A 117720-nucleotide genomic window follows, 5' to 3' on the forward strand; every position below is an offset into this window, starting at 1 on the left:
AAAGATATCAAACTGAAATATGACAGGAATATGATCCCATGTAAAAAACAAGACATATATATAATCCCATGCAGAATCAAGACGGGGATATAATCCCATGCAGAATTAGGAATGCATCAATATACATATTATGAGTGATGCAATATTATTCAAAAATCAGAAATATCATAGATAATATAATCACATTACCAATAAGTTTTCAGACAACAACATATAACATAAAAACATAACAAATCAAAAGTAACGAACATGTCAAAGAGACACACCTATATAGCTAAATAAAATTAGTTAAGCTTTACGCTTCCCACAATTGGTCGCATTAGGTACTGCAGAGTGTGGACCTAGAAATAGTGCCACTCTATGAATATGGATGCCAAAAATCTAAACAGAAATAACCTATAAACTCATTAATCTCAACTTACGCTATCTCAAGATAAGTGAACAAAATCAAACTAAGCAAAACATGAGTGATCAGGATCTATTGGAGAGCGCTCCAGAGATACGAGAGTACATTCAGGAAAAAACCAAAAAATGAATCCAAATCTCACATTTTATTAACATAATTAAGACTTTAAATGATAAAATGCAAAATAGGGCTTTTGGGGTCAGAATTTAGAAAAATAGACTGTGAAAACGGACTCAGGATGTCGAAAAAATTAAGATAGGTCTTTAAAAAGTTAATGGATCAAAGCAACGTTAACGGTCCAGGTCAGGTTTATATTGGATCAGACTGGTTCAATCAAATTGGTTCAGGTCATACCGATTCAGGGTAGGTTCAGTTGAACTGATTCACTGTTTGAACCGCAAGAACGAAGCCCACTCTCGCATGCCAGCGCGTGCGGCACGTGTGGTGTCGACGAACCCGAGTACTTGAACCTTCACCGATTACAAACAACAATGGATAATGACAATCAAATGACATCAAATCAATGGAGTCGACGAGACGAATGCAATGGAGCCAGAGGTGTCGAACATCACCTCACGATTAATGATGAATCGAAGAAAAACTAAAATAAAGATGAAACCATGGAGAAACTTTTTGGGGGTGGGGACAGAGCATAAAAAGAAGGGAAAGAAGAAAAAGAAAAAGGGGGTTTCAAACTATCCAAAAAAATTGGGTAAATTACACTCTTGGGGCATGTACTTTCAATAATTCATGATTAAACACAAAAATTAAAAACTTTCTAATTGAATCCAAGATTTGGAATGCGACAGACTCGATATCAAGCTAACATTGAGGGAAAAAATCGGTCCCTATATCGACTATTTGCAAGTGCAATCCTACTGGAATCACACCATGAGTTAATCTACAAGCAAAAATCCCGCTTTGGGAAGAATCAAAACCTTTGCCATGATTTACCAGAGCTTTGAGATATGTGCTAGTGTATGTGGGATTTATGAAGCCACCAATATACTAATCGAACAGAATAATATATATTGTGTAATTTAAAATACGAAATTTAATTTATTTATCATGATTAATCGATTTTAAAATACATATTTTGAACTACACAATTTAATAAAAATTAATTAATACATTTATCATAAATTTTATTTTTAATAAAAATAAAATCATTAATTAAATTAAAAAATTGAATTTAAAATTATATATAATATTGAATTATAAATATGAAAATGTTTAATTTATTTTTATGGAACTATGTTTTGATATAATAATTTATGGCAAAATGTTTTTAGACTTAATTGAATTTATGCAAAGTTTTCAAAAATAATGTTTGAATCGTGTGTGGTGAGAATCAGTGTTGAAAAATGTCAACTGGTTTGTGAAAGTAATCTCTTAAGTCCATAAGTGTGGTTCATGGATTAGGAATTCTCGGGAGGAGATTGTGGACTGCAGAACCTTCGTGGTAATGTCGTCCACTGTGTTTTGCTTACCTCAGTCTTTTATGCACTTAAAGGAGTTGTGTTTGGTATGGATGACAACTTCAAAAGGCTTACCTTGTAAAAAGGAGAAGAAGTACGTTATATATCATTAAATGAGTAATAAAATACTTACCTTTGGACTATCGTAAATCGTAACTCTTTATGATATAGCATAGTGATTAGGGCTTTCAGGTGGTAACCCATTAGGAGAGTCACCTAGCACCATTCGACAATCTTGGTGATGGAAGATGGTGGGGCCAGTCCCGTGTTGTTTTTACTTTTTTTATCATTTATATGAATTCCATGGGCACAAACTATAAAGCCTGTGGAGTTGTTCAAATCATATTTTGTCATTAAGATGGCATCACGACTAGGCTTTCCTGGATGTAGCCTTTTTAACAAATCTAACTATTTGGTTTCTTTGAGATTGTATGTTTGACGAAGTATGATAGAACCTTGAATTAGATTGGTTTGGTATTGTTTTTCTCTTTCCGGTGGTAATTCGTCAGGTGGATCACCTAACACTTCTCGAAAACCCTGTAAAAGATAGGAAAACACATTAGGCAAATCCTTGTTAATGTTAGAAATTGAAATAATTGATTCCCTAAAGCAAGGATGCAAGGTTATTTGTAAAAAAAGATCTCTCTCAATTCTTTTGTGCTCACAAGTAGATTTGGTCACTATTTTTCTCACAATTAGGTTCACTCACTACCCTTGGGTAATTTGTTTTGGCTTTTATCTGTTGTGACCTCTTTTTCCTTTGTTTCAAGTTCCCATCTCCTTGTAAATTTGTTGTTGATCCATGAGACTCTTGGGGGTAGAGGATTAAGTCAGAACTGTTTACCTTTGATTGGAGTTGTGTAAGTGTTCTTTCGGCCATAATATGTGATGTCATTATCGTATTGCCAATGACGTCCTAGGAGGATGTCAGATGCTTGCATTGGACTCTCACGGTGTGTCGTCTTAGGGGCTGGAAGTGTCATTATTTGTTGGTTGTTGTTTTTCCTTGTCCAGTTTGTCATCTCTCACTTTTTTAGAGAGGAGTAGAGATGAGGAAGGATTTGAAGGATTACCTTGTAAGAAGATGAAGTACCTTGGTAATGGTCTCTGAATCGGAATCTCCTTTGGATTTGTGTTTCGATTATTATTGCCTTCTTTAGTGTATTTCAAGGTTTTCGTACCCATGGAGGTCAAGAAGATCAATGATGTTTGAGTTCAAGCCGATGACGAATCTTTACACGGTGTCCTCTCTTCATCACCTGTGTTAGCCCTATTGAGTAAGGATTGGCATCTCTTGTAGTAGTCTTCAACTGAACTTCTACCTTTCGAAGTCAATGTAGTCGTATTTTTAACTTCTTGTGTATAATGTGTCGGTAGGAATCACTTCATCATGGGTTTTGAGGTCGGTCCAAGAGTGATTGCTTGAATTTGGAAGTTCTCGATTTTTTCTTGTTTGCATCTAACAAGTGTGAGCATATCCTTCGAATTCCATGGTGATGAGGGGAACTTGTTCAGCTTGGGGGCAGTCATGGTACAGAAACGTGAGATCAATTTTTCCTTCCCAATCGATATAGTTGTCTGGATCGTTGTCTCATTTGAAAGACGTGATTGTGAACTTTGGTTTTGCAAAGAGTTCGGGTGCTTGGAAATGTGGTTGTGCTCGCTTGGGTACCAAAAGTTCAACATTGTTTGGTCTTGGATTCTGGTTTGGTAGATCCAGTTGTGGTTCTTTTCATTCTCACACAGAATTGTTAAATTCATCAAATCTTGTTTCAAATTGAGTCATGAGTCCTGCAAGTGCGGCTAAGATATTCGTAAGTGTCTTATTGTTATTGTCACCTATACTGAATAACACTCAAAAGAAAATTTTAAAGTAAAATAAATAAAGAAAAGAAAATTCAACAAAGCAAGAAACCTTACAAGTCACTCCAAGAAAGTAACAAAATGAGAGGCAAGTAAGTTGATCTTGTACTTTAAAACTCACTTTACTGAATAATCTTCCACAGTACGTATCGTTTGATTACTAGCAAAGGCGATAAGAAACCTAAAAGCTTTAAGAGGCCAAACAAGGGTTAGACTCAAGAGAATGAGAATGCAAAGAAGGAAGAAATATGCAAACTCTTTAATCCTACTAACACAAGGAAGTAATGAAAAAGAAGAATAAAAGGAAAAAAAAAGAACCTAAAGAACTAAGAGTCAAAGAAAAAAGAAGAACCAAACCAGAAACCTAGAAAATGTTGGATCAACTTGACCAACGTTTTTGAGGGGGTTATCGGTGTCCAAAAATTTTGAAAAAATTCTTGAATGTCGTTCGATGTGTGTAGAAACCACTTGTAAACTTTCAGAACCAAATACTTCAGTAGTATCTAGTAAACTCCGTTGAACGGTGAGTCCTCAAACAGTCTATTTTTCGTGATCGCTTTGTTCGAAGGTGTTATTGATCTCCAAAATTCTGATTTTTTGTGAATGATATTCAATATATGTAGTTTCAATCTGGAAATTTTCGCCACAAAATTCCTCCTGTATAATTTTCAAGAAATTCGACAAGATTTTAGACTAAATCTGCCAATGAAACTTGAACGATGTATTTGAAGGCTCTAATGAACTTCGATTGAGGTAAATTTTGGACTGGAGATTACTCTTAGGACGAATATGAGATCTGGAGAAAATCAGCCTTAAATTCCTTCGTTTACAATTTTTGAAATTTTGTGAATTGTTTTTGGCTTTTTCTATTTTTCTGCCTTTTTTTAAAAAAATCAAACTAACAAGAAGGATTTGAATCTAAATTAAATTAAGAAAAAAGTACTTGAAACAATGAATCTTTTGCAAAACTAGCTCCGTTAGGGTACCTTGACAGTTTTGTGTGCAAAAACAAGCAATATTGCTTGATTCTTTCCAAGAATCGGACCAAATCTGATACCGATTGATAGGGAAGCGGTGACGGATTAATGCATGTTGCTCTTGTTGAAGAATAAAACCTAGAAAGCTCTAGACTCGATGAAAAACAAAGGGGAATGAATAGGGGAATGTGGCGGCAACAACTAGGATTCTTTATAGTTTCTTTTAAGTGTTGGAAACAAGGTAAGAAACAAGATTAGAACATGATAAACAAAAGATAAAGAAATTGAAAATAAAGTATGTTAACCAAGAAATCAAAAGATCTTCCTTATGAAGGTGAACGATAAAGATGATGATGGTGAAGATGGATTTGTGGAAATAGATGGATAAGTGTCTTTCGAACCCTCCTAGTCGCAATGAAAAGGCAAACTCGATAATATGGCTCTAACCAACCCTCCTAGTCTTGATGAAAAGGCAAATTGGAGTTTGAAGATTAATCTCCCTCACAAGAACTTGAAAGAATTCCAGGAGAATAAGCTTCGAAGGAACAAGACAATCATCACTTGCAAAAATGAACTCTCATTGTATTGTTAATCAAAGAAATCTATTTTACAAAGTTGAATAAAGCCTCCTTTATATGGGATGAGTTATAAATGTCCTAAATAACTAATGAATAAATAATAACAACTAAACATGTCTTAACTCTTCCTAATAAAATAATAATAACTAAATATAATGTTTTAACTTAACCTTAATTCCTAATAAAATAATAAATCTAATCTTAAAAGATAATGCATCATCCTATGTTAAATTATATTACAAATAATCAATAAAAATATTGAAAATTTGTAATATTTACAAAATCTCGTATTAATCCCGTATAAGATTTTATGCATACATTGTCTTCACTAAATGATCATATCTTGAGTTCCCGATATCATATTGATACAATTCAATAACCTTTGGAAAGCTAAGAGACAGCAGGTCGTATCTCCAAAAGACATGTTGACCAAATAAGATCAGAATCTCATTCAAAAAGTCGTCGCAAGTTTCTATTGTTCTGGTCTTCTTTTCCATGGCTTGGACGAGTAGATCATTTGGAAGAGTTATTACTTCTTCCTTTGATGTGAGTCTTGTGATTCATGTATCATCCTCACTTTCTTCAAAAAGATTCGACCTCGAATTTAAAACATTAAAGGGAGCAGCATTAGAATCGTTTAATGATTCATTCACATTATGCTTACCGAATAGATATGCTTTGAATCTTCGAGATTTTGTTTTTCTAATAGTTCGAGTAGAAACATTAGTTCAAAGAAACTAAATTATCATTATGGACTCTGGTGCATGTATCAAGAGGTGTTGGTACTATAAAGAAGTTTTATCCCATATTAATCAATATAGACTTTTAAGTATTTTTTATGGAAACTTTTTCCAAGTATTTATATGTAACTTTTAGATTTGCTTTCGTTTACAAGGTGTATTTCATTTTAAGCATGGCCACTTCATTTTTTTTCATATTTTTAATAATAAATTTTTTTAATTATTTCTTTTGTTATAAAATTAAAAAATTTGTATGAATCAGTGACATCAGTGGTAAAATAATTGTTGTTAAGTCTTGAGATCTCGGGTTTGAACACTATGAATGCTAAGATATGAAAACATTCAGTGTCAATAGTTGAGAGTTATATTTTAACAAATATTAACTTATATTTACCCGAAGTAATTGGAAAAAAATTCAGTCATTGCGAATTTGGCAAACAATGTTTGTTTGTTGTGATTTTTTGAAGCTTCCACCATCTTATTTATCACTTTATCCCTCATATTTTACCTACAAATATAAGGCTTCGAATCATTGTTTTAACCCTAGAAACATATACTATATGTTTTCTCTAATTTATTTAATTTTTTCTTCATGTACAAATCTAAATGGTTATGCGTTAATCTTAGAGGTGATGGTTAAACGATTAAGACAAAATCGCTTCTCTTGATGAGAAAAATACTCTCAATCGAACTCTTACGAATATAAACAAATCAATTGATCTCTTTTTGAAGGAAATTTTCATTGATTGATTTAACCATAATAGAGGGTAACAAAGGGGACAATTTTCATTACGGGTTTTTCTAACGCAAAACATCGTTTTTTCAGATTCTACGTTTAAGTTAATAGTCACGTTTCAAACGTAAAATTTTAACTGAAAATTAATTGTTTAAAATATTTTTGTTTTTCAACGAAATTTTAAATCAAAATATATTAAGTGAAATTTAATCACAAATGATGAGGAAGAATAAACAAATAAATAAAAAGGACTCAATGATATGCAAGGCACCAAGAAATGGTAGCAAGGGCAGTTCTGCGGTGAAATGCTTGGTATACGGTTAAAATAAAACGTTATCGATTTTGTTATTATTTTAAAATAATAAAATCGGTAAAAAAATATCGGAAACATCATTATTTTGACCGGTTTTAATTACCTATATAGGTAAACGCGGTAAAAAATCCGGTAAAAAAATGTTTTTCGATAAAACACTATCTAAAATATTATTTTTTGATCGAATTTTTCTACGCGTTTACCTATGTAGGTAAATAGGTCAAAATAATGATGTTCCGATATTTTTTTTACCGATTTTATTATTTAAAATAATAACAAAATCAATAACATTTTTTTAACTGTATACTAAGACGTCGCACGTGAGGGTTTCCCGGATAGCAATCAGACATGTGCAATTAGAGATAATAACCATGGGTACCCCTCTCCCATACTATATAAGTATATAACAAACAAACAAACCCCCCAATTATGAGTAAGTTCTACATACACTCTTTTAATATATAATTAAAATATTGATTTTGTTATTATTTAAATAAAAATCGGTAAATTACGTAAAATATTATTATTTTTACTTAAAATATTAATATTTTTTAATATTTATGGTAAAGTATCAAATAATAATAAAATCGATAAAATAATAATATTTTCGATAATTTTTATCAATTTATTATTTAAATAATAAATCGATAATATTTTTAGTCATATTATGACTGTTGTACGTGATCATTTATGCCAATTATGGACCCATCTCGTCGACCTATGTATAAAGTGCTTACCATGCCCATTTTTATGTTTATGTTTTATATGTTGTTATTTGAATGTTAAGAGGGCGACCGTTTAATTTTAAAGGTTGAGGGTTATTTTAAATAGATATTATTTATACTTATTAGATTTATATAAAAAATATTTTTATTAAAAAATATTTTTTAAAAATTTAAATTTAAACAATTGTATATATAAATATATATGTTATCAATAATTAAAATAATTTTAAATATAATATCTTATAATCAATTTAATTATTTAAAAAAATATGTATCTCTATATTTAATTGACAGTGTTATTCTAATTACACATGAAATATGGTGACACGCTGTCAACTTTTCTGATTTCTCATTTAATAAATTTTTAAGGGCGTTTGGTTTGGGTATCTCACATTATATGAGGAAATGAATGTGATTACTCCGTTTGGTTCATAAATTCTAACCTTGTAATAAGTTATTTTAATAGTGGTATTTGAGAGTATATTATCAAGAATGTGATTTTCCTCTTCCTTAGGTATTGTTACTTCATATTGTTTTGGATTAAAATGTCCTTTATTTTTTTAAAAATAATTTTCTATCGTTAAATAAAAAAATTTACGAATATTAAATTATAAATTTATCCTTAAATTATTTTATTTTATAAAAAAATTATAATTAGAATTTTATATGAAGTTTATGAGTTAAAATATTTAAAGAAATATATAATTAATTATAGTAAATTAATTCAATTGTAAAAATAAATATATAAGGACAATTTAATAAAATATACATTTAATAATATTTTATTATTTCTATAATCTTACATTCCTACTAAACGAATCAATGTATAATAATAAAATTTATATTAATTTTATTTCTCGATAATTATATTATTGTCCATAATCTTACATTTCGGAACCAAATCACACATTTTAAGAAAGGAATGATGGCCTTATAAAGGGAACACTGCCTCATGGAGTTAGTGGTTGCTGATATTTGTTTTGTCCCATAGACTCTTTCTTCTCTATTTCTCACCTACCTTTTCCGGTGGTCCCGTTTGGTTTGGTACAATAATACAAAGTTAGATCGGCTAATCTTCTCTTCTCTGGTAAATCCGTTTTCTCAGGATATCAACTTTCAGATTCCGTTTTCTTGTATCAATCTTCACGTTCTTCAGCTCCAAGTCCAAGGTATTATTAAGCCTTTTGTTTTATTTTATGGAATCATCTTTCATTTATCATCTGAACCGCACTGTATATTCTTCTGGGTTTAGCCTATGGAATGAACTTTCCTTTACCACGAGATTCTTTGCTTTTGGGTTGGATGTTACTGCTTAGCGTTGTGACTGAGAACTGCTTTCTTCTAACTGTAGGAAAGGGGAGCGACTTGTTGTTCGGAAATTCTGGGCAATTAGATTCTTATCGATCATGACAAGGGATAGGGATACTTTTTTCGGATTATGAATTCGAAGAAATAGGCCTAAAACAAGAGCTTCAGATTCGCTTCTGATGATGGAGAAAAGCAAATAATTCGTCTTTGTCTAGCAGCATACTCTTTGTTGGTAATAGTTGGTAATTCATTGAGTTTCGGCTTTTGATCATGGAAAAACAGCAGAGTTTTCGCGGCGTAACAACAGAAAAACCACCACCTGCTCAAGGAATCCTGGAGAAGCAACAGAGTTTCGTGATGTTTCGAGTGAGAAACAGCCCGGCAGTCGCGGGATGATGGAAAAACAGAAGAGTTTTCGGGGCTTTATGGAGAGGCAGAAGAGCTTTCGTGTGGTAATGGAGAGACAGCTGAGCTTTATTGGTGCGGGTGAACGCAGGAAGAACCGGGAGTCTCCAGGAAAAAGGGGTGATTCACCTCTTCATTTGGCAGCAAGAACAGGGAATTTGTCTAGAGTTAGGGAGATTCTTATCAACCTTAATGGTCCTGAGGCCAAGGAATTTTTGCCAAGCAAAACCTAGAAGGGAAACTCCCCTTTATTTGCAGCAGAGAATGGTCAAGCTGTGTTGTTGCAGAGATGTTGAAACATATGGATCTGCGTCTCACCCACAGAATGGCTATGATCCGTTCCATGTTGCTGCTAAGCAGGGTCATGTTGGTAAGAATTCGTTAATTTCACGATTTATTTTGCGAATTCCTCATTCATTTAGAAGTAACATTTTAAGAATGCAGCCTAATATTGCAATAACTCCCAAAATCTTCACACAAATGCAAGTAACTTGCGTAATTTGCTTGGGAGAGTAGGATACCTGAAATATACTTATTTCATTTACATTTCATTACCTTTCAAACATGAGCAAATAGTATGTATATGCGTGTTTGTGTAGATGTGGTCTCATGTTTCTTTTAGTTCGTCGCTTTATTTCTCTTCTACAATTTACTTGTTGATAATGCCTGAAGCCGCTTTTGTTTGATTTTTTTGCTTTCTTATCAATTTGAATCCGAATAAGATTTGCTTTCCCGCATCTTATAATCCTTAAATTCTATTGATGGGGAAGTTAACTTTATCTTGTTGATGACTTGGCTTTGAACTTAGCAATTTGGTTAGAAGCATGAAAGGAACATGTTTATCTCTTCACTTAGGCCTTGCTTCATCGTGTTCAATGGCATTCTCTTCTATGAAAGTTGTTTGATGTTATTAAATTCTCACCGTCTCTTTCCATAAGCAAACTTAACTATTGCTAATTTGGATAAATATAAAATTATGGCAGTCCTTAGAAGTTGACCCAAAAAAGGAAGACATATTTCCATGAGAAATAGATAAACTAGCCAGCATATCCATGATGAGCAAATTTACTTTGTTACTAAAATGCATGACATCACCCTTAGCTGACCTAGATGCTGAAGACATAGAGGGTTGAGGTTGACAGGTACGGATTGTTTTAACACTAAGAATGAAAACATCAAGATATTTTGGACCACAGAGACACAATAAAAATAGTTAGATTTTAATTTTTTTCTAGAAACGTATAGTATCTGTACCTCCCAACAGCAGAGAAAATCTTCATGAGGTTCTGATGGCAGTGATCCTCAGGCAGGCAAATTTTCGGCACAATTATACGAGACTACAAATCACAAGAATTCAAAGGCAATATGTAAAGACATTAGCATACATAATTTCATGAATATAATATAAGTTAAAAAAATATAAATTCTTGCAATATTAATATATGCCCAACTGGAAAGACAAGCATGAATTTACATGAAAAGTAAATAATAAACTTGCAATATTTTAATTCTCACCGTCTCTTTCCACAAGCAAACTTAACTATTATTATATACGCTTTCTGTTTCTGAAATTGTTTTGATCAAAACATTCTTGCAGAAGTGCTGAAGGAACTTTTGGGTACCTTCCCCAACTCAGTCATGACTACCGATTTATCTTGTACAACTGCCCTACACACAGCAGCGCTCAAGGGCATATTGAGGTGGTCAATCTTCTTCTAGAAACAGACTCGGACCTTGCTAAAATTGCAAAGAACAATGGTAAAACTGTCCTCCATTCAGCAGCAAGAATGGGGCACTTGGAGGTAGTGAAATCTTTGCTCAGCAAGGACCCAAGTACTGGGTTTAGGATTGACAAAAGGGTCAAATTGCACTGCATATGGCAGTGAAAGGTCAAAATGAGGAGATAGTGCTGGAATTGTTGAAACCTGACCCCTCAGTTTTGCTCGTGGAAGACAATAAAGGAAATACTGCATTGCATATTGCAATAACGAAGGCCGTACTCAGGTGCTTTCATTCATTATAATTTTCAAAATGATCAATAAATGTTACGGTTAAATGGAATCAACCGTATGGTTTCTTAGTCCTACAATCAATTTGCCTGATGTACCACGAAAGTTTAGTTCAGGTTTCGATTAACAGGGATAATATCTTGATTGATTTTGTTGGATTTCCATAAATAACCTTGTCTGATTGATTAAAAATCTTTTCCTGTTGCAGATTGTATGTTGTTTGCTATCGGTTGAGGGCATAAACATCAACTCAGCAAACAGGCTGGAGAACCCCACTTGACATTGCAGAAAAAGTTGGAACCCCAGAACTTGTCTCGATCTTAAGGAAGCAGGAGCAGCCAATTCTAAGGACCATGGAAAGCCCCCAAACCCAGCAAAACAACTAAAGCAAACTGTAAGTGACATAAACATGATGTCCAATCCCAGCTCCAACAACACGACAGACTGGTTTCAGAGTGCAAAAGATTGCAAAGAGACTAAAGAAACTCCACATTAGCGGCCTAAACAATGCTATAAACTCTGCCACCGTTGTTGCTGTTCTTATTGCTACCGTTGCTTTTGCTGCCATCTTCACTGTCCCTGGACAGTATGTTGAGAAAAAATAGAAGGGTCTCGCTTGGGCAAGCATATATTGCTGACACACCGTTTATTGTTTCTTTGTCTTTGATAGCCTTGCTTTGTTCATCCCTTGGCTGTGGTGGTTGTTCAGACATCGGTGGTTGTGATTGAACAAAAGGCAAAGAAGCAACTTGTCTTTGTATCAACAAGCTCATGTGGTTGGCATGCCTCTTCATTTCTGTTGGTTCATTTCGCTGACTTACGTGGTGGTGGGAAAAAGTCTAGATGGCTTGCAGGTGTGCAACTGTAATCGCAGCACAATCATGCTTGCTACAATTGGCTCGATGTGCTATTTTGTCATTTTACATAGAATGGAGGAGTCAAAGCTGAGGAGCATAAGGAAAGCTGAGAGTCGCTCCGTTCTCTCTCTATGTCTATGGCTTCGGATTCTGAGATCCTGAATAATGAATAAAGAGGATGTATGCCCTTAGACCATGGAAGAGAGTATGGATCATCTATAATTTGAATTTGAAGGGAGCTGCTGCTGCTTCAGCTCCATTAGTTGATATGTTACATGAATTATGTACTTTGAGCTGGAGTATCTCGGTTTCCACTGAGCATGAAAGACGGCGTCGAAATGAGCGGTGGAAGGAAGATGGTTGTATTCGAAGTTTGAATTGCCATGTTGTTGCTGGTGGTGGCTGAGAATGTTTTTTTGGCATGAAGGCAGCATGGCAGGGGCTTGCTAATTTTCATATTTTTAGCACTAGCGTTAGCTATGAGTTCTAGATCTGGAGTTGCTTTTCAGATTTGGTTTAAGCTCAAGAATTGTAAAATGAGTCGTGGATAATGTATTGATGTGTTTTGTTTCAAGTCAAAGTATATATCTCCATTGTCTCAATAGCATACAACTGCATAGGTGTAGAAATTGCTAGTTTGAAGAATTGGTGTTATTAATATGTTAAGATAAGTTTTGAATAAATATTGTATTATAATCATCTCGAACATCCTAAAAAGAAGGAAATTACTAGCGAGAACAGCTTGTCATGTTCCAGTTCCAGTTCCAGACAAAAGGACAAAACAATGCCTTTGCTCCAAGTCCTTGATTACATCCAAGATGACATCTTTAGCAAAAATAACTGAAACAGAGGAAAATGGTCACCCGAACCACACTCACTAATTAGGTATTATTATATTTTACGCTCCCCACGCCACTGTTAGTATACCTCCCCCTATTGTGTAGCATGGGATAATTTTCATCCAGCATTAACAGCGATCGGCTTCCCCCGACCCATTGCGAAACCTCTCGTGCCGTCCGGCTTGCGAGGACCAGGTGGCTGCTGCTTTGCTATACTAGCTTGCTCATTACAGACCCGTTCACTTGGAGCTGAAGGGGGAGGAGTACCCCCATGGTTTCCTTGATTAATATGATGGTATTGGGCCCGCCCAACTCCTTTGCCCCGCCCCCTGTTTCACCCTTTCTTCTGCCCTCCCTCTTTCTCATTAGGAAGCTCCTCTCCCAGCACAACATAAATATATGGTACAGTAATTCAGTAGATCGAGATTAAAAAGAAAAGGCTTTATCACAAATAATACTTTTTTATCTAAGTAGCTAAAGTATTTTTTTGGTCGAAATAGGTACCTAAAACATTCAATCATTTTCATCGAAGTTCTAAAAAGTTGATTGGTGGCATTAATTAAATAGTACTTTGGGTACTTAAATGAAAAAGTTAGTATACTTTTCGGTACATATTTTGACCAAAATGATAACGTTAGATACTTACTTTGCCCAAAAAAATACTTTAGGTACCTAATTAAAAAAAATCATATACTTTAGGTACCTATTTGTGATATAAGCCAAAAGAAAAAGCAACCACCAAAGCAAACTTATAGTGATATAAGCCAAACTTATTTTCAGCTCCACAAAACTACATGTACAGGTCGAACCAATTCTATATACTTCACATTCTGTTATGGTCTTATGGTATCTCAAAGTAACATGAAGTCAGCATGTGGAACAAACCCGTTATTTAAAAGCACAGCTCAAAAGTCCCAATTCCCATTATCCATTGGTTCAGAAACTTAGCCACTAATGGCTCCATATGTTCATAATTGTCGAGGAGCCATTTCACTATTTCATTGGTAGGGGAAATTTTTAGGCGTATACTTATTATAAGAATTGAGTTGGCACTTACAGGATTCCCATGTGAATGAATATCAGACATCTGATAAGGATCTTCTTGTTGTTTCTCATTTGAATGCATCTCAGAGATATAAACTTCATCTTCCTCACACTGACCTCCTCCATCATGGCCCTTTTTCGCTCTCGATTTAACTGAAGCAAAAAAGCAACCTACTGCATTTCTAAGCATTAGACGGACCCTAAGGCTACTCCTCCAATTTCCCTCATCGTTAAGCTCCACAACCTGCAAACTTAAGAAGCTTATCCATTTGTCATAACACAAAATGTAAAAAAAACCATTCCATAGAATTTGGGGTACTTACAGCTTTCTCGGCCAACTCCACAGATTCATATTCAACGAATGCATGCAACTAGAAAAGAAAATAAAAGAATCCAAATGGCTGACATTTGTTAATTTGGATAAATATAAAAATTACGGCATAGTCCTTAGAAGTTGACCCAAAAAAAGGAAGACATTTCCATGAGAAACAGATAAACTAGCCAGCATATCCATGATGAGCAAATGTACCTTGTTACTAAATGCATGACATCACCCTTAGCTGACCTAGATGCTGAAGACAGAGGGTTGAGGTTGACAGGTACGGATTGTTTTAACACTAAGAATGAAAACATCAAGATATTTTGGACCACAGAGACACAATAAAATTAGTTAGATTTATAATTTTTTTCTGGAAACGTAATAGTATCTGTACCTCCTAACAGCAGAGAAAATCTTCATGAGGTTCTGATGGCAGTGATTCTCAGGCAAATTTTCGGCAACAATTATACGAGACTACAAATCACAAGAATTCAAAGGCAATATGTAAAGACATTACATGAAAAGTAAATAATAAACTTGCATAAGAAATATGAGGGGGAAATAAAATAAACAAAACCTACTTGCAACTCTTCCATGTCTGATTCAGTAAGGGGATGCAGGTGCTTACTTTCTTTCCATCTTCACTCACTAACTGTACATTGTGGAATCAAAATGGTTTAAGCAAGGCCTTTGAGGAGATGTGAATCGACTACAACAAAAAATAAAACATAAGGAACTTAAGTGCATGAACATGAGTAGAAGGAAAACACTCGCAAGCTTTGATGAGTTCCGCAAAACTGTAGCTAGTTCGGAATGAGTTGTTACAAGGGCTTTAATCTTCTTAAGGATGCGACAACAGATATTGGCACTATATTGGAAACAAAGACCAATGTTAGTCCAAATCAACCTTTTAAAAACCAGACAGGCAGTCAAACCGGTGAGACTTCCTGTTAAATGGTGTGGATGTGAATAAAATAGTTCTATCTAAATATTTTTGCTCCATAATGGAAGAATTCATACCATAACCTTCAGGATCCTTGTTGATGAACCTCATAACCTGTGAAATAGATCGTGGTGTTTTACATTAAGAAAAATTACGGAACATGACAGAGGAGAAGGCCACAATGAGAAAATTGGTAATATTCTAGTAGATATGATTAGTTAGTCTTAGAATTGTATTCTAGAATAAAGCACAAGGGAATTCAAGCAGAATAATCAAAGGAATAAACACAAGTGATTGAAGGGCCACAATGAGAAAATTGGTAATATTCTAATAGATATGATTAGTTAAATTTCTACTAATTTATAATTACGTTGAACACTTTAGATTTTTAAATTTTTATAATTTAAATTAATGAGTTCATCGTTAGTGGTGTTCATCGGTACTCGTCGAGCGTGATAGAATTTTCCAAAACTTTATATCAAAATATTTTCACATTAAAGAAATTGCTTGTTCGATGTAAGAATCAGAAGGCGTTTATTCAAGCAAATTCCCTTAATATAAAGGTGTGATCCTTCTTGAAACAAAACAACAAAATTCATGATTTGATCCCTTTTCTATACCCCAAAACATTACCCTAAATCATCTGAATATCTATCTCCTAAAACAATTGAAAATTTTCTTCAAAAAATAAAACCAATTTTGGAAACAACAAAATCCCACTTTTACTACTTTCTCTAGCATTGCCTTTGTATAACATTGGTAAATGAAATTGGTGCAAATGAATAGATGCTTCCGATTAGGGGCGAGCAAAATTCAACTTCACTTTGAAAAATAGTTTTCGGTTCATAACTTCATAAATTCAACTCAATTCGAAAAGTTTAAACTCGGTTTAGTTATAAAATACAATTAAAATAACTAATTTTTTTTAGTAATTAATAGATTGATTTTCAATTTTGAGTCGAGTCCGTCGACTTTACGTGATACATATAAAAAATATGAAGAAATGACCATCCAGCTCAGTTGGTAGAGCACAAGGCTCTTAACCTTGGGGTCATGGGATCGAGCCACGGAGGGTATTTCATAATTTGGAGGTCTCCCCCTTACCCCATTACATATGGGAATGAGGGTAAGCTAATTTTATATGGTTATAGAAAATCATTTCAAATTAGAATCATATATACTATAACATTAAATATTACAATTAAATTTAATAGAAATCCAACAATTCGAACAACTCAAATTTCATAAACTCAACTTGAAAAAAATTTAAACGAAATTTGAGCTATAAAAACTCATCTTGATCCGATTTACATATCGACAAGATACAGAGAGTTAAAAAAAACCTACGAATTGATTTGTCTAGTAATAGAATACGAGACAATAAAATGGTGTAACACACAAGAATCATTGTAACTGAAATGGAATACAAATAATAAGTCCCAAAAGTTGTAAATACCAAAAAAAGTTACATATCTCCAAAATAATTTTCTCTTCCATTACCCTAAAGGACAGACATTATCTCTATCTATAGAGCTAAATACTGGTACCAAGAATTTTTTTTCCATAAGAATTCTTGTCTAAATAAATATTTACTTTATTAAATAAACATAAATACCAAGTAATATTTAACCATTAGAATTACAATAAAATCCAACTTAATTACTAATTACAATTTAGGTCAAAATATGAAAAATCTCCTTTAACCTAAATTTCTTCAAAATTGGTTTTCAAGTCTTCAACAACTTCAATAGTTACGTAAGCCTCATATCCGTTGAAGTACCGCTATCAAGTCTTCGACAACTTTAATTCTTATGCAATCCATTGAAGTATCACTGGATCAATAGAGAATTACTTCCCTAAACTGAAAACTCATTGCAGTAATTCATCTTGTATGTCTTCAAAATCACTAACAAATCCGCAGTAACAAATTCCTTCAAAAACTCCAGAGTCCGAACCATAGCTATAATATCACTTGTTAGGGATTTGAGAGTAAAAAATAATCTAGACAATATCAACAAAAAATATGGCATACACAAGAAATAAGATTTAACGTGGTTCGACCTTGTCTACCTTCACATGCGAGATGAACAACAATCTACTAAACACAGAGAACACGAAGAATATAAATACATGATATCACATATCTCAAAACCTGGTATATATACCAAAACCTAGTATATCCCAAAACACTCTTTCAACATCCTTACAAAACTATCTATGCAATAAGCCCCAAAAGATGCAAAGACCCCCAAAAAGTATTACATCTCTCTAAAATAATTCTCTCTTATATTACCCTAAAGGCAAATACATTATCTTTATAGAGTCAAATACTGGTTACTAAGAATTTTTCATAAGAATTCTTGCCCAAAATAAATATTACTTTATTAAATAAACCTAATTACCAAGTAATCTTCAACCATGAGAATTACAATAAAATCCAACTTAATTACCAATTATAATTTAGGTCAAAATATAACATGTATTTCAATTAAATAACTATTACTAGTTCGATATAAATGATTAATTTATGGTATGAGAATCGATATTATTTTTCAATCGAATAAATGAAACTAATCAATCGAATTTGAATTTATCTTCACATGTTTCGAGTTAAGCTCGGGGAGAGTCTAAGCAAAGGTAGTCTAATTAAGGATAATGAAATGTGATTAAAAATGTTATTAAAAACATAACATTTTCGGTTGGGCGTAACCTAAATATTAACTTTTACTTAACATTTTGCGATTGCATCGTAACACCCTAATCCATCCGACCCGAAATCTGAAGGTTAGAATATTACACGGAACCACCTAAGTGGTTAACTTTTTTTTAGAATCATTTAGATGCTTTCATAATTCAAGACATAAATAAACTAAATATAGATGTTTGCAAAATATGAGAGCTCCCAATATAGTCTCCAAAATACAATAAAATAAAAATAGAGTTTACGACTCGATATTACGTAAGGGTCTATGACAGTACAAGCCACTATAATACTCAAGATGTACTTTGATAAGAGATTAAGTCTGGAAATCCTGAAATATGATGACGAGCTCCTCAACTGACTAAGAACCTGGCACCAAAAGGCTATTGAATTATAAGAGAACTAGGTAGTATCGATACTCTTAACTTGAGTATCGATACTCCTTTATTGAGGTATCGATATTGCCCCGAGTATCGATACCAAATTTTGCTTTGATATTTTGAAAATTATCATAGTATCGATACCCTTCTTGAGAGTATTGATACTCTACCCCAATATTGATACTCCCATAAGTATCGATACCAAAATTGGCTACTGGAATCTAAATTACTACTAGTATCAATACTATGCAATAGTATCAATACTCATTGAACAATATCGATACCACATGAATGGGTATTGATACTCCTACCCCAAAATCCCCTTTGTTTTAGGCAAAGCAAGGAACATTATGAGTATTGTTCATCCAGTACCAATACTTGATCCCAAAAAAACTCTATTTCTACTCGTGTATAACCTCTTAATTTCCTAAGGTATCCCCAGGACCTCCAAGCAATGTTTAAGGCTTATGTAAAGTTAAAGGGTCATGAAAGGTCATTACTTTATGCATGAACAACACCAAATCTCCATTTTCATACTATAAACTCATATGCACCCCAAATGCCTCATGCAAGTATCATACTACACATGCTGACCTACAAGCAGTAAGGAATGTTAGAAGTATGTTATATTAAACCTAAGAGTTGGAGAAACAACCTCAAGCTTACCCAAGGACCTCTTTTCTTTGCCCTTCACCTTAGAGCTTTCACTCACTTTTCCACTAGAACATCATATATGGGATATTACTTCATCTAAAAGACTTAGGAGAGGTAGAAACGTGATTTTAAACATTAAAATAAGCTAGAATCACTCTAAGAGTCCAAAATCCAAAACCCACCCATTAAACCTCTTCATGACTACCACAACCATTTGTGGAGACGAAAAGCTCAAAAGAAATCTCTAGGAATAGATTACAAAACTTACCTTCTTTAAAACAACAACGAAATCCTTCCTAACCAAACTGTCACCTTTGCTCAAGGTGGAAAAACAAAAGAGAATGAATTTTGAAAAGGAAAGATGATAAGAGTAACATATGGCATAATCTCGTTTAATGAGATTCCGCCTTTAAAAGGTTTTAGGGGTTAACTACAACTTTAGTCCTTCTTCATTCATGCCCAATTCAAGGATATCAGTTTTAAATCGTAATGGGCTCAAACCAAGACCAAATCTCTCCATATTTGGATAAGAACTTCTTATAAGCCTATGGGTTTATTTACTCTTTCTCAGGTTAGCCCTAACTACTAACTCGAGAATCAGGACGTTACATGCATATCTTTTTCATAACATTTTCAGTTGTGAACAGAAAATGTTATGTTAAAAAGTTAACATTTTAGGTTGTGCTCAACCGAAAATGTTATAGTTTTTATAACATTTTAGGTTACATCTTTCTTAATCCTTAAATTAGGCTATCGTGGGCAGAACTATCCAATAAGCTCTAGCTATGATTGATTCCTCTTAATCCTTGATTGAGTTTGTGAGTATAATTTCTTTTCTTTTTATGTTTTTTTCTATTTTTTTCAAAAACTAATAAATGATAAAAAATATAATTTCATAAACTTTCCAAATACATAAAAAATAATTAAAAATAAACATTAAATTATTTCTTATTTGATTTAAGTATTTAAAATCATTCTCTCAAAGTTTATAACATTTATTATGTTACTATTAGTTTTGTAGAAGCATATAACATTTAATTTGTTATCATTTAAGACGTTTGACTGATGTATTATCCAATTAATGTTTAACATTTAACATTTTTCTATTTATTTTAATTTTATTTTATTTTTAAATAGAATTATTTTTTAATCTCTAAAATCACATATATCACGTATGCATTCACCGAATCAACCACCGCCATTATCTCACCAAATAATCACTCTAAGCCATAAAACATTGCCTAGACCCAAATAATCACTCTTAGCCATAGAGCATGTCGTCTAGGCGATTAGAATAATCACGACATTTAACCGCGAACCTCGTTGCATGGCTGTCCCTTGTTCCCATATGTAATGGGTAAGAGGGGGTAAGATAGTAGGCTGCCCCTAATACTAGGTTGAGAGCAACTTCCGTAGGAGACCTCCGAATTATGAAATGCCCTCTATGAGACTCGATCCCACGACCTCAAGGTTAAGAACCTTGTGCTCTACCAACTGAGCTGGATGGTCATTTCAAAAAATGGTTGTCCCTTGTTCCCATATGTAATGGGATAAGGGGAGGTAAGATAGTAGGCTGCCCTCAACACTAGATTGAGATCGCTATTTCCAATCCAAACATCACCTATTTGTCACTATTACTGAGATTACAACACAACCCGAACCAAAACTGGACGATTTGAACCTCCGCTCACCACCTAAACTACAACCGTTTATGATGAGTCATGAGCCAAAACAACTATTGGTTAAAGGATTTTTTAACAACACTAACTTCAAAATGACAACAGAATGAAAATTTAAACGCCTTAAATAGTAATAGAAGAAACGTTAGACACGTACTTTAACATAGAAAAACCTTTAGACGCCTAGAGTAAACAATAGGTACAGTCCGAGCAAACTTATTTTTCAATTAAACCTAAAAAATAGCATACTCATATTAATCCCAATTCGAATAATAAGCAACCGTAATTGAATGTCATGTTTAACAAAGAGATTAGTGTCCAATATACATACATAAAGACTATTTCTTTGTTCATTTGATCTAAACATGGTTTTCCCTATGTTGTTCAAACACATATAATTAGACATAGAAAATGGACATCGATGTCTTACAAATCAAGTGTCCGAAGGTCATCGCTGTACCTGTACAGAAGTGTTAGTGGTAGATGACGTTGCCGTCCTGCCATTCTCTGTTCCATTATCGACAGGTACATGCAGTCCCCACTTCCTCTCTGCTTCTGAGGGTTCTATAACTTTAACAGCACCATTCGTCAATCCTACTGCTATCTGATTGGCTTCCTGCGGGTGTGCCGCTACTACGAGTGGGTGCACGGTTTGGCTGTCATAGTAGAAAACCGAAATCAGATGTAGGATCACACGCGCATGTTCCATGCAAAGTTTTCTTAAAGCAAGTCAGTTATGTCGATCAGTTCAGTTATCAATTACATAAACTAACAATAGTACGAATTAACATATTTAAACAGACTCCTTCAACCAAAGCCGAACTGACCAAGCCAAATTAACCAAGTAATGAAGAATTTTGTTAACTCGGCTTAACCAAGTTCTGCACTGCCCTACGCATCACAGTTGATAAAAACGCTCATCTATAGGAAAAATGAATAAACCTGAAGCAAATGACATTGATATAGCTGTAACCTGTTCGATGATGCAGGAGAGATATACGCGGATGGTGCAATACGACATCCGAGTCTTAAACTATCAGCATCAAATACACCAATGTTACCATCAGTAAAAGTAGCAAAAACTAGCTGGCTATTGCAGGAATATACTGCACACGATATAGATGAAGAAAGTACTTCTTGTGGCATCCACTGCAACATAAAATCGGGTGGTAAGAATTTGTCCCCTGCGATGTAAAAGAACGGTAGAAATTCGTTACATAAGGTGTTACAGCATTTTACCTGCCGAATGCATTCCATCTTGCTAGCATCATATATTGCAAGTTGTGTTTCATGGCACACTAACAACCGAACTTGGTCAAGTGAAATTGAACTCGAGTGTCACCCTTAGGTGCCTTTCCAGCAGGCAGTGGAAGTGTAACTGATTTATCTGTTCCCAGTTATCGGTGTTCCAAAAGAAAAGCTGCAAAAAGGAAGGAATAGAATCAGCAGTAGAACAACGATAAAAGACCAATAGCAGTTAAATATGACAACAACATAACGTGAGGAAGAAGTTTTTTTTCAGTCAACTGAAATCAATTCTTTTCGTTTCATGTTATGTTACTCCTAACTTTTCATCTTCAAGTATCCATGTCCAACACCTATGTCCTATACATAATTGGGTATGGAGGTAGCATTCTCCATTTGAATGCATCATAAAAATTGACTATACCCATATCGAACACATAACTGAACACTCACCTCCTGAGCTCAAGTATCAAAACAAAACAAATGCAGAAAGCAGTATCATCTGAATTCTTTTCAACGTTAACCACATTCTGTTATTAATAATGGAATGTACAACCAGACAAAGGTTTTGATGATGAAGCATACCTGAGCAACAACACCAGAAGAAACCAGGATGTTAAGGCTGGTGGAAAATGCTAAACCGCTGATGCGTTTTTGGTGGCCCGTTAATTTTGTTTTGACCTAAAATTAAAAATGCACCTCTTTTTGTGTTAAACATCCAAAGATAATTCTATACAAAGATATACTTAAATAACCTACCTCATCCACCCTGACATTGTAAATATGGATGGCCGAGTCATCCATTCCGATTGCTATGATATTATTATCTTGCGGATGAAATGCCAAGAATGTTGAAGCTGGAGGAGGTGCCATAAAAGTAGTCATTACCTGCAAATCAATGCAACTTCATATCAAGTAAAAGATCATTGAAGACAGAATCAAAGTTGCCAAGAAACTCCATGCTAGCTCCAGTAATTTAAAACCCAAATCAGACCGGTTAATTCAACCTATTGGATTGGCAATCAAAGATTGAACCTGGAAAGTAGAAAACACAACTGTCGGAAAGAAAATCAGAACCAGGAAACCAAGAAAAATGGAAAAATTTTAATTTAAAAAATTGGCCTTATCATTATATTTGGGCTTGGATTTTTGTGAATATACTTTTTTTCTTAATTTGTTTTGATTTCTTAATATTCGTCTTATTTTATATAAAAAAAATTAACTACTATTAATTTCTTCTCTTTTTTATATTTTTTTATTATATAAGATTGAACCGGGAACCGGAGAGCCAACCAGTTCGACCAACGTTCAAGTTCTTAATCCTGAGCTAGAAAAAAATTTGCAGCCAAAACAGAAGATTTTCAAAAAAAATAAAAAGACATGAATTTACCTTGAATGTCATCATATTAAACAGTGAAACCTTTCCACCACATGCAGACATTACGTAGGAGTCATTCTTTGACAGTGCTATGCATGGAACTGCATCTTCAGAATTTTCGGGGACATCATTGGTCATAAGAAGTCCACTGTTAGGTTGCCAAAGTTGTGGAGCAATGCTAGTAGTAGCCTATAAAACCACAAAAGATAAAAGAAAAAGGATTATGCATGGAAACTTTTCTACCAATATCATACATATAAAACAAGTATATGAACTATGTAAATTTGCATGTATATTTCGGTGTATAATATATCAATGCCTCCAGAGAACAAATCACCTTGGCAGTAGGATTTTGTTCACTGCGATTCCATTTCCATAGCTTTTGGACCCATTTGTTCCAAGAGCAGGAACCCCAACACCGGAATTTGTGTAAAGAAGTCTAGCCACCTAGATACAGGAAATTAAATATTGATAGAAAATGAAAAATGAACAAGACATTTCTAAAAGATAATGTTAAAAATATATGAGAAACGAAGAAAAAAATCATTGAGAAAACCTTGCTAGCAGATTCCAAGTTGTCTGGCATGGTGACTGTTCGACAATGTGTCGGGTCAACAATCTCAGTTAGTTCCCAGGGTTTGGTTTTATCAGGCACATGTTCCAAATTCCTTGGCTTTTCGATGCCTCTAGTCATCAGTTCAACTCCATTCTACAATATTTTAAATTGACTTAGATGCCAGTTCGAAAAACTAGTAAATTGCATCAGTGACAACCAAACTGAACTCCATTGAACAATATGTCTATGAACCTATCAACTTTGTTTTAATAATCTTCTATGTTCTTTAATATGGGCAGAGCAAATGACATTCTCTAACCAAAACATAAAATATTAACAGAGGGTAAGGCTTAGTGTATAGCAGCATACAAGACTAGGAGTAGCCTGGCAGGCTGTCTACACGTTCTACTTTGCTAACGACCGGACCAATACTTGTACCCATGGCAGAACTAGAAACCTGATCCATTATCGAACAAGAACAAAAGTTGTCGATAAAAGTTCATAACTTTAAAATAAATAAATTAGCATTGTGATGGATTGTGATGAAGACATATAACCTTCATCTCAAGTGGTGTTCTAGGTGCTTCATAAGATCGAGCCTCCATTACCCTTAATGCTCTAAGACCATTGGAATTTGCAAGAACCTTGAATCCATTGTCTGCTGTAGTAACAACAAGCAAATTTCCTTCCTTGTTGAATCTCAATTGGGGAAGACTCTACCATACCAATATCAAGTAAGATAACAAAATTGAAATCACAGTACAACTTCTTCAATCAATAAAGGTGTAAAAATAGGGAAGGTAAAATGAGAAATGAGGTGCTGACGGTAGCCCTCCTTCAGCTCAGTACTGGTGAGAATATTTGTATTATCCATATGCCAAAACTTAATCTGGCTATCATCACCAACGGCCAAAAAGCGATTCCTTGTGGTGTCAAACTGTACCACACCATTAGCATTCTTTCTAAAACCAGAATATGTCCTCTTTATTTTCCCTTCACTTTCATTCCATTCAACAAGAATGAATCCCCGTCCTTACTTGTGCCACAAGAAAGTCTGTAGACACAGGATTGTTAATTTCTTACAATTCAAATATGGCTTAGGAGATCTGTAGGCATCAGGAAAGATCTAAAACATTTTGGATGCTACTTTTGAATTTTGTCCACATACCTATTACCATCAGCACTGTAGAGCATCGTGGTACACCACTGTCCAGGAGCATCATAGTCAACCCTAGAACCCATATTGTCATAACCAAGCCTTGATTTGCCATCTACGGCAGGTTTAGGTGGAAAATCGGTTCTTACTTGGACTGATCTTCTGGGGTTTGCGGTTCAAGTTCATGGTTTGGCGTTCAACGAAGACGCCAGACAAAAATAAAATTAAAAAGACTGCCAATTTAATTAAATATGAAAATAAGAATAGGGAGAGAAAAAGATAAAGTTGAGTTTCTCACTTTCTTCAATGCGTTTTTTGCAGCTTTACCTAGACCTATCACTTGATATGCGATAGCTTATCATTACAAATTTAGATACCTCGTCATTACAATGTAGATAACTTCATTACCATGTGATATGATACACCAAATTTATTTATAAAAACTTAACGGGACCGGTTCTAGTTAGTCTTTATGGTTAAATTTGAACAAAGCTAGTGTTTATTGTCTGGAAAATATAACTTTACCATTCACAAATATTTGTTTTATTTGACTTCAAAAGCTAGATAATATTTTTATTTTATTTTTTAAATAGCATGTTAATTTATTAATTTTTATAAATATAAAAATTAATCAATCCATTTAATAGAAGTTAATAGTAGAATGGTGCTCTAGTCCAAAACTTCATTTGAAATGCAAAAAACATTCCCGAACAACTTATCTTCAACTAAAATTTCATGTTTGAAACGTGATTGTTAACTCAAACCATAAATTTGAAAAATAATATTTTTACGTTAGAAAAACTAGTTTAGGGAAAGATTCTCAAACGAAGTCGATCCCAATAATAAAAGAATTTGAGGTATTCACGTAAAAGAAAATTGTAATTACTAATTATTTTTCAATTTAATTCAATATAACTTGTAAAATTTTAGTTTATTTTCGGTACAATCGTGACAATCTAAATTATAATATCTTGTTGAATTTCTCACTCCTGCAAATTAAATTAAATTTTTTTTCTTGATACTTGTATGTACTTGTTTGTTTGATGGTAAAAATATGGATAAGGGTCATTAGAGTTTGAGTAATTTTTATTTTTTCTATTGAAGTTTGAAAAATTACAAAATGATCATTAACATTATCGTTTATAACAAATCGGTCACTCGACCATTAATCATTATTGCACCAATCACAGGCGGCTGATGTTGCACGTTTACTTGGCTTACCCGGCTGTTTTACCATGTCGGCCAGGATCGGTGACTATTTGCCCGAAACAATAAAAAATCAATCTTAGAGAGGATTTTAATTTATAAACCCTAATTTCAAAGGTGGTAATTTAAAGAACGGGTGTTTTGCTACAGACGTATTTGCAATCCTCCGGTGAATTAGAGGAACGGAAGCTTAAGCGGAGATATTGAGGGTGGATGAGCCATCTCTAACTACCCAAAGAATTAGAACATTATGTTGGACGTTTTGTTAAGTATAAATGGTTTGCTACTTGAGTTTATTTGAGGCTCGTGGGATACAGTTAGTTTGCATGATGAAACCCCACATCTAGTAAGATTTACAGGACTAAGCTAAGCTCTTCAATGGTCCAAATACCAACGTTTCAACCCTTTGGGATTCCAGATTCCTAAACTTGAAGGTCTGAACCCAAGTCCAGAAGCTCAGCCAATGCGTGCGATTGGATCAATCATTTCCAGACTAAAGAAAAGTCGGGTTCCTCTTGTTTTTGTGATTTTGGCATCTCGATATGAAATACATAAGCAAAAGCTCATTCACTAAATTCATCAAAGGTACTTTCTGTTGGAAAATCGGGTAAAGAAAACAGAAATAACACATGAATTAACGAGGTTCAGCAATATACTTACGTCCTAGGTGCCTTAAGCGGCGCTAGCTTTTCATTCAATATCTCATAAGTTTATGTTACATCTACTTTTATAATAAATAAATTCTGATATATATTTACAAAATTAACCATATACCATACCGCGGGGGCGCGTAACCCCCACTACGAGACTTTCTTTATAAGGACAGATGATGTTCGCTTCGCTCACTCCACTCCATCATCTGTCCACTTTACCGGTATATTTATGAGTCATACCTATCACTTTCAGCTTGATATATATACCTCTAGCATAGAACAATTTTAAAATAAATTAAAGAAAGAACTCACAAATCTGCTAGCATCGTCATTCCTAGGTGTCTTTGCATTCCCAAATGCTTCAAGTATACAATTTGCCAGGAGGAGTCGACCACTGGCGGATCCAGAAAATATTTTTGAAGGTGGACACACATATCCTAACATAAATTTTTTAAATGAGATTGATACAAATAAAATTTTAGGGTATGCACTGTCTGTAAAATAACTAATTAATCGAAGAAAACTCGGATTTCAGAGAAGACACCATCAATAAAATAAATAATTAATCAAAGAAAATTTAGATTTCAAGGTGGGCACCATGACTCCGTGTCAACACTCTATCTCAACATTTCCACCTCCAATGTCAGCTAGGTATTGCATTCCAAATTTCACTCTCAATTTTCTCAGCTCCACATTCCCTGCTGCGTCTGCAGGATAGATTTATATTATATAATACTACAGTTCATAGAACAAAAACTATGCTTAATGGAAAACAGTAATATCTCATTATAATATATAACTAAAAATATTGAACATCCGACTAACCTTATAATCAATGACTGGTTTATTCCATCTGCAAAATTTAATTACAAACATGAAGAGAACATCAGAAACAAGTTGTGTAACATCATGAGCAATTCATCACTTGTTTATGTAACTTAAATAAAATTAAAAAGAGAATGTTTCATTCATTCATCATCTCATTACAAGTAGTGTCTGCTATAGCAGAAGCATGAGGGCCTTGTCGGTGGCTTCTGTTTAAGTTCAGCTGGTAAGCCATGTAAGATGGTTTCTTCATCAACTCCACGAGTTGCAACCCTTTTATACTGAACAAAACGACCAACGCGATGTTAATTCTTTGGGTAGTTAGAGATGGCTCAACTCCACTCCGTTCATCTAACATACATTAAGGATCATGTTCACATATTTGACATGCTTATCATCTGCACACTATCTAAATCATAATATCGTTACGCTATCTAGGGATGATAATCTAATCCGATCTGATTGATATGGTCAATTTTTTTAAAAAAAAATTAGGTTTTGAGTCGGATTAAATTTTAATGGGAGAGGTCAGGTCAGCTTGGATTCAGATGGAGAGTGAAAAAAGTTCAACCCGACCCAACCTGAGATAATAGTGTAATTTTTTCAAATAAATTTATGAATAATTGCTATAATCTCTCTCTATTATTTTCTTAATTAAGTCATTATTTTTTATAACAAATCAGATTGAATCAGATTGAATCAGATTGATACTTTAAAATTTCAGGATAAAGTGAAATATATATATTTTTCGGATTGAATCAGATAGAGTGAAAGATGAATATTTTTCAAATCGGATTGAATCTAGGTGAAAGATATATATTTTTTGGGTCGGATCTAATTGACAAAAATATAACCTCACCTGACCCTAATCCCTACACATATCAACCTAGTAGCACATCAATGGCTTAACGCTTCATCCCACACACCACTTATAACACCGAGTACATGCACCTAGCCCATACACCAATAGAATAATCAATAGAGTATATCATTTTACAATTAAGCGTCTAAATGGAGTTCGTATTATTTCAGTCCCTAACACAAAAGCGGTAATAATCCTATGTTATGCTTAACTATATTCAACTATTGCACTAAGATAATCAAGGCTCATTTGAGAAAATTACATATTTTAATCACCAATTTAAAAAATCAAGTTTAACAATATCAATTATTACATATCAAATTTATGAAACAATCCCATGATTCCATATACCCACATGGAACAATCAAATGTATACAGTGGCGAATCTAGAAATTTAAGAATGTAGTCCAAAATTTTAATATTCATTTCTTAAAATAATGGATATGCAATTTTTTTTTAATTTTCTATTTTCCCTTAACATATTAAACTAAATTTATCTTTTTTCCTAAATAATGGGATGCACTTGACCCCTAGGGGGTTTAGTGCATCCGCCCGTGATGTGTATATAGGATGTACCTCAACACACATGTAATAATCCAAACATTTCTCATACTAATTTAAATTGGCAAAAGGCATGCTCGGTCGCTGAACTTTAAAAAAATAACATGACTCACACCTATTTTTTGAATCAACGTGGCCCTTCAATTCGAAAAAAAACCCGTTGTGGCCTTTTGACCAACGGTTCCGTTAATTTTGTAGCTAGTTAAGCAAACCAACCCCTTTAATGTTGTATAAATTGGGTAAATTACATCATTCAACTATCTTTTCTCTCTAATTTGGTCATTAAACTTTAAAAAACTTTTCAATTAATCACTTAACTTTTGAATTGCTCCTATTTGATCATCAATACTTATTTTATTATTATTTAATCACTCAACTTCTGAAACTGCTTCGTTCATATTCTATGTCACACATGATGTATTGATTATGAATGACTCTGAGGGTGTGTTGGTGGGGGAATATGAGATTCCCATGAGAATGGAATCCACATTCCCCCGTTTGGTTGGTCGGGAATGTTATTCCCGGTAATCTTACATTACCAATAGTGGATTTTTGGGGTATTACCGAGAATGTCATTACCTCCATTTCATTAGTTATTGTTGGATAGGCGTTTTGGACTAAAATGTCCTTAATTTTTTTTTCTCAAAAATCTTTATTCTGTCATTGAATAATAAAAATTCTATGAATGTTAAATTACAAAATTTATCCTTAAATTATTTAGATTTACAAAAAAAAAACCTATAATTAAAATTTTATATAAAGTTCAGGGGTTAAATAAATTTTACCCTTTCATTAAACCTTTTATTTTCAATTTTGTAAAAAAAAAATATATAAATTTTATGAATTTAAATTTTTTAAAGAAAATATATAATATTTTTCAAGCTGTTAAAAAAACAAATATAATAAGGACAATTTGGTCAAATAACATTTCAATAATCTTTTATTCTTTAATCAAACACGGTAATCTTACATTCATGCTAAACCAACCAAACACAAAATACAACATTCTCAATAATCCTATTCCCTGATAATCTTTTATTCCAACTGGTAATCTTACAATGTCAAAGGGAGCACCGGTTAGAACACGCCATTTTAAATTTGAAGCGTCATGTCTATTTGAAGACTCTTGCGAAGATGAAGTGGTTCGGTTGTGGAATCAAGTGGAAGGTCAGGTTCCGGATAAACTCAATGTTGTGAGCCATGGTTGGATTTGTGGTTCAAGAACGTTTGTCGAGTGAAACATATCACGACAGATGAATTTAATCGAAAATTGTCTCAACTATTAGAGCTTAATCTTACAGATGATTTTCTGGGGGGACATAGTTGATACAAAATTGCTTATTAATCTAGGTGGATAGAATCGAATTGTACTAGGAACAGCGGGCCCGTGCAAATTCGCTTAAAAATGGTGATAACAACACAACATTTTTTCATCGTTGTGCATAACAAAGAAAACGCCGAAACAAAATAAATTCTTTGAAATCTGAGTATGGAAACCGAATTGACAGCAAAACGGGTTTGGAACAGTTAACCATGGATTATTGTTCGTCTCTCTTTACTTCACCTGATGCTACGATTGATAATAGTGTACTAGAGGAACTACACCTTTGTGCGACGGGTGACATGAATCTTTCATTGCTACGAGAATTTACCTTTGTGGATGTGGCATGTGCAGTAAATGATGTGTGTCCGATGAAGGCGTCTGGGGGAGGATGGTTTAGGGGCCTTATTTTACTAGTGGTTCTAGCATGTGATTGGTTCTGAAGTGGTTGAGTTTTGTACTGGGCTTTTCCAAAGGCATTTTGACACGCGTTCCGTCAACCACACACATATTGTCCTAATTTCAAAAGTGGACAATATGATCCGTTCAAGTCAATATCGCCTAATTAGTTTATGCAGCGTTCTCTTCAAGATTGCCTCTAAAATGGTGGTGAATCGAATGCAGACACTGCTTAATGTGTGCATTGATGAAGCACATGGTGCTTTTGTTATTGGGAGACTGATTTCGGATAACATTATTACTACGTATGAACGGCTTCATTTGTTCCAGAAAAAGCGAAAGGGTCAGACATTATTTTTCTTTGAAGTTAGATATGAGTAAGACGTACGACGAGGTGGAATGGTTGTATCTCTAGGCGATGATGTGGAGACTGGGGTTTTCTGATGAGTGGAGACTGGGGTTTTCTGATGAGTGGATTGCAATTGTTCAGCGGTGCGTCTGTACAATGTTTTATTCAGTTATCATAATCGGAGTAGCAGGGGAACATTTCGAACCACAGTGTGGTCTACGCCAAGGTGATCCTCTCATCCCTTTACCTCTTCCTTTTGTATAGTGAGGGCCTATCATCCCTGTTTCGCTGCGCTAATTCTTTAGGGGAGTTCAGAGGAGTCTGAATCAGTAATCGGGGCAGGTGATATCCCACTTGCTTTTTGCGGATGATAGTCTCATCTTTGGTGAAGCAACGGTTCGGGTTGCTTCTCAAATAATTCTTGACATGGTATGAAGCCATTCTGGTTAGGTGATTATTTTGATAAATCTGGTCTATTTTTCAATTCGAATGTTATTGATGAGAACATAAGGGACGTCAAGCGCATTTTGGGAATGATGAATGCAACTAGCCCAAAAATATTTGGGCCTTCAAGCAGTTGCTGATAGAAATAAATGTGGAGCGTTTGCACAACTGCTTGATAAATTTCGGAGTCGGATACTGTGCTGGTGTGTTCATGCACTCTCCCAAAGTGGTAAATAAGTTTTATTCCGTACTACAAACTCTACCTCTTTATGCGATGAATGTTTTTCTTCCTAAAGGGCTTTGCAAGGAAACGGATGGGATTATGGCTAGATTTGAGGGCAAACCTGATGATAGGTGTGGGATTCAAGGGTTCTCTTGGGACAATCTTTGTCTTCTAAAGAAGAATGGTGGTCTGGTTTCAGGAATATGGCTAAATTCAACGTTGTTCTTTTGGCCAAACAATGGTGGAGATTGTTTTCAAATTCGTAAGCATGGTTTTCAGAATCGGACCGGTTAGCGAACCGGTCATGCTACCGGTTTATTGGTTCAATCGGTCGAACCGGTTCGACCGGCCAGTCAGAAGAACCGGACGACGTCATAATTATTTAAAAAATTAAATAAAAATACCAAAAATATTTAACAAAAAATAATTTTTTATATCACAAGTCATATTCAAAGCAAGTCATAGCATATATAAGTTAAAAACCATAAAATCAAGTGAAACAAAATGATTCAAATTAACTACAACATAATATTTAAGGTAAAACATATTAAATAATAAATATAATTATATAACTATAATTAAAAAAAATTGGGGTTAAAAAAATCATAACAAAATGATATTGTTTGGTTTAATCTTTTTAAAAACAATCCCACATGGCTAAGAAACATAGAAGAGCATCCCAAAAGTCTAAAGAGAAAATATGAGAACAAAATAATCTCACATTGCTAAGAAACATAGAAGCGCATCACAACTAACTTCTATAAATAATAAAGGTAATTTGACATTCAAAATCATGGAGCCTTTTGGTGAGCATTGAGTGAACTATTCTTTCACTTCAATAAAGCTTGAATTTTAGGCTTCAATCGAGCTTCTAAATTTTTTTTGAATTCAAACCTTTTTGAGTTCAAGTTTTAATATTATATTTCGAGTTTGAGTTGAACTTGATAATTTTTATCTTGTGAGTTTGAGTTGAGCTTACTTTTAAAGTTTTCAAGTTCGAGTCGAGCTCAGCAATACTCGAGTTCGACTTGGCTCATTTAACAAACGACGTTGGTTGGTTTAATTTTTTTAAAAAAAAAAATCCCGGTTTTTTCGTGTTTCAGCCGGTCCGGTTCGAACGATTCAGCGGTTCTGGCCGGTTCATTAATAGCGGTTCAACCAGTTTAGATTGAACCGGACTAAGTAACGGTTTCCGATGAACCGGTTGAACCGGCCGGTCCGGTCCGGTCCGGTTTTCAAAACAGAGCTCGTAAGCTGCCTACTTCGAGCAATGTACTTCCCTTGGGTAATTTTTTGAACTCCACTCTTGGTTCATCTCCCTCTTATGTTTGGCGGAGCATATGGAGCGCCAAAGGACTCTTGTTGAGAGGCTTGCAATGGAGAGTAGGATTAGAGTTTTCCATCTCCATATGGAATGACTACTGGCTCCCGAGTGATTTCCCAAGATGGATAAAATCTAGCCACAATGACTTAGTTGAATGTGTGGAAGATTTAATTCACGCGGATACAAGACAATGGAAGGAAGTTATGATATCTGACTTGTTTAACGAGGAGGAAGCGGAGTTGATATTGAGTATTCCGATTTCAAAGTTCGCCCAAGAGGATTGTTTGGTTTGGAGTTGTGAAAATCGGGTGTATGCAGCGTTCAAAGTGGCTATCGGTTGTTAATGGAGAGGTCAGAGCTAGATAGTTCGATTAAAACCATTTACAATTAGTATGGGCCTGTGCGTGTCACGAAAGATCAAATTGCAAGTTTGGCGTTTCACTCGTAATTTTACTCCTATTAAACAGAAACGCATTTCAGGTAATCCTTGGTGTGTGTCTTGTTCGGGTTTGGTGGAATCGGCAATACATATTATTAGAGACTATACATTAGCTCGTTTAGTGTGGCCTGCACTGGGATATAATTGGACTATTGTCTCATATCAGATTTTTTTTAACTCCGTATAATTCATCTAAGCATGCAGAAATAGTCGTTACAATCTGGGCGTTATGGTTTGCCAGAAATAAGTTTATGCATGAAGGCATAAGACGGAGAGCTAAGGAAATTATTACTTGGTTCGCGCTCAATGTCTGGATTCATTACAGCAAACACAAATCTTCGGAGTGCTCCGGTGCTGACCGCTGTTCGATGGTTCCCATTCATTTCACCGGATTTCAAAGTAAATTTTGATGCAATTTACATGCAGGCGCAACATCAATCATGGTCAGGGGTGGTTATCCGCAACAGTGAGGGATACATAATAAGGGCATGCCGAAGAAGGGCGAAGAGGATTACCTCAATCTTTCTGGCAGAGGCAACTGCAAGAGTATGTGCTTGGAATTCGCACTTGATCTATGACTCCAAGATGTAGTTTTGAAGGAGATACCCGTTCTGTCATCAACAAATTGGCTTCATAGGAACCTGATCGATCAGTCATTAGTACAATAATCTGGGATGCCCGAAACCGAGCTGCTGCTTTCCGTACAAGTTCTTTCCACTTTATTCGCGTGATGGTAACCAGGCTGCCCATCTCTTGGCAGCAGACAAGGGACTGGGATCTGAAGACCGTTTGGGTTGAAGATGCTCCCAACTGCGTTGAGAATGAAGCTGCAATCGATCGAATGTGGATGGACCCGTCTTAGAGGCCGATCTTTGATCTCCATTCTGTTTAGGCTCTATCTCATTTAGTTTCATCCCTTGCATTTGGCGTTTCACAGAGATATGTTGATGTGTGAGGGAGATGAAAGCTAGCACTTTTTTGTTCTGCCTTTTACGTTTCTTAGGGACACGTTTAACTTAGCTCATTTATTGAGTTACAGCTGGACACCTGTTAGTTGTTTTGGGTTGGGTTAATTCATACCTGAACTATATCTTTTCTCAATTTCATATATAAAGTTTAAAATTACGATTAATTACATAATGTTTAAAAATTATCGATTAACTACATAATGTTTTCTGCCGTTAATGGATATACCTATTTCTGTAACGTGGAACCTTTGACCTATATAATTTGACACGTGGCAAATTAAAAAATAATTTTAAAGATTTTATTTCAAAATTTTCATCCATTCGCCTCTTATTTTCCACGTTGATTAAACGATCACCCTAAACCCATATTTACAAAGGGTTCTCTTTAGAAAATCGAGGATTGCATTTATCCCTATATGGAATCAATTCAAGGGTTGTCTTCTAAAATTTGAGGTAAACAAGTATTCTTTTGGATTTTATTGGGTTTTATTTGGATTCTTTTCGATTTCTTTGGGCAATTTGACGAATTTGTTTCTAGGGTTCGTTTGGGTACTTTAACGAATTTGTTTGCAGGATTCTTCGTTTGTGTATTTTCACAATTTGTTTTTAGAGTTCTTTTCGATTTTATATGGATTTTGCTTATTTCATTTTGAATTTGTTTTTCATATATTTTTAAAGGATGTCATCATATTCCTCAAACTCAAAGGGAAATACTATGTTGAGAAATTATCTGCGATTGTGGGAAGAAAGCTGTAATTCAAACTTCCAGAAAAGAATTAAGCAAAGGCCAGTGATTCTTCGGTTACCCGTGGTTCGAGGTTAGTTCATGTATATGTTAATTCTTTTGAGTTTATGAATGTGATGCATATTAGTTAGTTATGAAATTCTTCACTATGATTTATTCTTTGGTGTCCATATTGATTCATTGTTAATTCTTTTGTTTAACTGGACTTTATGAAATGTGATGCATGACAATGGATGTAACTTTTTCCGTTGGGTTGATGAAGATGTTGGAGACAAAGATAGGACATTCTTCTCGAAGTTCTGATAGGAAATAACATGTTGTTAAGAGAGAATCGAGAGCTCAAGGTTGCTCAAGTATTGTTGAAATGCAAAAGAGATTGTTGAGGAAGTGAGGTTCAAAATTGTTGGAAGTGGAGGAGAAGTTGGGAAGGCAAAGTGTGAAGTTTTATGTGCAAGCTTGTGATATTGTTGTTATGTGGTTTGGTGTACTGTTTTCCCTGAGTAATTGATAGATTAGAATTGGTTGTTTTAGTTGTTTTTCATAGTGTACTTTTATGTACTTGTTAATCTTAAGCTTGTTTTAGTTGTATAAGGTTGGTGTACTTGAACAATTGAATGTTTATTAAATATTACTTTTATACATCTATTGCACATTTACAGTACCAAAGATGTAACCTTCATTTAAATTTACGGTTATATAAACTTGACCAAAATTTTTCATTCAATATTAACAAAATATATAAAGTGACATATTTCCATTCAAGATTTGACAAAACACATAAAGTTTTGAACAATCATGCTGACTAATCAGTTTTTTAACCTTAAAAAACATATCACTACTGTCAACAGAGGCATAAATCTCCCATTTACATCATTCGCCTTGATTTGGCACTAACCTTGTCTCTCTCATTTCTCACTAACTTATAATCAAACCTTTTGACACAACATAAGTAATTAAAGCATCTTTGAACTGTCTTGTGCTAGAAAAAATCAACACAAGAGTAAATTAGGGATTGGAAAAGAAGGGTCAGAAAATACCTTGTTACTTTTCTTGTAAACAACTTCTGCAACTTCTCATTTTAATAACTTCCAACATCTGATGAATAATATAACTTGTGTCTTCTCCACTATCAGATCCTAATATTTCTTATCATCCCTGTCACTCTTCACATTTGAGGCTTGACCAGTTCCAACTTCTTCAAAAATGGGCTCCTCATGCACATTATCACTGGACAACTTCTTACTATTTTGCTTCTTATAGAACTTAAGACACTCTTCCCCTATTCCCTAATTTCATAATCAACATATCCATAACCATTCTCTCTGATAAAAAAAACCTAAACCATCATCACCAGCAGAGCTATCACTCTCACTATCAGCCTCACCCTTAGAACCCTCACCCTCATTGTTGACTTTTCAACCTCACCATCAGCACCCTCACCCTCAGTTTAGACTTCTCAACCTCACCCTGAGCACCCTCAGTCTCAATTTTCAACTTCTCAACCTCTGTCTCATGCTCAGTCTGAGATTCTGCCTCAAACTTTGCTTCACTTAAATTATTGTTTTCATTCAACAGTAGGCCCTACCATCATTTGTTGTCTCACCTACACATCTGTTAGGCCCACCAACATTATCACATTTACCACCAACATATGACTCAGACAACATCTTATTTTCTCGACTTAATTGGTCTTCATGAACATATACATGCAGTACCCCTTTCTTACTATGTAAAATCGTAGTCTTAAAAGATGCATCATCACAACAAACTATAGGCCCATCCTTTAAAGTATCTTCTGGTACCAAATAGCTAAACCACTTTACTCCTCTATAACCAACCTTATGTCCAAGTCAATTAACTGAAGATAACATAATAAATCCTGTCAATGTCCCACTCATCTCATCTCCACCAACATATTCCAAATATGGGTTCTTAACAAACTTGCCACCCATGTGCATAACAATTATGTTTTGTCTACACTCATTTTGCAATTGAAGATAATTCAAAGAACATTCAATTACTTAAATCCAATTGGTAGAAATCTAAAATCCTAAATAAATAATAGATAATTCCTAAATAAAATAATAATTCCCAAGCATTTAAATTCAAGTAAAACACACGAGTCCTAAGGACTTTTTGTCTGTTCACCCTTCCTTCTGATTCTGGTGACTGGGTCACATTCTAGAAGTTATCCTTGACTGGACTGCATATTCTACCATGTCTACACTGTCATGCCTAAAGTTATGCCCATGGTCCAGCCTCGATTCTATAAAATAAGAAAATTTGCATGATTTGCCTTTTAATTGTTGTTTTCTAGAAAATAGAGTCATGCAAAAAAAATGTAAACAACCCAAAATATCAAAGCAATAACACGAAGTAATTATCAACAAAAAATTAACAAATGAAACACTCATCAATGAGCTTAGCCTGACTTCACTTATCGAGGATTTGCTACCAATATCAGTATGAAATCTTTGATGTTTTGATATTTCTAGTTGGCATGTATATTATGTGGTTACATTTTATATATATATATATTGACTTATAAGAGATAATCTCATTATTACTAGTTATAATTAATGGTTTATGGGTTAGTATTTTAGTAAACTATTTTAATGCTATTAAGATGAATTTTATTTAAGTAGTTTCATTAATATAAAAAAGTATTGAACTGTCATGTTGCTGCCTGAAATTGAATGCAATTTGAATATTAAAATATTATATTTTGATTTTACGCGATTAAGTAGTTTTTGGTTACTAATGTTAAATTTGATGATTTTTTAAAGAAACAAATTTTTTATTGATTTTCGAATAAGGAATGCTTTGATAGGTTTATGTGACATCTTTAATTTGTATTCGAGAATGGATATAAGAATGGGGTGTTACATTTATTGGCATCAAAGTTGTAGGTTTAGTTGATTATAGGCCTAAACCGAGTTTGTTTGAGTTGAAAAATATGTTCCACTAGGGTATCATTGTTATTGATTTGGTATTTATGATTGATGATCCTTACTAAATGTAAGTTGATGTGTGTATTTAGATATTTGAACAGAGGATCTCAATAAGCGACTGAACAAGAGGTTCTGGAAGGGACTGCTAGTGGAAGTAACGAAGATAATTATGACCTCATGTTGAATTAGAGCAAGGTGTGTCCCAACACATCACGAAGTGCCATTACAAGATTTCATTAGAACCAATCTTAAGTGATATAGCAGCGACTAATCCCCTAGGCCAGAGTGCGAGGGTGAGTCGTATTTGTAGAATGTCTGTTAAAAATTCAAGGAGTTGAGTTTCTAGCGAACCTGATGGAATTACCCTTTGCAAAATTTGAGATAATCTTGGATATGGATTGGTTATCCCCCTACCATGCCATTGCGGATTGTCGCTTAAAGCGATGATTTTGAAAGATATGAAAGGTCCGAGATCATAGTGGTTAGTGAAAAGATAATATGTTGTCTAATGTGATTTCACGAAACTGCCAAGAAACTATTGCTGCAAGGTTTCCCAACCGTTTTAGCTAATGTGGTGGATACTCAAGCTTCAAAAGTTAAGTTGGAAGATATTCAACAATTTAAGAGTATATATATGTGTTTCCAGAGTTATCTGGATTACCTCCAGATCGATAAGTGAAATTTAAAATATAGGTGCTATCAAGTATTGCGCCTATTTATGGCTCTGTATAAAATGGCTCCTATCGAGCTCAGGGAATTAAAACAATTACAAGAATTATAAGATAAGAGTTTGATTAGACCTATGTGTCATAAGGAAGCACCAGTGTTGTTTGTGAAAAAGAAAGACGGTTTATGCGATTGTGCATTGATTATCATCATCTATATTATATGACATGATATCATCTAAATTATGTCATGATATCATCAGTTAAAGATAAGGAAGAATATATTCCTAAAATGGCTTATATGACTCGATATGGACACTATCAGTTAAAGATTGATCCCTTAGCTCGAAAGATCAATAGCTTATCAAATAGGATCGATACCTTGAATTTTTTTATTGAATAATTGAATTTTTAAGTCCCTGGTTTTAAATTTCAACACATGTTTAATTAAAAAGAATTGTTTGCATGTTAGTCACTAACTTTTAAGATAAATTGAGGGTCAATTTTTAAGCAATTTGAGTTAAATTTATCCTGTGAGTTTGTTTAATATTTAATTACATTTATAAATAAAAATAAGGATTTTAATGTTAGTACAAAAATATATTGTCAGAGTTCAATTTAATCCCTATTTGTTTAATTAAAGGCCTAAATGGTGTCTATTTTACTTGAAATTTTGCATGATGCTCTAATATGAACTTAATTACTTATTGGTAAATTTAATTCATATTTTGATCATATTTTAGGGATATATGTGAAAAGATAGTATTTCCGTTATTCTTGTAACCTGACTTTATGAAATTTGAATGTATGTTTTCTATAGACATGATATGCTTAATATTATCTTCCATTATATGATGTGTGAGAATGTTTATCATCTTCATCATTCTTAAGTTAGAAAATATAGTGATTTATTTCCATAAACCCACGGATAGCATGAGAGGAGACAGAATGAAGTTTGAATAATCTTCAACCTTGCTCCCAAAAACTCCATAGCTACACCTTTGAACCCAAAATGAATGCATGGCTGTGGGACAAATGCATTTTCATTACTCACAATTAGAATCAGAGTGGATGGTTGTGAGTTTTGAGAGATAAAAATATAAGGCCGTGATTTAAGGAGGGCAGGGCGGGGGGGTCTGGGTGCAGGAGTAGGTGACTTTGGCGTTAGTGCAGTTGGAGCTGAAGGGAATGTTAGCCTCTTTAGTACCTGCGAACTGTAGGTCTATATCTTTAAGTGAAATGCCTTGGCATGGATCTGATTTGCTGCATATCAGTTGTACTGCAACTTTGCTTGCTGATGTTTGTGAATTGAACGTCGCTGATACTCACTTTCGAACTCTTCACCAAACAAATCTACTTATTAGTATATCAAATATATGAGAGCAAGGAGGAAGAAGAAAGGAAAATAACCTCAGCGTCGGCCTTGTTCCCGTACTCTTGATCTATGATGATGGGGTTCTTAACGTTTTTCATTACCAGATCTTCATAAATAATGCCTGATGCTTTGCTTGGACTATTGTTTTTGTAAGTTTTGATTCTTGCACCGTTTTCGGTATCCGCCAGCGTGCAATTCCTCACGATGATACCGAAAACATCTGCCTCTGAATCGTAGTGTCCGAGGCTTCCAATGCTGTTTAAACGATTCAACATAAGTTTTTACCATAAATGATTAAATAGATGGATAGAATGTACCTGATGCCATGTCCAGGGCCACAGGCGGTTTTCTCGACAGAGATGTTGGTGGATCCATGGATGATGGAGACGCAATCATCACCAGTGCCGATGCGACAGTTTGTTATTTTGAGATTGCTGGTCTTGCTCATGTGGATGCCGTCGGTGTTGGGCTTTCGGCCGGAGCTGATATGTTAACATCATCGATCCTGAAGTTGTTGCAATTACTGATCATAAAATGGAAACCTTTAGCATTGACGGACTGAATGCCGCTAATGACAGCATTTCCACCTTGATGAACTTCAAGGTCTGCAAATTTATCCAAAACGATTAAGTTATTATTCATTATTATGAAACAACTAAAAGAACGTTGGGATGGATGGTGATGGTTCAGCTTACGGAAGGCATTCGGCCGCATTCCAGGTTTTCGCATTCCGGCTTCCACACCGTTTCACCTTTACCATTGAAAACACCCTTCCCACTTATGGTTAAACCATCAAGGTTTTGGAAGTTGATCCAATCGGCATCTTCTGCCGGCTTAGTATTATCTTGTGCAATAATAGTTCCGACGACAGTAACCATCAAAGGAGGTTCAGCTCTGCAGGGACCGGAAAATAAAGCCGATCCTAACACGAATTCTCCCTCGGGGATCAGTAACATTGCCTTCCCTGCATTATTGCAGGCTTCTTTGAACGCCCTGATGAAATTAATGGAGCTGAGGCTCTTTCCATCAGCCTTGGCACCAAAGTCTAGCACATTAAAAACTTTAACATCGGGAGGAGCAGTGCCGGGGGCGATTGATTTAGCTAGTTATTCCCACTGACCCCATTGTTGTCATGTTGAATATCAGGCCTTTATTTTTATTAGTTGAAATGTTGACGAGCCTCGAATGGAGAGGCTATTCTTGTATGAAGCCCGCAAAACTTCTGCTGATTACTTCGTTATTTATACGGTTTAACGATTAAACTCTCACCAGTCACCACTAATGTTATTTGTGGATGGACTAATTCTGATTTTCCATCTTATTTAATTGTGGGTTTAAATTTAGCATTTTTTTTCATCGCCTGAAATAATTTTATCAATACTAAACCGACTTTGTTGTATGTCTTGTTAAAAACCCCAAAAACCTAAATGGGGAAAAGAGTATATATAACGAAGAGAACCAAAATACAACTGACAGAAAAACAGATCTATTGGGAAATAACCGAGTAATTTCTCTATAATCAGATTAGTGAGAATGCGAAATAAAAGCGGAAAAAATAATACCCGAAATTGATAACGGAGTTCAGCCAATTTTGCCTATGTCTCCGGACTGCTCCAGATCTTTTACTAAAGAGAGAAAATTTATAAGTGTTTACAAAACACTCACAAGAAAGCTCTCTAGTATTAGGAGAAATAAATGATTGGGATTATCTTGAAGCTAAATGGGTTAGGGTATTTATAGTTAAAGCTTAAGGACTAATCTTATAAATACCCTAAAGTGCATGGACTAATTGCAATTATCCCATTATAAAAAAATCAACAATATCAACCCCCTTTTGACTTCCCCATTTTTGGTGCCTACCTTTGAATTTTCAATTCATTATGCGGTGCCTACTTGTTTGACAAAAGGTTTGGCTAAGCATGACTTTCAACAATCTCCCACTTGAAGACTGATTTTAATCTGTCTTCACACCTCGATCAATGTAGCAGTTTTTCTAGTCTTGTTACTTTAGCATGCCAACTGAAGTTGAACACAACTTCAGTTTGTCCGTAGTCACCGCATTGTAAACCCACTTGTTATTGGGCAGTTTCTCCGTGGTTGCTTTGTCCCTCAACGTCTTGGCTCCCTTCAACTCTTGTCCACTAGTCTTTGAAGGATTGTTCCTCACTTGAACATCCTCGGTAAGCCCCTTCTTCGACCCTTCTCTTAAGATGGTCTCTGAAGCCATGTTATCTACACGAACATGCTCGGCAAACTCCTTGGACACGGACAACTCTTCTTGCACTTGGCTTCTACTTGCCTTGGCAGAAATGAACCTTTTGAGCCAACTTTCAACGCCTCTTCGATCCTGGGTTCGTCCTCTTCTCTGGACAACTCGATCTTGGGCTCATCCATCACCTTGGATGACTCGGCTCCCCTCGGGTAATTTTGCAACACTTCTAGTATCTTAAGTCTGCGCCCCCTCGTTTGACCAACTCTTACCCCTCGGCTTAGTATCTTTTACAATCGAACTTGTGCCAAGACTGCACACATCTTCCCCAGACTCACCATCTGGTTCATCATTGAGTGGATTTTCTCTACCACTCGAGGAACAATATTCCTCATCCTATGACTTGCCTTTATCACGGAATCTCTTGCCGTTATCCTCAGCTTTCGGCTTTGCTTTGGAAGTCTTGTTATTCTTGACTCCAAATTCTTTGATGGACTCAGCGGTTGTCAAGGCTTTAGACAACTCCTTGACTTGTTTTCGCTCAAACACTCTCATCGCCCATGGCTTCAATCCGAACATGAAGGTGAAGGATCCATCTTCTTTAGTCAAACTTGGGACTTTGTGCATGAGTTTTCTGAATCGACTCACATACTCCTTAAGTGTCCCTTTATGCCTGAGACGCCTCAACTTGGACCACGCCTCCATCATGGCATACTGTGAGCAGACTTGCTCACATTGCACCCTCGGCTTGACGCTTTATCTCTTGCTATCGCACCGGGTCCCTTCTTGCTCGACTGCTTTGACACCTGCAGTCTCGTCACGTTTCGATCCTGGGTTGACTACTTGAGAACTTTTAGTCACACCACTCTTGCTCCTTGATTTGGCTACTTTGGAACATGTAGCCTCACCAAGTCTTTCCCCTGTCTTGATTGCTTGGATACTCACAATCTAAGACTTTCTTTCGGGTTCGGTTGCTTCAACATCAACAGCCTTGCCTCGTCTCGATCCTTGCTTGGCCGCATTGATCCCCTCAATCGGACCAAGTCTTTTCCCTGACTTGGCAGCTTTAACACTTGTACCTGCACCAACTTCTGCTACTTCTCCTTCTCCTATCCTCTTCATGATGGTTGTAAGGCGACGCTTCTCGGGACATCCTCTAATCAAATGAGAACCATCACAGAAGTATCACTTCAATTTTTCCTTGCTCCCCTTCTTCTTTACACCGGACTTAGCCTTGTCATTCTTTCCCAATGGCTTTCCTTGGCTACAAACAGTCGATGACTCACATTGGCCACTCGAAGCTTTCTCTACCCTCCCTGCTGCACCTTTTCCCGGTCTGCCCCACTATTGCCACTATCTCTGGGCATGGGCCTGAACGACACATCGCTACTTGGCTTGTCTCCTGCAAGCTCAGTCAGCTTTCCGGCTACATCTATGGCCTTCAAAAGTCTCTGGACATAGCGCTTTTGTTACAATGATAAACAGAAATGGGGAAGCGGATCCCCTTGATGCAAGACTTTTTCATCTGAAACTCCTTCGTAGGGGACCCATTAATCAAAACTGATCCCTTGCAGAGATATGCATTCCCAAATCCATGACCTTCATAACAGACCAGAACCCATTTTTTTTGTAAAACCATCATAAGAAATTTCCACCTTACACAGTCGTAGGCTTTTGAGAAGTCAAGTTTCAGCACTATACCGCCTCCTCCCTTACTACTAGAAGAAATAGAGTGGATGATTTCATTTGCAACCAGGATACCATCAAAGATTTGTCTCCCTGCAATAAAAACGCACTGTGTATCTCCAACGAATTTCTCCAACACCATTTCAACCTTCTGGACAATACTTTGGAGACAATTTTGTAAACTGATCCAACCAAGCTTATTGGTCTGTAATCGGCCATTACTGTTGGGTTTTAACCTTTGGCACTAGTAATGAATGACGAATTTAATCTCGAGGGAAGCTTTCCAGTTTTATGAAACTTTTCCAACAGCCCCGAAAGTTCGTCTTTAAATAAATCCCAACATTCTTTGAAGAAATGGAGATTAAATCCATCCAGACCCAACGCTTTGGATCCATCACACGACCAAACAGCAGTTTTAATTTCATCCATTGAAAACGGATCCTCCAGACGTGCAGCCTCAGCTTCAGAGATTTTATTGAAATCTAAATGAAAGATAGTCCTCCAGTCCCGTTAAGAGCAACTAAACTGATCCTAGAAGTGTCTAAAAACAACCAATTTCAAACTCTTAGGACCACTTATCCACCTGCCGTTTATGGAAGAAAGCAGTGTTTGAGTCCCCTAATGACATCCACTTCAGACGAGATTTCTGTCTCCATAACTCTTCCTGAAATCAGACTGCCTCCCATAATTCCTTCTTTAGAGATCACAATTTTTCTTGGTCCTCTAAGCTTAAACTAACACCATTCCTGACTTCTTCTAAGTCGTTTACCTCTGCTTCAAGCTTCTTCACCCTTGTATTAAAATTTTCGCAAGATTGTGAATTCCATCTTCTCAAACTCCTTTCAACCTCCTCAGTCTAACATCGATTCCAGCCTTGTGCCCCGAGACGTTCTGAAGCTCTTTCTTAATCAATTTTCTACATTCTTCATTTCTAAGCCACCCTTAATAAATTTGAACGGTTGAGGATCCCAGTCCAAATCATCATCAACTAGTAAGTAATAACTAAGACTTATACCCCAAATTTTTGAATGTTCAACCCTTCCCAAAATGTAATAACAAATGAGCAAACTTTAAATATCCTGGATTGTCTGTAAATTGAAGCTCTCACACATACTCAAGAACACTAGAATGAGAATGACAATGAATATTCTAATGTTCAACTAAAGAAAGATTGAATTGAATACAAATTTAACTCCTTTGCTATTTGATTGTTGGGATAACTTTTTGTCATTTCTTGACCCATTTTATATGCTCTCATTGGTTTCTAACCGATTGAGGTTGTAGGAAGTTTGAAGCCATTTGAAGCATTAAATTTATATATTAAAGGATACCTACACAGGAAGGTTCAAAACTTTGGCAAAAATTTTGAAACTATTCGAAAGAGGAAATACAATTTTTGACCGATGAAACCCAAAGTTTTGAAACTTTAAGGGGAGTTTTGAAACTTTTGATCACTTTGTTTTTGTAAGTTTTGAAAATTATACAAGAGTTTTGAAAGTCTTAATCAAAACTTGATTAAAAGTGAGTTTTGATATTTTAAGAAAAATCTAACTTTAAAAAATGTTATAAAAACTTTTGTTGAAAACATTTGATGTTCGATATAACAAATTAGTATAAATGAATTTTAAGATTTTACAAATAATTTTCTAAGTATATTCGATTTAATTACGAATATCAAATATTACTCTCTTTCAAAGATCAATTTCAATCCTTACTAAAGTGTAAAACTGTGTATTAATCTTAAAATATTTTTGAAACAATTTTCACAAACTATTTCGAATAAAAAACGAGCCTAAAATCAAATTTTCAAAAGAGTGTACCGATGCACCAATCCATGCATCGATGCACCATTGAATAAATTGAACATCGAATGCATTTTATGCATCGATGCACATACCATGCATCGATGCACTCGGGTTTTTATGAAATTATCGAATGCATTTTATGCATCGATGCACAAGCCATGCATCGATGCACTCAGGCTATTTTTAAACATCAAATGCATTTTATGCATCGATGCACCCTTAGTGCACCGATGCACTAAGTGTTCCAACGGTCAAAATATTTGAATTTTACACATAGTATACCGATGCACTAGCCCTATGCATCGATGCACATGCTGCCCAACTGATTTTATTAATTGTTTTCACACAATAACGACTCTAATGATTCCATTAATGATCCCCAACGTTCAGAAGTGATTCAAAGAGTATTTAAACAAGCTTAGAAGTCATTGATCAATAACAAGAAACAACAAGAATCAAGAATTAAGAGAGAATCAAAGAGAAAGAATCAAACCTCAAGTTTGAGCATTTCAAGCCTATTTTTCATTCAATATTCATTTTGCTTTCAAGAACACTACTTGTACTCAATTGTATTCATTCTTGAGTGTTCTTTTCTTTATTCTAGAATTGTGCAAACACATTTACCTTGTGAGATTTTTCATTAAGTTTGCAAATTTGTAATCTTCTCTTTGAGAAAGAGTGTTCTCAAGAATTGGAGTATATTCTTGAGGGAGTTGTAAGATTATCTCTTTGGCCTCAAAAGAAAGAACAAATTAGCGAATTTGTTGGAAAATCCTTAGTGTGGATAGCTAAAGTAGTGGACGTAGACTTTGGTTAAGAAAGTCGAACCACTCTAAATCACTCTGTAAATCTTTTCAATTTTCTGCAAAAGCTTCCATCGAAATTTTAATTGCCAATTCACCCCCCTCTTGGCCGATTCAATCGATTGATTAACTCAACAAGTTTGAATGATATTTTTGACAAAGTAGTATCCTTTTCATACCCAACCGATTTTTAAAAAATTGATATATAATATATATATAAACACAAAAAAAAACTGAGACAATGCTATTTTGTGAGGGTTTATTGGAAATAGGGCCGTAAAAAAGTTGAGTCGAGTTCAAGTATTGCTGAGCTTGACTTGACTCGAAAGCTTTAAAATGGAGCTCGAATCAGTTCAAAAGATCGCGAGCCTAAAATTTTTAAACTCGACTCGAACTCAAAACCCTGAATTGAAGCTCAAAAAAGCTTGAAATAAAAAAAAAAATTCTTAAATTTAACTCGACTGAAGTTCAAACTCGAACTCGAAAACTAAACCTTAAGTACATGAAAACTTTATACTGCATATTTTAAACAAATCAACACATAAATGTTAATATTGTTAATAATTAATTTTTTTTAAAAAGAAAATTTTGATATATTATTTTTTTTAGTTTCTCGTAATCCTTTTGAGTTGAGTATCAAGTAACTCGTTTCGACTCGTTAAGAATTTCAGTCGAGTTCGAACTCGAGTAGCTCACGATCTATCTCGTCTCATTTACAACCCAATTTGAATGTGTTGTAATTTTAATTCATTCTATTATTTTTATTAAACAAATCTAATTGCTATTGCTAAAAAAATGTCACCTGATCCATTCTATTTTCATAGTTTCATCCTAAAAGACAGATTTTGGTTTGAAATAAAAAAAAGTAGGTCAAGAAAAAGTAAATATCGTTAGCTATTTTTTAGTAACGAAATCAAATGAAACTTTAAACGACAAAACAAATTTTCCCGACTATTTAGTTCATCCACAAATAACATTAGTGGTGAGGGTTTAATCTTTAAACCACATAAATAATGAAGTAATAAGCAGATGTTTAGCAGGCAGCTTACAACAATAGCCTCTCCGTTCGAGGCTCAGCAGCATTTCAATCAATAAAAGTAAGGAGAATAATAATAGTCAATAAAGGCCAGAGATTCAACATGACAACAATGGGTTCAGTGGGAAATTGCCATTCTTATTCTCGGCTTACTTCTTCCTCGTTTTCTAGTGTTGTCCCAGTTCGATCCCGATAAAGGCATGGAATTAGCTAAATCAATCGCCACCGGCACTGCTCCTCCCGATGTTAAAGTTTTTAATGTGCTAGACTTTGGTGCCACGGCTGATGGAAAGAGCATCAGCTCCATTAATTTCATCAGGGCATTCAAAGAAGCCTGCAATCATGCAGGGAAGGCAATGTTACTGATCCCCGAGGGAGAATTCGTGTTAGGATCGGCTTTATTTTCCGGTCCGTGCAGCTATGAACCTCCTTTGATGGTTAGTGTAATCGGAACTATTATTGCACAAGATGATACTAAGCCGGCAGAAGATGCAGATTGGATCAACTTCCAAAACCTTGATGGTTTAATCATAAGTGGGAAGGGTGTTTTCAATGGTAAAGGTGAAACGGTGTGGAAGCCGGAATGCGACAACCTGGGATGCGGCCGAATGCCTTCCGTAAGCAGAACCATCACCATCCATCCCAACGTTTTTTTTGTTGTTTCATAATAATGAATAATAACTTAGTCGTTTTGGATAAATTTGCAGACCTTGAAGTTCATCAAGGTGGACAATGCTGTCATTAGCGGCATTCAGTCCGTCAATGCTAAAGGTTTCCATGTTATGATCAGTAATAGCAACAACTTAAGGATCGATGATGTTAACATATCAGCTCCGGCCAAAAGCCCCAACACCGACGGCATCCATATGAGCAAGACCAGCAATCTCAAAATAACAAACTGTCGCATCGGCACTGGTGATGATTGCGTCTCCATCATTCATGGATCCACCAACATCTCTGTCGAGAACACCGCCTGTGGCCCCGGACACGGCATCAGGTACATTCTATCCATCTATTGAATCATTTATGGTAAAAACTTACGTCGAATCGTTTAAACAGCATTGGAAGCCTTGGACACTACGATTCAGAGGCAGATGTTTTCGGTATCACCGTGAGGAATTGCACGCTGACGGATACCGAAAACGGTGCAAGAATCAAAACTTACAAAAACAATAGTCCAAGCAAAGCATCAGGCATTATTTATGAAGATCTGGTAATGAAAAACGTCAAGAACCCCATCATCATAGATCAAGAATACGGGAACAAGGCCGACTCTGAGGTTATTTTCCTTTCTTCTTCCTCCTTGCTCTCATATATTTGATATACTAATAAGTAGTTTTATTTGGTGAAGAGTTCGAAAGTGAGTATCAGCGACGTTCAATTCACAAACATCAAAGGAACATCAGCAAGCAAAGTTGCAGTACAACTGATATGCAGCAAATCAGATCCATGCCAAGGCATTTCACTTAAAGATAGACTTACAGTTCGCAGGTACTAAGAGGCTAACATTCCTCAGCTCCAATTGCACCAACGCCAAAGTCACCTACTCCGGCACCCAGAGCCCCCCGCCCTGCCCTCCTTAAACCACGGCCTTGTATTTTTATTTCTCAAAACTCACAGTCATCCATCCACAAACTGATTCTTATTTCATGTAAACAACATATTTTCCAATTTTATTAATAAAAACCAAAATTATGGAACATGTTTTTTTTTTTTCAAATTTAAATACCAATTAATCATATAAAATTGGTTCAAGATGCGCCAAAAATTCACTGCTGAAAATCAAATGTAAATCAGGTAACATTTATATAATATATGTAACAAGTAGACATCTTACCTCTTTACGTAACAATCATAGTTGCTCATGTAAATAACCTTTCAAGTAGCATCAAGTTTATCAAATCATGTAACAAGTAGGTGCATCAAAAACAGTGGTAATGCAAGAATGCACATGCTGGAATTTAAAACCGACTTTTATATGCATTAACCTGATATTAAAACATCAAAACACACCATTCTTGCATGGAAATTGTTGGGATTTGTAGAAACTTGAATCGACAACCGAAAGAGTTTGCCAAGAGGGGTTGAATTGGTTTTTGTGTTTAGAGAGTAAGGAGATTATAAAGATAGAAAAATTTGCACAGCGATTTATAGTGGTTCGACTTCTCAACTAAGTTTATCTCTACTACCTTAGCTCCTCACCAATGATTTTCTAACAAATTCACTAATTTGTTCTTTCTTTTTACAGGATCAAGAGTAACATTTATAACTCCCTAGCTTTTAACGGGCTCAGCTAGAACCAATTCCTATCTTTTCACTTGGCTAAGATAGCACCAATCCTTTTACAAGGAAAAGAAATATAAACAAAGAAAGCCTCTCAAAGGTAGAGTGTTTACAAGAATTTAAGCCCACAAGAACAAAATATTTACATGATAAAGTAAAATAGAAATAAAAAACTCTTCTCTTGTGTTTGAATGCTTGGATAGATGTTCTCTACTTTCTTCAAGTGTCCTCAACTTGTTTTTATAGGTTGGAATGAGTTTGAAGTCGTTTCTAGCCGTTGGGGATGTTTTGGAGCCGTTGGGGATTTATTTTATGCAAACTAAAACTGCCCAGAACAAGTAGTATCGATACTCCTTCAATGAGTATCGGTACTACTAGGCCTGTAAATGAACTGAACGTTCAGCGAACCGTTCATGAACCGTGCGGCGGGAAGTTCGTTTATGTGTGTTTATTTATTAAATGAACGAACATGAACAAGATTTTGTGTTCGTTTAATTAAATGAATGAACACGAACATAGGTCTCGTTCGTTCATTTACGTTCGTGAACGTTCGGTTATGTTCGTTTATGTTCGTTCGGTTATGTTCGTTTATGTTCGTTCATTTATGTTTAACCTAATCTTCTTAAATCAATTTTGGTGACCAATTTGTAAGTATCTTAAAACTATTAATTAATATGATATTCTGATGACCAACTCCATAATTAACCTAATTTTATTTGGAGATTAAATCCAATATGTTAACCCGTGAGGCACCTCACACCTATATTTATTTTCTCCTTTTTTCCAAACCCTAGTGTTCACTGAAGAGTGGAGACGATCAGTGAAAGCTTCAAAACAAGTTATATTATAGTACAATCTAAAGTTTTACAGGTCTATTTTCATATATTTTTCTGTTTTATTTGCCTTAATAGTTGATATGTAAAGTTATTGTGTGTATCTTCACATCTAAAACTCAAAAAAACATCATACTTCTTTCTAGAAATAGATAGGAAGATAAAGGTAACAATCGGAAGTATATGAGCATCAGTAAAGAGAAAAATATATAGAATTTTCCAGAAAACAAAACAAATATTTCTATGCAATTTCTGAAAAAGAGTGTAATAGCGGAAGTAATGAGTTTTCCAGGAAGAACCCATTAATAAATAGAAAATACACTTTGGCAATGAACTTTTGTTTTCATAGTTCTTGTGTGACTTTTAGTTGTGGAGTAGACTTTAGGTATGTTAAAATTTTGAATGGTGGTTTAGCAATAATATCAGTTAGATATGTAGCATCGGAGGGATTTACATCGGAGGGATTTCGGATCTATGTTATTGCCTTGTAGTCCAATTTGTACCATTCGAAATCTTTATGCTGTTAAATTTTCTACTCTGCCAATGGAAATGACCATTATTAACAAATCTCACTAAAGTCTGACATGGATGTCACAAAACTTTTAGCCGGCGAATTTATTAGAATAACGTAGTGGAAAATGATTGTTCATATGTGATCATGGACCACTAAGATAAATGTTATAGTGTTAAATTAAAGTCAAGTGAATCATTTAATATATTTAAAAGATCGATCGAAATATATGATATCTTCAAACATTTCATCACTTCTAATCAGCTCTTACGCTATTTATCACTGTAGATTTGGTTGATGCTTTTACGCTATTTATCACTGTAGATTTGGTTGATGCTTTTACGCTATTTATCACTGTAGATTTGGTTGATTTGCATTGTCGACTATTTTTCATGAAAGAACAATGGAAGGTGGGGTCTCCAATGTTTATGTTCGTTTATGTTCGTGTTCATTTATGTCCATGTTCGTTTATGTTCGTGTTCGTTTATGTTCGTTTATTTATTAAATGAACGAACATGAACAAGCTATATTCCTTAATGAACGAACATGAACAAAATTGTTTTTGTTCATTTATGTTCGTGTTCGTTTATGTTCGTTTATTTATTAAATGAACGAACATGAACATACCTCTGTTCGTGTGCGTTCGGTTCGTTTACAGGCCTAGGTACTACCTTTGTAATATTTGAATTTTTGACTGTTGGGCTTGATAGTATCGATACTACTATTCATGGTATCGATACTAATATAGCAGTATCGATATTATTTTTGCATTCTGGAATTTTTTAGCATCGATACTGTTCATGGTATCGATACAACTGTTCACACAGTATCATTACTATTCATACAATATCGGTACTATTCATACAATACAATACTATTTATAAAAAAAATTGTGCTCAATTCCAAATGAAATGGACTTTGAATTATTTTTGAAAACTTTGAATAAATTTAATTCAAGTCCAAAAACATTTTGCCTTAATTGTTATATAAAAATGTAGTTCAACATTCTCCCTCTTTTTGATATAACAAAACATTTAAAAATTTGTTTTTGACAAAACTCCTCCTTAATAAAATATTTAATGAAAAAGATAGCAGTTGTTGGAAAATATATGAAAATGTTCAGTTCTCCCTTTTTCATTAAGAAATTGAATTTTTCAAACCATACGTCTCCCCTTTTGTTATATAAAAAATAATTCAACTTTAAAGTTCTAAAATAACAATGGAGAGTAAGTGATCAATTTTGACATTAAAAACATTTGAAAAAAAAATCAAAGCTCCCCCTCAATAAGTGATTTCTAAACAAAAATTAGCTTTAAAATCTTGACACTTAAACAAAATTGAATTTCAACAAAGAATAACAAACATGTTAGTAGCACATGAAATTCAATACATCCAAGTCTAAAATACTTTATGCAATATCAAATGTTGAAATTAAGTACATATTCATAAAGTCTTCAAAAATGTTATGCATTTGAAGAATTTGATATTAATTGTTAGAGGAATATCTTTTTCATTTAAAACACAAGCATTAAAATTTTAAATTTGGGTCAAAAATTAAAAAAATGTAAAATCAAGACATTTGAAAAATTGATATCAATTGTTAGAGAGATATCATTTGCATTTAAAACCAATTTTGACCAAAATTCATTATGATGAACTAAAAATTATGAAAAATCATTAAAACTTTAAAATGTTCATCATAAAGCATTTTTCAACATACATGAGATTAAAACAATGTATAATCATTTAAAATCAAAACTCATGCATGCATAAACTGAATGAGCAACCAAATAACCAAAATAAAAGCATTAAGCTTAGAGGATACTCATTTTTTTAAGTGTGGCTAGAGCTTTTGAATATCTTCACTTTCATCAACATTGCTCCCACACACCTATAAGAGACATTTTATTTCAATTTTGGTATCCAAATTGCTTTGGATCCTTGGACGTTAGTTTCAATGCCCCTTGTTCCCTTAGGAATCCATACTTGTCTAATTTTAAAACGTTTTCCTTTCTTCAAAGGAAAAGTATGTTCCTTGTGACCATGATAATGGCAATGTGAGCATTTTTCCAATATTAAGCTAGATGAATTATTTAAAATGATTTCTTTTTCTTTTGTTAAGTATTCAAGCTTAACTTTTAAATCAAAATTTTCTATTTCAAAACTTTCAATTTTCATTTTTGAAAGCTCTAAATCCTTTTTCAAAATTTCATTTTGGTTTTCAAAATCCATTTTAGCTTTCAAAAGAAAATCATTTTTAATTTTAAATTTTGAAATCATTTTCTTATGTTTGGAGTTCATGGTCTCAAAATCTGAAAATAATTCATCGTATGCATCTTGTAACTCATTAAAAGAATAAGAATTTAATTCATTTGAGTTAGAATATACCTCGGGCTCTTCAGGAGCCATTAGAGACACCACCTTTGTTGGTTCTTCTTTCTTGTCTCCATAGATTTCCTCGAGCTTATTCCAAAGCTCCTTGGCATTCGAACAAGTAGAAACTCCTTCATAGATATCGGGACCAAATGCACAAAACACCATGTGCATGGCCTTGGCATTTTGTTGAGCTTTCTTCCATTCTTGGTCACTCCACTTCTTCTCCTTCTTCGTAGGAGAAGTGTATCTGTTCTCGATCATCTCCCATGCATCAAGATCATTGGATTGGATAAATAACTTCATTACTTTCTACCAATGACGGTAGCTTGCTCCATTGAAATGTGGAGGATTGTCGATCGGTTGGGAGTCTTCCATGTAGAACGAGCCGAATGTGGAAGCCATATTCTCGGTTGTGCTTGGAATCGCTAGAGCTTCTTCAAGGATCGTCTCAAGGTTGTTAAACCTTCTAATGAGTCAAACTCTAATATCAATTGTTGGGATTTGCAAAAGCTCGAATCGACAATCGAAAGAGTTTGCCAAGAGGGGTTGAATTGGTTTTTGTATTTAGGGAGTAAGAAGATTAGAAAGATAGAAAAATTTGCACAGTGATTTATAGTGGTTCGACTTCTCAACCAAGTCTACCTCCACTACCTTAGATATTTACCGAGGATTTTTTAACAAATTTACTAATTTGTTCTTTCTTTTTACAGGATCAAGAGTAACCTTTACAACTCCCTAGCTTTTAACGGGCTCAACTAGAACCAATCGCTATATTTTCACTTGGCTAAGATAGAACCAACCCTTTTACAAGGAAAAGAAATATAAACAAAGAAAACCTCTCAAAGGTAGAGTGTTTACAAGAATTTAAGCTCACAAGAAAATGTTTACAAGAGAAAGTAAAATAGGAACGAAAAACTCTTCTCTTGTGTTTGAATGCTTGGATAGGTGTTCTCTACTTTCTTTAAGTGTCCTCAACTTTTTTTATAGGTTGGAATGAGTTTGAAGTCATTTCTAGGCGTTAGGGATGTTTCGGAGCCGTTGGGGATCTATTTTATCCAAAATAAAACTACCCAAAACAAGTAGTATCGATACTCCTTCAATAAGAATGAGTACTACCATTGTAATATTTGAATTTTTGACCGTTGGGCTTGATTGTATCGATATTACTATTCACAGTATCGAAACTATTGTTCATGGTATTGATACTACTGTAGCAGTATCGGTAACATTTTTGTATTCTGAAATTTTTTAGCATCGGTACTGTTCATGGTATCGATACTATTGTTCATGGTATAGATACTATTGTTCACACAGTGTCTGTACTATTCATACATTATCGGTACTATTCATATAGTATGGTACTATTCATAATTTTTTTTTGCTCAATTCCAAATTAAATGGACTTTGAATTATTTTTGAAAACTTTGAATAAATTCAATTCAAGTCCAAAAACATTTTGCCTTAATTGTTATATCAAAACATAGTTCAACATAAATCAAAGGATGATTTTTCTTGAAAAATACCGGATAAAAATATGGAAAGATAGATATCAATTTCACACATTTTATTCCATTGAATTGGAAACATTGCAATGGAGGACATTCATTGATCTTTAGGCAAAAACACTGACCTAAATATATCGCATATCCGAATTTTCGGATCGGATCACCGAATGAACGGATCATATTGATGAGATCAGATCTTTTTTCACACCCCTACTCCTATATAAGTTTTGAAACTTTCAAAAACATAATGTTAGGAAGTTTCAAACTTCTCAATAGTTTTGAAACTTTTTGGATTTCAAAAGTCAAAAATGTTATTTCGTCTTTCGAATAGTTTTGAAACTTTCTCCAAAGTTTTGAAACTTTTGTGCAATGCACAAATTTAATGCTTCAAATGGTTAGAAATCAATGAGAGTATATAAAAGAGATCTCTAAACTAGTGGCAGATCTAGAAATTTAAGAATGAGGTCCAAAATTTTAATTTATTTTCTTAAAATTAATGGGTATGCAAAAATTTTAATTTTTTTTCCTTTTTCCTTAACACATTAAGCTAAATTTAACCTCTTTTCTAAAATAATGGGGATGCACTTGGCCCCTATGGGAGCTTAGTGGATCCACCACTGCTCTAAACAACTAAGAAAAGACAAGAAAGCTATTCCAACAATCAAAGAGCAAATTGTGTCAAATTTGTATTCAATTTAATCTTTCTTTCATTTAACACTAGTGTATTCATTATCATTCTTATTCTAGTGTTCTTGGGGTGTGTGTGAGAGCTTCAATTTGCAAAAAAGAATCTATCATTATGAGGATATTTGGGGTACAAGTCTTAGTGTTTTGTATGGTTAAACGGTGTCCTAACAGGTTAGAACAAATTAATGAATTTTTTGAAATCCTTAGTGTGTAATCTAAGGTAGTGAATGTAGACTTAATTGAGGAAGTTGAACTAGTCTAAATTTCTTGTGACAGATTTCTTATTTCTTACAAAACTTCCACAATTGTCTAAAAGTCAATTCACCCACTTTTGGCCATGTTCCTTAATCGTTTGACTCAACAATTAGTATTAGAGCTAGACTCATTGTAACATTTAACCACCTCTTAAAAAGATACTAGAGAATTCAAATCATCATTCTAGTCATCCATGACTTCTAGACCAATTTTATATACTGTTAGCGATTCCCAACTCATCAACAAGTCTCCATAATTCATTGTAGCCAACCATGCCTATTGGAAGAATATGATGAAGCCCTTTATTCAAGAAAGTGATTTGGGAGCATGGAGCATCATGATGAGAGGACATTCTACTTAAAGTGCATTGAAGAAGAGAATGTTTTAACTCAATGCAAATACAATGCACAACTATTTTGTGCACTTGGTCCTGATGAGTATGGGAGAGTATCACCTTATTCCAATGCCAAGGAAATTTGGGATAAACTTGAAGTCACTTGTAACACCCTTAACTCATATCCGACCCGAATACAAGTCCGAGGTGTCACATTGACTTTTCAAATCTTTGACTCTTACAGAAAATCCCGGGAATTTTTAAAACTTTCATTAAAACGAAATACATTAATTTACATAAGACCATAAAATACAAAATCGATCAGATTATTCGTAATTAACACTTATTACATACCAACACTCTATACATAATCAAGTACATACTTTGTCAATTTACTTCTGATCTGATCTCTTAGTAGTATCGCTGCCTGTGCTACTTCTATTTCCACTCTTCCTGATTCTTGGTACTTACGTGTAAATCACTTACACGCTAAGTCATAGACTTAGTGAGGCAATAAATGAATATGCAACGATAAACTTATGAATGTTCATACTTACCATTGGATCATGACATTTCAATGTGCATTTATTTATCACATGATAACATATATAACCATATAATGCACATACGAAACTTACCTTCTTGTATCACTTTCACTGTAAATCGATATTTCAATTGCATAGCCCATGTATCTTATTGAGATTAGAGGTATGTGAGTGCATTGAGGTTGTGCACTAATGCTGCACCACACTCATATCTATTCCTCATTGGGCACCGAACCTTAGTTCAGTATTCGTCCCGTAGGACGCCTACATCCCGAAGGACTACGTCCCGAAGGACTACATCGAGGACGACGACTACATCCCGAAGGACCATTATACCCTCGACTCTTGGCATGCCAATTACACCTATATTCTCATATCGTATACTATGGGCATTATTCTTATATTTCATATGTTCATGTACTCATGTCATTCTCTTGTGATCATGTAGCTCATGTCATTCTCTTGTGATCATGTAGCTCATGTCACTTCATCATATTCTCATTCACAGGTCATATCACATATCATATCACATAGCATATCACATGAACATATATATATCTTATGCATGTATCACAATAATTATCATGTATGCATGTTCACAACTACTGTATTATAAAAATCAACATAGGGATTAGACTTATCACAAGTCTTATTCCATTATAATATACATATAGTATGCACTTACCTTAGCTTTGCTTTGTTTCGATTCTAATCCTTTGATCGTTCCGAAATAAGCTTACTTTTAGTATCTACATAATCACACATGGATGTTTATCAGTATTTATAAATCTAATTGTTCACTTTAGACTAAGAGAAAAGTCAATTTCATATTTTAATGACAGTATGCATCGATGTACTACTGATGCATCGGTGCATCAAAGGTATTCGATGTAGTATTATTGTTGGGATGCATCGATGCACTACTTATGCATCGATGCACCGATTGCATTCGATGTTTCACTATTAATGGGATGCATCGATGCACTACTTATGCATCGATGCACAAATTGCATTCGATGTCTTTAATTTAAAAATAGTGCATCGATGCACTATCAATGCATCGATGCACATTCATATAATTTCTGGGTTTTAACCTTGATGCATCGATGCACCATGAATGTGCATCGGTGCACTCTGCCCAGAATCCTCTTTTTGAACCCGAAAGTTCATTCATTTGGTTTAAATCCTTCATGTTTAATCCCCTTTTTCATTCTTAACTCTAGTACACATCCTTAAACCTATTTATACTCATTTATTTCATCTTAAACCTTCAAATCCTATCATTCATATGTAATTCAAGAATTACATTAATAAATCAACATGTTGAATTCCGTTTTAACACTTCGTATATCTTAACTAGATTGATGACAAGTCAAATATAACTTTCAATTCTAGTTATGAACTCTATTCCAAGATTTCATTTAAGAACTTCAAATCTTAAATCTCTTCTAACTCAATCATCCTTTGATGTTAAGATAACTTAAGCTTTCCTTAAGCTTAGTTATCGTCTAATAATCAAAACCCAATATTAAATTTAACAAGAAACTCAAAAATCAAAAATCTTACCTTTGCTTTGGTTCACGCGTACAAGGAAGAAAGAAGAAGATAAGTCTGGAAGCCTTTAGTTCTCTCCTTTTCAACCCACTTGTATTAATATATATCCTTATCCCTTGTTTAATTAATTGATCCTTGCAATGACTCTTTTGCCCTTCCATTCCTACTTCCTTTCAATTCAATCCTACACAATCATTTACATATATATATCTTTATACTATTCATTCATTCTATTTTAATCACCAAAATTTGAAACTTTTCAATTTAGTCACTAACCCGGTATTGAGGATGTTACAATTCTCTCCCCCTTAAGAAAATTCGTCCTCGAATTTCATTATGTAAAGAGGTAGGGATACTTAATCCTCATGTCCTCTTCACGTTCCCATGTTGCTTCCTCTATTTGTGATTTCTCCACAGACTTTAACCAATGGAATAGTCTTGTTCCATAATTGCTTGACTTCATGAGCTAATATTTGAACAGGTTCTTCCTCATAAGTTAAATCTGGTCGAATCTCAATTTCTTCAGTAGTCACATGAGATGGATCAGATCTATATTCCTAAGCATTGAGACATGAAAAACATTGTGTATCTTTTCCATTTCAGGTGGCAAAACTAGCTGATATGCTACTGATCCTACCCTCCTAGTAATCTCATAAGGTCCAATGAACCGAGGACTCAACTTTCCTTTACGTCCAAACCTCAATATTTTCTTCCACGGAGACACTTTCAAGAACACTTTATCTCGACTTGAAATTCAATTCTTTCCTTTTTAAATCGGCATACGATTTCTGTCTATCAGCTGCAGCTTTTAGATTATTCTGAATTACTTGAACTTTCTCTTCCGTATTCTGAATCAACTCAGGACCAATAACTTCTCGATCCTTAAGTTCATACCAGTTCAAGGGCGTACGACATTTTCTTCCGTAAAGAGCTTCATAGGGAGCCATTTTGATGCTGACTGATAACTATTGTTGTACGCAAATTCCGCAAGTGGTAATATTTTTCCCATGATCCTTTGAATTCAATGACACTCGCTCTAAGCATATCCTCCAGAATTTGGATAGTTCGCTCTGATTGACCATCAGTTTGAGGATGAAACGCTGTACTGAAGTTTAACCGAGTTCCCAATGCTCCATGTAATGACTTCCAAAACCGTGATGTGAATCTAGGATCCCGATCAGAAACTATGGAAAGGTATACCATGCAAACGTATAATCTCTCTTATATACAATTCAGCATACCTATCCATGGAGAAATCAGTTCGTACTGGAATAAAATGGGCTAACTTAGTCAATCTATCCACGATTACCCAGATTGAATCCTTTTTGTTCGGAGTTAAAGGCAAACCGTCACAAAATCCATCGTTATGTTTTCCCATTTCCATTGAGGAATTGAAATTGGTTGTAACAATCCTGACGGAACTTGATGCTCAGCTTTGACTGTTGACAAGTCAAACACTTTGATACAGATTCCGTAATGTCTTTCTTCATATCGACTCTTGAGATCCATATACATTTTGTTCCCTCCTGGCATTGTCAATGGGCTACATGAGCTTCCGTCAACAAATCATTCTTTAATTCATCATCATCTGGAATTACTAATCTTCCTCGATAATACAAGTTCTCGTCAGACTTAATCTCATAATCCGTACCCTCCATTCTTTATCTGTTGTATCCTCTTTAAACACTTTTCATCTTTAACTTGCAATTCTTTAATTCGATTTAGCCATACTGGCTTGACAGTCAGTTCTGCACAAATTGCACCATCTCTTCTTAACGATATCTAGCATCAAGAGCTCGCAAAGCTGTAAACGTCTTCGACTCACGGCATCAGCTACCACATTGCCTTTCCAGGATGGAAATCAATCACCACATCATAATCTTTGAGAAATTCCACCCCTTCTTTGTCTAGATTCAACTCTTTCTGAGTCATCAAGTACTTTAAACTCTTGTGATCCGTATACAAGTAGCACTTTTCACCATACAAGTAGTGACGCCATATTTTGAGGCGAACACTACTGCAGCCATCTCCAAATCGTGTGTCGGATAATTCCTCTCATGAGGTTTTAATTGCCTCGAAGCGTAGGCCACACCTTGCCTTCTTGCATTAACACGCATCCCAAGCCATTATGAGACGCATCACTATACACTACAAAATCCTTGCCAGACTCAGGTTGAACTAACACTGGAGCTTCTGTACGAATCTTCTTTAACTTTTCAAAACTCTCTTGACATTCTCGAGTCCAAACAAATTTTATTTCCTTTTTCAACAGTTTAGTCAGGGTAATGCTATAATCGAAAAGTTTTTAACAAACCTTCGATAATAACCAGCTAACCCCAGAAAACTTCTAACTTCCGATATATTCTTTGGAACTTCCCACTCCAGAATAGCTTTAATCTTTTGGGGATCCACTCGAACTCCTTCTGCCGAAATTACATGTCCAAGGAATGCCACTTCATTCAACCAGAATTCACATTTAGAAAATTTAGCATAAAGCTTTTTATTTCGTAATATCTGTAAGACAATCCTCAAATGCGAACTATGCTCTTCCTCTGACTTGAATATATTAAAATTCATCAATGAACACCACAGCAAACTGATCCAAATACGGTTGGAAAATTCTGTTCATTAAATCCATAAAAGCAGTTGGTGCATTCGTAACTCCAAACGGCATCACGATAAATTCATAGTGACCATATCTTGTTCTAAACACCGTTTTTGAAATGTCTTTTTCTTGAATCTTTAATTGATGATAACCCGAACGTAAATCAATTTTTGAGAACACTGAAGCCTCCTTTAATTGATCAAATAAATCGTCGATTCGGGGAAGTGGATACTTGTTCTTGATGGTTACTTTATTGAGTTGTCTGTAATCGATACAAAGACGCATTGATCCATCTTTCTTCTTAACAAATAAAACTGGAGCTCCCCAAGGTGATACACTTGGTCTAATAAACCCTTTGTCCAATAGCTCCTTTAATTGAATCTTTAATTCTTCCAATTCTTTTGGAGCCATTCTGTATGGTGCCATTGCAATGGACGCTGTTCCCGGTATTATCTCAATCTGAAATTCTACCTCTCGGTCAGGAGGTAAACCTGGCAACTCTACAGGAAATACATCGAGAAACTCTCTGACTATAGGAATCCCTTCAATCCCTTTCTTCTTGGTTCTAACATCCAGTACATTAGCAATAAACCCTTGACATCCCGTAGCAGTAACTTCTTTGCCGTCATCACTGAAATCACATTTGCTAACGGATTCCATCTTTCACTAAATACAATAATTTCTACTCCTTCGGAACTTCTCAACGTCACTCTTTTCAATCTACAATCAACATTAGCGTAATAACGATATAACCAATCCATACCCAATATTACTTCGAATTCATCAAAAGGTAATTCCATCAGATTAGCAGGGAATTCAACTCCCTGAATTCGTATGGGACACCCTCGGCTCACCATATTTACTCGGGCACTGTGCCCTAATGGATTAGTCACTATCACGTCCTTGCTAGTAATTTCTAACGGAATATTCAATTCTTTCACTAACTTACTAGTAATGTATGAATATGTAGACCCGGGATCAATCAATACAATAACACCTTTGTCAAACAATAGAAAGGTACCTGTTATAATATCTGGGTCATCACAATCATCATTGGTCTTGAGGTTGTACACCCGAGCAATGGAGTGTATCTCTTGTTGAGCAGAGGACTCTGACTGACTTCTTCCTCTGCCTCTACCTCTTCCCCTCTGGGTTACCGAAACAGACCTCTCAGGCTGTACAGGTTCACTAGTTGACATTGGACAGTCTCGAACGAAGTGTCCGGCATCTCCACATCTAAAGCAGACTCCAGAAATCATCCGGCATACCCCTAAATGATTCTTTCCACAATGCGGACATTGTCTGGCTTGACTCTGATTAGTTCTCCCAGCTCTCGATCCTGCTGATTGAGTTTGTTTGCCTCTCATCGGATTTGATCCTCTAGCTGAGGATACCACTGACTCCGATTTTGCTTGAGGTCGAGAACCAGCATCTCTACCTCTTTTTTGATGGTGCGGAACTCGAAGAAGCACATGTTCTCTTGACTGTTTGAGTCCTTGAATTTTCAAATCTCTCATTCTGAGCTCTTTCCAAAGCTTTGGCACGATTGACTACCTCTTGAAATGAGGATAGATTCAATACAATCAACATCTCCTTCAACCGAGGACGTAATCCCTCTGCGAACCACTCACAAGCATCCTTCTCAGTAGGAACAAGCTCAGCAGCAAAACGACTCAACTTATTGAATTCACACTCGTACTCATATACAGTGTGATTCCATTATTTCAGATTCATGAACTCTTGCTTCATTTGACGAACAAATTGATCTCCGATGTACTTATGTTTGAATTCCTCTAAAAACAATGACCAATTTACTTGAGCGTTAGTCATCCTCAATGTGACATTAGTCCACCAGATCCTTACTTGTCCTCTCAACAAGAAAATTACTCCATCTAGCTTATCAGCATCGGAACAATGAAGTCCCGTAAGCATGACCTTCACGTCATTAAGCCAAAGGTCCGCAGTAACAGGACATTCATTAGCTTCCCCTTTAAACTCTGGAGCTCCCAATCCCTTCAACTCTTTCGCAACATTTATTTTTGGAGTTGAAATAACAGGAGGTTGGAAACGCGTCAATATCGCGTCTAACGTTCTAAAGAATATATCTTGATCGTTGACAGGCATTCCAGAGGATGTCTGTTCTTCACTCTGCCTGGCCGGGGAAGGTGAATTACTGATTTCAGCGGGTCTATCGTCTCCCGCTTCATTTCTAGATCTACCCTGTCCGGACATCTATAAAAATACCACCATATAGTTCTATTAGCAAAATAGCATACTTACTATTCCATCAGATCAGAAGTTTCCACTATTTGTTGGCATGTATACACATTATAAGACACTCTAGACTTCAGTTTATGCCGAGAATCGACTAAACCGTAGCTCTGATACCATTAAATGTAACACCCTTAACTCATATCCGACCCGAATACAAGTCCGAGGTGTCACATTGACTTTTCAAATCTTTGACTCTTACAGAAAATCCCGGGAATTTTTAAAACTTTCATTAAAACGAAATACATTAATTTACATAAGACCATAAAATACAAAATCGATCAGAGTATTCGTAATTAACACTTATTACATACCAACACTCTATACATAATCAAGTACATACTTTGTCAATTTACTTCTGATCTGATCTCTTAGTAGTATCGCTGCCTGTGCTACTTCTATTTCCACTCTTCCTGATTCTTGGTACCTATGTGTAAATCACTTACACGCTAAGTCATAGACTTAGTGAGGCAATAAATGAATATGCAACGATAAACTTATGAATGTTCATACTTACCATTGGATCATGACATTTCAATGTGCATTTATTTATCACATGATAACATATATAACCATATAATGCACATACGAAACTTACCTTCTTGTATCACTTTCACTGTAAATCGATATTTCAATTGCATAGCCCATGTATCTTATTGAGATTAGAGGTATGTGAGTGCATTGAGGTTGTGCACTAATGCTGTCACCACAGCTCATATATATTCCCTCATGGGGCACCAAACCTTAGTTCAGTATTCGTCCCGTAGGACTCCTACATCCCGAAGGACTACGTCCCGAAGGACTACATCCCGAAGGACTACGTCCCGAAGAACTACATCCCGAAGGACTACGTCCCGAAGGACTACATCCCGAAGGACCATTATACCCTCGACTCTTGGCATGCCAATTACACCTATAATTCTCATATCGTATACTATGGGCATTATTCTTATATTTCATATGTTCATGTACTCATGTCATTTCTCTTGTGATCATGTAGCTCATGTCATTTTTCTGATCATGTAGCTCATGTCACTTCATATCATATTCTCATATCACAGGTCATATCACATATCATATCACATAGCATATCACATGAACATATATATATCTTGCATGTTCACAATAATTATCATGTATGCATGTTCACAACTACTGTATAAAAATCAACATAGGGATTAGACTTATCACAAGTCTTATTCCATTATAATATACATATAGTATGCACTTACCTTAGCTTTGCTTTGTTTCGATTCTAATCCTTTGATCGTTCCAGAATAAGCTTACTTTTAGTATCTATATAATCACACATGGATGTATATCAGTATTATAACTAATATACTCTAATTGTTCACTCTTTAGACTAAGAGAAAAGTCAATTTCATCTTTTAATGACAGTATGCATCGATGCACTTGATGCATCGGTGCATCAAAGGTATTCGATGTAGTATTATTGTTGGGATGCATCGATGCACTACTTATGCATCGATGCACCGATTGCATTCGATGTTTCACTATTAATGGGATGCATCGATGCACTACTTATGCATCGATGCACGAATTGCATTCGATGTCTTTAATTTAAAAATAGTGCATCGATGCACTATCAATGCATCGATGCACATTCATAATTTCTGGGTTTTAACCTTGATGCATCGATGCACCATGAATGTGCATCGTGCACTCTGCCCAGAATCCTCTTTTTGAACCCGAAAGTTCATTCTTGGATTAAATCCTTCATGTTTAATCCCCTTTTTCATTCTAACTCTAGTACACATCCTTAAACCTTTTATACTCATTATTTCATCTTAAACCTTCAAATCCTATCATTCATATGTAATTCAAGAATTACATTAATAAATCAACATGTTGAATTCCGTTTTTAACACTTCGTATATCTTAACTAGATTGATGACAAGTCAAATATAACTTTCAATTCTAGTATGAACTATTCCAAGATTTCATTTAAGAACTTCAAATCTTAAATCTCTTCTAACTCAATCATCCTTTGATGTTAAGATAACTTAAGCTTTCCTTAAGCTTAGTTATCATCTAATAATCAAAACCCAATATTAAATTTAACAAGAAACTCAAAAATCAGAAATCTTACCTTTGCTTTGGTTCACGCGTACAAGGAAGAAAGAAGAAGATAAGTCTGGAAGCCTTTAGTTCTCTCCTTTTCAACCCACTTGTATTAATATATATCCTTATCCCTTGTTTAATTAATTGATCCTTGCAATGACTCTTTTGCCCTTCCATTCCTACTTCCTTTCAATTCAATCCTACACAATCATTTACATATATATCTTTATACTATTCATTCATTCTATTTTAATCACCAAAGTTTGAAACTTTTCAATTTAGTCACTAACCCGGTATTGAGGATGTTACATCACTCATGAAGGAACCAATAAGGTAATAAAACTAAAATTAGTCTTCTAAATCATAATTATGAAACTTCAAGATGAGATCGGTTGATGATATCAAAATGATGATCAATATATTTTCGGTTATTGTTAATGGTCTCAAAGGCTTTAAAGAAGTCATTCCTAATGAGAAGGTTGTTAGGAAGATAATCTATAGTCTTCCAAAATCATGACAATCTAAGACGACTGCCATACTTGAAGCAAAGAATCTAAGACCTTCACTTTAGATGAGCTCATTGGGTCTTTGCATGCTCATGAGATGATGGTGAAAGAAGAAGAATAACAAGATAAGAAATATGAAGAAAAGAATGAAATAGAGAAGAAGAAAAATATTGGTGTTACTCTCAGTGTTTTGAAAACCGGCCTGGACCGGCCGGTTCAACCGGGAACCGCTGCCTGGTCCGGTCCATTCTATCCCGGTTGAATCGGTTCTAGTGAACCGCAAGGAACCATTCGAACCGGCTTTAAATCGCTCGAATCGGACCGGACCGTGAACTGGTTCAACCTAATTTTTTTTTATTTTTTATTAAATGTTTTTGGTATTTTTATTTAACTTTTTAAATAATTATGACATCGTCCGGTTCTTACGATCGGTCTGACCGGTTCGACCGGTTGAACTAGTGAACCGGTAGCACGGTCGGTTCGTTGACCGGTTCGGTTCTGAAAACCATGGTTACTCTCAAGTCTATAAAAAAAAGAGAGTGACACAAATAAAGAAGATCAAGAAATAGAAATGAAAATGTTTGCCAAAATATTCAAGAGATTCATGAAATTTAACAAAGGAATAAGATTCCAAAGGAAGGAAGGCTTCAAAAATGAATCCAAGGAGAAAGGTCTTATGATTCTTGAATTGATCTATGTTTGTAGGTGGATGAGCATTTCTACAAGGAACAAAAAAAAAGTTCAAATTCATGGTACCTTGATAGTGGATGTTCAAGACACATGACTGATGATAAGAGTCGATTCTTGGAACTTAAAGCTAAAAGTTGAGTAATATTCTTCGATGACAACTCAAAAGTTCATGTTGAATTAATTAGCTCTATTGTTAAGAACTCTTTCATCCTTATTGAAAATGTTTTATATGTGAATGGGTTGAAGTATAATCTACTTAGTATTAGTTAATTATATGATAAGTGATATAGTGTCTTATTTGAGTCTAATGGTTACAAAATTATTGATATTGACTAACGGTGGATTTATCATTTATGCTTTATAACTCATCTACATCTCGCTCACATTATCTTAATTGAGCTTGTTAATATCTCTACCAAAGGTTTTTCGACTAAAAGCTTCTTACCTTACATGTGCGTTCTTAGCTACTTCTTCACACATCATGGGGTTAATCTTTCCTATGATCCAGCTGTTCCCCTCTCTAGCTCTATCAACCTTACCTTAGTGCACAAGACTGGATATGAATTCGTCAACGATGAATGGACTCACATCCGATAAGATCATGTCGCAAAAGCTCCTAGAGGCAATGTCGAGCATGATGATCTTCCTGATGATTATGGGTTTGTTGCTTTTCCTCAATGACCTCCCATTTCTTTGGAGTCACTATATGACTCCATGTCTGATAGATTTGATGACGTCTTTAACTGCTTTGATGTCATAGATCCTCGTCTTGGTTCATTGGTGGCTCTTTTTCTGATCCTTATCCCTTACCAGGATCATCTTCTTATCTGAATGATAAGGATTAATTATTATATTTCATTTAGTATTAAATGATACATTTAATATATTTTGGATTTTTTTATTTTATTGCATTTGGATTTTTAGGATTTCATGTTTGGATGCTTTGGTTACTTTTCCATATATAATTCCTACGACATCATTATGGATATTTAACCGGATACTTATTTTGGATATTTTGTCTCACTATATTTGAATCATATTTTTTCTTGGATTAATTATTTATTATGCTCCAATCTTTTTTTCCTCTCATGTAGTTAAATGATTTTGATCAAACAAAAAGGGGTGAAAAAATATCAAACTTTGTTTTGATATATTGGATTTTTGACCAAAAAAATTATGGCCTTTATTGGATTAAAATCTTTTTCAAAGGGGATTAAATGATTTTTTTTCATTAAATATGAATGATATTAATTTGACAAATTTTTACTAAAGATTTTTTAAAAAAAATTGTTTTATTATATCAAAAAGGTGAGATTGATAAACATAAATGATTTTGATATAATATACTATATATATTATGTTATATCAAAATCAATAGGCTTTCTAAGTTTAAATTATGTCAAAAATATCATTCAAACTCTTTAGAAAATATTTAGAAGTTCGATTTTTTTCAAAATATTAAATGTCATTGTTTTAATCAAGATTTGACCAAGAGTTTCGAAACTCAAAAATAGCATGCTTAGACGTAGTTTCGAAACATTCATAAAAGTTTCGAAACTTCCCTTAAAGTTTCAAAACTTTGGGTTCTAATAGTCAAAAAAATTTACTCTTTTGAATAGTTTCATAACTTTCACCAAAGTTTCGAAACTTCCTGTGTAGGTAGCTTTTAGTTCTTGAATCTAATGCTTCCAATGACTCCAAACTCTTCCAACAACCTCAAGCGACTAGAAATAAATGAGAGCATATAAAATTTGTCTTCAAATAGCTAAAAAAAGATAAAAAGGTTATTCCAACAATCAAAGAGCAAATAAAGTCATATTTGTATTCAATCCAATCTTTCTTTCATTGAACACTAGTGTATTTACTGTCATTCTTATTCTAGTATTCTTGGGTGCGTGTGTGGGCTCTATTTTGCAAACAATCTATCATTGTGAGATATTCAAAGTTTTCTCTTTTGTAATTACTTCTTGGGAAGGGTTGAACACTCAAGACTTTAAGGTATAAGTCTTAGTATTTTGTAAGGATACACCTTGTCCTAAAATGTTAGAATAAATTAGTGAATTTGTTGAAATCCTTAGTGTGAATGCTAAAGTAGTGGATGTAGACTTCATTGAGGAAGTTGAACCACTCTAAATTCCTTGTGTCAATTTTCTTATTTCTTGCAAAGCTTTCAACAATTTTCTAAAAAGCCAATTAGAATGTTTTCGCGAAATAATTTAAGAAAACATGAATTTATAATGTTAGAATGAAAAAGATTTAAGAGATCAGAAATTTAGAATGTTAGAGTGAAATAATTTGAGAATGCAAAAATCTAATACTCTCTATATCTCGTAAAATATGTCCAGTATTGGCTTTTCTTGGTCAATTTTTTTAAACTTTGACTAATTATTATTTAAAATTTATTGTTGATAAAAATATGTATAAATATATTTTGAAAACCTTCAATTAATTAATTTTTAAATATATATTTTTTATTGTTGGATCTGTCGCTTTAAATAAACAAATTATCCAGGATGATTTAATGGTGCCTTTTAAGTTTGGTTGGAGCTGATGGTTGGCCTCTAAGGGTGTTAGAGGATATCAGAGGAATGAGATTTGTAAACCGGAGTACCATTGGAGTGGACCCTTGCAAATACTCATGGGTTGCTATATTTTATGGAAAAATGAATAACCGCCCCAATAGAGTTGGTAATTTGTGTTAGCCTGATGTAGAGTCTAGCAAGCGTGGAATAGTGTAATTTGAATCTCCAACTCTTTTCTCTGAACTCGACCAAGCGGTTTGAAATAAAAAAGTCCAGGAAATTTGGATCCCTCCAGGATAAAGTATTGTCCAGGGAAGACAGGAGAAAGAGGGATAGGACTCTGAAGAAGAAGTCACAAGACTTGGAATCGTCCAAACTTTCTGGTCGTTCTCTCTCTGATTTTGACATCAAGAATAGGTAGATAGCTACAGAAAGGAGGCAGAAAAGATGTTAAATTTGGGGAAAATGATGGGGATTCAAGTGGTTGGTAACAAACTAGGAGTGGTGAACGAACTAACATCCTTAGAAGCAGTTTGAATTGGTTCAAGGGTCCCGGGCTCTGAGGGGCATAGCGAAGAGCCTCTTTTCTCAAGATACGGATTATAATGTGGAATATAAGGGATTTAGGGGCAGAGGAAAAATCATTAGCTTAATGGTTATTGATGAAGAATTACAAAGTGGAAATGCTGTTGCTACAAGTGACAAAAAAAAAGGAAGAGACGGAAGAGCTCGATATCAGTAAGTTCTGGTTTGATGACGATTTTGAGTTTAGAACAGTGAATGCGGTGCGCAGATCAGGGGGTTTAGCAATTGAGTGGAATAAGAATATTTTCTCGGTGGATAATTTAATAGAAAACCAGAGATTCATTTGTGTATCCGACGTCTGGATTGAATCACGTTTGAGAACTTCTATTATGTGTGTTTATGCACCTTGTAATGTGTCAGATCAAGTTAATTATGGAATAATCTACTAAGATTGAGGAGCTCGGATTCAAACTTGTGGTTAGTAGGTGGCGATTTCAATGTGGTTAGGATAAAAGCAAACATACTGGTTGTGTGGGCCTATTATCTGGGAGTAGGGAGTTCAATGACTTCATTTCTAACTGTGGGTTGGTTAAAATTACTTGGTTTGGTCCGGCCAACAAGCGTAGTAGGTTAGACAGATTCCTCATCGACGAGCAGTGGGTCCTTGCAGTTGGAGTTCTTGAACAAATAGGACTTAAAAGAGTATGTTCGGACCATGCTCCGGTTCTACTAGTTGATGATGATTTGGACTGGGGTCCTAAACTGTTCAGATCTATTAAAGAAGGAACTATGAGAGGCAGTCTGATTTCAGGGAGAGTTATGGAGACATAGATCTCGTGTAAAGTGGCAATCATTAGGGGACTCAAACACTGATTTCTTTCATAAATAAGTAAAATTTCGATCAGTTAAGAATAAACTTATTGGGTTGCGATTTAATAACAGGTGGATAAGTGGTCCTAAGAGTTTGAAATTGGTTGTTTTTAGACACTTCCAGGATCAGTTTAATTGCTCTAATCGGGACTGGAGGGCTATCTTTAATTTAGATTTCAATAAAATCTCTGAAGCTGAGGCAGCACGTCTGGAGGATCCGTTTTTCAATGGATGAATCATGAAACTAAAGTTACTGTTTAGTCTTACCACACTAACAACTAAACCATACCAGTGGCGGATGCACTACCCTCTTAGGGGCCAAGTGCATCCCCATTTTTTCTGGAAATGTAGTTAAATTTAGCTTAATGTGTTAAGGGAAAAAAATTACAATTTTTGCATACACATTACTTTTAAGAAAAGAAAATTAATATTTTGGACTCTCATTCTTAAATTTCTGGATCCGCCACTGAATCATACTATACTTGTTCATTATATGCTCATACCAACAAGTAAAATAAAAGAAGTGAGTATATACGTATACTGCACTCTACGCTAGGGTAGACATCATGGTGCGGTCGGAAGGTTGTGACATGTAGGAACTCACACCCCTCTAGCCTACTTAGGGTGAGATCCGAAATTTCTACACATTATATGCATTTCATTATATCCACATAGAGAAATGATATTCTCACAAAAACATAAAGCAAATTGAATGTTACTTGCTAACGCCCATACAGGGAAACAATATTTCCATGAAAGCGTAACATTCACCTTTACTTAGAAAGGAACATAACTCAGGTAGAAATCTTATGATATGCAAGTACATGTGTTGTGTGTAAGGAGAAACTCACCAACCTTAGGAAAACATAAACAAAACCCTTTTTTAAATTTTCAAAAAAATTTTGTAATACCCAAACTTCGGGTCAGTGATTGAAATGTAAGGATTTAAAATTTGGTGGTTTAATTTGAATAAATTGAAAATTTCAAGGATCGATTTGGGAAATTTTGTCTAGGACTTATTATTAAAGATGGAAGGGCATAATGGTCTTTTAACATGAAGGAATTTAAAATTCATTTCTTAAGTCTATATAAAACGTGATAGAGTGAAATTGTTAAAGTCTAATTATTGTATGCTTATGGATAAGAAAATATTAAGCTGAAATTGTTATGAGATCTTTATATATGCTTAATTGAAAGGTAGTGTGATAGAGTGAGAGTGCATGTTTAGGGTTGGTTTTAGTGAGAGTGTATGTTTAGGGTTGGTTCTAGGAAAGACTTGGTATTTAAGCGTGCCTAGTGCGTAATATCTCTTTTTCCGGAGACTTACCTAGTGCACTATTGGTTTCTATGCTCACTATTTCAAATCATAAACTAGTATTACAAATGTTCACACTTTGTATCTTAGAGAAGAGGTTAGAAAGTGGAATTTGATAATCTTATTAAGATAAAATTTTGGTCATAGTAGTTGAACTGTCAATGGTCTCTTTGTTTGGTATGACTCATAAATATACCAGTAAAAAGGATAGGAGATGGAGCGGAGTGAGCGAAGCGAACATCAACTGTCCTTACAAAGAAAGTCTCGTTGTGGGGTTACGAATTATGTGGGTTGGGGGTGCAGGGGCGTAGGGCCCGCGGTACGGTACAGGGTTGATTTTGTAATGATGTATCAGGGTTTTCTATTATAAATAGAGATGTAACCTAGACCTAAAATATCATTGAATAAAACTTCTAGCGCCGCCTAGGCACTGAGGACGTAAGCACATTGACGAACCTCGTAAAATTCTCGTGTTCTTTTGTTTTCTTTACCCGTTTTCGTCAACAATTGGTATCAGATGTCAGGAGCAAAATTCGAAGTCGCGAAATTCGATGGTCAGGGTAACTTCGGATTATGGCAAACGAGGGTGAAGGATCTATTGGCGCAACAAGGGATCTTGAAGGCTTTGCGACCTACAAAGCCGGCGTCGATGGATGAGGAAGATTGGGAAGAATTGCAGCAGCGAGCGACAGGAACCATACGATTATGCTTGGCAGACGAGGTCATGTATCACGTCATGCATCTATCGTCTCCAGACGAAATTTGGAAGAAGTTGGAAAGTCAGTTTATGTCCAAATCCTTAACAACAAAACTGTATTTGAAGCAGCGGCTGTATGGGCTGAAGATGCAGGACAATCACGATTTGGCGCAACACGTGAATGTCTTCAATCAAATCGTTTCTGATCTGGCTCGGCTTGATGTGAAAATTGAGGATGAAGACAGAGCGATGATTCTGTTGTGTTCGTTGCCTCCCTCTTACGAACACATGGTGACTACTCTTACATATGGGAAAGAGACTATCAGCGTTGAGGAGATTACTGCAGCCTTGTTGGCTCACAACCAGCGGAAGCAGAATGCATGGGAAAGCACTCAAGCCGATAGCTTATATGTCAAGGGTAATCGAGATCGTGGACGGAAGCTAGAGAAGACAGGGTCCGGGAAGCGGAATTCCAGATCCAAATCCAAGGATAAGAAGACGATTCACTGTTACAAGTGCAATGAGGCGGGACATATGAAGCGAGACTGTCCGAAGTTGAAAAAGCAGACTGATGAGAAGCGTGATGGCTCATCCAAGTCTGTGAATGTGGTCGAGGATGATAATTCTGATTGCAGTGAGGGTGATATGCTTTCTATTTCAACGACACAATTGATGGATGCTTGGATTCTTGATTCTGGATGTTCTTATCACATCACGCCAAATAGGGAATGGTTTTCGATATACAGGCCGGTTAATTCTGGTTCGATTTATTTGGGTGATGATCGATGTTGCAATATTGTTGGTATTGGTGATGTCAGAATTAAGATGCACGATGGCTCTGTTCGGACGTTGAGTGGTGTTCGACATATCCCAGACTTGAAGAAGAATTTGATTTCCTTGGGCACTTTGCACAAGAATGGTTTTATCCCTAAGGCTGACGAGGATAGGGAAACCATTCGGATTGTTAAAGGAGCATTGACTGTGATGAAAGGCAAGATGACTGCAGGGAATATCTACAGATTGTTAGGGAGTACCGTTGCAGGTGGAGTTCACTCTGTTGAGTCCTGTGATGATACGACAAAATTGTGGCATATGCGCCTTGCTCATCTTAGTGAACGTGGTATGGCAGAATTACACAAGAGAAACTTGTTGCATGGTGTCAAAAGCTGTAAGCTCGATTTTTGCAAGTATTATGTTCTTGGTAAACAGACTAAAGTCCGTTTTAAGACTGCGAAGCACACAACTCAAGGGATTCTTGATTATGTGCATTATGATGTATGGGGGCCTTCCACGACATCGTCTTTGGGTGGATCTAGGTACTATGTTACTTTTATTGATGATTTTTCATGGAAAGTTTGGGTGTATTTTTTGAAACAGAAATCTGAAGTTTTTGAGAAGTTCAAGTTGTGGAAAGATGAGGTAGAAAACCAAACAGGACGAAAAATCAAGTGTTTGCGATCTGACAATGGTACGGAGTACACAGATTCACAGTTCCTACAATTCTGTAAGGAGCATGGGATTCAGAGGCATTTTACAGTGCGCAAGACACCACAACAGAATGGTGTTGCGGAATGAATGAACAGGTCATTGAATGAAAGAGCCAGATGTTTGCGGTTGAATGCGGGGCTTCCCAAACACTTCTGGGCTGAGGCTGTTAACATGGTGTGTTACCTTATCAACAGATCGCCAAGGGCATCGCTAGCTGGGAAAGTTGCAGAAGAGGTATGAACTGGTCATGATGTTAGTTTTGATAACTTACGAATTTTTGGTTGTCATGTTTATGTGCATGTACCTGCTGATGAGAGATCCAAACTTGATGCAAAATCGAAGGAGTGCATTTTTCTAGGTTACAAGAAATGTGTCAAAGGATTCAAGTTCTGGGATCCAGTTGCGAAGAAAGTTGTGATTAGTAGAGATGTCATTTTTTATGAACATCCATGTTGCAGCAGAAGCAAGACACGACAGTGGTGGATTTCGAGTAGTTTCCAGTTGAGAAACCAGAAACTTCTCAACCGACTTCTGGTGGTTCCACTACGGATGATTTTCAGGATTATAGTCTCGCCAGAGACAGGGTGAGACGGACGAATATAAAGCCTCTGAACAGATTGGGTTTTGAAGACTTGGTTTCTTTTGCACTTACTTTTCATGATGCCATTACTAGTCACGAAAACGACAAGTGGATGGCAGCCATGGTTGAGGAGATGGAGTCTTTGAATCATAATCGCATATGGGAGTTAGTTCCCTTTCCTGAGGGTAAGAAGTCGATTGGTTGCAAATGGGTGTATAAGAAGAAACCAGCATTAACAGAAAAAGAGGGGGAGAAGTTCAAGGCTCGTTTGGTAGCGAAGGGTTTTTCACAGCAGAAAGGAGTTGATTATGATGAAATCTTTTCTCTTGTGGTCAGGCACACTTCAATCCGAGCAGTACTTGTATTGGTGGCTAGTTGGGATTTGCATTTAGAGCAGATGGATGTTAAAACTGCTTTTTGCATGGTGATTTAGAGGAGATCTACATGCGGCAACCTGAAGGTTTCACTCAACTGGAAACGAGCATTTAGTTTGCAGATTGAAGAATCTTTGTACGGGTTGAAATAGTCTCCGAGACATGGTATAACGGTTTGACTCCTATATGATTAAGATTGGCTACAACCGATGTGAGTATGATTGTTGTCTATGTTAAGAGCCTTGATGATGGTTCTTTTATTTTTCTATTACTGTATGTTGATGATATGTTGATTGCTGCGAAGAACATGGATGATGTTATCGGTTTGAAAACTTTATTAAGTCAGGAATTTGATATGAAAGATTTAGGTACTGCAAAGAAAATTCTTGGAATGGAAATTTGCAGGGACAGAGACTCAAGGAAACTGCGGTTATCTCAACGGGGTTATGTTGAGAAAATGCTAGAAAGGTTTACGATGAGCAGCGCGAAACCAGTTAGCACTCCATTGGCGAATCACTTTAAGCTCTCATCAGAACAGTGCCCTAAGACAGATAAGGAAGCTGAAGATATGGCAAAGGTTCCGTATTCTAATGCTGTGGCTGCTTGATGTATGCGATGGTATGTACTCGTCCTGATTTAGCTCATGCTGTTAGTCAAGTTTGTAAGTACATGTCTAAACCTGGTAAGCAACATTGGGAAGCAGCAAGTGGATCTTTCGGTACTTAAAGGGTATTGTGGGACATGGAATTGTTTTGGGAGTCATCGGGATAATCCTTTGGTTGTAGGATATGTGGATTCAGACTATGCAGGTGCTTGGATAATAGAATATCTACGACAGGGTATGTCTTTATCTTGGTGGAGGGCCTATTTGTTGGAAGTCTACTGTTCAATCTGTTGTGGCTCTATCTACAACTGAAGCTGAGTACATGGCAGCGGCTGAAGCTGCAAAAGAAGCTTTATGGCTTACTGGTTTAGTGAAGGAGTTGGGTGTTCAACAAGGTGGAGTTCAGTTGCTTTGTGATAATCAAAGTGCTATTCACTTGGCTAAGAATCAGGTGTATCGTGCTAGAACTAAACATATTGATGTAAGGTTCCACAAGATCAGAGAGTTGGTTGCATCTAGAGAGGTTTTGTTTCAGAAGGTACATACTGATGAGAATGCCGCTGATATGTTCACCAAGCCAGTTACGACAGACAAGTTCAAGCATTGCTTGGACTTGTTGAATGTTTCGAGTTGTTAAAGAAGCAAGGTAACCCAACCACATTGAAGTTTCCAAGGGAAGGATATTCGCCAAGGTGGAGATTTGTTAGGTATGACTCATAAATATACCAGTAAAGAGGACAGGAGTGGAGCGGATGAGCGAAGTGAACATCAACTGTCCTTAAAAAAGTCTCGTTGTGGGGTTACGAATTATGGGGTTGGGGGTGCGGGGGCGCAGCCCTGCGTACGGTATAGGGTTGATTTTGTAATTATGTACCAGGGTTTTCTATTATAAATAGAGACGTAACCTAGACCTAAAATATCATTGAATAAAACTTCTAGCGCCGCCTAGGCACCGAGGACGTAATCACATTGTCGAACCTCGTAAAATGCTCGTGTTCTTTTGTTTTCTTTACCCGTTTTCGTCAACACTCTTTAAGGTCAACATTTTACTAATATGTATTGATAAATGATAGACAATAATACTACTAAAAAACATTTTTAGCCATTAAATTTCTATTATCATACTTCTAGAATTATGAAAGGTGAATATATTGTATATCCATAATATTCCTAATTATGATTCATCTTTGAAGGACTAGGAAAAAGACTGAAATTTCTTGTATCACTTTAATACGATCTGACTCGAAGATCGAAAGTTTAAAACGCTACACAGAACTATCGAAATGGTTAACCTAAATATTTATTTTAAAACATCGTCAAATCATCATTAAAACACCAAATTTGTATATATGGAAAACATAATTATACCAGGTTTACAAAATCGGGGAGCTCCCGAATAAATCCAAAATAATAGCATAATAATAGTAGCAAAAGAGTTACGATTTAAATATACAACGGTCTATGAATAATACGTGTCCTCTAAAATAGACTCAAGATGTACTCTAATATCTCGGTTAAAATAGTGGGTCCTATTTGGTGGTGGTTTGAGCTTCTCTAGTTTTGATCGACGGTTGTCGAAGATAGGAGAAACACGATGAACGGTGACTAAGCGATGGTTTTGGGGTTGCTGAAAGAGGCCGACCGCGTGTGAAAGAAGAAAAACTGAGAGAAACGAAGAAAGGGGAATGGGTTTTATGTTTTTTTTAAAAAATGTTTTTACTTAAAATAGTAAAATTTAAGATATATACCTTAAAGTATAGTGTATTAATTCTGTTATTTTTCCTTTTTTAATCACTTATTTTTTATATTTGGTTTAATACTTCATTCAACTTTACAGCACCTGTCTCGGGGTATGACACATATTATTAAGGTCCGAGTAAAATTTAATTTTTAATACTAACCACTAAATTTTATTTTATTTTATTGAACTAGGCACAAGAACGGGTCGGGTTTAGGTCGGGTTGAAAATTTTACACCCTCCACCCGACCCAAAAAATATACACCCTCCACCCGACCTAACCCAGACCTGACTTTTTGAAATAAAACTCGAACCCGACCCTACCTGACCCTAAATAATAAAATATTGTTTTTATACAATAAAAATAGGGATTTACTTGAAAAATAATATATAAAGGGTATTATTGTAATTATCTCTAAATATATCAGGTAAAATTATTTTTTCTAGGTCAGGTCAGGTATTTTTAAAAAAAAAATTAAAAAAAATACCTGATCAGGTCGGGTCAGGTCAAAACCTGTCGGGTTCGAGTCTCATGTCCATCCCTATATTGAACTAATTTTACAACCTTGTGATTACCCTTCCAGGGGTATGACTTGTGTTATTTACGGTCCAAGTAAAAACATTAAAATTAACCCCTTAACTTTTAAATTCTATTATTTTACATTTTCCCTTTAATTTTTTGTATTTTTCATTTATCCTATTTTATTTCCAGTATTTTCAATTTTAGTCCTTTAAATTTTTAGTGTTTAATTTTTTTTGCATTTTTTAATCTAATCCTTACTTTTTGTTTACTTCCATTTTAGTCATTTATGTAATGTGTTTTAATTTCAGCTTTGTATTTTAAATTATTTTAATTTATCCCTTTTATTTATGTTAATTGCTTTCAATTTTGGTTGATAATTTTATATTCTTTTAATTTAATCCAAGCTTGATTACTTAGATTTTAGATTTATTCCTTAAATCTAGGTTCCTCCAAATTTAGGCCCTAAACTTTTTAATTTAGGTAAATTTTTAATTTTGTCCTCATTTTTGCTTAAGGTTCCAAATTAATTATTCTATTCAATAAACTGATAAACCTAGTAAGTGATTTATTCCTTACCTTGATTTAATTTCAAGGGTACATGTATAAAATATGTATATGTGAATGTGATAGATTTTTCAGCATGATGAACATGATATTGATCATTGTTTTAATGTATCTTACAATATCTATGAAATTATATATAGAAAAATATGTGATTTTACAAGTATATGTTGCATCCAGGTATGTATTAATGGCACCTAGAATGCATACATGAAGTGAAAAACACATGATGGTGTGTATGATTTTAAATAAATTTATAGTATTGAATGGTGCATTTAAAACGGTATATATGTCTATGAAACGTGGATCTATTGGCATATTGACTCATTTGAGACCTTTGGATATAGTTGGCATGTTATAGGATTGAGTATACTCTACATGTTGTTGGTAATATTGACTGAAAATCACACCGTTAGCACTGATGGAAAATAAATAAATAAATAAATCTAATCAACCGAAACGTTGTCATGGTAAAAAACATTGTCTTAGAAACGATTTTACCTTGAAGTGTGTAATCGCTCCAATAGGTGGATCATCCCCCGAGGTTAGCACGGTCTCTCCACATTTTATATACCCGAAACCGGAGTGGACTACTGGTGGTACTGCTCCTCTGATCTCCAGAAAGACTCAGAAGCTTAGAAAGCTTTGAGAGATGTTTGAGTGAATTGTGGGATAAGTTGAGAAGTCAAATGAGCTCTCTATTTATAGGATGCATACAGGGTACAAACGTCCAAGAAAAATCAGAATTAAAATTCTAATTTAATTCTAGAAATTTAAACATTTGCAACTCCTGATATTAATCATATGAAACTGCTGAAATAACACAATGAACCTGGCCCTCAGCACGTCTAGTTTCATTCTGTAAAATCCAGCCCATTTGTAACTCCGGAAATAAATTTATGTAACTCTTGTAATTGGTCCATTAACAGCTTGTCCCTTATCTTGAACAAGGTTATAAAATTGTCCAGGTTCATTCAAATATTTCTCTAATTAATATTAAAAACTGACCGTTTGAATTATTATTTTAGAAATCAATACAAGCAGTCATTTAATCATCTATTACCCTCTGAAATTATAGAATTCAAACAGACCTCTTGGGCACCCTATAAATATCAGAATAAATGTTCATTCACTTCTTCTTTTTTGTGAAAATTCCTTACGAATTTTCTATAAAAAGATAGAATCTATGTGGACATGTCGAAGACACATATTGCCATAAGCCTCAACCTCGACCACGAGCACGAGCCGAGATAAGATGGATGGACGGCAGCGGCGACAACAGTGTACGAGAAGCCCCCTTGTTCTTTATCACTCAACAAGGAAGTGGAGAATGAAAACCTTAAATATCCAATCTCAATATATTTACTCACTCAATGTGGGATTGGGTATTACTAACATTCCCTCACTAATGTGAAAGAATTCTTCTGAAACTCAAAAGCAATCTTTCTAGAAGAACAATAGCGATATTAGTTGCTTAAGCACCAGTGAACATATCTTGAACCAGTACATAGTGATGATGAGCAATCCTTCTCTTAGATAAGTGAAACTAGTCTTGAACTTTCTAAGATAGGGGTAAACTCATAACACACAACTATTTCCTTCATCCACCTGAGTCATCGATGTGTAAGATATATATATATATATATATACACACAAAAGTATATATTTGGCCATCTTACCTCAGGATTCTAGTAAGTGTGATAGAAAAAAGACCCAATGTTTTTTATAGAAGGTGGCTAACCCTTCTCACTTACGTAGGTTATTTCATCAAATTTGTCTCAACATAAACTACCCTTAACAGTAATATGAAATAATTAAGAGCTTATACAACATCTCAACCTCACAGAAGGTATGTTAACTTTCTTTAAGTTCATTATAAATGAACCACCCAAACTATTGGATAAGAAGTCATTAAGAATAAATATTTAACCTCTTTAGTCGGTGAATTCAATATGTTCTTCTCACTAGGACCATCCAAAGTTTGGATTTGAATTCATTAAGAGTTTTTCATAAAACTCAACCTTTTTATAACGGTAAGTTTATCATGTCCTTCTCAATTAGAACTACCCAATCAACTCTAGGTTATGAACTTATTAAAAATAAATATTCAACCAAAATCAGTAAATTCATCAAGTCTTTCTCACTAATACCACCTAAAACTTAGGCTATGAATTTTATTAAGACCAATTAAGCTCAACCTGGGTATATACATTGTTCGTCATAGGGATATATTGATAAATGTACACTATGAGTCTTTCCGTGGTTTTGTTTGACCATATTGAACTTAGATAACTAGTTTGGGTATCCACCACGAACTCCTCAACAAATGGACTTTAGACCCACCCCCTCGATAAACCTAGGATTAGCTTCTGATCTAACCTTTTGGTAAGCGGATCTGCTAGGTTCATTTTTGAATTCATGCCTAATAAGAATGTATTTTCTTACCATTGTAATCTTGGTTCTATGCCATATATATTTCAGCTTGTGAATCACACGATAAGGAAAAAGGAGGAGTTGGTCTTCCCTACAACAAAATTTCTGCTAACAAATTTATGAGCCACTCAGATTCTTGTCCAGCTAGATCAAGAGCTATAAACTCTGACTCCATGGTAGAACGAGCAATACAAGTCTACTTTGAAGATTTCCATGAGATTGTTGCTCCGTTCAAAGTGAAAACGTGCCCACTCATAGAGCTTACCTCATCATTGTCAGAAACCCAGTTGGCATCACAATATCCTTCCAGTACTGCAGAATAGCCAACAAACTCAAGTTTCCAATCTATTGTACCCTTAAGATATTTGAGTAAATGTCTAAGAGCAAACCAGTGCTCACCACATGGATTATGGGTATATCTACTAAGTATGCTCGCAGCATAGGCAATATCAAGCCGAGTATAGTTCATAAAGAACATTAGGCTCCTAATCACTTTAGCATATTCAGTTTGGGAAATGCTACTTCCTTTATTCTTAAAGAGATGTATACTAGATTCATAAAGGGTTTAAACAGAGACGACGTCAAAACTGTCAAGTTTCTTCAATACTTTCTCAATATAATGTGCTTGACTCAAATAAAATCCCTTTTCAGTTTTGGTAACTTTGACTCTTAAGATTACATCGACTTCTCCCAAATCCTTTATCTCAAAATTAGTGGACAAGAAATCTTTTGTTTTGTTAATGGACTCAATGTTGTTACTGAAAATCAACATGTCATCAACATATAAACTTATGATGATGTAATCAGCACCAAACATCCTCAAATACATACATGTATCTGAATCATTCACAACAAAACCAAAACTAAGAATAGTTCTTTGAAATTTATTGTACCACTATTTAGGAGCTTGCTTGAGGCCATAAAGCGACTTTTTAAGTCTGCATACTTTGTCTTCCATGCCAGGCGCCTCGAAACCAAGAGGTTGTTCCATATAGATCTCCTCATCTAAGTCTCTATTCAGAAATGTAATCTTTACATCCATTTGATGTAATTACAACTTGTGAATGAAGGCTAAAGCAAATAATGCTCGGATCGTTGAGATTTTTGTTACGGGAGAGTAGGTATCGAAGAAGTATATACCAAATTTTTGAGTGAACCCTTTGACAACTAGCCTTGCCTTGTACCTCTGAATAGAACCATCTAGCCTTAGTTTCTTCTAGAAGACCTATTTATTGTTGATAGTTCTAAATCCCCTAGGTAAGTCAACCAATTCCCAAGTATGATTAAACATTATCGATTATAGTTCATCATTAATAGCGTTTTTCCATAAACTAGCACCAATAGATCGTATATCTTCCTCATAAGTCTTAGGATCCTCATCTAACAGAAATATTTGAGCTATAGGATCAGAAAGAGAGTCTAAATCATTTATCTCATAAATAAAGGAAGTTATGAAATTTGGTCCAAAAGAGGTTACAGTTCTTTGTCTTTTACTTCTTCTAGGTTTAAATTCAATATCTTGATTAGACCTAGTAGGTACACTAGAAGAGTCTTCATTCAATTTAGTTTTCTTTAAGGGAAAATAATCTTCAAAGAAAACAACATCTCTCGACTCACAAATAGAATAGTCTTGTAGAAGCATGAATCTGTATGCGGCGTTGTTTGTAGCATACCCTATGAATACTGCATCAACGGTTTTAGGTCTGATGGTGGACTTATTAAAGTCTGAAAATCCCACTTTATCAAGACACCCCCACACGTTTAGGTATAGTATATTTAGAGTGTATCATTTTTACAACTCGTATGGAGTATAATCTAATTTCTTATGAGGTACTCGGTTCAAGATATGATTTGCCAATAGAATGGAGTCCCCCCCACTTGTTATCAGATAATCCAGAACTTATCAACAATAAGTTCATCATCTCTTTTAAAGTTCTATTTTTCCTTTCGGCTATATCGTTTTGTTGAGGAAAATAAGGGGCTAAAGTTTCGTGAATTATGTCATTCTTCTCACACACCTCTTTTAAGAAATTTGATATGTTTTTACCACCTTTATCAAATCTAAGTCATTTGATTCTCCTATCTAATTGATTCTCAAATTCTTCCTTATAAATAAGAAAGAAGTTTTTAGCCTCATATTTATTTCTAAGGAGATAAACCTTTGTGTCTTGAGTAATCATTTACAAAGGTTATATAGTAGTGTTTTCCTCCTTTACTTTCATTGTTTCTAAAGTCAGCTAGATCAGTATGAATGAGTTCTAACAATTCAGTCTTTCTATTATAAATAGTCTTAAAGCGAGGTTTAGCATGCTTGGTTTCTATACAAATTTCATATTTGTTAAAGCTAGTTATGTCTAGTTTAGGCAGAACATTCATCTTCATCAATTTCTTTAAAGCATGAATGTTAACGTGTCCTAATATGGCATGCCACATATCAACAGATTCGACAATATAAGCATAAGTGGTAGATTTATTCTCATTAAGTTGAGTTTCTATGACAAATACACCCCCGTTTTAAAAAAACTTTTCCCTACATAATCACCATTTCGGGAAAATACAAGTTTATCTGCCTCAAAAACTAACTTAATGTCTACCTTATTTAGAAGTCTGCCAAATATTAAATTTCTACGCAATACAGGTACATACTAAACATTATTTAAGGCTAAAGTTTTACCTGAAGTCAGCTTGAGTAAAACCTTGCCTTTTCCCAACACTTCAGAATTGTCGGAGTTCCCCATATACACTCGTTCGCTCATGTTCTCATTCTCAAACTCGGTGAAAATCTTTCCTTGCGTAGAAGTGTTTGAAAGCGCTAGTATCAACCAACCACCCACTCAGAACTATTCTCCACCAGGTTGACTTCGAAAACCACTTCAGCAATGATGTCATCATCGTTCTCTGCAACATGTATTTGTGTCTTGTTGTCATTCTGGCAGTCTGAACAGTGTTGGAATTGATAGGCTTTATGACCGGCTAGACCGCAAACATAGCACTTGAGCGTCTTTGCATCAGCTTTGGTCTTTTATGATTTCTTGAAATTTACGCCCTTCGGAGGTTTTATCTTTTTGTTCGGATTCCCTCATTTGACTGTCTTCTTGAACTTAGACCCTGAGGCACGACCAGATTCAACCAAGTTAGATTTAAAAGACATATGACTAAAGGAACTCATAGCCTTATCCTTTAGACAGTTGGCCTCCTCGATTTTCATGTGGGCCCACCAGTTCCTTAAGTGAAATATATCTCTTCTTATGCTTGAAAGAATTGCGATTGTCAGACCAGGACTTGGGTAGCTTTTCGATGAGGACATTGTCTTGGAGTACTTCACACAATTGTATTCAGCAATAATTTCGACCACTAGATTCTTGTAGACTTGATCTATTATGGGTTTATCGTATGTCATTTGGAATTTGAGTCATTCTCCGACAATGTATTTCTTTATGCCTGCATCATCAACACTGTACTTCTTCTCTCGAATGTCCCAGATTGCCTTGGCACTTCTTTCTTTAAGAAACATGTCAAACAATTTGTTAGATAGATGGTTGAGAAGATGTCCTCGTACAGTCTTGTTATCTTTCTCGTGTTTCTCGGTAGCAGCGGCTAAGGCGATATTAGACTGGACTACGTCTGCATTTTCTTCGATAATTGAGGTGATTGGTGGAATGGTAGGTGGTGGCTTGAGCAAAACGTAATCTAGGTCAAGCTAGTCGAAGATTATCAGTATCCGCTGGGACCACCTCCAGTAATTCTTTCCTTCGAGTGCGTCAAGCTTGGAAAGATCAAGAATCAGCTTACTCAAAGGTGATGTCATATTTGCAGTATATAAATTAGTTTCTAAATTATTGGTAATATTGACTGAAAAATCACACCGTTAGCACTGACAGAAAATAAATAAATAAATAAATAACTTGAATCAACCGAAATTGTGTCATGGTAAAAACTACTACCTTAGAAACTAATTTTCCCCGAGGTGTGTAATCGCTCCAATAGGCGGATTGTCCCCCAAGGTTAGCACGGTCTCTCAAAATTTCATACATCCAAAACCAGAGTGGACTACTGGTGGTATTGCTCCTTTGATCGTCGGAAAGACTCAGAAGCTTAGAAAGCTTTGAAAGAGTTTAGAGATGTTTAAGTGAATTGTAGGGTGAGTTGAGAAGCCAAACGAGCTCTCTATTTATAGGATGCGTCCAGGGTAAAAACGTCCAAGAAAAATCAGAATTAAAATTCTGATTTAATTCTAGAAATTTAAACCTTTGTATCTCCTGATATTAATCATATAAAACTGCTGAAATAACACAATGAACCTGGCCCTCAGCACGTGCAGATTCATTCTGTAAAATCCTGCCCATTTGTAACTCCATAAATAATTTTTTTAACTCTTGTAACTGGCCCATTAACAGCTTGTTCCTTATCTTGAACAAGGTTGTGAAATAGTCCAGGTTCATCCAAACGTTTCTCTCACTAATATTAAAAAATTTTGAATTATTATTTTAGAAATCAATACAAGCAATCATTTAATAATATGTTACCCTCTGAAATTATAGAATTCAAACATACCTATTGGGCACCCTATAAATACCAGAAGAAATGTTCCTTTACAATCCTTTCTTTTGTTCTGTGAATTCCTTATGAATTTTCTCTAAAAAGATAGAATCTGCGCGAACATGTCGAAGACACGTATTGCCACGAGTAATACCTCAACCTCGACCACAAGCCGAGATGAGATGGACGAACGACGGCGGCAGCAATGCGTGAGAAGCCCCTTTGTTCTCCATCACTCAACAAGGAAATGGAGAATGAAAGACTAAAATATCCAATCCCAATGTATTTTCTCACTCAATGTGGGATTGAGCATTACTAACACAGGTTTATTGTGAAAAGAGAATTATATATGTTGGAGACATAAGGTGAACGTGATGCATTAGCATCATTCTACCGAACTTTATAATTCATACTAGAGTCTTTGAGTTATATCGTTAGCCATTATCGTTTACATGTGTAAGAGATATTACCATACTCTACGATTCATACCGAGGCATTATAAAGAGATTTGAATATCCATTATTTTCATAAAGCTTCATGTGATTCAAGAGAACTAATATATCAAAAATGATTATTACAAGTATTGTTGCTAAGTTACATACGGTGTACTGGATATAGATAGCATAATTTACAAGTACAAAAGCATATAGTATGTTCTTATGTAACCGATGTGGAAGTGTTGGCTTAATAGTAGTTATGGTCGTTCATTGAGTTCATTAGAACTCACACCCATTGTTTAACGTGCATATTCTAAAGCTAACTAAAGAGTGAAAGGCACGAAAAGTGAAGAAGAATTCTTAAGACACTTGGTAAATAAATGTCTAAATGTTTCGCATTTGATGTTTTCGTTGGTTTGGACAAACCACATAGCATTCATGGTATGTCAAACATGTTAAATTAGGTAAATGACACGATTTACCTAAAATAACTATAGGCATGCCTAAAAACTAACCTTAAAGTGAATAGTTGGACATTTAATTCTCAAAGCATGAGTGATTGTTAATTGAGTGTTACAAAGCATGGTATATTAATTTCTCTTGAGCTCTTCATTTGGTACTTCTCTTGAGCTCTTCATTGATATGTTTAATTTCTAGTTAATCTAGTTTTCATTTTGGTCCTCAAATCCTAATTGATCTGGAAGTTGGAAATTAGGGTCTCTTAGCTCAAATTGATGGTCCATAAATGAGAATCAAAGAATATTTCATTTATTGGCTTGGTTTTTAAATTTATGATCAATGGTAAGATTAAACCCTAAACCCTTTTTTGGTTAGTCATTTAGGTTAAATTGTGAAATATTGAATTATTTGTGATGATATTGTGATTTATTGTTAGATAAAGATTTGATTGAAGAAGCTACTACCCGAAAGGGGAAATCAAATGCCTCCGAAGTGGTTTAGTGATTTGGGGCATTTCGTAAGTTGTTCAATGGGTGTAGTCATAATCGAGTTTGCTGTCATGTATGATATCTTGGAGTATTTTTAATGATAATTTGAATGATTAGGTTAAATGCTTGAAAAGCTCATACAGAGAAATGTTGGATGGCAATTCATGTATGGTAAGCTTATAGTTAGCTTAGTTTAAGTATATGGTATGATAATTTGTTTGCAAGTTGATATATGTATTCTATATGATGATCATGAATATAAACATGTTAAAGAGTTTCATATGCCAAGTATGTACAAGGATTTTGATGCCTAATCTGAACCAATTGTGGAGCTTAATTCTCAATGATGTTAAGTTATAATTCATGCTATCATGTTATGGAAGTTTAAGTACATTATGTAAATTGACATGAAAAGTAAGCTTAAACATGATATCTAATCGCACTTGTACATTATTTGAGTGAGAGATATGTTGGCATGCCATAGAATCCATTAGCTCATATACGGGTTTATGTATGACTTCGATCGTTTTGGCGATGATGTCGGGATGTGTGTAGTTGGTCTTTGGCGATGGTGGTGAGTATGACCATTTATGTTTTGTTTTGGTGATACTGTAGGGATTTATATATCTATAGTACCTTATGCTCCAAGAAAGAACTAATATGTGTATTTATATATGTATAAGAGTATGATTCAAGTCGATGATATTATATGAGTTATGAAACTGCCATAAGAATGATTATGTTATTTGCTATCCATAGTTATTCAGCGTCTTGTGACTACCTCACTAAGCTATATAAGCTTATGTTGTTTATTTAATGACCTTGCAGGTAAATAGAACTCGTAGATTGTTCAGGATTGCATTTTAAGCATTGCAAGTCACTCTCGATATAATCAATGTAAATGTCATTTGAATGTGAAAAAATTGTGTAAATATGTTTATATGTCATTTTTTCTTGATTATATATGTTTGATGAAGTTCAAGTATAGTTATGGCATGGCTTGATGATGATATGATTGCTTAAGTTCAATGATACAATAATGGTATGAATAATTCTAGATATGCATAAGTTATATTGTATGATCATAATGAATTGGATATATGATGTTTAAGTGCAAAATGTGATGAAAGTAAGCATGATTATTGGGTGATTGTATACATAATTGAATGTGATGCTACTTAGATGTTATGAAGTGATTTTGCAATGTTTGTCAGCATGGTTTAAGTAGCATATAAGACATAGTATGTTTCGTTGGTGTTTGAACATATTTGCTAGGTGAAAATGATCCAAATAGTGCATTTGGTACCGGTATTGTACATGTAGTATTGATACCATAGCTAAAATTGAAATTACAGTAAGTTAATTTGATACCGATATCAAACTCGAGAATCAGTATTGCATCTTGTGGTTGTGTTGAATCTTAGTATCAGTACTGAAATTATGTTCGATGTCATGAGATATCGATACTAAGGTTAAAGTATCGATACACATACAATGATATTGATACCAACGGTTCCAAATAGGTGCATTATTCAAGATAGTCCCTATTTGACATATAAGCAATTTTATAAACTTATAATGATGATTTGACATACTTAAAGGTCACAATTGAGCTATTTATTCATTAATTTGACTTAGTAGATTCTACGGATTAACCTCATTAAATTAGCATTAAATTATATTTAGGTATTTGAACTTTTAAAAAATTATAATTTAATTCCCAAGAATGATATCATTTTGAAATTTGTTAATGATTGATGAAGTCTTATGATTTTTGGTTTAATTTAGATTTGTTTTCAAATAATAATACTTAAATTTAGTAATAATCAAAAATCAAAATTTAAAATATGATTTTTTTTTATAAATATTAGATGAATACAAGATAGTATATGTCCAAAAACTCTCAATCAGTTGACAATAAAATCTCATACTCCTATAAATGCTCAGACACGGGATCTATAGGGAGAATAACAAGTCCCTTAACCAGTAAGGTTGTAAATGAGATGATACAGATAGTGAACTACTCGAGTTTGACTCGATCAAAGTTTGGTCAACTCTCAAATGTAATGAACTCAATTCTAGCTCAAACTCAACTCAAGTTCTTAAAGAATCGAAATGAACTACTTGATACTCAAATAAAAAAATGACAAGCAACTCAAATAAAATAATATATTAAATTTTAATCTTTTTAAACTTAAATTATTAATAATATTAATATTTATATGTTTTTTTAAAAGTACAATATAAGATTTTTTATGATACTTAAAGTTCAAGTTCGAGTTTGAGTTCAAGCTTCAATCGAGATAAGTCTAAGAATGTTTCGAGTTCAAAAAAATTTTAGCTCGAGTCAAGCTTCAATTTTTTTTATTTTGAGTCGAGCTTGACAATTTTAAATATGCGGATTTTCAAGTCGAATCAAGCTCATCTTTAAACTTTTCAAGTCAATTCGAACTCAAAAAAAACCCGAGCTCAACTATACTCGTTTACATCCCAACAAACCACTACTATCCAAAGCTAAACACGGGATTTGCCAACGGACTGCTTACATCACATATACATCTTATACGTCTTCATCTTCAATGTTGAGGCATGACCACCTTTCTGTCCATTTACAGCCCTATTTGAGGGGCAAAAGGAGGCGTATTTTACCAGAGAAAATTGTTTGCATACCTTGTTACAAGTGCAATCCTTAAATCCTTAAATCAACATTGCTCAATCTTCATCGGAATCATGAACAATGCTAGACCTTTTCGCCCTCTTGATAGTTGGGACATCAGCAGCTCCATCATCATCAGCAGCATCGGTTTCAGACTCCACTTGTTCATGTGACAACACCTTATATGAACCATTTTCACCATTGTTGTTGTCATCTTCAGAGTCGCTGCATGTTTCGTTCTCATTGTCATTTCCATGTCCACCATTGGTGGGAACATCTTGTCCTACAACATTTGTTGTTGGGTCCAAGATTTTGAAGTCTCGTGAAGTGCTGCGTTTAGCATGTTTCAATAAGTTCATCTTCGTGGCTTTGCTGAGTCGAATCAGATGTTTTTCATAATCTTCAATCTGAAATATCAGCTCCGGGATGCATTTGTTCTCCCTCTTGATCTTGTTTACCATTCCTTTGCTGTTTGTGCTCCCTTGTTGAGCCTGCAACTCATATTTATATCAATGAGATCTAATTGTTCAAGCAAAAATCACAAGCAAAACTGAATAAAAGACTAGGGGTGTAAAAGGTCAAGCTCAGCTTAAGCTGCATCAATCTCAAGCTCAAGATCACTCGAGAAGCTCTGCTTTAGCCTGATCAAGTTTCACTTCTAAAACTCAAACTTGATTCAAGTGTTGAACCCTAAACCAAGCTCAAGTTGTAAGATTTTCAACCTTCGAGCTTGGCTTTAGCTCGAGCAACTTGAGCTTGGGTCCATTTTCGAGTCGAAACCGAGTAGCTTGTGAGCATAGATTCACTATTTACACCTGTATAAGAAAACAGCAAAAATGGCAGCAAGAGTTAGTTATATACTTGTTGCATCTCTGCCACGAAGTTATAGAGTGGAACGGTGAGCTCCTTGCAAGTTAGTTCAACAAGCTTCTGGAATTGAAGGCTTGGTAAGAGCTGCTTGTGACCTTTAGGAGCAATCCTGAGCTTTGAAATCTGAGCTAAATTCTTGTAAAATCTTGCAGTTAATCTAAGAAAATGCTCTGCTTGACTATCTGTATTGTATAAGATCATAAATTCAGTTTGAAAAATGAGGGAAAAGTTGAGATTTTGACGCTAATTGCAAAGTTCATACTTACCCTTGAGGCTCATCAAAACAAAAGAAGATAAAAGCTCGACAACAGCTTTAACCCTCGAATAAACATTTTCCTCGAATACAAAACCCGGATAACACTCTCTGTTCTGGCTTTGATGAATGGTTCTGTGAGAAAATTGTGAAGCTGACTTTAGTTTTTTAGTTGACCAATCCATGTCTAAAATGACAGTGTCTGTTATTTGAAATAGACAAGAAGCTATAGCACTGGCTGTTGATTGGTTTATGACGAGGTATTCCGAGACTTGAGATGAGTCGCTGTTGTTTGATCCTATAAACTTTAGTAGCTCCTTTAACATGTCTTGAGCCACAAGCAAATCTGTTGGTGGTGAGCTCAAATTGATGGCTAGTCTAACCATGGTTTTCGCAATGCTAGAGTTCGTTGTCTTGTACGATTTGCAAGTATGAATAGCCCAATCTCCATGAGAGTTTGTCCATTTGCAGGGCAATTTGTGACAAATCATCAACATGACATCACAAAGAATCTGAAAAACAAAGAATTACTCTTTGATTGTTTTTGTTTCTAAAAGTAACACCACTTTTAATCAAAGGAAATAATCATTCATACCTCAACAGTACGAAGAGCTGATAGTTTCACAAGATCCATGAGCAACGGCTTCAAATATCTCCGAATGAATAACTCTTTGCTTCTTATATCTTGGTCATCAATTTCAGAGGCTTGATCACATTCATCATGCAAATCAACATTCTTGAGTTCAGGAACCAACAACAGATTTTCAAGCAATTGAGTCAAACGAGAACCGCTCAAACTGATTGTTATCATTTCCTTCAGGGAAAGTAAAGCAAGATGGAGATATTCCTTTCTTCCCTCAGAATCTTTTTTCCCCTTGCTTTCTTTTTTCTTCTGACTAGTTGTGACATTTGAACCCAGTTTGAGCAAAAGTGTTAATCTAAGCAAAGGAGGCCCCAGCATATTGATTTCCCCATAGATCAACTTCTTCACCGGATCATCATTTCCCTTGGTGACTAAAGATTTTACATGATGAAGGGAAGCATTCAAAGCAAACAAAACAATCTTACAACATGTTGATGTCTTGCTCAAGGATGACTGGCTATGATTCTGTGAAGCTGCTTCGATGTCAGAGCTTTCCATACTGTATAGCTTCAGTGCTATTAGCAATAACTGATAGATGCTTGACGTTGCCAAGAAAGGGGTATGCTCTTGTGTCAATTTGGTGTTGCCTGAGTCAAGGTTATCCGTTGTATCATTTGCAGTAGCTCGTAAATTTGGTCTTTTGCCAGCATTGCTTTGTCTTGAAGTACTTGCCTCCTTTGCCAATGAATCATGAAGGTCAATAAATTGAATAATCTCCTTTTCAAGTTCAACCTTCTTTTGATCCGTTGCTTTCTCCAAATCCATTGCAATGGCATTCAATACCACCTCAACAACTCCAGACAAAATTAACGCGCAACATTTCCGTTTCTCTTCAAGAGCAGATACAGAGCCATCATGAGTAGATGCAGAGCCATCACGAGTACAACCAAGAATGTCTGTTTCAATATGAACGTGACAGAATTAGTAACAAGCAAGAAATATAGTTCAACTAAAACCAGCAGAGTCTAAAGCCATTATATCCTAGAAATTAAACTATGGTACTATTAGTAAGTCTTCTTTTTGTCTTCTTCATAATTCATATCCAAATAAAAAGATAAAAACAATATAAAAGTTTTAGAAAACTTTCAAACCTTCCAAATTTGCATTTCTTAGAAATTAAAGTACGGTACTATTAATAAGTCCTGTTTTCTTCATAGTTCATATCCAAATAGAAATGTACAAACAATATAAAAGATAGAAAACCTTCGAACCTTCCAAATTTGCATTTCTTAGAAACTTTCGAATCTTCAATAAAGCACCAGTAAACACCTCAGTAGACATGTTCCTAACATCCTGCAGTAGTTTCAGATTATGAATTTATGATATGAGACTCCATTCTGTGACTTTTAGATAATAAAAAAATCATATTTCATCTTCAACACCATGGATTGAGTTCAATGAGGACAATACCTCATTCTCTTGAGAAAGGGAGAAACCGAAACACGCCCCAATAGAATCCAAGGGTTGATTGGTTTTGCCATGTGTCTGAAGAAGCAAAATCCAGGAAACACAAGAAAGAAGGCTATCCAGGGGCTCCTGAATAATTACTTTGCCATTTTCCAACCTAATGCAAGAGCTGACTCCTAATTGGACATCTGAACCCTGTAGAGATCGTATTTCAAGTCAAATTTTCAACTGCAGGATTTAATAATGACATAACCACACATCAATCCTCTAATTTGCAACATGAATAACAGTAACACAATATGTTCTAAACTTAGGACATATGTTACTCCAACTTGTCATTTTCTGTCTCTGTCAAGTGCCCAAGTCTAACAGTTTCCAACACATATTCAAACATGGATATTAAGGTCCAATCCTCCAAATATAAGGTAAAACATAGAAAAACATTGAGCGTACCTAAACACAACTTTCACCTTTGAGTCCAAGTAACTTAGTTCAGGATTACTACAAGCTTTACATAAGGAAATTTTGAAACTTCAATAACTACCTCTTTGAAAAACTGCAGAAAATGAGGTAAGAGAAAATCAAAGACTAGCCCTCCAATTGCCGGATCCGCTAGAACAAGCTTCACTAGTCCTTGATACATCACTTCCTTCACCTTTGCCTAAATGCAGCAATTTCACACCATTTAGACACATACTTCAAAAAGATAAAATAAAATAAAATAAACCCTGTAAAGTTAAAATATAAAATTACCTGCTGATATAAACATCTCTGCAGCAAAGCACTCAACTCCTGAAATAGATCTCCCCCCATACTGCAAGGTATGTCAGCTTGCTGACTGCAGCTTGCTTGACTTGACGAGTCCTGGAGAGAAAACAAGCCACCCTCCTTAGGTTGCTTCTCTGCAAGTATAAGTTCAATAATAGAATTTGTTGCTGCAACACGAACTGTATCTTCTCTTCTGAAAAAAGCCTTGCGCACAGCCAAAATAGTGTAATCCTGGAGGGTCGAAGCAAACAATTAAATTATAAGCGTTCTACATATGTGGTAAATCTTTCACTTAAAGATACGACACTGATCTTTGGGATTGCAAATCACTGATCAGAAACTGAAACATAAACACTAACAGATTTACTTGAGGCAAAATCAGATTTCTCTATTCTAGAAACATTATGTTTCTTATAAGTAACTTCATAAGTTAAAAGCAGATTGTCTATGCCCATTAAACAGTGCTTGAGATATTTACCCGAAGATCACGGCTGAATCTGATGAGAGGCAAAAGAGCACTAACAAGATAAGAGGCAATTTTTCCATCCATGAAAGTGAAGTAATCCAACAATTCCTTAAGCCGAGGAACATGTTCCAACATAGGGTAAGGATAACACTGGATGAGATGACAAAGCAGCCTGCATATCAAAACTTATCAGTAACCAAAAATCAAACAAAACTCAACATTTCATTTGTTTGCAGTTACCTTATTATCAGCCTACTCAACTCTGGCTTCAAAGAGAGAATGTGAAACTTGATTTGCTCGATAATCTGTGACAAAGCCTTTAAATCAAGTACTGAAGCAAGTTTAAAGGAAGAAAAAAAGTACCAACTGATAAATTTCAGGGGGGAAGGAGATCATAGTTCCTAATAATTGTTACTAAATGTGCGAACATGTTTCAAACCAAAATTCACAAACAATGGCTAATAGAACATTGAAAGTTGTCAAATGTTCCTCAATTTCTGAAGGAAACTGCATGATACACAAGATTCATAAGATAAGGGGAGAGAGCAGCAAAAGGGAAAAGAACAAAAATGATTACTAGTCTAACCATGGACTTCTATATTTACAACCAAACAATTTCAATTCTCAAGCTTCATTGTCAAATTCTTGATTTTCTTCTCTATCTTTGGTCTTGCATGTTGATAGCTTTATACAAAAAAATACATAGTCTAACCATGATTGCAGAGTTAAACAAACCTCATTTCTTGCCATATCATGAACCTCAAATAGAGTTTTCAGCATCTGAATACCAAGATCTTCAATGCCAAGGAGACCATCAGAAACGCTGAGCACTTTGCAGTTTGCCTCCTCAACTGACTCTAGCAAGATAAAACCAAATTGCAAAATACTAGGCACCATCTGCTCCCTCCCATAGTTGCTCTCATTTACCTAAACACCATCACAATGATACATAATGCAAATTTAGATTTATCATTACATGATTGGAACATAATTCATGGGGGAAAGAAGGAAATTACAGCTCTTAACAAGGACTTTTCGACCACTGTAACACTACTCAGATATTCTTCCTTGATATCATCTGGTATCCATTTGCATTCTCTAAATGAAGGAAAAAATCACATACACATTAATCAACTACTAGCATAATTCAAAGGTTAACAGAAGATAAAAATAAACTTTAAGCAGATTGGTCCCTTACTTGGTGAATTTATAGTCACGGTAAGCTGTAAGCAATGCTGTTTTCAAAATAGCCATTGAGCTTTCACTGAACCTCCGTACCCTTGACACCGACAATAAAACAGCCACCGTGAAATGATTAAAAGCTCGAAGATCTGATTTGACTAGACCCAAAACCTCTTTCCCCAATGAAGGATCCTGCTTCACCGCAAAATTAACATGCAACAAAACAGTCCCCTCAACTTGCCTAACTGTTGAAGCCATTTTTGAACCCGATTTAGACCCAAAAAACCACACAATCCCTTCAAGAATCTCCCTTTTATTGAATCCTTTTGAAGCCAAAACTAATAACTGATAAACAATGGAAGGCAAATCCATCAAATCCACACTTTTAATCCCCGCAAAAACTTTCTCCAAAAACTCCTTCCCTCTCATTTTATCAAGAAAATTAAACTCTTTGGCGATGGAAACCATTTTAAGCAAAAACCCTTTTGACCATTGGGAATCAAAAATCTTGTCCACAATCGAATTCACGTAATCCCCTCCCTTTTCCTCCCCGTTGCGAATAAACTCAAAACATTGAGGCAAAAGATCAAATAGTTGGCAATCATCTACTGTAACAACCACTGGTAGACCTGATACAACCGAATCACTAACTGACTTGAGGTCGTCCAAAGGGATATGGATCAAAAGGGTATGGAAAAAAGTGATTGTTTTGAGGGAATTTGAGTCGTGGGGAAGCGAAGGGAATATTCGAGTGTATGATGAGAGAAGAGAAGAGAGCAAAGAATAGACAGCGGGTGTTTCAGGAGAGAGGGAAATGAGGGAGAGGAGGGAGGTGACGTATTCGGAAACGGCGGAGGAGGGAGAAGGAGAGGCGGCGCGTGAGTGGAGGTAAGAGAGGAGGAGCTTGTGAGAGTGGGGAGAGAGGAGAAACGGAGGCAGGGAAGTGTTGGATTGCTGGTGGCTGTTCGAAAATTGTTTTCGTTGGGCTAAACGGACGATATCGACGTCGTTCAATGGCGGCGCTTCCGTTTCCATGGTGGCCATCGGCGTAATCGGATCCGTTCAGGGAATCTCTCTCACTATCTTTTATCTGTATTTCTCGAGGCGGGAAATTTGGAGTTTAAGCTTTTGCATATTGTCCGGGAAGTGCCATTTAAAAAAATGAGCTAACTTTATATTAAAAATCTCAAATAAATAATTATTTAAAGAAATATAATCATTCAGAAATTATTTGAAAGAGTAATCCCCACATTGTTTACATTGGACGACCACGCAGGTCACAGCCTGTAAATTGCATGTTAAACTCTCGCACCATCCAACACGTGAGATACATTCGACATAAATTCACTTATATATTATCTTATATTCACCTTAAATTTATAAAAAAAATAATGATTAAAATACTTTAAAAAATTAAATATCATTGTGACTACTTATATAAAAAATTAAAATTAAATTTATCATTATTAAATATTTTTATATAGATATCTAGAGCTTACATATGACATAACATTAATAAAAGATATTTAAAGTATCTAAATAGAAATATTAAAAAAATAATATATTTTAAATACTTAAATAAAAATAGTTTATTTTAAATAGTTAATTTGATTAAATATTATTTCAGTGTTTAAATAAAAATATATTTTTAAGTTTTAAAATTTTATCTCTAGAGATATCGAATTCTAATATAATTTATGCAGTGGTATGAGTATTTATTGTCAAATGATTATCAATCATTGAACGGATATTACCTTATATCCACCTCATATTTATAAAAAAAATATAATACATAAAAAGGATAAATTGAATATTTAGTATCCCAACTATCACTTTTATTTCATTTTGGTCATCCATCTATTTTTTTCAAAATCATACCTAACATTATTTTTTAATTTCATTTCACTCACTTATTTTTAAAAAATTAACATAATTGTTGATGTGAAATTTTATTTTTTTAATGAAATCAAAACTAAACATAAGGTATGATTTTGAAAAAGGAATAGTTGATGACCAAATTGAAATAAAAGTCATAGTTACGTACTTAACGTGTATTTTACCCAATAACAAATATCTTAAACAAAACCCATTCTTATCCGAACGGTATTTCATTTTCTTTCCATCTTATCCGAAGGTTACACGTCTACACTTACGTCACAGTTTCAACCATCTATCTAAAACGTAGCCATCAACAACATATCACCTCATCACTTATGTATTCTGATTTATTTAAGGGTAAATTACAATTTTTTCTTTTCTTTATTAAACTTTATCTTTTTCTTATTTTATTTATCGTGTTTTTAATTTTTTTATTTTATTAACTGAACTTTATAGATTGAATTATTTTGCTCACTTTACCATTAATTTTCTAACAGTATGATGACGTGATACAATCATCAAAACAAAATCGTTTTGAAAAACTCAAATATACATCAAAATGATATCGTTTCAAATTTTCGACTACCACGTCATTTTTTATTTCGGCCACCGTCTATCGTTGTTAATGGTGGGCGTTCGGTTTCAAAATTCATAGGTCGGTCCGTCTTGACCCCGTGAGTCCAAATATGATGATTGTTTCATTGGAAAATGTCCCAAAATTTGTGAATCTCGATTTAAATGTTTCGACTTCCTCACTTTTAATCTTCAATTTATGGACTTCGGAGTAAGTTCCGATAAAATAGAGGTCGGATTCAGAATCAAGATGTCGAGGCGAAGTGACCCATGAAATTTGGGATCGAATGACCACCATCACGACGGTTAACGGTGGGCGGCAATGACATCCGAACACCTTCTGTTTTCATTTATAGTTTGGTGAGCAAAACAGGATCGAGAGTAAGCTTTAGTGAGGAATGACGTAATTTACCCTTTATTTTTTAAATTATTTTATATTAAATAATAATAAATGAAACATCATCACACTGTTAGAGAGTTAACGACAGAGTGAGCAAAATGATTTAATCTATAAATTTCTGTAAGCGAAATATAAAAGTTGAAAATATGATGAGTAAAATATGAGAGAGAGTAAAGTTCAACTAGGAACGACGTAATTTACCATTTATTTAAATTAATCTTATTATAGGCACATATATTTAGTGTATATTATTATAATAAAATATGAATAAATTAAGTGACAAATTATGTTATAAAGTCATAAGATATTAAAAATATCATAAAAATAAAAAGTGTAGATATTATTAAAGTTGTATTTATAATTTGATGAGGGTTAGAGTTATAAGTACATACATTAACTTATTCTTAAATCAGTTATATAAAGAGGTTATGGTCCCCAAGAAATAAATCATCTCTTATTTTCTCTTATCCCGCTAAAGAGTTTATACTTAAGGAAATTTTATCTTATTAAAAGACCACAACCAAATATATACTCAATAATTTCAACTTACAATTAATTCAACTACGTTTCCGCATCTAATATTTATGATGATTTGACATGATTAAATTTTAGTTTGTTTATATATATATATATATATATATATTACGATTTGATTCTAATAATAATTTCAATAATTAAAAAATAATTATTACTTTTATAAATTTAGGATTTGAACACATTATTCGTAGGAATATTAAAATATTTATTATTAATTAATTAAAAAACCCGAAAATAATGACTCTAATCTAATAAAAAAATGGCGGGCCATATGCTTACGACGTGGGGCTTTTCTAGGTTAGGTGGATATGATATTGCGGACTTCAAGAGAAAAATAATACTAAAATAATTAAATGAAGTTGGGGCTCCCCATATTTTTATTCCTAAGCAAACCGCGTGGACAACACCGCTTTGGCAATTACCTATGATTGCCTTCTAACAATTCCATGGATTTTGTTATTTATAAATAAAAGAATATCATTACGGGTGGGGGAAAGTGCAGATTTCACTCGCCAGGAAAATCGAGTGAGGATCTTAAACGTTACTTATCCGACATTTTTTTTATTTTAAATTAAATTAATTATAAAATAATATATATTCTAAATATTATTAATTATTTAATAATAAATGTTCAATTATCTTACTGTAATCATTGGTACTCGAACTTGTAGCATTTAAAAACAACAATAATTCTTTTAACCACTAAGATAAGATGGTTCGTGTCATTCAATATCTTATCTAACTATTATTATATTAGTTTTCTTTATTATAAGAATATAGTTTAAAATCTTTTATACATTTTTAATAAAAAATTCATTTATACATTAAATATTAATCGACGCAAATCAACCCATATCATAATATCAGAGTAATTTAATCACTTTCTAAGACGTGAAATAATAAGGATTAAAATTATGGGATTTTACAACACACTTAAAATCATTTTTCTTTTTATTGTCGGCCATGAATTGCTTTCATAATTTAACCTTATGTCGGCTCACCTATTATATATATATATATATATATATATATTCAGTGACCGATTCATAAATATTTTTAGAGTGAAAGTATATATATTAATCACATTAAAAATTTATACAAAGTGGGTACAACTAGAATTTTAGGGTGAACACGATATTAAAATATGTAATTATTCAAAGAATATTCGAATTTCAGGGTGAGCATATGCTCACCCTAGATCCTTATTGGACTTGCTAATTTTTTATTAATATAAGATAAATTATAAGGTAATATTCGTTTAAAGATAACTCTTAATTATTTAATATTAAATATTTATACATTTAACATTCATGATACTCAAATTCGAAATCTTAAACAATTAATTTGTGTAGTTTTAACTTTAAATTAAAATTACTTAATATACAGTAAGTAAAATATCATAGATCTAGCGAGAATATAAAAATGAGTGAAAATTAAAATAAATAATTAAATATTAAAATTTAAAATTTTATTAATTACTAAACTAATATCCAAATATTAAAAATATCAAAGTGCTAAATTTATTAGTTAAATCTATCAAATCAAAGATTAAATATCAAATCAATTCAACTTTTGCTAATTGTTGGTACTATTATTATTATTAGGATAAACTGTATATTTAATCAATTACCTATTAATTTTGTGTTTTGATCACTTAATTATTATTATTTTTTAAATTATATCAAATATTACAATTTAGTTATCCATTGTTAAATTAAATTAGTGATGATGATTTGTCATCATAAGGTAATATTATATCAATATTAAAATATAATTAAAAAAATTCACATTAGTATCACATTAAAATTTTAAGAAAGGATAAAAATAAAATCAAAATGTAACATTACATGTAATATTAAAAAAATAATAAGTTGATGACCAAAAAAGAAACTAAATAATAGGTGGGGACCAAATAGTTAGTTTACTCTTATTATTATTATTATAATAATTATTATTATTATTATATTAATGTGTCTAAAAGCAAGGATTAGCTCAAACGTCATCACTGATTCCTTACACGACACCACTTCCTTTAAATTGCCGTCGGTCAACGAAATTTTCATTTTACTCAAATTTGGATTAACCAACAAAAGGGAAATCGAATCAAAAGCTCCAGAGAGCGTCGAGAATGGGGAGCAAGAACAAGGGAAGAACAATGATTGAAGTTGGAGCTGATGGGGTTGCCGTTATCACAATCATCAATCCCCCTGTCAATTCTCTTTCGTTTGATGGTGATTTTTTTTCCCTCTCATGTTCTTTTTGCTGATCACGTTCGTTTGTGTATTTCTTTCTCTTTTTGGCAATTACCCTTTTCTTTATTATACTTTATAATCCAGCTTTTGAGTTATGGAGTCTCGTTGGATTGAATGATCTTTTTATGCTGAATTTGTTGAAAAAATGTTTTGATTTACAAATGTATTGGGTTTTATTCAAATACAGAGGGAAATATATGTATTAGTCTACTTGACATTCATTATAAGAATAGAGTTTAGAGGTCAACTATGTCACTTAGGCGCTTAGCTTGGCTGTGAATGTCCCTCTATCCATGTTTGATTGTTCATCAGACATGGGTGTCCCTCAGGTATGAGTCAGATACATAATCGAAATGGAATATTCAAATTTTTAAGGTTTGTTTTTTAAGGGTAGTTGAAATTGTGTGCACCTATATCCATGTTTGATTATACCTGTTGGCTCAGGAGTGTGTTGGATATAGCTAATGTATCCGACATGTCTATATTAAAATATTTTAAGTTTTTTTTTTCAAGTAATTGATGGGTGTTTTAAGTGTCATATCTTCATATCCATGTTTGATTACACCTCAGACCTAGGTGTCTCGAGAGAAATGAAAATTCGGAGGAACATAGTTAGGCAGCTTTTTATTCCCTCATATTTTTTAAAGTTTTAGTTATATATAAGTGAGAAGATATACAATTGATCTCTTCTGTCACGTGTATTCCTTACAGTCTTGCACAGCTTAAAAGAAAGTTACGATGAGGCCTTACGAAGAGATGATGTGAAGGCCATTGTTGTTGCAGGTAACTTCAAGGAGATTACCCTTAACAGAAAGGGAAAAGTTGTGCTAAGATATTGTCTTTGTTAGTAATTGTCCAATACCTGAATTCGGTAATTTGTGATAGTAATGTGTTTTGTCCTTTGGGCAGGTGCAAATGGAAAATTTTCAGGTGGTTTCGATATTTCTTCTTTTGGTAGAATTCAAGACGGAAAAGGTATCTATACTATTAATGGTGCACTGCACAGTTGATTGATTTGGTTAAAAATATCGAAAACCAACTTAGCTGACCTCTAATAAATGATAACCAAAAACCGGCTGATTTAAGTGGGTCAGTTCTGTTAATTAACCTAATTAACAGAAAATGAACGAGCCAATCTATCATTTTTTAACATATTTATTTAAGAATATTATACATTTTATTTATGTTTCCTTATAAAAATCTTAATCGTTGGAGAAATGTAATAAAATTTATTATTATTATTTTATTTTTCATATATCTATAATATATTAAATATATTATAATATAAATATTTAAGTTGGCTAATTTGGTCGGTTTCTATTATCGATTATATAAACCAAAAACCGAATTACCATATACAAACCGACTCCTTTAGCGGACTAAAACTGAAGGCCGAACTGAATTATAAGTTAACATGTTTTACCTGAGTTTTGCCCACCATGCTGTTCTTTATGCCCCCTTTCCTCAGTATTTTCTTGTGTTGTTTGGACATTGATAAATTTGGTTGTATTTTCCAGGGCAGCAGCCAAGGTCTGGCTATATATCTGTTGAGGTTCTCACCGACACCATCGAAGGTAATTGCCTTGTTATAATTATTTTTAAACTGGAAATAATTTTGAAGTTGCTTGGATCCGTTTTGACTCTAGCTGCTTTGTACTTCAGCTGCAAGAAAACCATCAGTTGCTGCCATCGATGGCCTTGCCTTAGGTGGGGGTCTAGAGGTTGCCATGGTAGGTATTATCGAACTTATTAGGTGTAAATGAGACATTTGTTTTCTCAAGTTACTCGAGTTCCAACTGGGAAAGAACTCTAATTCAATTTGGTCATTGTTGTGCTGAACTTAAGCTCGATCAGCTTGAACCTATCAAGTGAATCGAGTTCGAGTACAATACTCTATTTGAGAAATTTTCAAGCATAATCGAGCTTTTTGTTTATAATTATTATAATATTAAATTATTGCTTCCCCCTTAACATATACACACCTAAAGTCCAAACCTAAATATGAAATGAGTTCAAACTTGAGCTCGAGTACGTAAATCATGTAAATGATTTTAATCGAGCCGAGTTTGAATTGTTTGATTTTACTTAAAGCCAAGCTTGAGCTTCTATAATTGTATTTTATCAAGCTTGAGCGGAGTTGCGAGGTCAAGCTTCACGTTTGAGCATGGCTCAGCTGACAGGCCTAATTGAACTTTTTCAAGATATTCTCTTGTTTTGTTGGTTAGAAAGAAAAATACAATGTCTCTTTTTCAGGTATGCCATGCACGGATATCGACCCCTACTGCACAATTGGGCCTGCCTGAACTTCAACTTGGATTAATTCCTGGCTTTGGAGGTAAGAATCTTTGATCTGATAGCATATTTATTCTTGTTATCATTATACAATCACGGGATATTGAGGTGAACTATCGATTGTTTGTGTGGTGCTGTTTTTCGGATTATGTAAGATGCTAATTTGATATATTTGCAATATTTACATCTGTATTTGTGCTTTGGGTAACTTCTTTTTCTTTTCCTACCACTAGTGTTCTTATGTTCCTAAATTGATTCAGGAACGCAGCGACTTCCACGGCTTGTTGGTCTGGCGAAGTCCCTCGAAATGATGTTGGTATGTTGTTAAATCATCTTTGTGCTATATCTTACTTTGGGATGACTTGGCCAATGTGGCTACATTGTTAAGTTCTTGTTCACTAACATAGCCATTTCTTCACTTCACCTTTCTCTTAAATAGACTTCGAAGGCAGTTAAAGGCGAAGAAGCCCTTCAATTGGGTCTTGTTGATGCTGTTGTTTCATCTCAAGAGTTGGTAAACACTGCACGTCGGTGGGCACTAGATATTTTGGCACGAAGAAAGCCATGGGTTGCTAGCCTTTATAAAACCGATAAGATCGAATCCCTGGGTGAAGCAAGGCAAATACTTAATTTTGCTCGAGCACAGACTCGGAAGAGGGCTCCAAATCTCAAGCACCCCTTGGTTTGCATCGATGTAATCGAAGAGGGTATAGTTAATGGTCCGAAGCCCGCACTGATGAAGGTCTCTACTTATTCTGAATAGTGTTTGAATAATTTTTTTTGCTAGTCTTTTCATTTGTAGCTATCACTTGACTTCACAACCTTATTTCCGATATTGGCAGGAGGTTGAAGCTTTTGAAAGACTCCTGAAATCCGATACCAGCAAAAGCTTGATCCACGTCTTCTTTGCTCAGCGTGGAACATCAAAGGTCTAATACACAATTAATGGATCCTTTTATTTCATCTCTTGATTTGGTCTTTTTGCTTTTCAAATTGGTTACTCTAATACCAAGGCAACTTTCTTTTAAAATCCATGTTACTCAGACTTGGGTGAGAATCTTGTATGAACTATGCAGGTGTGTGCCTTACACGAGTACACTATTTTCCCCCTAAGATTCCCATGTATTCTAGGGTCTATGGAGGACCATATCCCCATTAACCATGTACGAATATGAGTCAGACACAAGAACTAAAATAATGAAGAGTCGGAGCAACATAAATTAAAATCCTCAAATATTTTACTTGTGGTTTATCGGGCATATAACTTAAGTCTCAAACTTATGGGCTTTAGTTGGATTTTAATTGAAATAAAGTGATTGTTACATTATTCTCTTCAAAGCATCAACTGCTCCGGGCTTCGTAAAATGTAGCCTGTGCTTGGATGCTGCCCCCTAGCCTTTGTTATTTTTTGTTTAATTTTTTACAAACAAATATCTCCTTGCAATGGACAGGTTCCCGGTATTACTGATCGGGGGCTGGTGCCTAGACGAGTGAAGAAAGTTGCCATACTAGGTGGAGGTTTGATGGGCTCGGGAATAGCAACAGCATTGATTCTTAGCAATTATTCGGTGATCCTGAAAGAAGTGAATGAGAAGTTCTTGGAGACTGGGATTGGTCGAGTTAAAGGTGAGATCAGAACTAGATTGTTTTATTTTCATTTCTAATTTCAATTTTGATGTACTTTAATTGTAGAAAGGTGCTTGTTCTAAGACTGCATTTGTTTTTCTTTTTTTTTCAGCCAATTTGCAAAGCCGAGTTAAGAAAGGGATAATGACTCAAGAAAAGTTTGAGAAAACCATCTCTCTACTTAGGGGAGTTCTTGACTTTGAAAGCTTTCGGGATGTGGACATAGTCATCGAGGTAGTTAAGAATGCATTATATGTTTCCTTTGTGGATTAAAAACCAAATAGAAGGTTGAAACCGTTGAGCTTCTCGTTCATTTGGCCACCTTGAGAAATTTGAATATATAAATAACAATTAAGAAAAATAAAAAATGGAAAATATATTTTAAAAGTACGAATAATTCATTTTACTTGTACTTAACCATATTTATATGAAAAAAATCCTCGTGGTTACTGGTTCAGGTTTGTTTTCTATTTTCTAATTCAACTTGTATTGTTGAACTGTCATACCAACCGGTTGAACCGGTCCCTTTGGTCCAGTTTTTAATCCATTGTTTTCCTTTCCTACAATTCATGTGAGGGTTTAATATGTTAACCATTTGTTTATAAACCTTATAACAGGCAGTAATCGAGAATGTTTCTCTGAAGCAACAAATTTTTGCTGATCTTGAGAAATATTGCCCACCACATTGCATACTTGCAAGTAACACTTCCACTATCGATCTGAACTTGATCGGTAAGAGTACTAAATCCCAGGATCGGATTATCGGGGCTCATTTCTTTAGGTAATATCTTTGTCTACAGTAACTATTTTTCTGCTTTTGCTGTTTCCTCACTTATATGGTTTAATTGTCAAAATATCTATATAATGCAGCCCGGCTCATGTCATGCCATTATTGGAAATTGTTCGTACCGAGCATACATCTCCCCAAGTAATTGTTGACTTGCTTGATATTGGGAAGAAAATAAAGAAGACTCCAATTGTTGTCGGAAATTGCACAGGTTTTGCTGTCAACAGGATGTTCTTCCCGTATACGCAAGCAGGCCTTTTCCTTGTTGAAAGGGGAGCAGACGTTTACCAGATTGACCGAGTAATTACTAAGTTTGGAATGCCAATGGGTCCATTTAGGTACCTAACTCTGGAAAAATATGGCTTGTTATTTTCATTCTTGCTGGTGCAGTGAAGAACTTTGATGTGCCCGCGAACCGGACTTAGTAAGTTTCTTATTTATGCAGATTGGCTGACCTTGTCGGCTTTGGTGTTGCAATTGCCACTGGCTCACAGTTTGTTGAGAACTTTCCCGAGCGAACCTATAAATCAATGCTTATCCCAATTATGCAAGAGGATAAGAGAGCAGGTGCCATTTTTGGTTGAGCCTTAGGTGACGAACAAATTACATCTTCTAGCATATCTTGTTAATTATATCTGACTTTGTTTCAGGCGAAAGCACTCGCAAAGGGTTTTATTTGTACGATAATAAACGGAAAGCTAGTCCTGATCTCGAACTAAAGAAGTACATTGAGAAGGCGAGGAGCATCTCTGGTGTAGCTGTTGACCCTAAGGTCAGTCTGTCTTCATGGATTTCAACCCAGAGCTTGGTCTGGCAGTTCAATCATATAAACGGATTCAAAAAATTAGAGAATTGTCTGAAACCAGTTATTAGCTGGTAAAATCATATTTTTAAAATAAATTTTGGATTGTTTTAACAAAAAAGATGGGCCTTTTCATTCTCAGTTCGTTTTTCCTAATATTTCTTTTCCTTAATATACCTTATCTTGAAATTGCTTCTACATTTTCAAGATGGTTGAACTATTCAGTACAGTTGCCATGATTGTTGGAACTGGTCGGCCAGTTGGACTTGTGGTGTAAAACTGGTAATCTTTTGACCTGGTGTGAACTGTTAAAAAACAGCCAGTTGGATTGTTGAACCGTTGTTCACCGGTTGAATCGAGAACCATTCGTCTGACATGTTCGACCGCCGGCCTAGTCAAACATTGCAATTGGCTGAACTAGGAACCAGACCGGTGTGATCTCTAGTTCACTTTTTTTTTTTAATTTGTGTCTTGTCTCCTTGCTGGAAAAATTGAATTTTGCGTCTCATATTTTAGTTAGCATGTTCTATACTCACATCTATGATATCTATGATATCCATTGATAATCAACATTCTAAAGAGTAGAATCTAATCCTTTTCTTTTTCATCACACTTTGTTGATCTCGTATTTTTGGGATTGCGCTTTTACACAGCTTGTGAAATTATCGGAGAAGGACATTGTGGAAATGATATTCTTTCCGGTTGTGAATGAGGCTTGCCGAGTTTTTGCTGAAGGTATTACTGTGAAAGCAGCAGACCTTGACATTGCCGCTGTTATGGGCATGGGATTCCCAGCTTACAGGTTTGTAACTTTGTCTAGTATTCATTAACCCTTCTCGGACTTCCATCAACTATCTGTTTCTCGATATAATAACTTGCTTTAAACTTTTCACAGGGGAGGAATCATGTTTTGGGCTGATTCTCTTGGATCTAAGTACATCTATTCAAGACTAGAGGAGTGGTCGAATTTATACGGAGGATTTTTCAAGCCTTGTGCCTTCTTGGCCGAAAGAGCTGCAAAGGGTGCTCCATTGGTAAGCATACACGAAAGCTATACATATTTTTCTATACTATTTGGAAGGCAACTTCATGAGTTTATTGCTTGCATTAGAAGCATTGTTGGCACCCACTGATTATCCTATGCCTCAATCTTATCATGGCATTCTTTTTTTCCCCGCTCATTAAAGTATGGGAATTTCTCAACTCTTATTAGTCCGAATGTCGATAACTTGGTGTTAAAGTAACTTAAAGGATTGGGATAATTCATATGGTCCCTCCTTTACGCATTGTGATATCCCTTGTGCTTGTCCTGTTTACCCTCCAACTTTCACCAAAGAACAGGCATGGTCTAGGATATTAGCCATTAGGTTGCTTTCCACTTCACTCAATCCGCTGTGTGTCCATACGGATTATCCGACACAGGTATGTACTGTAGAGTATTTCCGTGCGTGCTTGTATCCGGATATGCGTTAGACACGGGTAGTTCATGAAGTGTCGGAATATAATATCTTTCGACGGTTTGATATCGGAACACTTTAATATCTTTTCGACCTGATGATTGGAACTGTTCCATTGCAGAGTGCACCGGTGGAGATAGGAAAATCTAAACTATGAAGCTGCTTTGATTGCACTGCTTAAAGATGGCCATTTGATGTTCTCTTTTTCCTGCTTCATTCTCCATCGATAGATAGGTAGATGAACTTTCAATAATGTTGCTTCAGATAAAGAAAAGAAAAGGGAGATTTGTAACTAACGTTTCAGCATATGAATCCTTTATCATATTTATTTTAAAGTAATATTTGGAGAATTGATTGATATTTATTTTAATAGGTTTTTATCTTCCATTACTAACTTTGCACGTAATTGCTTGTGTTAATCTCTCCATATATGACACAAAGATGTAGATCTCTCCATATATGACACAAAGATGTAGATCTCTCCATATATAACACGAAGATATATGGGGTCACCCTCTCTCGTAATTTATTGATTCTTAAAACTTCGCATACAAAATCGTAAATGCTATACCCCACCACACTCTAGTTTCTTTGGTAAACTGAGCGTGCAAGCCGTCAACTCCTGGTGGTTTCAACGGTGCCATCGCCCGAACCGTCTCCCTCACTTCATCAACTAGGAGATATTATTTGTCTAAATCTTCTTGTCGTGCTTTAGAACTCTCTTACCGTGTAATCATGTTGGTCATTTCTGAACTAGTGAAAGTTCACGGAAGAAGCTTTGCTAGCCTCCTCAGCTCATCTTGCTCGGAACATCATTTATTCTCTGGTGTTTCGAGTGCTAGTATCGTGCTAACCTTTCTTCGGCCCAGGGTGCAAGCGTGAAAGAATTGTGTTCTTACCTCTAAATAATTCCGTTGATTCCGAACTTTTGGTACCAAAGCTCTCTTGTTCCATATCGTATTTAAGATGACGTTCTAATTCAACAAGGAAGGGAGGTAAGTTATGCTTTATCAATTCCCCTGAGCCTTGCTATCAATTCATTCATCTCCTTTCCTATGCAGCCCTCTCATAAGACATATAGGTCTATGGGTGTATCCAGCCTATCTAAATGCCGGATGATTGAATTAGGGATAATTTTTATAATAATTCATTAATAATATTTGTCTATAAAATATTTACAAAAAAACCCTTAAATTCTAAATACATTATAGTACAATACTTTTAAATGGAAGGGTAGCAAGGCATGGAAGAAAAAAAAAATTTAGCCAAATTATGAGATCAAACTGACATTTTATCAAAATTTTAGAACTAAATAAATATTTTATCTAAAACTCAATATTCAGATTAAATGTTATTTTTGATGTGTTACATCATCAAAGTAATATGAGTTAACAATAGAGTGACCAAGTTTAAATAATAAAATCTAGACAATATTAAAACAAAGGTGACCAAAGTTGTTAACCGTATTTATCCAAAGAAAAACATGCAATACAGCCTAGTAAAAGTTCCAAGATTCAGCATAGTTTAGAGTAGTCAAAATGAAATGCATGTAACAATCAAGATATCGCACAGTGATCAAATTATCCAAACAATGTTTTCTTCTCCACCTGACAAAAATAGTACCAAGATATTGTCTACCTTCCCACATTTTCAACAAAAAGAATCAATTCTTCCTCTTCTCAATCGATGTTTTCGCTCTGCTTACCTGTTTATCGGTGCTCAAAGAGGACAGGGTGGAACCTCAAGGGTTGTCCCAGCTTGGATTTGGCCCCATCCGATCAGACGCCAATGCTTCTCAACACGCCGGCTTAGTGCAATCTTCTCTCCCTTGCTGGTGCATACAGGTGATGTGAGTTGCAGCTTTGCCAGATCATTCTTTACAGCTATGACTCGAGCACCGGTTGACATAGACCCGATATTCAACATTAGGATCTCTCCCTTGGCCAGTTTCGACACCTTTCCTTGCCTCTCTGAGCCCTTCGTCCTAACACCAAGAAGCCTTCGGAGAAGGAAGAAGTTTACCTGCACAGTTAGAACAGACAACGATCTGGAAAATGACAGCAGTCGGCAATTTTTTTTTTAATATAGTTTTTCCATGAAATAACCTATGCTACTCAAGATTTTTTGGTCTAAAGGGCAGATACAATCTGGTAAATTTATATTCATTTCTATAGCTTTTCCGTATTTTTGGAGGGCCGTATCCACATCCCATGTCCAAATATAAGTAGAAAATAGATATTTCAAGAAAATAGAAGAGTCGGATTAACATCTTGCAAAAGAAATTTAACACCTACCTCGAGCTCAACATAAACTTCTGGGAGTGACCCAACCTCTCCAAGGACTTGACCCACCAACCTATCCGCACGTGTCAAAGTTGGATCCATAGTTGTTCCAACACCAATTAGACCTCCCGGAACAGCATATTGTAGCTCATTTTGTTCAGCATACAATGAGACTATTCTGGAATATATGGGTGTGCATTTGATGTTTCCGCTTTCATCCTTAACAACAATCCCAGGACGAACTTCAATAAATTGGTTCACCTTCAAAACACCCTGAAACGAACTAACATTAGCTAAATAACCATGAATTCAAAACCAAAGCTACTGAAGCTCACTAAATCAGGTCTCTAGCAACTAGCTTTTCAGTAAAAGTTGATCTAGACAAGCATGAACAAAGAAAATAATATGGCACAGTCTAGGGATTATGGTAAATAAAACTTTGTATAGAATGTAGCATTCATATCTAAATAAAGACCAACAACTACATTCCGGATAAATACATACCCTAAGTATACTTCCACCAGCAACACCACCTTTAATCTCATCAACCTCAAAACCAGGCTTATTGACATCAAAAGATCGGATGACAATCATGTTAGGGGGCGAGACAAAGTTTCGCTCGGGAATAGGGATCTTCTTAACAATATACTCGCATACAACATCGATATTATATTTTAGTTGTGCAGAAATAGGTACCACTGGTGCACCATCAGCAACGGTACCCTGCAATGGATTATTTTCCGCAAAGATTCAGAAGAAAAACAATAATGAAATATCCATCCGGCTTTGGAAAAAAAATAAATAGAAAATAACCTGAATAAATTTTTGTATTGCTTCATGTTGATTAATGGCAACATTCTCTTGAATAAGATCAACCTTGTTTTGAAGAATTATAATATGCTGGAGTCTCATGATTTCAACAGCGGCCAGATGCTCAGAAGTTTGAGGCTGCGGACAGCTTTCATTGGCAGCAATGAGAAGTAATGCACCATCCATGATTGCTGCTCCATTAAGCATAGTAGCCATGAGAATATCATGACCCTGATGGAAAAATTGAAGATAAAACATAAATCCAAATACAACAAAATACAAAACTTATCTCTCTAAAGCAATATGTTAATCCCTTTTATAGCACTGAAAGGAGTAATGATCAAATGAGAGACTCGGGAAAAATTAAAAACTATCCCCAAAGCATAGCACTTAGGACCTTACTGGGCAATCTACAAAAGACACATGTCTCAGCAACTTCATCCTACAATTTTCAAAGCCAGACACATCACAAAGAGGACTATCCTCCTTTCCGCTACCATATGCCCTAACAAAAAGAAGAGAGAGATCACAGTTACAGTTATTAGTAATGTCATTAAATAAATGTTAAAAAAAGGGACCAGAGGTCAAACCAGGCCTCTAATTACCAGTTCAACCATTTGGTTGTATTAAAAGAGTATTTTTAATATTAAATAAATAAATAGTATAATAAATGTTAAATAAAAAAATATGTATTTGACCAAATGGAAAAAAATTCATATAAACACATAATAATTTTTTTTATTAAAAAAATAAAAGAAGGTTTAAAACCAGTATTTTAGAATGGTTTCTTTGCTGGTTTTTACTGATTCAACTGGTGTGTTTGTCCGGTTCAAAAACAAAGCAATTTGATGCACATTACACACTGAACCAAACAGTTCACTTATTCCAGTTCGACTGGTTAATCCAACCCAGTTTTTTAAGCATTGCATTAAATTGACTAAGAAAACAATTGCCGGATATCAACCTACTTGTAGCACATAGGACGAGGGCATCGCTCATCTTCACATTTGTATATCTTTGCATTTGCATATCCAAGCTTTATAGTAATATTGCGCTCCAATTCATTCTTAAAGCGAACAGTCTACAGTAAAGGCAAAAATAAGTCCAAGCTAAGTGTATTAAGTTTAAACTAACGGCAACAGTAGTCACCACACAAAAGGCACAAATTACTAAGCAAATCCTCAAAAGGTCAGTTATCATTTCCTAGTACTGTATCACCCATTAAAATAATCACCTGAACCCCAGATATTGCTTTCACAACTGTTGACTTCCCATGCGCGACATGCCCTATGGTGCCTAATAAATTGCATTCCGAATCAAAAGATTGATCAATGAAGGTCCTGGAAATAACAACTAGGAGATTGAACAGTAATGATACATGCTACAAGTAGTTTGACCGAAAGGAATTCAAGCATTACCAATATTTATAGTAGCTTGACGTGATATAACTTCAGGGGAGAGCGGATGCAACTTAGTTACATCCAGTTTACTTAAGTCTTGCTCCATCAAACCTTTCTTCGACATATTTTTTGCTCCAGATAAAGTACCTTATGTTTCGGTTGAACTGTAACCAGAGCATATCCCCCCAAAAAAAAGAGATATTTAACTAAATGTATTAGAAAGAGAGTAGCTAACTATAGAAATGCTGGAAATTAAACAACCCTAAGAAGTCAAATTCAAATCAATGCTACAGAACAAACGAAGCATAAACACGGAAAAAGTAGAGTTTGGACGAAATTCCTATAGTTGGCGAAGCTTTTGATCTGAGCCTCAAATAACAGTGAGGGAATGTTGGTTTTGAAAGATCAAGTACAAATTTGTTAAGGAGCATGATTCTGATTACTTAAGCTCCTAATTCACTGCACAAAAACCCTAAATCCAATAAACCCTGACTAATTAAGTTCCTAGTTCACTGCACTCAAAACCCTAAAATCAACCACGGTTAATTAAGTTCCAAGTTCACAACCTAGCAACCCTAAATCCAATTACAGTTGATTGATTTAAGCTCCCGAATAATTGCCCAGAAACCCTAAATCCCATATACCCAACAAGTTCAAAATTTCCAACTCTTAAGCTTGAACCTTCAGACTCGATGCAAACAGAAATTCTCCCCAAACAGAACAAAAAATGGAGAAATTACAACACCAACAACGAAATTTTAAGAACAAACATGCAAAACAGAAACCAGCAAGACAAATTTTATTATAAGATCATAAAAGAAATATATTAGAACAAGATCACGAAAAGAAACAAGAGAGAAGCAAAGTAACCTGATTGCAGGAGAGAGCTGCTTGAAACTTTTCGAATAGTTTGCCCGCAGGAAAATAAAGCAGCCTTTTTCAGTGGCTAGGGATAGTGAGATTTAAGCCTAAAATAAACTGGGCTTTTAACAATGGCGGCTTCTTTGTCATCAATCCAGATCCAGTGTTACCTTTGGGCTTTATCAGTTAAAGGAAACTGAGCCTATATTTTCTCATTGGATCTTTGATGCATATTTGAGCCCATATTATAAAGTCATGCATTGACATACCTTCAAATGCAACTCGCAAAACTCCGCCTCTACTACCGAACATACCCCAATGGTCTTGGTGAATCTTATGATCCACGCTCACCGAGTGCATCTCGAATCACTCCACATACTACTAACCCCGTATTTGACCGGCATGTACTGTCCGTATTCAGTTTACACCAACTTGGCCTAGGTGTCTGCCAAGCAGTATTACGATTCGCTTCTCGCTATGCACAACATAAGGAGAGCGCATGCACATCCTCAAATTGAAGGCGACTCCCACGTTGCAAAATAGTCTCCACCTCCACGAACTCGAGATCGAATCGGTTTCGTCGTAACTAAAGACACCACACTAACGAACCAAATAGTAAATTTCAATTTTCAAAATCAATTGGAAGATAAAACGATCGTTTGAGATTTAGACGAATTAAATAGGAGGAGACGACTTTCATGATAAAGCAAATTCCGCCGGTACCAAATCTTCTAAAGAAGAACCAAGTGAGAAATAAAACGTTGCATCGGGAGCAACACCATCAAGTGCTCCAACCAAGCACCAAATGAAGAAAACCCAGGCAGAATTAAAATATCAGAAAAACCTGCATAAGAAGAATTGGAGTAACAAGCGGACAATCACGCAAAGCATGGGCAACAGTTTCTTCGGTCGAACCACACAAGCAACAAACTCTAGCAGCACCCACATGAACAAGCCAACATCCCACCGGGAGAGCCTCATGAGCAACTCTCCAGTCAAACTTATGGACCTGCGACAACGTAGATAACCTCCATAAATAGATCCACAATCGTGATTCCAAGACCACAGGCATAATCCGCAGTACTAGCCATTTATATCCTGAACGCATCGAATAATTCCCCGAAGAATGGCCACTCCAAATCAAACATATCGTTGTGAACCAGCGAGATATGACAATTAAGAATGGCCTAGGCATCATCAGCATTGAAGACCCGCTCCACAAGCTGTATATTCCATCGAAGGGCGACTAGAACCATAAAGTCTCCACAACGGATAGGATTCAAAGTACTATCAGTATAAGAAGAATGAAATTGAACAGGAGCAGTCCCTCCCTATCGAGCTTGATGCATCAAAGTACTATCAATGCCGACCCGCCAATGAAAACCTGTACACATATGCTGAATTGCGGCAAACAAGCTTCTCCAAGCAAAAGATTGATGATCACCAAGTGTGGCTTTAAGAATAGAAGTCGTCAGAAAATATTTCGCAGCAAACATACGAGCCACCAAACTATTAGGATACTGCATCATCCGCCACAATTGCTTACCCAACATCGCCACATGAAAGGAGCGAAAATCATGAAAGCCTAGACCTCCTAAAAGCTTCGGTTGACAAAGCGTTTGCCATGCAACTAGAGGCTATCCCGCGAAGAAGAGTCACCAGTCCAGAAGTATGATCTCAACCTATGATGCACGGATACGGGGACAGGGACAGAAAACGACAATTTCTAAAATTACAGGGTACGGGGATGGCAAGAGTACGACATATAAAATAATTTTAAAATTATATATAGATGTCAAAAATTATAAATAAAATCAAATATCAAGACTCAAACAACAATATTAATTTTAAAATAATAAAATCCATAAATAAATCACAATATTAAAATATCAAATCTCAATATTTAAATTAAGATAAAAAAATAAGGTCTTTAAGTGTGATATCATCAAAATCAAGCAGTGACATTCTCAATATCAAGATAAACTTTTGATTTTGTATTCCTGCAAGCAACAAAAAGACATTGCAAGTTGTTTTAATCTTTTTCAGCTCTGCCGACACATGACAATGGAATTTGAAACTGAGTTTCTTACATTTCTCTAAATACCCATTAACAATATTGAGATTCCCATTACCCTGGGGATCAAAGAGAGCTGCTTTGAAGCAGTCAAAGCATTTAAATACCTGTTCAGACTAAGCAAGCTCTTACCTTTGTAGAACATAGTCTTGAAATGGATGAGTTTGATTCGAAGTGCTCCGTCACAGTCTTGAAGTGCTCGGGTAGCTTCGACCTTGCCTCGGCTCGATTCGAGAAGGCGCTACAGAGAGATTTATTGAGCTTGGAGAGATGATCTGGATTTGGGTTGGCACCCGATCCAATCCGCTGCTTCTTCGTTTCGTTCTCTTCATCCTCCCTTGTTTCCACTAGCTCTCCTTCTTCTTCTTCTTTCCCATCTTCTAAACTTGTTTTTCCTTTCACTTTCGATGCATCTCAACAGCCAGTTTACTTTCCTCAACAATATGAAAATACTTAAACTCGTATGTCGATGTTCCGCTCGTCGCAGCAAAATTAACAGCAACAAGGGTTTTTTTATCGTCCATTTTATGCAGTTGCACGGGGACGGCAGATGAAGGCCGTCCTAGAAACGTCCCCAGCAAGCACCGAAACGTCCCCGTATCATTCGACCGTACCCTACCAGCGTGGCACGTCCCCGGTACATTCCCCAGCCGTCCCCATATCGTCCCCGTGCAAGGGACATTTCAGGTACTTGAAACAGCCTTCCTTTGCCGTCCCCGTGCAACATAGATCTCAACAAAGCAGTGATATCAGATACCACCCCATCCGGAAGCAAATAACAACCCATAATGTAAGTCAGAATCACTTGACCAACAACTTTTATATAAACAGCACGATCCCCATAACTGATCAAATTTTTGGTCTAGCTACTTACTCTCGCGACAACCTTATCACGAAGAAAACCAAATGACTGATTCCTGTTGCGGTCGACAATAAGGGGCATCCCAAGATACATACCCGGATCATCAACTGCCGAAACACTAACAAGAGAACAAAGGTTTGACCGACGTTCATGAGGTGTAGATAGATAGAAATAAATACTCAACTTGGTAAAATTAACTTTTTGACCATAAAGTTGCTCATAGAAAGCCATAATATCACGAATCCGGGTGAATTCAGCATCGGAATTGTGCAAAACAACAAATAATCATCCGCATAGAAGAGGTGTGTAACACATGGACCATTTCGACAAAGCCGCAGACCAAGAATACGATTATGAGCTTGTTCCCAATATAACAAAGACGATAGACCCTAAGCAGACAACAAAAATAGAAATGAGGATAGCGGATCACCTCGGCATAAACCACGAGTCGGAGTGAAACAATATGTAAGACAACCATTAATCCGCACCTAATACGATACTGAAGTAACACATGACATTATCAATGCGGCCCATTGTTCTACAAATCCTAAACGAAGTAATATAGACCGAAGAAAAAACTATTCCACCCTATCATACGCTTTCTCCATATCAAGTTTAAGTGCGACATCACGGGATGTACCACCATTATCTTGTTTTAGAAAATGAAACAACTCGTGTGCAACTAGAATGTTATCCGTAATAAAGAAACTAGGAATAAACGCACTTTGATTTTCATCAATACAATCCATTAGAAGTGGGCGTAATCGATTGACAAGAACTTTGGCAACAATTTCGTAAATAACAGTACAAAGAGCAATCAGACGAAATTGCGACATCCGCTCAGGTTCATTAACTTTAGAAAGCCATAGAACGACGACCATTAAGCAGATCTAAACAAAAATTAATAACACCATCTCCAATTAACGACCAAAAAGATCGAAAAAAACTACCCGGTAAACTATTTAACTCCTGGTGCTTTCTGAGAATGTATCTAAAGTAAGGCCGAATGAATCTCCTCTTTAGTGAATTCCTGAAGAAGTATATTGCTCATCTCTTCAGTAACCATTGGCGTAACAATGGAGAGAATGGGAGTCAATGAAGGTGGATTGGATGACAAATATAGTGTCGAAAAATAACGCACATTCGTCGCATGGATGTCTACAATATCATCAACCCAGATACCAGATTGAGAATAAAGACCCTTCACCTGATTGGGTTTGCGTTGGTTCGAGGATCGAGCATGGAAATATGAAG

At 35.1% G+C, this 117720-nt stretch overlaps 4 protein-coding genes and 4 pseudogenes across 4 annotated transcripts; 4 read left to right on the forward strand and 4 right to left on the reverse strand.

Moving 5' to 3' along the window:
* LOC120152855 overlaps positions 1 to 15496 on the forward strand; it is a 23446-nt pseudogene extending 7950 nt beyond the window's left edge.
* LOC120152854 lies at positions 8796 to 12951 on the forward strand (annotated as a pseudogene).
* LOC120152853 lies at positions 14292 to 15651 on the reverse strand (annotated as a pseudogene).
* Positions 15652 to 21260: 5609 nt separating this feature from the next.
* Positions 21261 to 44936, reverse strand: LOC120152612 (annotated as a pseudogene).
* Positions 44937 to 48202: 3266 nt separating this feature from the next.
* On the forward strand, positions 48203 to 49790 carry LOC120152697 (exopolygalacturonase clone GBGE184-like). Its single transcript, XM_039164867.1, is given in 5 exon segments — positions 48203 to 48755; positions 48846 to 49135; positions 49198 to 49417; positions 49490 to 49605; positions 49607 to 49790. Coding segments are annotated over 5 exon segments (1158 nt in total). The 5' UTR covers positions 48203 to 48338; the 3' UTR covers positions 49722 to 49790.
* Positions 49791 to 89835: 40045 nt separating this feature from the next.
* On the reverse strand, positions 89836 to 96617 carry LOC120152599 (Fanconi anemia group I protein). Its single transcript, XM_039164796.1, has 13 exons — positions 95590 to 96617; positions 95408 to 95489; positions 95127 to 95318; positions 94632 to 94696; positions 94404 to 94563; positions 93911 to 94156; positions 93702 to 93818; positions 93161 to 93352; positions 92962 to 93043; positions 91703 to 92646; positions 91121 to 91619; positions 90846 to 91036; positions 89836 to 90475 (listed from the first exon to the last, which is right to left on the reverse strand). The coding sequence occupies exons 1-13, from the start codon at positions 96615 to 96617 to the stop codon at positions 90041 to 90043; spliced, it is 4233 nt and encodes a 1410-aa protein (XP_039020727.1). The 3' UTR covers positions 89836 to 90040.
* A 4423-nt stretch (positions 96618 to 101040) lies between these two features.
* On the forward strand, positions 101041 to 108524 carry LOC120152600 (peroxisomal fatty acid beta-oxidation multifunctional protein MFP2-like). Its single transcript, XM_039164797.1, has 18 exons — positions 101041 to 101192; positions 101925 to 101996; positions 102123 to 102188; positions 102731 to 102787; positions 102876 to 102943; positions 103467 to 103548; positions 103766 to 103821; positions 103945 to 104247; positions 104348 to 104434; positions 104957 to 105131; positions 105244 to 105365; positions 105749 to 105912; positions 106002 to 106256; positions 106364 to 106485; positions 106569 to 106690; positions 107374 to 107522; positions 107616 to 107754; positions 108299 to 108524. The coding sequence occupies exons 1-18, from the start codon at positions 101090 to 101092 to the stop codon at positions 108332 to 108334; spliced, it is 2178 nt and encodes a 725-aa protein (XP_039020728.1). The 5' UTR covers positions 101041 to 101089; the 3' UTR covers positions 108335 to 108524.
* Positions 108525 to 109670: 1146 nt separating this feature from the next.
* Positions 109671 to 113595, reverse strand: LOC120152601 (eukaryotic translation initiation factor 2 subunit gamma-like). Its single transcript, XM_039164798.1, has 9 exons — positions 113540 to 113595; positions 112688 to 112833; positions 112504 to 112565; positions 112238 to 112350; positions 111672 to 111774; positions 111273 to 111500; positions 110964 to 111182; positions 110472 to 110732; positions 109671 to 110199 (listed from the first exon to the last, which is right to left on the reverse strand). Exons 2-9 carry the CDS (start codon positions 112791 to 112793, stop codon positions 109897 to 109899), a joined length of 1395 nt encoding a protein of 464 aa, XP_039020729.1. The 5' UTR covers positions 112794 to 112833; positions 113540 to 113595; the 3' UTR covers positions 109671 to 109896.
* Between the last annotated feature and the right edge of the window lie 4125 nt (positions 113596 to 117720).

This window comes from Hibiscus syriacus, unplaced genomic scaffold, assembly GCF_006381635.1.
Source record: "Hibiscus syriacus cultivar Baekdansim isolate YM2019G1 unplaced genomic scaffold, ASM638163v2 tig00111095_pilon, whole genome shotgun sequence".
NCBI lineage: Eukaryota > Viridiplantae > Streptophyta > Magnoliopsida > Malvales > Malvaceae > Hibiscus > Hibiscus syriacus.

Coding starts and splice junctions, on each gene's coding strand:
- LOC120152599 (XM_039164796.1), bottom strand. CDS start 96,617: ATGGCCACCATGGAAACGGAAGCGCCGCCATTGAACGACGTCGATATC. Junction 94,157..94,403: donor GATTCAGCCGTGATCTTCGG/GTAAATATCTCA, acceptor TCGACCCTCCAG/GATTACACTATTTTGGCTGT. Junction 91,037..91,120: donor TGTTTTGATGAGCCTCAAGG/GTAAGTATGAAC, acceptor TATACAATACAG/ATAGTCAAGCAGAGCATTTT.
- LOC120152600 (XM_039164797.1), top strand. CDS start 101,090: ATGGGGAGCAAGAACAAGGGAAGAACAATGATTGAAGTTGGAGCTGAT. Junction 105,132..105,243: donor TGGGATTGGTCGAGTTAAAG/GTGAGATCAGAA, acceptor TTTTTTTTTCAG/CCAATTTGCAAAGCCGAGTT. Junction 107,523..107,615: donor ATGGGATTCCCAGCTTACAG/GTTTGTAACTTT, acceptor AACTTTTCACAG/GGGAGGAATCATGTTTTGGG.
- LOC120152601 (XM_039164798.1), bottom strand. CDS start 112,793: ATGTCGAAGAAAGGTTTGATGGAGCAAGACTTAAGTAAACTGGATGTA. Junction 111,501..111,671: donor TGTCTTTTGTAGATTGCCCA/GTAAGGTCCTAA, acceptor TTTTTCCATCAG/GGTCATGATATTCTCATGGC. Junction 110,733..110,963: donor CTGGTGGAAGTATACTTAGG/GTATGTATTTAT, acceptor AGTTCGTTTCAG/GGTGTTTTGAAGGTGAACCA.